The sequence below is a fragment of the Acomys russatus genome, chromosome 17 (genome assembly GCF_903995435.1).
Source record: "Acomys russatus chromosome 17, mAcoRus1.1, whole genome shotgun sequence".
Taxonomy (NCBI): Eukaryota; Metazoa; Chordata; class Mammalia; order Rodentia; family Muridae; genus Acomys; species Acomys russatus.
Window position 1 is genome coordinate 44390027 of NC_067153.1, and position 119041 is coordinate 44509067.

The 119041-nt window shown below is 46.1% G+C and overlaps 3 protein-coding genes across 4 annotated transcripts; 2 read left to right on the forward strand and 1 right to left on the reverse strand.

Moving 5' to 3' along the window:
* Nucleotides 1-1143: 1143 nt before the first annotated feature.
* Nucleotides 1144-70800, forward strand: Ep300 (E1A binding protein p300). 2 transcript variants are annotated; one of them, XM_051160041.1, is made up of 32 exons: nucleotides 1144-1782; nucleotides 16637-17280; nucleotides 24699-24875; nucleotides 26207-26245; nucleotides 26324-26468; nucleotides 27329-27442; nucleotides 27615-27860; nucleotides 30844-30937; nucleotides 31641-31778; nucleotides 34712-34829; nucleotides 36359-36533; nucleotides 38204-38281; nucleotides 39685-39794; nucleotides 41163-41300; nucleotides 43007-43438; nucleotides 44137-44316; nucleotides 44447-44591; nucleotides 46662-46780; nucleotides 49041-49280; nucleotides 50105-50193; nucleotides 53621-53701; nucleotides 56053-56109; nucleotides 56681-56758; nucleotides 58463-58530; nucleotides 60006-60156; nucleotides 60254-60400; nucleotides 60685-60798; nucleotides 62555-62720; nucleotides 63550-63714; nucleotides 65980-66141; nucleotides 67361-67642; nucleotides 68035-70800. In XM_051160041.1, the coding sequence occupies exons 1-32, from the start codon at nucleotides 1689-1691 to the stop codon at nucleotides 70222-70224; spliced, it is 7176 nt and encodes a 2391-aa protein (XP_051015998.1). In that variant the 5' UTR covers nucleotides 1144-1688; the 3' UTR covers nucleotides 70225-70800. The 2 variants fall into 2 exon arrangements, with proteins under 2 accessions (XP_051015998.1, XP_051015996.1); XM_051160039.1 differs by having other exon boundaries at nucleotides 26207-26468.
* A 4796-nt stretch (nucleotides 70801-75596) lies between these two features.
* On the forward strand, nucleotides 75597-103527 carry L3mbtl2 (L3MBTL histone methyl-lysine binding protein 2). The gene is made up of 18 exons (XM_051159359.1): nucleotides 75597-75603; nucleotides 82082-82197; nucleotides 85954-86191; nucleotides 87635-87768; nucleotides 89144-89267; nucleotides 89843-89922; nucleotides 93086-93203; nucleotides 93367-93501; nucleotides 93991-94079; nucleotides 97282-97513; nucleotides 98494-98570; nucleotides 98834-98938; nucleotides 100177-100324; nucleotides 100760-100842; nucleotides 101158-101392; nucleotides 101798-101863; nucleotides 102488-102598; nucleotides 103408-103527. The coding sequence occupies exons 1-18, from the start codon at nucleotides 75597-75599 to the stop codon at nucleotides 103518-103520; spliced, it is 2211 nt and encodes a 736-aa protein (XP_051015316.1). The 3' UTR covers nucleotides 103521-103527.
* Nucleotides 103528-107224: 3697 nt separating this feature from the next.
* On the reverse strand, nucleotides 107225-113262 carry Chadl (chondroadherin like). The gene is made up of 5 exons (XM_051160042.1): nucleotides 113147-113262; nucleotides 111786-111960; nucleotides 109739-111433; nucleotides 109207-109373; nucleotides 107225-107473 (listed from the first exon to the last, which is right to left on the reverse strand). Exons 1-5 carry the CDS (start codon nucleotides 113152-113154, stop codon nucleotides 107263-107265), a joined length of 2256 nt encoding a protein of 751 aa, XP_051015999.1. The 5' UTR covers nucleotides 113155-113262; the 3' UTR covers nucleotides 107225-107262.
* Nucleotides 113263-119041: the final 5779 nt, after the last annotated feature.

Consider the following 119041-nt stretch of genomic DNA (forward strand, 5'->3'; position numbering starts at 1 on the left):
ACCTCCCCTTTAAAGGGAGCCTCCGAGTGACGCCGGGGGAGTTTGCGGAAGCGCCTACCGCGTTGGGCCCTTGGGCGGATCCCGTGATTGGAGCCGGCACCGCCCCCGGCTCCGCTTCCCCCATTGTGCGAGCTGCTAGACCTAAGCCCCGCCCCCGCCCCGCCCCGCGGTTCCCCGGCCCCTCCCCTCGGTGGCCCCCCCCTCCCCGATCTTGGCTCATTTCCGGCCGCCGCCGCTACCGCTATCCTGTAAGGAGGATTCGGCAGAGGCAAGAAACAACAGCCGCCATCTTGTTTGTGTGCTAGGCTGGGGGGGAGAGAGAGAGAGAGAGAGAGAGAGAGAGAGAGAGAGAGAGAGAGAGAGAGAGAGAGAGCGAGCGAGCGAGAGAGAGAGCAGAGAGAGAGAGAGAGAGGGAGGAGAGAGGGAGCGAGCGAGCGAGCGAGCGAGAGGGACCAGGAGAGAGTGGGGCAAGCGGGACGCCCGGCTGAGTTCGAACTGCCGGAGCAGCGAGTGCGGAGGGTACCGGGCCAGAGAGCTGCGGCCGAGACAGTGGCAGGGGGCCCGGGGTGCACGGGCTAAGGCGACCCCCAGCCCCCTCCTGCCCGCACACACCCCCACGGCGGCCGGGACTAGCGTCGACGCCTAAGGGGGGGACCATTACATAACCCCGCGCCCCGCGGCGCCTTTGCCCGCCGTCCAGGGCGGCCCCGAGCCGAGCCCCGGGGGTCGGGGGTGGGGGGGCGGGAGCTCCCGGCGGCACCTGGCTGCCGGGGAGGGGGGTGGTGAGGAGGGCCGGAGAGGCGGCCGCCCTTAATTTTCTCTTCCGCGGGGTTTGCGGGCGGAGGCGGAGAGCGCGGCCGCGAAGGGGCCGCGTCGGTGGGCTCGGCGTCAGCGCGGGCTTGCTGGGCGGGCAGCCCCGCTCGGCCCGGCCCCCCTGGCCCTCCCGGGCCGGCGAGCTCCACGCTCGGCGTAAACTCGCCGCGCCTCCGCTGTCCGCTGCGCGATGTGAGGCGGCGGCGCCACTCTGGCTCTCGGCTCGGGTGAGCTCAGTGCGGCCATTAGGGGCTGGTGCGGCAGTGGCGGCGCGGAGCGCGGCGGCGGCGGCGGCGGCGGCAGCAGCAGCAGCAGCAGCAGCAGCAGCAGCAGCAGCAGCAGGAGGAGGAGGGTTCGCAGGGTGGGGGCGCAGGCCCGGGAGGGGGCACCGGGAGGAGGTGAGTGTCTCTGGTCGCCTCCTCCTCTCCCCCTTTTTCGCCCCCGCCTCCTTGTGGCGATGAGAAGGAGGAGGACAGCTCCGAGGAGGAAGAGGCTGATGGCGGCGGCGGAGCTCCGAGAGACCTCGGCTGGGCAGGGGCCCGCCGTGGCGGGCTGGGGACTGTGTCTGTAGAGCTGAGAGTTCCCGGGAATTCGCTGCAGCGGACGTGCTGGTCGGATCAGTGTTGTGGTGCCCTCCTCCCTGCCTGGCTTAGGCCCGGCCCCTCGCACTTGCCCCTACCATTTCTGTTGAGTCCGCATCCCTCTCCGGCCACCGCAACCAGGCGAAGAGAAAAAGGAACTTCCCCCACCCCCCTTGGGTGGCGGCGGAGCTCGGGAGCCCACCCATAGGAGCGGGGCGGGGACCCCGGTCCGAAGAAGAGATTTCCTCAGGATTCTGGTTTTTTTCCTCGGCTGTATCTCCGAAAGAATTAAAAATGGCCGAGAATGTGGTGGAACCGGGGCCGCCTTCAGCCAAGCGGCCTAAACTCTCATCTCCGGCCCTCTCGGCGTCGGCGAGCGATGGCACAGGTTAGTCTCGGGACTCCCCGGCCTTCCACATCTCCCTTCGTCTTTTAAGCCCATTGCACTTTCATTCTTCGGTGTTTCTGTGTAACTCTTCCCGTTTTCCTAGCCGGGGTTTAATTTTAAAGGTTTTTGAATGAGCTGGTCGAAGACGTCCACAGTAGCCCGACCATTTTCTTTGCCTTCTGATACATTCATTGCAACACTATGTCATGTCACATCGTTGTGTGTTCTGGAATTAAGAGCTCGGAAGTGGGTGCTGCATGGACTTTATTGTTGGCTCCATGCAATTTAATTTGGGAAATGCCGGTACAATTGTGTAAGGGCTTTTTATATACTTTTTTGTTTTTTGTTACTGGTGAAAGAGGGGTTTCAAATCTTTCTCCCCTGTTGCACTTAATTCTTTTTCCTCTGCTTTCCCACGTATAAAGGTGTTCGCTCTTGTGCAGCAGATTTCCTGTTGAGGAATGGGGGTGGAAGAAAAATCACCTTAGTGTGTGTGATCCAGGTTTTTAAGTGTAACGTGAAGTTTAACAAAGTACTGTTCTTAGGTTCCTTTTGCCCATCCTTGCCTTAGGAATCAGTATGGAACGCAGTTCATTTTATATCTTTGCATTTGGTTGAAACCAAAATGTCTCAAACTGGGTCTTCAGGTGAGGAGAGCTGAGGCTGTTTATTTTATTTTTTTGCAGTTTGTTGTCACTTACTTTCTTAGGAGGAAAGAGAAGAGACGAAGCTTTTCTCGAAATAACTACTTAGAAATGGAGATAGTAATTTGAAAGTCCCAGTCTTGAACTTCCAACTAAAGTGATTGTACAAGTTTAAAAATGCAGAGTAGGTTTTGTGCTTGCGTATGTTTTGCTTTGTTTTACTTTTTGGACCTTTTTTTCTTAAGTCGTCCCCTTTGTTAGGAGACAGCAGGGTGACTTGCCATCACCCCGTTCTTTTTTTTTTTTTTTTTTTTCCCCACTGTTAGTTTAGTGTTATTCTGATGGTTACTGGCCTGGTCCTTTTTTTGCCGGCTGACTTGTTTGAGAGGCCAGGATAATGAAAAAGAATAGTGGCTGGTCATCTGACAGCCCACAAAGATGTCCCTCCTTACTACAGACCTCTTTAACTGAGCGAGCAGGCTCAACGTCACGGTCCAGCTGCGGGGGGTGGGGAGGGGTGGACTTAAGGAACTCTGCAAGTTTGTAGAGAGCTTGGTGACCATGTTTCTGAGTAGGATTTATATTAAAGCATGAAAATAAGAACAAGTGCTTTACTTTTGCTCTTGTCAGCTGTAGTCTTAGAATATTTGTTAAAATTTATGTCTTCAAAATTCATATGCACAGGCACTATTTTTTTATAGACACATTCTCCTGTGCGTTTTTGTTTCATCCCATGCCCCTGTAATAAATGTAGTTCTGTAACATGTTCACAAGTTACCATATTTGACCTAGCCAGTAACATGAAATAAAGCATGGAAAGCTTGTTAAAATGAATTATTTTGATTAGTGCTGATTTGAGTGGCTTAGTTTTGAAGTTCTGATCAGTCATTTCTGTTCAGGTGGACTACAGCTTCCTCTGTAGTCTGATCTGTGTATTTGCTAACTTATATAGCTTTGGTTAACTTTCATAGTTAAAGAGAAAAAATTTTCTCTGCATATCTTTTAATTACTGGAGTCTTTTTTTCTTTTGTTTTTTGTTTTTTTTGGGGTGGTGGTGGTGTATGTGTGGTTCTTGTGTAGACCTGTCTGTCCTGGATCTCAGATCCACCTGCTTCTGCCTTCCAAGTGTCAAGGCTTGTGCCACTATCACCTTGCACCAATTACTAGAGTCTTAAATGTGAAAACAAAACAAAACTGAGATTGGTTTATTCTTAGTACTAAGGTTTATATTAATAATAACTTAGTTGGGCTTGGTGGCACATGCCTTTAATCCCAATACTGAGGAGCAGAGGCAGGTGGATCTCTTTGAGGGCAGCCTGGTCTACAAAGCGAGTTCCAGGACATCTAGAGCTACACAGAAAAACCCCGTTGTTCCAGGACATCTAGAGCTACACAGAAAAACCCCATCTAGAAAAACCAAAAAGAAAAAAAAAAGCTAACTTTTCCCTAAAAGTTGTAGTGAGGGTTAATTTCTTGTTTTCAACCCCCCCCCCCCCCCCCTCCACCCCCCAGGGTTTCTCTGTGTGGCTCAGGCTGTTCTGGACTCGCTTTTTAGACCAGGCTGGCTTCAAACTCAGTGATTCACCTGCCTCTGCCTCGTGAGTGCTGGGGTTAAAGGTGTGCGCTACTACTCCCTGGCTGTTTTTCTTGAATTTATAGTCCAGTAGTTCTTGTGTTTTTGAGACAGGGTATTTCTATGTATCTCTGACTGCCTTAGAACTCAGAATCAAGACCAGACTGTCTGAAACTCACAGAGAGCCTTCTGCCTCTGCTTCCTTTGCCTCAAGGACAGGCTTGGTTCTTTTGTTTTTCTTTTTCTTTTTTTTCTTTTTTAAATTTAATATAGGGTGTCATTACATAGTCCTCGCCCACCTAAAATTTATAGAAATCCTGCTGCCTCTGCCTCCCCACTGGTGGAACTAAAGATATGTGCCACTAAGCCCAGCTGGTATAGCATATAAATTGTACCAGCCTAGGAGTCTAACTTGTTCTGGCAGGACTTGGGGAGTGAGTCCCTTCAAGAACTTGGGGAGGGTGCCATTACATGTTGATAGTTCTTTGCATCCAGAAACAGATGTAATAGTAACACACATTTTTAGGTAACTTGTAAGGACACTTTTAAAACTGGCAGTGTCTGTATTTATTTGTTTTATTTTTCTGAGACAGGTTTCTCCATGTAGCTCTGGCTGTGCTGGAACTTTGTAGACCAGGCTGGCTTCATATCTGTGTGCTGGAAGTAAAGTCCTGCATCACCTCAAAATTCTAGATTCTACCATCTTTTCTTCTTTCAAGACAGGGTTTCTCTGTTGTAGCCATGGCCGTCCTAGAACTTGCTCTGTTGACTAGGCCAGCCTTGAACTTACAGAGATCCACCTGCATCTGCCTTCCTGAGTGCTGGGATCAAAGGTGTGCACCACCACTGCCCGATAACCCTTTTTTTTTTTAAATGTGCATTGGTGTTCTGCCTGTAATATGTCTGAGTAAAGGAGTTAGATCTCCTGGAACCGGAGTTGCAGTGCAGGCGAGTGACGGACCATGTGGGTGCTGGGAATTGAATCCTCTGCAAGAGTAGCCAGTGCTTTTTATTGCTGAGCTATTTTTCCATCTGGATTCTACAAACTTTTTGTTTTTGTTTTGTTTTTCCGCAACAGGATCTCATTCTGTTAGCCTTGGCTGTCCTGGACTTCTTTTGTAGACCAGGCTGGCCTTGAACTCACAGCTATCCATCTGCCTCTGCCTCTAGAGTGCTGGGATTAAAGACGTGCACAACCACGCCTGGCTTTCTACAAACTTAAAAAAGTATATTAGGCTTGTAAAATGTGTAGTGTAAGTATACCTATCAAGTGTTTTGTGTTTTCTTTATAAGAAAGCAACTAAATCTTTGAGATGGTAAGCTCTGAGTTATTTCAAAACATAAATATTTAACCCAACTTTTGATTGTTTTTTGTTTTTTGAGACATGATTTCTTGTGTAACAAGCCCGGGCTGTCCTGAACTCAATTTGTAGATCAGGTTGGCCTCCAATTCACATAGATCCACCTGCCTCTGCTTCCCAAGTGCTGGGATTAAGGGTGTGGGCTACCATACCCCGGTTTGGTTTTGTTTTTTTGTGAAATTGGTCACAGAAGTAAATAGTTAAGGCTTTTTTTTTTTTGTTTTTGTTTTTGTTTCTTTGGTTTTTTCGAGACAGGGTTTCTCTGTGTAGCCTTGACTGTCCTGGACTCACTTTGTAGACCAGGCTGGCCTCGAACTCACAGTGATCCACCTGCCTCCCCCTCCCGAGTGCTGGGATTAAAGGCCTGCACCACCACGCCCGGCCTTGTTTTGTTTTTTTGAGACAGAGTTTCTCTGTGTAATAAGCCCTAGCTGTTTTGGACTCGTATTTGTAGACCAGGCTGGCCTCCCAATTTAGAGATCTTTCTGCCTTGCCTCCCAAATCCTGCGATGACTGGCGGTTGCCATCCCTCAGGGCAATAGTTAAGTTTTCTAATACTTATTGAACTGGTCTTAAGTGATGGCAATAATGAGGGTGATCTTTTCATTGCTCAGTGAGCATTTTGCCACTGCTTGGAAATCACTTAAGAGCACTTAAGAACAGATTATGTTAGCCCGGCCTGGTGGCACACGCTGGTAATCCCAGAGCTCCGAGAGCAGGAGGAGGCAGGCGGATTTCTGTGAGTTCGAGGCCCGCCTGGTCTACAGAGCGAGTCCAGGACAGCCAAGGACTGCACAGAGAAACCTGTCTCCAAAAAAACCAAAAGCACAGGCTGTGTTAATATAGGTAACAATTTTAGAATCTTTTGCAATTAAGTAGGGTTAAGATTCCTTCTGTGTCTCTACTGTGTAGGTAACTGAGTTGGTTTGGGTTTGTGATCCAAACCAATCCTCCCCCAATTTCAAAAGCACTAAGGGCATAGTGTACAAAGTATACTTGAAGGGCTGGAGAGATGGCTTAGTGGTTAAGAGCACTGCCTGGTCTTCCAAAGGACCTAGGTTCAATCTCCAGCACCTACATGACAGCTCACAACTGTCTGTGACTCCCAAGATCTGACACCCTCACATATAAATTAAAATTAAATAAAATGTTTTTTAAAAAGTATACTTAGCCGGGCGTGGTGGCGCACGCCTTTAATCCCAGCACTCGGGAGGCAGAGGCAGGCGTATCGCTGTGAGTTCCAGGCCAGACTGGTCTACAAAGTGAGTCCAGGATGGCCAAGGCTACATAGAGGAAACCCTGTCTCGAAAAACCAAAAAAAAAAAAAAAAAAGTATACTTGAATTTTGATCACTAGGTTAGAGAATGTACTAGAGAAGAGGTGAGGGTGACTGCTTTGCTGTAGGTTTTGTTTTGTTTTGCTTTTTTCCGTGACAGAGTTTCGGTGTGTAGCCTTGCCTGTCTGTCCTGGACTCACTTTGTAGACCAGGCTGGCCTCGAACTCTTGATGTAGGGTTTTGTTTGTTTCCTCTGCCTTTCCAGTGCTGACATTACAGGGGCAAGTTACATATTTTTTCAATGTCAGTTTTTCTCTAGGTAGCTTTGTATAAGTAAATGATTTGTCCTACCTACCCTTCTGTTTGTTTTTAGCTCAGACCTTGACATTATGTTTGAATTTTTTTTTTTTAATTGCAAAACGTATATTAGAGTTGCTTCTGAATCAGGTTGAGCAACCCTTTGGTTTAGTGAGGTGTTGTAGAACACTTTGTCTGCTACACCTTAAGTTTCTTGAGGCCTTGTAAATTCAGTGATAGGACCTCAAGGAGACTGTTTGGTTGAAAGTAAGATAAAGTGGCATTTTATTAAGCTTTAAGTCCTTGTGTTGAGTACCTTACCTTTTCCCAGCCTGAGGTTATGTTCTATTGCATACGTGGAGAATATATCAGCCTGCCCAGTGAACTGATCATTGGAGGGAGAAGATGGTTTCTGCTTTTTTGTTTTGTTTTCCGAGACAGGGTTTCTCTGTGTAGCCTTGCCGGTCCTGGACTCACTTTGTAGACCAGGCTGGCATTGAACTCACATCGATTGCCTCTGCCTCCCGAGTGCTGGGGTTAAAGGCGTGTACCACCATGCCGGGCAGTTTCTGCTTTTGATGCCCTTTGACATTTTACTTTCTACCTTCTTTAGACTATTCAGCTTGAAGAAAATAATTTGGAGCCCTTGCATAGTGGCGTTTGTAAGCATGCTGAATGGCAAAGGAGAAGAGCCCTGCCTCCCGAGTGGGAGTGTGTGCCAGGCAGCTCAGGCCAGTCTGCTGTTTATAACACCCAACAGCTAACTAACGGAAGATAGGAAATAACTATTGTGGGATTTTTTTTTTTTTTTTTCAGTTTCCTTTCCTTCTTTTCTTTTTAAACTTGAGATGGGATTTTTCTGTGTTGCCTAGGTGGTCCAAAAACTCCAGGGTTCAACCAACCTTCCAGTTCAGCCTCCTCCTTAGTAGCTAGTACTATAGACAAGGTGCGTTACACCTGATTGGAAGTTATTTTCAGTAAAGAAACGGTGACATTAATGGCTACATGAAATAATTTATACAAAAGATTAAGACAAATTAAAACATTTAATTTTGTGTTGCCGCAACACAAACACTCAAATTGGATTAGTGTGACCCCTGCACAAGAATGACAAAAAAATTTGTCAAGTGTTTCTTTCTTTCTTTCTTTCCTTCCTTCCTTCTTTCTTTCTTTTTCTTTTTCTTCAAGACAGGGTTTCTCTGTGTAACCTTGGCTGTCCTGGACTAGCATTGTGGACCAGGCTGGCCTCCAACTGACAGAGATCCACTGCCTTTGCCTCCCTGTGGAGTGCTGGGGTTAAAGATGTGTGCTACTATGCCTGGCAATCAATGTTTCAGTTTTTTTTTTTTTTTTTAAATTAAACTTAAGGCGGGGCATGATGGCACATGCCTTTAATCTTGGGAGGCAGAGACAGGCAGATAGATGTGAGTTCGAGGCCAGCCTGGTCTACACAGGGAGTCTAGGACAGCCAGGGCTACACAGAGAAACACTGTCTGGAAAAACCAAAAAAAAAATTAGTTATAGTATTCGTTTGAAATTTTGATTCATACTTTTCTCTTTCTCATTTCTTGGAAAGAGGTTTAAAATGTCAAGATGGCTGTGTGGGTAAAAGTATTTGCTTGTGCAATCCTGTATACCTGAGTTCAATTCCTAGAACCTGTGTAAAGGTTAAAAAGGGGGGACCAAGCTGGGCATGATGGCCCATGCCTGTAATCCCAGCACTGGGAGGCAGAGGCCAGCCTGGTCTACAGAGAGAGTCCAGGGCTCCACAAAGTTGTTTTCTGACCACCACATGCATGCTGTGATGAGCATGCACATAAAGACACAATGGGGAGCTAAGAGAATAAATATTGATTAATTAATTAAGCCTCTTAGAAACTTGGATTATTTTTTAAAATGAGTATATAGCTTGCATGTATGTATGTATGTATGTATGTATGTATGTATGTATGTATGCCATGTATATTCCTGGTGGCCTCAGAGATCAGAATACTGGAGGTGCCATGTGTGTGCTTGGAACTGCACCCAGATTTTTAAATTTTTATTTTATTTTATTTTTATTTTTTGTTTTTTTCGAGACAGGGTTTCTCTGTGTAGCCTTGGCCATCCTGGACTCACTTTGTAGACCAGGCTGGCCTCGAATTCACAGCGATCCGCCTGCCTCTGCCTCCTGAGTGCTGGGATTAAAGGCATGCACCACCACGCCTGGCCCTGCACCCAGATTTTTTGTATGAGCAGTAAATTCTCTTAACTGATGTGCCATTTTTCCAGCTCCACAGATAAAATTTGTTTTTAGATGTAGATTCTTTTTTAAAATGCCTCAAAGAACAAGCTGCAATTTTGTTGAGAGAAGATAATTTTGAGGCTAGCATGGTCTACATTGCCAGTTCTAGTCCACCTACGGCTATATAGTGAGAGCCAGTCTCAAACAAACAAACAAACAAACAAAACAAGCCAGTCAGGGTGGCGCACCCTTTTAATCCCAGCACTCCAGCACTCGGGAATCAGAGGCAGGCGGGTTACTGTGAGTCAAGGCCAGTCTGGTCTACAAAGGGGGAGTCCAAGGCAGCCCAGGCTACACAGAGAAACCTGTGTGTCTCTGCCTTTGCCTCCCGAGTGCTGAGATTAAATGTGTGCGCTACCACCGCCCAGCTCCAGCTTGTATTTTTATTTTGCTTATTTTTATTTATGTGTGAGTGTTTTGCTTGCATGTATATGCGCACTGTGCGTGTCTGGTGCCATGGAGGCCAGAAGAGGGCATTGGATCCTTTGGAACTAGAGTTATAGACACTTACGCAGCACTGTGTGGGTGCTGGTAATTGAACCCTTGCAGTAGCAACAAGTGTTCTTCATGGGGAGCCATCTCTTCAGGCTCTGTTTTTGTTGTTTTGAGACAAAGTCTCATTCTGCCCTACAAGGTGGCCTGGAACCCACTGTAACCTTGAAATCCTTGAAATCTGAGATGTTCCTGCCTGCTTTGATGACCTGTGGTAGAATCACCTTGCCTGGCCCAAAAGATGCTTTGCTTTTTGTTGTTGTGTTTTGTTTTTGTTTTCCAAAGACAAGGTTTCTCTTTTTAGTTTTCTTTTATCACACCAAGAAATGCAAACTTACATACATGAATATTAGTGTTATACTGTAACTCAGTCTAACTTCCAACTATGACAGTCCTACTTGCTGAGCCATCAACACCTAGCTTAAGGCTTAAGAACTACATTTACATGTAGAACCAGAAACCTTGGTCACAGTGTGGAACTCTTATTACTGTGTATGTGCACATTTGTTTTGTATGTTAGTGTGTGTGTGGACCAGCTGGTGATTTTTGACTGCTTTCCTTACTTTATTTTTTGAGTTGAGGTCTCACTGAATCTGAAGCTCATTAGTTAAGCTAGACAGGCTAGGCAACAAAGTTCAGGGATCTTCTTTACTTTCCCCAGGGTTGGGGTTACATGTCACTGCTTGGCTCTTACATGGGTACTGGGGGCTCAAACTCAGGACTGTGCTTGGGTGGCAAGCACTTTACTGATGGAGCCATCTTCCCTCCTCTACTGATAATGAGCTATGGTCTTTGCATGCTTCTGCCTTAGTCTCTTTGAGTGCTGGAAATACAATGTTGTACCACCATATCCAGCTACTTTTTAGTTTTGGTTTCTCAAAGCACTAATGGCTACAGCTTTGATTAATTTCATGGCCTACTGTTAGCTTGTGAACCACAATTTAAAGGAATATTAGAATAGAGAGTTAACAAGATGCCAGTTGTCTTTTGGGCTAATGTGTTTTTTTGGGGGGGAGAGTTGGGATTTGTGTGTGTGTGTGTGTGTGTGTGTTTCAAGCCAGGGTCTCTGTGTCCACCTGCTGTGAGTAGGGGGAGTACATGAAGCTGGACAGTGTGATCATTCCAAGAACTGTAAATACCACCTAACTGGAGGGATAGCAAGGGCTTAATCATATGGGATTAGCAATGCTTATAGATGTTTAAGTTTTACATTTCAGCCATTTAAATGGATGCAAACTTATAGCACTTGGGAAATAGAGGCAGGTGGAGATCTGTGAGTTTGAGCCCAGCCTGATCTGCAGACCGAGTTCTAGGACAGCCAGGGTTACACAAAGAAATCTTGTCTTGAAACTACCCCCTAGCCACTCCTCCCACTCCCAAGAGAAAAGAAAAAGATAGCTGATAGGGATATTTTATACATAGGTCTTGGTTGTTGTTGGAAAAATTCATAGAAAAATGTGTGGGGTTTTTTTGGGGTGGGGGTTGAGACAGGGTTTCTCTTTGTAGCCCTGGCTGTCCTGGATTTGCTTTGTAGACCAGGCTGGCCTTGAACTCGAGGTCCGCCTGCCTCTGCCTCCCAAGTGCTGGCAAAATGTGCATTTTAACAAAAGTTGTTAGGGCTGAAAGTACTTAGTTTTTCATAGACATGAGGAAGGGGCACATAAAGGAAATAGAAATGGTGTGGCTGGAACATACGCTGTGTGGTTGGGTGTTCTCACGGAGACAGGTGGAAGAGGATAAGACAGACATGCTCTAGGGCATTTGCCATTCTTTGTCAAAACAAAATGTCAGAGTAAAAAAGTAGTTGGTGAAAGACTATTCTGATGGCAGTGTGTGCACAGCATCAGTTGTAGGCAGAGAGCCTGATAACAGAATAGCTGTCCTAGAGCCCCTCTGTAGACCAAGCTAGCCTAGAGCTCAGAGCTCTGCCTCAGTGCTAGTAAGATTTTATATTTATAGAGCATGTTTTTGGTGTGTGAGTTAGGAGAACTTTCCCTCACTTTTATATGTATTCTAGGATTTGAATTCAGGTGGTCAGGCTTGTGGGCCAAGTCCATTTACCTATGTTTTACTGTGTATCCCTGACTAATCTGGAACTCCCTTTGTAGACCAGGCTAGTCTTTTTTAAATTTTTTTAAACGTTTTTCAAGACAGGGTTTCTCTGTGTAACAGCCCTGGCTGTCCTGGAACTTACTCTGTAGACCAGGCTGGCCTTGAACTCACAGAGACCCACCTGCCTCTGCCTCCTAAGTGCTGGGATTAAAGGCATGCGCTACCACTGCCTGGCCCAGGCTAGTCTTAAATTGGAAGATAGCCTGGTTCTACTGCACCAGGCTGTGCCTGCTATTTTTATTACTATGTTTATTTTGAGACTTTTTTCCATAATTTGTGACATGTATAAATTCTAACTAGTTGAATCTTAGTTCCTTCGCTATGTTCAATATGCTGATAATAAACTTATTTCCTTTGATACGCCAGTGGAACGTAAATTGCCAGGTGTGGTGGCACACACCTTTAATCTGAGCACTCTGGAGGCAGAGGCAGGTGGATCACTTGAGTTTGATGCCAGCCTGGTCTACAAAGGGAGTCCAGAACAGCCAAGGCTAACACAGAGAGACTCTGTCTCAAACAAACCAAACCAAAAACAAAAATCAAAACCCAAAATAATCTCAATTATGTAGACAACAAGGAAGTAATGAAAAATTTAGTATTGATATCTTGAGCAATTTGAATGGTGGCTTTAGATCATATCCATTCAAAATATATGTTCTAAACTATCTGTGGTTTGGGAGTTGTTCATTTGGGATGTCCTCTTTGATCACACTCTGTTGGTTTTGTTTTGTTTAAATTAAAGGTCTGTCTGTCCGTCCGTCCGCCCGCCCGCCCGCCCGCCATCCACCCATCCATCCATCCATCCATCCATCCATCCATCCATCCAGTGTTCAGCCTGCATGTGTGCCTGCAGGCCAGAAAAGGGCACCAGATCTCATTATAGATGGTTGTGAGCCACCATGTGGTTGCTGGGAATTGAACTCATGACCTCTGGAAGAGCAGACAGTGCTCTTAACCTCTGAGCCATCTCTCCAGCCTCTCCTCTGTTTTTTGTTGTTGTTTTGTTTTGTGTTTTTAATTGAGGCTGGGTCTGTAAGTGAGCCTAACTCGGAATGTGACAGCTCGGTCTTGGTATTTCTTGTCTCTGCCTCCCTCTACTGGGATTACAGGCTCTGGGCACTCTAACACCAGCTTGTATACTCATGGAGCTATTTCTCTAGCCTGGACTAAATTTTGATTATGTAGGTTCTTGTATATTTAATAATTAAGTATCTATTAATGTACTCTTTAAAATAGTTTGTTTTTAGGTTTTTCCAACACAAGGTTTCTCTGTAGCCTTTTTGTTTTTGTTTTTGCTATTTGCCCAATGGTAAGAAATTGCCTTGACTATCTACTTTGGGCCTGCACTCATTGGTCCAGTGGCAGCCCTTGCAACATCACCTGCACACTCCTGGAAGCCTAATCCTTCTTTCTGGTGTTTTTGTTTTGTTTCCGGTTTTTTTGGCTTTTTGAGACAGGGTCTCTCTGTGTTAGCCTTGGCTGTCCTGGACTCTTTGTAGACCAGGCTGGCCTCGAACTCACAGCAGTCCACCTACCTCTGCCTCCGGAGTGCTGGGATTAAAGCATGCCTGGCTAAAATAGTTTTAAAATTTTGTATGCATTGGTGTTTACCTGCATGAATCTCTGTGTCAGAGTGTCAGATCTTAGAGTTAACAGGCATGCTGCCATGTGTTTGTTGGGATTTGAACCTTGGGTTAAAAGCAAATCCGTGTTCTTAACAGCTGAACCATCTCTCCAGCCCCTGTCTTTTTTAAAATTGCGTGTTTATATGAATGGTAAGGATATCCTTGAGACTGGGTACCTTAGGAGGCCATCTATGAGCCACATATTTGGGTACTGGTAACTGAATTCTAGTCCTCTGCAAGAACTCTACATACTCTTAACTGTGGAGTCTTCTCTCTAGCCCACATTAATGTGTTTTATTTTGAGACAGGATCTCATGTGTGAACAGGTTGGCCTTGAACCCCTGATCTTTCTTCTTAGATCATCCAAGTTCTGGGATTACATGTGTATAGCACGATGCCCAGCTTTCATTAATTTTATTTTTTCATGTGGAAACTTTTTATTTATTTAATTATTATGTATACAGTACTCTGCCTGCTCCCATGTGATTGCTGGGAATTGAACTCAGGACCTCTGGAAGAGCAGTCAGTACTCTTACCTGCTGAGCCATCACTCCAGCCCCTATTGTGAAACTTTTAAAGAAAGAAAATCCAAACACTTCAGTGTTACAATTCATAGGTCAACAAGATGGTGATGGTTTTGAGACAGTGTCTCATGTAGTCTAGAATGACCTTAAATTCCTTACTGACCTCCACTTCCTAAATAGTATAGGAGTTTGTTGTAACTTTGGGTTAAAATTGTGTGTGTGTGTGTGTGTGTGTGTGTGTGTGTGTGTGTGTGTGTGTGTTGTGTGCAAACTTCAAACTGGTAATTGAGGTTTTTGCCATCAAACGCTAGTAGATTTGACGAATATGTTAAAACCATTAAGACACACTTTTGTTGCCACACAACAAAACATTTGCTGGTCTAAAATGCCAAAGTGCCAATATTGCAGAGCCCAAATCTATAACATGTACTGTAATTCTTGGCAGAGATAGAGAGTGGCTGCTTGTATGTTAAGGGTACTTCGAGGCATTGTTTGTGCCCTTTCTGGCTAGATTTTGATTAAGACAAATTGTGTGGTAAAGAGTAGTGTGGTAGACAAGCCAGCCCTTCCTTTACCTGTGGCTCACACTTTGTTGATTCTATTCTATTGCATATAGATTTGTATTAGTTGCTTCTATCTACAGCTTTTAGTTTGTATTTTGGCTTTCTTTCTTTCTTTCTTTTTTTTTTCCGAGACAGGGTTTCTCTGTGTAGCCTTGGCTGTCCTGGACTCACTTTGTAGACCAGGCTGGCCTCGAACTCACAGCGATCCGCCTGCCTCTGCCTCCCGAGGGCTGGGATTAAAGGCGTGCGCCACCACGCCTGGCTCTTAACTTTCTTTCTAAAGAACACTGGAATTGCCCAATTTAATTGCTAAAGTTTGAGGTGTTTGTTTTGAGACAGTTTCACTTTCAGGTAGTCCTCAAAGTTACTCTGTAGCCAAGCAAGCCTGAATTTGCCTGTTCTTCCTTCCTTACCCTCGTGAGTGCTAGGATTATAGGCATGAGCCATCATGCTGCGTTTTTAAAAATTCAGTATATATTTTTGTTTGTTTGCTTTCAAGACAGGGTTTCTTTGTGTAACTCCGAATGTTCTGGACTCACTTTGTAGACCAAGCTGGCCTTGAACTCACAGAGATCCACCTGCCTCTGCCTCCCGAGTGCTGGGATTAAAAGTGTGTGCTACCACGCCTAGCTCAGTATGTCTCTCGCGCCCCCAGGGTTTCTCTGTATGGCCTTGGCTGACCTTAAACTCTGTAGATCAGGTTGGTCTGGAACTCAGATCCGGCTGCCTCTGCCTCCCAAGTGCTAGGATTAAAGAAAAGCTTCCAGTACCACTGGCCAACATCAGCATACCTTTAAAAAATTTTTTTAAAGGTCTAGAAAGAAGGCTCAGTGCTTAAGAGCACCTCCTGCCCTTCCACAGGATTTAGTTCAGTTTCCAGCACCCAAGTTAGGTAGCTCACAACCACTTGGTATTCTAATTCCAGGGAATCTGCTGTTCTTCTAATCTCTGAGGGCAAACACATAACAATTAGTAAACAAAGATTTTAGCTCAGTGGTGTAGGCCTTTAACCCAAGCACTTGGGAGGCAGAATCAAGTGGTTCTCTGTGAGTTTGAGGCCATCCTGGTTTACAGAGAGAGTCCAGGACAGCCAAGGCTACACAGAGAAGCTCTGTCTCAAAAACAAAAAAGAAAAAAGAAAGAAAACAAAAAATTTTACATTAATTTGTGTGTGTGTGTGTGTGTGTGTGTGTGTGTGTGTACACGTACGTGTCTGTGTGGGCTTACATGTGGGTGTAAAGGTCAGAGAACAGTTTACAGGCCTCAGTTCTCTTTTATTAGTGCAGGTTCTGGGGTGCACACTCAGGTTGCCAGGCTGCACGTGCTGTTATCTAGTGAGCTGACTCTGTCCAGTGTCCCGATCAATACTAAGTTTTTAGCAACTCATTTAGTAGGGATTATACCACCAATCAGCCCTTTTTTCTCTTGGTCTTATTTTAGGCACAGCTCTTAAGGGTTTTTTCTGTTTGTTTTTTGGTTTTTTTTGGGGGGGGGGTTGGTTTTTGGTTTTTTGAGACAAGGTTTCTCTGTGTAGCCCTCCCTGTCTTAGACCACGTGGCATCCTAGGTGTTGAATACATGGCTGAACCCAGATCTTCAGGCGTGGTAGCGGGGCTTTTATCTGTTGAGTCATTCTGTCAGCATGGACTCTAATGTTCACTCTGAAGCTTCAGTATGCTTTTTTTAAATTTTGGTTTTTCAAGACAGGGTTTCTCTGTGTAGCCTTAGCTGTCCTGGACTTGCTTTGTAGACCAGGCTGTCTTCAGAACTCACAGGGATCTGCCTGCCTCTGCCTCCCGAGTGCTGGGATTAAAGGCGTGTGCCACCATTGCCCAGGAAGGCTACAACTCTTTAATTCAGTTCCTCCCCCGCACTCCCCAGTTTATTTTTAAAGTTTTATAACCTGTTTGGGTAATCAAAATTAGCCCTTAAAAAATATATAAGTATTTTAGTATATGAAAAAGCCACAATGCAAAAACTAAACAGTTTTCTATGGAGAGTTGTAGATACGATTAATTTATGCTTACCAAGAACCAAACTGTCTTGAGAGCTTCTAATTTTGGTTGTGTAAAATTTAACCTTTATCTTTTCTATTTATTTTTAGATTTTGGTTCGCTGTTTGACCTGGAACATGACTTACCAGATGAATTAATCAACTCTACAGATTTGGGAATAACCAATGGTGGCGATATTAGTCAACTTCAGACAAGCCTTGGCATGGGTATAGTGCAAGATGCAGCCTCTAAACATAAACAGCTGTCAGAGTTGCTTCGGTCTGGTAGCTCCCCTAACCTCAATATGGGGGTTGGTGGCCCAGGCCAAGTTATGGGCAGCCAAGCCCAACAGAACAGCCCTGGATTAGGTTTGATAAATAGCATGGTCAAAAGCCCAATGGCACAGACAGGCTTGACTTCTCCCAACATGGGGATGGGCAGTAGTGGGCCAAGTCAGGGTCCTACGCAGTCCACAACAGGTATGATGAGCAGTCCGGTGAATCAGCCTGCCATGGGAATGAACACAGGGATGAATGCTGGCATGAATCCTGGAATGTTGGCTTCAGGCAATGGACAAGGGATAATGCCCAATCAAGTCATGAATGGTTCAATTGGAGCAGGTCGAGGACGGCCGAATATGCAGTACCCAAACCCAGGCATGGGCAGTGCTGGCAATTTATTGACTGAGCCACTACAGCAGGGCTCTCCTCAGATGGGAGGACAAACAGGACTGAGAGGCCCCCAGCCTCTTAAGGTGAGCACTGTTTTTTGTGCGTACACATGACCCTTTGAGCTGCTTTAGTGATGTAGAGGAGCTTGAGGTTATTCGTTTATTCCTGTGCCAAGGATCTAATATGTTGGTAAAAGTCATCAGCTCCTTTACTAAACTTATAGAAAGTATTTTTATACTTGACTGGTTGCATGTGAATTCCTAATCTTTCTGGCCTCTAACTTTTGGGATATTTTCATGTCCTTGTAGAATCCAAGTTATCCTTGTAGCTGCCTTATAAAAGTACAATTTTAGCTGGGTGTAGTAACACATGCCTTTAATCCCAGCACTCGGGAGGCCGAGGCCGGCGCATCCCTGAGAGTTCCGAGGCTAGCCTGGTCTACAAAGCGAGTCTAGGACAGCCACGGCCACACAGAGAAACCCTTTCTCAATTAAAAAAAATTTAAAAAAAAAGATAGTAGGTATTAACACTGTTTAGGTACAGAGTCCATTTTTTTTACTTCTTAGATGACTGTGTGTGTATGAGCGTGAGTGTGTGTGTTCATTAAGGCTAGATCTTGGGCTGTTCTCGCAGAACACTAGAGTTTACTTCTTAGCACCCACAAGTAGTTTACAACTTCCAGTAACTCTGTCTGGCCTCTGTAGGGACATGCACATACAAAAACTCACCAGGCACAAACATATACCCATAGACAAAAATATCCTTAAAAACCAAGAAACAAAGAAAAAGGCAAGGTCTTGCTGTGTACTTGGGAAGGCCTAGAACTCACTTGTAGACCAGGCTGACCGGCGTGTTAAGTGGTCTCCTGCCTCTGCCTCCCATGATCCACTGTGTATGGCTTTATCAGCTCCTGAACCCATCTTAATTCTTCTTATCACCCCAGTCTGCTAGGATTTAGGGAAATGAGAAGAGTGGGCGAGGGTAGGTATGTTTCATTTTAAACATTCGTAGTTTGATGACATTAAAATTAAAAAAAAAAAGAAGAGAGAGAGAGGCTTAATGAAAAATTAACTAGCATTCTAGGTGGTTTAATAACCAGATAGATACTAGACCTTGTTTGAGTTTTTTCTTGAAACAGTGTCTTGCTCTGTATCCCTGACTGTCCTGGAATTCACTATGTAGACCAGACTGGTCTCAAACTCAGAGATCAGTCTGTGTCTGCCAAATTAGGATTAAAAGCATGGACCACTGTACCCAGATTTTTGTTTTCTTTTCTGGTTTTTTGAGACGGGGTTTCTCTGAGTAGCCTTGGCTGTCCTACTCACTTTGTAGACCAGGCTGGCCTCAAACTCACAGAGATCCACCAGCCACCACACCTGGCTTTACCCAGATTTTGTGTCTTTATTGTTGTTTGTGACACACTTGAGTTTATTTACGGTTGCTTGCGTGAGCATGGGCTGTTACAGGAGCATGGGCAACCGTCCAGTGTTTATACCACTGAGAAGATGAATTCTCCTTCCCCAGCACCCATTAACTGCCAGTAATGAACTTCTCCCCTGTCTGTGGTGAGGTGTTAATAGGCTCCATCTTGTAGTGCTTTCCTCTACCTCATGGCTCTTCCCACCCCTTTTAAAAAATGTCAGTGCGTATTGCATGCTATAGCAGGTATATGAAGATCCCAAGAACGTCAACATTTTGTTCTCTCCTTTTCACCGTCACATGGGTTCTAGTTAAACTCTCCTCAGACTTGCATGTGTAGAAGCTCCTTTATCCACTGAGCTATCTTCCCAACTCGTGTGCAGGTCTTAAAGTAATTTCATTTGTTATGAGTTCGTTACTGTAGGAGTCACACTGTGTCTGGCATTTCACAGCAGTCTTCTTTCATGTTCCTTGAGCCTGGGTGTGATAGAATTATCCTATTTGTTGCTAAGCATTCAAGAGTCAACTTATTCTAAGCACCTCGAACAGTTTTGTGTAATGCACCTGTGCATTAACCACTGTCCAGTATAAAAAGAAGCGTCTCTGACAAAGCACCAAGGTGTACAGCAGCACCAGTGTGTAGGTAGAAACAAAATTACTTAGAAGGTACTTTGACATCATATTCAAATATGTTGTCAGGTAGCTCCGGGCTTCTACAGAATGAGGCATGAAATGCCTCCTATGGGGCTGGAGACATGACTCAGGTTAGCACCCGTTCTTCCACAGGTCCTGAGTTCAGTTCCCAGCAACCACGTGGTGGCTCACAACCATCTATAATGTGATTTAATGCCCTCTTGTGGCATGCCGGTCTACATGCAAGCAGAACACTGTTTACATAGTAAATAAATCTTAAAGCCGGGCGTGGTGGCACACGCCTTTAATCCCAGCAGAGGCATATAGATAGCTGTGAGTTCCAGGCCAGCCAAAGCTACACAGAGAAACCCTGTCTCGAAAAATTTGTATATGTGATGCACGTGGAGGCTTAAGGTCCGAAGCCTTGGATTCCCCCAGGTAGCTGGTGGTATAGGCAGTTGTGAGTCTTTTTTTTTTTTTAAAGACTAGTCAAGTGCAGTAGTGAGAAGGGGGGGAAAGTGTAGAACAGGAGTTCAATCTGTAACTGACTGTGAACAATCAATTGTGATAACTCACTACCCTCGGACCAGCCGCAGTTGTGAGTCTTACAGTAACCAGACTTAGGTCCTCTGAATCAGTGAGTCATCTCTGTAGTCTGTCCTTCTCACAGATTGTATCCTCCTTGATTCAGGAACAAAATACATGGCAACAAACAAAACAAATACCCCTTCCCTTTTAGAGCTTAATTGAAAAAAAAAAAAATTTATATGTTTTATTATGTATACAGTGTTTTTACTTGCCTGTTCCTCTGCATGCCAGAAGAGGGCACCAGATCTCACTCTAGATGGTTGTGAGCCACCATGTGGTTGCTGGGAATTGAACTCAGGACCTCTGGAAGAGCAGTCAGTGCGTGCTCTTAACCTCTGAGCCATCTCCCCAGCCCCAAGCTTACATTTTGATAGAAAATTTTACATACAAAGTTTTGTTTGTTTGTTGTTTTTTTGAGATAGGGTTTCTTTTCATTGCCCTGGCTCCTCTGGAATTGCCTCACACTCACAGAACTCTGCTCCAGCTTCTGGAGTGCTGGGATTAAAGGCACATTATGATCTCTGGGCAAGAAATGGCTCTTGCCCAGCTAAGCATAGTGCCACACATCTTTGATCCTAGCATTTGGGAGACAGCTATATGGATGGATCTCTGAATTAAAGGCCAGCCAGGTCTACCATAGAAAGTTCCAGGACATCTAGAGCTACATAGTGAGAGTCTATCTCAAAAAACAGGAGGGTGGTAGTTGGGGTGGATCTTAACACACTTAGGATGTAGTTGAGGTTTCAGTGTAGAATGTGTGTGCTTATTATGAACAAGACCCTAGGATTGACCACTAGCACCCTTAAAACACTTCTGTGTCTCCTCTGTTCCAATGAGTATTTGTTTAGGAGTAAATGACATTCCCCAAAACAGGAGCAGTAATGTAATTTTTGGAGTTTATTGTGGGTATCAATCTATGATAAATTTTTGTATGTAATGTTAGAAGAGATTTTGTTATTTGACATAGGGTCTCAGTATCCCAGGCTGGCCTCCAACTTCCTGTGTGATAGTAATCTTCTGTCACCACTTTCTGAATGTTGGGATTATAGGCATGTGCCCCACACTTGGCTTTATGGGGTGCAGATGGATCAAACCCAGGTCTTAATATGTGCCAGGCGAGAATTGTATTAACTGAGCCCTGTATCTCCAGCACCAAGATTTCTTGATTCTTAAAGTTGTATATTCAGAGTTAGTGTGTTGCAGAGGGACAATTGCTCAGTGGTTAAGGGTTTGTATTGATCTTTCAGAGAGCCCGAATTTGGTTTCCAGCACCTATGATGGGTGGTTCCCAGGCCCCTGAATACAGCTTTAGGGGGATGATGCCTCTGGTCTGCTTGAGGGTCTGGGTATATATGGCATGCTCATGTGTCACCAAGTCTGGCTTTGTTTCTCTTTTGTTTTGCTGTGTAGTGCAGGTTGGTCTCAAACTAAAATGCTATCAAATTCATTTCTTCTGTCCAAGAATCCTCATTGCTAATATTAAAAGCTTGAGCTTGTCTGGTAGAGTGCTTTTTTTGTTTGTTAACTATGTTTTTTTGGTTTTGTGATTTATTTTTTATTTTTAATTTTTACTTACATGTATGTTTGTGCATCATGTGCATGTGTGTTTGGTGCCACCAAATGCCAGAAGATGCTTCCTTGGAACTGGAATTAGGGAAGGTTGTGAGTTCCCATGTAGGCTCTTGAAATATGGATTATTTGCAAGAACAAGTGCTCCTAACTACTTCAGCCCCTTATTTTGGTTTGTAATGTGTCTATATGTATTTTTTGGAGCAACTTAAGTATTAATAGGTATTTAATATGTTCCACACTCTTTTTAGCAAAGGAAGAATGATGCATTGAAGGCTTTTATGTATGTGTGTGTGTGTGGGGGGGGTGTCTTTTGCTTGCCATTTCTTCGTGTGTGACACAACCTTCCCTGGGGAGACACAAGACATACACCCACTTACTTCAGATATGGAATCACAGTCTAAAGTGTAAACACCACCAAAATCCAATTTGGTAAGCCAATGAGCTGTATTGTTGTGTTATGGTTGTTTTCAGGAGTATAAGAAGACAGGTGCATCACCAAAGCCCACCCCAGCAAGGTGGGCACCTGGGACTCATTGCACAGCCTGCAGGCAGCTCAACTGCTGTGCGGCAGCTGGTCTGGCCTCAGGGTCTTCTTTGTAGCTTTTTTCCTGAGAGTGTTTTCTGCAACTCTGCTTCTTTCTGTAGGGGACTCAGCCCTTGCTAACTCCGGCAGTGTGGTGCCCTAGAGAATCTGGTCAGTTTCAGGGACTTCCTGAAACTATTGTGAATGAATAGTTTGCTATTTAAGAAGCTCTCTATAGGGTGGACTGTTTGAATCTGGGAGTACAGCACTGGACCATTCTCTGCATTTCAGGTTAGGTCAGTGTCTCTATTATGGTGGGTATTTGGAGATCTGCAACCATCTGCTATAGAAGAATGTGAGATCAAATAACAGTGTAGCAGACACACATATTGTCCCATCTCATTATGTTTGGTAAGGAATAAAGAAAAAGTTTCAAGAGACAAAGTATAATGATGTGAAGTTGGAATTCTGATGGAAAACATCAAACTGTATTGAGATATAGGTGAATAAAGACATTATAATTTTTTACAGACACATAGGCAGCCTCACAAATTTCTACATTTTATTTATTTTCATAAATATTTTATGTTTTATAAATATTTTGGTTTTTTGTATCATTCCAAGTTCTGTGGTAAAATGGGTTTCATTTTATCTCTCAATGAATTTTCATTTTAATTAAGGAGGCAATTATAAATGAACTATAACAGCACAGGCATGGATATTAGAATTAGAATTTTGTTAGAGTAAATAAATATTAGTACTTTAAGATATAAGTAAGCCCCCCACCCCACCCCCCCACCCCAAAAAAAGATATAAGTGAGCCACAGGCTGGAGAAATGATTCAGTACTTAAAGAGCACCAGCTATCCCTTTCCAGAGCACCTATGCAGTGGCCAACCCTGAGTCTAGTTGCAGGGATCTGATGCCCTCTACTGGCTTTGAAAGGCTCTGCATTTAAATGGTGCACAAACATACCTGCTGGCAGACTAATCACACACACAGAATCAACACAAGTGTGGTAGTACATGTGTATGACCCAGCCCTTGGGAGACTGGGGCTAGAGTAGTGCACTTCCAGGGCCAGCCTTGGCTACATGGTAAGGATTATGTCTCAAGAGAGTTTCAGTGGTATCTGGGCGGTGATGTTGCACGCCATTAATCCCAGCATTCAGGAGGCAGAGGCAGGTGGATCTGAGGTCCAGGCCAGGCTGATCTACAAAGAGAGTTCCAGGACAGCCAGGGCTACACAGTCTTGGGAAAAAAAAAAAAATGAAATGCAGCAGTAACTATAGGGGTGTGTTTAAGTGTGTAAATTGGCACTACATAAAGAAGAAAACATTTTGCATCTTTGTGATCTTAATATTTATTTTCTTTACAAGTTAATTCAGGCAGTCACATAAAGAGTGGGAATGTGGCTGGCATGGAACTGGTAATTCTGCTTCTCACCTCCTAAGTGCTGGAGTTACAGGCCTCACAGAACCAAGCCTGGTATGACAATGCAGTTGGGGCGCGGGGTGGCGGCTTTGGGAAAGATTATTTGGTAGAGTGCTTGCCACACAAGCACTGGGACTTGTTAGTCCCCAGCATCTGTGTAAAAAGCTGGGCTTTTAATCTCATCAACAGAGAGGTAAAAACCAGATTCCTTGGCCTGAACAGCACTATCCAAGTTTAGTAATAAAGATACTTGACAAGCCTTGTGCCCTAGCCTCCGTCAAGTAGTCTTATAACTTCTGCCATGCACTGTGATGAGTGCATGCAAGTGTGGCTGTTTCTTAACAATTAAACTTTATTATACAACCCAACTAGCTTACACAAGAGGGAAAAAAGGTTAAAGGGAAAAAAGAGTGAACCTTCTGGTATACGTTCCATTGGACGGGTCCCTAGGTGTCTCCGGCCTGTGTGCTGGTCTGGCCTGTTCGCTGATCTTGAACTTGCTGCTGCTCTCTCCTCTCCAACTGCCTGAGTCACGTGGGAAGGCCGGTCTCCTTCTCCCATTGAGGGTCGATTAGAAAAACAATAGTCCAGGTGGAGTCCCCAGGTCAGCTTCCTGAATTCCAAGCCCAGGATGACTCCACTCAGTCTATCTCAAGGTATACATGGTGTGTCCGAGGGTAAAGCCCGTCAAGACTGCTTTCACCTGTGACGAAGCTTGCAGTCCTTCCTGCACATCCCCCTTCTCTTTAAAAAAAAAAATAATTAAGAACTATATGCACAAACAAAGCTTACAGTCCTTCCCACATGTGTACGCATAAATACAGAAATAAAAATAGTGTAAAAACCACTTAACATTCATTGTATAGTAGAAAACAACTTAAAAAAATATTTTTATGTATTCCTGGCTCTCTATAGCTGAGGATAACCTTGAAACCGCCTCTACCTGTAACTCAGCTTTTTTTTTTTTCTTTTAACTTTAAGCATACGTTTATTTACTGTGTCTTAGTTTTTAAGTTTGGGTTTCACTTATTATGCTTGTGTGTATTGTTGAGGGGTGCATATGCCAGGACACAGGTGTAGAGCTTAGAGGACAGCCCTGTGGGGTCAGCTCTCTCCTTTCACGTTTGTGAGTGTAGGGGGCCAAATTCAGGTTGGTAGGATTTTGCAGGAAGCACTTTTACCTGCTAAGCTGTCTTGATGGGCCCTTCAGTATGTTTTCTAATATAATCAAAGGATTTTATTTAAAATGGTTTTCTAATATAGAACATGAAGTATGGGCATAGTGATGTCTTAGCGATATGGAGAGTGACGTTTTGTTTCCTAATTTTACACAGATGGGAATGATGAGCAACCCTACTCCTTATGGTTCACCGTACTCACAGAGTCCTGGGCAGCAGATTGGCGCGAGTGGCCTTGGTCTCCAAATTCAGACAAAGACTGTACTACCAAATAGCTTATCTCCATTTGCAATGGACAAAAAGGCAGTTTCTGGTGGGGGAATGCCCAACATGGTGAGTACTTTTTCTTGTCTTCTCCTCCTCGCTGCCGTCCCCACCCCCTACCCATTTCATTTTGCTTTTAGAGATAGCCCTTGCTATCCTGGAACTACCTCTGTAAACCAGGCTGGTCTTGAACTCACAAAGATCCAATTGCTTTGCACTGACATTAAACTGCATGTTCCACCTCCGTCTGACTCTTAACATTTATTTATGTATGTGTAGAATACGTGTGTGCAAACATGCCATGGTGAACATGTGGCTGTCAGAAGTCAGTTTGCTGAGTTGGTTTCCTTCTAACGTGAACCTTGAACTTAGGTCATTAGCATTACCTATTGAGCCATTTTGTGAGCATTAGCCTGACGTTTAACCCAAGGCTACACAGAGACACCCGAAAAACATTAGAGTAGTTTTATTTTTCTTTTGCTTTATTTTGCATTTTGTTTTGTTTTTGGTTTTTTGGGACAGGGTATCCCTGTGTAGCCTTGGCTGTCCTGGATTCACTTTGTAGACCAGGCTGGCCTCAAAGTCACAGCGATCTGCCTCCTGAGTGCTGGAATTAAAGGCATGCATCACCGAGCCTGGCTTTATTTTGTATTTGTGTTGTGTGCCTATATTTCAAAACGTCCTTTAATGTTTAAATATATAAAAACAAACAGAATATGTCCTCATCCTAAGGAAAAACATTTACTGGGAAAAGTTACCATCCCCTCCCTCCCCCCAGGTATAAAAAACCTTTTTGCTGGACATGGTGGCACACATGTCTTTAATTCCAACACTTGTTTTTTGTTTTAAGTTTTCTTCTTATTTGAAAGAAAGAACGAGAGAGTGCGTGTTTTGAACGCATGTGCCCAAGTAGGCTAGAAGGAGGGTCTCGGATCCCCTAGACCTGGAGTTACAGGAGTCTTTGAGCTCTGGATATGTATGCTATGAATTTAATTCAAGTCTCGGGAAGAGTGAGCAAGTGCTTTTAACCAAGCTGGGGCATCTCTCCAGCTTCCCTGTGTAACAGGCTGGCTTTAAACGTGCTGAATAGAAGACTGGCCTTGAATTCTGGGTCTTTGCTTCTGAGCTTCCAACATTGAGAATATGGAGTTTAATTGTTCTTTGTTTTGGTTTAGTTTTCTGTGTCTAAAATATATTTTTGATTATTACTGAGAAGTATTATAATTTATTTTCTTCGTTAAGCTTTTTAATAATAGGAGCTATCATGTATCTATTGAATACTTTCCGTCCAAATAAAGTTTGGCATATAGTAGGTCATCAACAAGGGTTTAAATTGAAAATACCTTGTCTTTATTAAAAGATGGCACAATGTGACACTGTATCTTTGTTACATCTTTTAGGGACAACAGCCTAGCCCATCGGTCCAGCAGTCAGGCCTGGTGAGTTCAGTTGCGCCAGGGATGGGTTCTGGAGCACATACAGCTGATCCAGAGAAGCGCAAGCTTATTCAGCAGCAGCTTGTTCTCCTTTTACATGCTCACAAGTGCCAGCGCCGGGAGCAAGCCAACGGTGAAGTGAGGCAGTGCAACCTTCCCCACTGTCGCACCATGAAAAATGTTCTCAACCACATGACACATTGCCAGTCCGGCAAGTCCTGTCAAGGTGAGTAGCTTTTAGGGTGCTATTTTTATTTAGAACCTTGATTGTGTTTATGACATTATGGGCACAGACATGTTCTGATATCAAAATATATAAATCCCCCCCCCCCCTTTGATATTCTGGTGCATTCCAGATGAGTAAAATACAATTTCTTGGTGTAAATTTGCTTGTATGTGTTGTTCTGGAGAGTGAACCTCGTAGATGAGCATTCTACTGCTGAATCATCTTTCTAGCCCTAAATTTGCCTGATGTCACTGCCAGTTTGTTCTGGGGATCCATCATCACCAGCCGTCAAATGTTGGGGTATACATGCTTGACATTATTTTATGGGTACTGGACGGGGGTCCTCAAGGCTGCACACCTAGCCCTTTACCGACTGACTATCTTTACAACTTGAACACTACTCGGATACCTGTCATAATACCTTTAAAAGCTATTGTCAAGATAATGTATATTTATTCACTTCTGTAAAAGAATATTGGTTGTATTTTCTTTGGGAAATTATGAAGACAGTTGTTATATAACAACAATAGCAACAAATATCTTAAGTAAGTTATGGTAGGAGAGAAAGAGAGGCTTCTATTTTGTGATAATTTGTTGATTGATTAGTTCCAGCATATCACTACTCAGAAAGGTTTAGTCATAGCCATGTGGCCAAATACCCAACATGGTACAGTTTTACACCATTGAATACTTTTATGTGTAGCATCACTGTTGCATAGGCATGTGTTCTGCACTAGAGCTTGGAATTTCTTTATTTAAGAGGCGCCACATATGTTATTGTTAAATTGTTAGGTTGGCTATCATTCCTGTTTACAAAAAACACAAAAAAAACCTTACTTTTTTGTTTTGTTTTGTTTTAGTGGCACATTGTGCATCTTCTCGACAAATCATTTCACACTGGAAGAATTGCACAAGGCATGATTGTCCTGTGTGTCTTCCACTAAAAAATGCTGGGGATAAGCGAAATCAACAGTGTAAGTGATTAAATCTTGCTGATTTATACCCAAGTGTTTTGAGAAGCATACTAGTGCCCTTTGACAGAGTATTTGACAGACTGTTTGACTCTGAAAAGACCAGTGAAAACTGGTCTTTGGCTTTGTTTTCATTTTTTGAGTATTTTAATTCTGTGTCTCTTATCTTCTCTAGCAATTTTGTCTGGAGCACCAGTTGTACTTGGAAACCCTAGCTCTCTGGGCGTGGGTCAACAGTCTACCCCTAGCCTAAGCACTGTTAGTCAGATTGACCCCAGCTCCATAGAGCGAGCCTATGCTGCTCTTGGTCTACCATATCAAGTAAACCAGATTCCATCACAGCCCCAGGTACAAGCAAAGAATCAACAAAGTCAGCAGTCTGGCCAGTCTCCCCAAGGCATGCGGCCCATGAACAACATGAGTAAGTGTGTCTGTCACTCCAGAGGTGATTAAATGTGTGAATGTCATATATAAATCACTATTAATCTGATTTTAGGTATGCTTCCTTTTTCCCTCTTCCTCCTCCGTTATCTCTCTTTACCTACCTCTCCTGTCTCTGTCTCTGTCTCTTTTTTAAGTAAATGATTTTTAGAATTGAGATATTTTTAAATTTTAGCCTGAAGAATACTCTTTAAATCCAAATGCTAAAAGCAATTACTGCCAATGCTTGATACGGATATCATTGACTGCCTCCTCCTCCTTCCTCTCTCCTTCCTCTTCATAGTTGAGTGTCAGTGTCCTTTGTAGTTCTCTAACCCTGTGTGTCTCGTGGACCCTTTACCCACAGGGTTTCTTCTCTGTGTAGCTTTGGCTGTCCTGGACTCACTTTTGTAGACCAGGCTGGCCTTGAATTTAGAGTGCTGGAATTAAATGCATGCACCGACCTTTGTATTTTACTAATAAAGTCTCACGAGCCAGGTGCTGGGGTAAAAACCCACTAGCTCAGAGAGGCAGAGTAAGCACCCAGCTGACCTTCCTACTCAGCTCACATACTGATGGAAAAGGCCCAGAAGGCTCACCAGCTCAGCTGACAGCCCAGGAGGAAAAAGCCAAAAAAACTCAAGGCCAATCTTGGCTTAGTGGCACATGCCTTTAATACCAACACTCTGGGAGGCAGAGGCAGGCCTCAAACACACACACACACACACACATACACACACACACACACACACTCACTCACTCATTCCCTCACTCCCTCACTCCCTCACTCCCTCAGTCCACAAGGCAAAAGTGTTGCCAGCTCAAAGCCCAAAAAGGCAACGAGCTAAAGCTAAAAGCCCACCACCACACTCTTCAACTCAAAAGTCTTGCTCTGCTTCTTGACCGTGTGTGTGTGTGTGTGTGTGTGTGTGTGTGTGTGTTTGTGACAGAATTTCTCTGTGTAAGAGCTCTGGCTGTCCTGGAACCCACTCTAGACCGGGCTGGCTTTGAACTCACATCCATCTGCTGCCTCCACCTCCCATTGACCTAATGTTGACATTATTAAATCCTATGTACAGAAAGCTTTAATCACCTGTTTGCAATAAACAGAAAGTTTTTGCATTAAAGGTATGTGTTAGCAGCTAACCACCCCAAACAAGAGGCAGGTTTTACAGCTCACAGTGGGATCTCAGGAGGCAACTCCCTCTGTCTCCCCAGCTTAGGAATTAAAGGCTGTGCCACCTTGCTGGATGCCAACCGCTGATCCTCTTCATTTTCATTGTAATTTATTTATGCGTATGTTTTTCTTGATTGTATGTCACTGTACCACATGCATACAGAGGCCAGAAATGGGGTGGCAGTACCTTGGACCTGAAGTTCAGATGTTGGGAACCACTATGTGGGTGCTGGCAATCAAACCCAGGTCCTAGTGTAGAGTAGTCAGTGCCCGAATGACCTCCGCGTGCACTCTCTCTCTCTGTCTCTCTCTCTCTCTCTCTCTCTCTCTCTCTCTCTCTCTCTCTCTCTCTCTCTCTCTCTCTCTCTCTCTCTCTCTCTGTGTGTGTGTGTGTGTGTGTGTGTGTGTGTGTGTGTACAAGTGTTCTAGGATGTCAGAACTGTTGAGTCTTGACTTAGAACACAGGTGGTTGTGTGTACTGGACTAGGGGAGCTGCATGTGTTTCACACTGAGCCACATCTCCAGCCCTACCTCATTTTCCCAGATAGGGTTGATCGCCGGGACCGTGAGCACGCCCTCTCTGCTCTGCTGACAGCCACAGAGCCCCCAGGGGACTGTTTTTTCCCTTCCCATCACTGAGATTACAAGTACATATCATAGGTGCTTGGGGTCTGAGCTCACAGGGACCTCATGCATGGCAAGCACTTTGTGTACAGATTGTGCTCTCCAGTCATATTCTTGCATTTTAATATTTACTTAGATTTGTATTTTTCTGCCTTACTATATCTGTATCACAGACATTCTGAGATTAGAAGAGGTTATTGGATTCTTGGGGCTGGAGTTTGTGTATTGCTGTGAGGAGTAATGTAGATGTTGGGGACTGAGCCCAGATTCTCTTCAAGACCAGCAGGTGCTTTTTACATCTGAGCCGTCTTTCCAGCTCGTTTTGTTTATTTGTTTTTTGGAGACAGGGCTTCTCTATCTAGCCTTCCCTGTCCTGGACTCACTTTGTAGACCAGGCTGGCTTCGAACAGACTCTTTGTGTCCTCCTCCCTGAGTGCTGGGGTTACAGATGTGCACTACCACCATACCCAGCCTTTTATCCTTTATTGTTTTGTTTTGTTTTAAATGACAGGGTCTCATTGGGTAGCTCTGACTGTCCTGGAACTCACTGAGGTAGACCAAGCTGAGGTTTGACTTTTCAGAAATGTGCTTGCCTGTACCTTTTCTTTTGTTTTGTTTTTTTCAAGACAGAACAGAGCCCTGGCTATCCTGTATTCATTGGAGACCAGGCTGTGCAAAACAATGCCTGGACCTTGCCTCTGCTTTCTAAATTCAGGGACTAAAGATATGCCACCATATCTAACTGTCAGTCCAATCCCCCTTTGAGACAAGGTCTATGTCTTCCTTTTTTACTCTGCCCTTTTTTTTGCGGGGGGCGGGGGGGCGGTGTTTTTATTAGACTGGAACGCACTCATTGCCTAGGTGGCCTGACCTAGGTTTGGCACTACGGTGATGTCTGAGCACTGCACATCCATGTTTCTGTGTGGGCTCCAGATCTGGGCTCTGGTCCTTGTGCTTATGAAGCAGCACTTTACCAGTTGAGGCTTCCCGTTCTTGTGCCTCTTTTTTCTTAATGGTTTGTGAGGTAACTTCATGTGTTAAGTCTATGTGTTGTTAATTGCATCGCTAATAATATGTGCTGATTTTTCCTCATTTGTTATTTTTCTTCACTTGGTTTATGGTATTTATTGTATGGTGGCTGTTTTATTTATTTGTTCTGTTACTTTGCTGTGTTTCGCCTCAGGTGCTAGTACTATGGGTGTAAATGGAGGTGTGGGGGTTCAGACGCCGAATCTTCTTTCTGACTCCATGTTGCATTCAGCCATAAATTCTCAAAAGTAAGTTTGTGCCTGAGTCCCTTCAGATGCTTAAGAATTCCTTGAATACTTTGTTTAATTTTGTGGATTTGCTGCTAGCTTTTAGGGAAGGATCGAGCTGGTTGTCCATGCATAGCCTTACTTGACATTTGTGTCACTTACCTGAGTTAATCTATTCCCTCCCAGAGAAGTAGGGAGTTGCAGCTCCATCCCATTCTTAAATAATGGTACCATCCCCATGTATTGTGCACGTATATGAAGGTTTCAAAACATATGTTTCTTTAAGAGGTGAGGTGTGTCCACAGGGCAACAGCCTACTGACAGACTTGGCTTTTTTTCTGTTTTTTTTTTTTGTTTGTTTGTTTGTTTTTTGTTCTTTGTTTTGTTTTGTTTTGTTGGTTTTTTGAGACAAGGTTTCTCTGGGTAGCCTTTGCTGTCGTGGACTTGCTTTGTAGACCAGGCTGGCCTCAAACTCACAGTGATCCCGCCTGCCTCTACAGACTTGGCTTTTTAAATATAAGAATTCATCCTAATCATTCATAAGAAAATGTAACAGTATTCTATACTGAAGTGTGTGTACACACACAACATGTAGTAAGTCTCATACACATGCCTTAAGTAGACTCAGTCACCGCTCATGGCTGTAATTACTGTTAGCTCTAGTTAAGCCAAGTCTTTCTCCATTACTTCTTCACTAAAGCTATTTTATCTCTCATTTTAAAAGCCCAATGATGAGTGAAAATGCCACTGTGGCTTCCCTGGGTCCTTTGCCAACAGCAGCTCAGCCATCTAGTACTGGAATTCGGAAACAATGGCATGAAGATATTACTCAGGATCTTCGAAACCACCTTGTTCATAAACTGTAAGTAAGGTGACGAAGTGTGTTTGCTGATTGTGGTGCTAGGGCCTGTCTTTAATACCAGTACTTGGAGCCTGAGGCAGGCAGATAAATCTCTTGAGTTTGAGGCCAGCCTGGTGTACAGAACAGTTTTCCAGGACATGTAAAACCTACACAGAGAATTGCTCCCTGTGTCAGCAAACCAAAAAATTATCCAGTCAATAGTGCCTCCCAGATGCTGGGCATGTTGCCACCAAAGCCATATTACTACTTTTGTATATGTAGCCAGGCTGATGATCTGCCTATAATTTACTTTTCATGTGTTTTTGCTTGTTTTGGGATGGGAGGATGCAAGCCAAAAGAGGGGCTCTATGTACCCTGAGTAACCTGACTCCTGATCTCCCTCCTCCTTGCACTTCTGTTGTTGTGTGCCTGTGTCACCATGCCCAGCTTCTTAAATCTGTAGTCTCAGCTTCCTTCTTTTCTGCCTTCTTAATGTTATTTTACAAGTCTCTCATCATTAACAAATAAATTGTTGTGCCTAGTTTATGAATCATTAAATTTTTGTTCTGTTTCTTTCTGGTTTTTCGAGACAAGGTTTCTCTATGTAGCCTTGGCTGTCCTTGACTCCCTGTGTATACCAGGCTTGAACTCAGAGTCTGTCTGCCACTTCCTCCCTTAACGCGCGCTTGGTTTGTCTGGGGTTCATCTGATGGCTCCGTAGGTAAAGGCTCTTGCTGCCAACTCCATCCCTGGGCTCATACAGTGCAAAGGGAAACACTGACTCTTGAAGCTGTACTCCCGCATTCACATCACTCCTGTTCACTGCACACGGGAACAACAAATTAGACAAGTTGAATAAAAATGGTTGACCTTTTGGGTCTAGCAGTGTTGCTCATTTGGTAGAGTACTTGCCTAGGTGCCTGAGCCCCTGGTTTGAGTGCCCCCCTCCCCTGCATGAACTAGGTGCAGTATTATGGAGGGAGGAATGCAAGGCTCCTGCACAGGTGTGTATAAACTTAAGTAAGTTCTCAAAAACATTTTAAAAACGGAATAAGTCAGCAGTGTGTGGTGGCAGGCACCTTTAATTCCAGCACTTGGGAGGCTTAGGCAGGCTGATACTTGATTTGGAGGCCACCATAGCCTACAAAGGAAGTTCCAGGACACTCAAGGCTACACAGAAACCCTGTCTGGAAAAACCAAACGAAACCAAAAAACTGTTGTCACATATTTTACAGGGTTTTGCTATAGTGGGTCCTGTTTCTTTGTATTTTGAAATAGGGTCTCTTTGTAGTCTTAGCTGTCTTTGACCTGGATATGTAGACCAGACTGGCCTTGAACTTAGAAATCTTCCTGCTTCTATCTTCTGAGGACTAAGATTAAAGGTGGTGGCCACCATACTCAACTTTAACAAAGTTTTTGACTCTTGCTCCTTTATAAGTTCTTAAAATTTTTGAGTACTTACTGGGTTTTGTTTTAATAAGCCAAATAAACTCAGAAGATCAGAAATGTCTAAATAAAGGCTCATGATACTGGAAGAAAAAAATCAGGTTTTCATGCCAAGCTAGGTGGTGCATGCCTTTAATTCCAGCCCTCGGGAGACAGAGGCAAGCAGATTGCTGTGAGTTCAAGGCCAGCCTGGTCCACAAAGCTAGTCCAGGACAGCCAAGGCTACACAGAAAAACTCTGTCGGGGGGTCGGGGGGTGGATTCAGGTTTTCTTTGTTTATGTGGCACCATATAAATTTTTACATGTAAAATTACAAAGACCAGCAAGTAGTTAATTTTATTCATATGTATGTTTTATGTGAATTTATGCTATGTGTGGGTATGAGTGCGAGAGGGTGTTTGATCTACTAGATGCCAGAGCTGAGAACCAAAGCTGATTCTTCTGAAAGTCTCAATCAGTAAGCAGTCGCTCTAGCTGTCTAGATCATTATGATGTTACTCTTAGTGATTATTGTTTAATAATTGTAATATATCAATCTTTTAAAAAATGTTTTATAGTTGTGGTGGCCTGTGCCATTTATTCTAGAGCAGGGTAGTAGAGGCAGGCCGATCACTGATTTTAATGCCAGCCAAGCTGGTGTACTTAGAGTTCAAGGATAGCCAGGGCTATTCAGAGAAACCCTGTCTCCAAAGAAAAGAAAAACTAGGTATATATCATCCTGTTGGTAAATTTTGGTCTTGAGATGTTTTGTTTAAGAGCACTAGCTGGGGACCAGGTGTGATAGTACAGGCCTTTAATCCCAGCACACAGGAGGCAGAGCCAAATGGATCTCTGAGTTCTAGGCCAGTGTGAGTCCAGGACAGCCAGAGCTACACAGAGAAACCCAGTTTCAAAAATAATTTAAAAACCAACCAAACAAACAAAAACTTAAGAGCACGCCAGCCTGGTCTACAAAGTGAGTCCAGGATGGCCACGGCTACACAGAGAAACCCTGTCTGAAAAAACCAAAACCAAAACAAAAACTTAAGAGCACTGTCTACTATGCCAAGGATCTGGGTCTAACCCAGCTCACCCACGTGGCAGGTTGCAGCTGTCTGTAATTTCAGTCCTGGCGTATATAAATCACTCTTCTGGTCTTCTGGCCTCTGTATACACTGCGCACACATGGCATTTCACATATGTTCAGATAAAACAAACAAAATAAAGATGAGATGAAATGAACAACTTCCAAAAAGGGTTTTTTGTTTGTTCTTCTGTTTTGTTTCACTCAGGGTTTCTCTATGTATCCCTGGCTAGCATGGAATTCTCGCTATAGGCCAGTCTGGCCTCAAAATCCAATACCCACCTGCCTCTGGGATTAAAATTGTAGGCCACCACCACCTGTCTAAAAGTGTTTTACGAGTGAACCATATAAATACTGGTTTGGGCAAACATCACAGTGTTCTGTGTTTCTGTAAATATGTTCACATGCTGGCGTGTCACTACAGTGGTGCTGCTTTGTATTCTAGTGTTCAAGCCATATTTCCTACTCCGGATCCTGCTGCTTTAAAAGACCGACGGATGGAAAACCTTGTTGCATATGCTCGTAAAGTAGAAGGGGACATGTATGAATCTGCAAACAACAGAGTGAGCATGAAGTTTTTCTCTTTTTTGAAGTGGGTCTTTTGAATTTTAAATTGTCTTGGTATGGTGTGGTGATGCATACTTTTCATCCCAGTACTCTGGCGGCAAAGGTTTGCAGATCTTCATGAGTTGGAAACTGCATAGTGAGGACGTATCTCAGAAAGACAAAAGCATACATAACATGACAAGCAATGCTGGTTTTTCTAGGAAGATTCTCTTTAGCTTTACTCACCCATCTTCCTAGTCCTGAAAAGTTGTAAATTAAAAAGAAAAGGAGTTTATTTCTTTGAGACAAAGCCCGAAGTAAAACTTGCTGGTCTCAAACTGTGGTGGAAGCTGGCCATGAACTCTTGATCTTCCTATGTGCTAGGATTTCATGTGGTACAACTAATCTTGGCCAACAAAACAATGTCTTTAAGTGTATGTCAATTATGTTACGTGTTTTTTTGTTTTGTTTTGTTTTTTTCTTTTGAGGCAGGGTTTCTCTGTGTAATAGGCCTGGCTGTCCTGAAACTTGCTTTATAGACCAGTCGGTCTCAAACTCATAAAGATGCACCTGCTTCTGCCTTCTGATGTTGGGGTTAAAGGCGTGCTCCACCACGTCCAGCATCCTACCCTTTTAAGATTCTCATTCTTTCTCTCTGCCTTCCTGCTCCTCCTTTCCCCCCTTCTCTTCTAGTCTTCCCTAGCTGCTCCAGAACTAACTGTAGGCGAGGCTGGACTCACATTCAGATCTGCCTGTCTTTGACTCCCTAATGCTGGGATTAAAAGCGTGGGCTACTATGCACAGCTGACCTTTTCTCATGACACATTATATTCATGTGGGACTTATACCTTGACAAGCAGCTATAGTTAATAGTTCTGTGCCATCTTCTATACAATGTGATGAATCAATTTTTTCAGGTTTTATGTGAAGCAGTATTTTCTCTGCATCAAGTTGAACATGTTTAATTTGGCATTAAAATGTTGGCTATTATTTTTCTACCTTATAAATTGCCAGCTTCTATTTTATAAATATATTTCCAGAAGTTTTATTCATAGTAAAATTACTAGTCATGTGTCATTGCTATTATGAGTGTATTTATTAATGACCTTAGATACATTTGAGTCCAGCCAACTTTTGGTTTTTGTGTTTTTTTGGTTTTGTGTGTGTTTGTTTTGGTTTGTTTTTCTTTTCAAGACAGGGTTTCTCTCTGTAGCTCTGGCTGTCTTACAACTTGCTCTGTAGAAAAGGCTGGCTTGGAACTCAGAGACCCGCCAGCCTCTTCTTCTACAGCCAGCTTTAGTTCTTGCCTCCTCTTTGAATGAAACCAATATTTGAACCAGGCTTGGGAGGTAGAGGCAGGCAAATTTCTGTGAGTTCCAGGCCAACCTGGTCTGCGGAGCAAGTTCCAGGACAGCCAGGGCTGTTAAACAGAGAAATCCTGTCTTGAAAAAAACAAAAATAATAAAGAAAAGATGTTTGAGCCTAGATCATTTTTCTGTTATTTAATTCCTGTTTTTGACTCTTTTTTACTTAAAAACTTTTCAAGGCGGAATATTACCACCTCCTTGCTGAGAAGATATATAAGATCCAGAAAGAACTGGAAGAGAAACGGAGGACAAGACTACAGAAACAAAACATGCTACCAAATACTTCTGGCATTGTTCAGGTTCCTATGAATACTGGGCCTAACATGGGACAGCAACAGCCAGGAATGACTACTAGTAAGTACTTTTTGTTAGAATTAATATGAGGAAAATAATATACCGTTTTAAAAATGATTGGAAGAATATGGCTTTCAGGGTATAACGATTGCATAACTTGATAGTCTTATTATTTTTACTGCCTCAAAGAACCTTTCAAATAGTGAGGGGCAGCCTACATGTCTTCGCTGGCTTCTCCAGCAGCCTAATGTCTTGTATTGACAGGCGCCCAGTAGATTTTGGTAACCCAACTAGATTCAGGGCTTACTAGAAACTTTAATACTAATTGCTTTTTGTTATTATTGGGTTTTTTGTTTGTTTTTGTTTTTGTTTGTTCATTTTAGTGTTTTGAGACAGGGTGGGTGCCTTAGTGTTTTCTTGCTGTGACCACGACAACTGTTAAGACATAACATGGATTAACAGCTTCCACTCCTCATTTAACACCATTGTTTTTTTTCTTACTTTTTATCAAAGAAGTTTATTTGCACGTAAAGAAAGTTTTATTTTGTATTGTTTTAGGGGGGAAACAACCCAAAATATTTAGAAGAGTCATACATACAGAAAATCAAATTAAAAATACTTTTAAGAAAAGACCCTTCCCACTCACTGCTCCTGATGTACTTAACACCACTCTTGATTTTTGAAGTTTATAATATATCTAAGACTGTTATGTATTGCTTATTTCATTCCTGGATATTATTACTTCCAGATTCTGAGTAGAAAAATGCAGAATGAGATAATAGTTGTAAAGATAGCACAAGTTGCTTAAATTACATGGTAAGGATAATAGTAGGGAATATCAGTATTTGTTGTGTTGAGGAACACACAGGATAGAACAGAATAATGAAGAAAGCTGTGGCTTTTGCATTGGAGGTCAACAAGCAAAGACATGGCCAAAAGGTCAGGAAAGAGCTTCAGCAAGTGAGTGTGGAAATCCAAAGTGCCCTGGGAAAGCATACTTTAGACATGTTTTGGGCAAGTAAGCCAGACGGTGGTGGTGCACGCCTTTAGTCCCAGCTCTTGGGAGGCAAGTATACAGAAGAAAAACTTATCTGAGTTAGAAAAGCTGGCATGTCTGTGTACTGGAAGCTCTGCAAGCAGGTACTTGCTGGTTTGTTTGTTTGTTTGTGAGACAGGCTCCCAGAGACAAGTCCCAGAGTGAACTTGAACTCATAACAATACTTCTTTTAGCTTTCCATGTGCTAGGTTAGAAATTGCAGTCCACCTTACCCGGAAGAACACAAATGGTTTCTATTATAGAAACTGGTGTGCTTGAACAGAGTGCCATAGCAACCATACAGGTAGGAGGACAATTTCCAAGAATCACTTCTCTACTTCCACACAGTGGATCTTCGGTATCAGACTCAGACTGCAAGGTTCAAAAGCCAAGTATCTTTATTTACAGAGCTGACTTACTAGCCCCACAACACTGTTCTGTGTGTCCTATAGAAAGTGTTCAACTAGAGCAAGATAAGAAAGTTACACATTTTAGTCTTATTTTAACTTTTAAGATGCATAAATGAATGCTGTAGTGTAATATGGATGCTGTTGCTTCACGGTTCTTACACAGTTAACACCTTTCTTCTCTGAGATTGAGGTTAGAGATACTTTGCTATTTAATAATACTTGATGGGATTTTGTGGTTTTTAGGAAACAAAAGGATATTTAACTCCTTCTGTCTTTAACTCCAGATGGTCCTCTACCTGATCCAGCTATGATCCGTGGCAGTGTGCCAAACCAGATGATGCCTCGGATAACTCCTCAACCTGGTAAATTTTGAAAAAAATACAGGGTTGATTTTAACAGTCCTTGTTGTAGAACAGAAGACACTTGTTGCCTTAATTCCTGATTTAATTCAACAGCAAGAAATTTAAAGATCTCTTCTATTGGAACTCCATTAAGGAAGGATAAATGAGGAGGCAGGTTGCCTGACAGGTCCAGGTTACATCACAATAAACAAACATGTATTTAAAACCACTTAATTTCTAAATATGGAGGAGCTCACCTTTATTCCCAGCATTCTGGAGTCAGAGGCAGGTGGATGGCACACTTGTGAGTTCAAAGTCTGCCTGATCTACGTGGTGAAATTCTAGACGAGGTAGAACTACACGTTGGAATCCCACTTCAAAAAATAGCTAAAATAGTAATACCATTACCAGTTTACTAGTTAGTAGAGTGTGAACATTTGGGAGGCTGGGGCAGGTGGCCCTCTATGAGTTCAAGGCTGAATTCATGCTTAAGTTATGGGTGAGTATGCAGAAGGAAAAGGTAAAAGGAAAACTTATCTGAGTTAGAAAAACTGGCAGAGTGAGACTCTTTGAAAAATTTAAAATCACAAAACAGTTTAGCACGTTGAAATTCCAGGACAGCCAGGGCTACATGGTGAAGATGGATGGATAGATAGATAGATACCTGCCCTTGCTCAGTTCTATGACTGAAACAAATTGATTGAGTTTCAGTACTACTTTGTAGGTCCTGAGAAAATGAACAGAATCATATATTTCCTAGCTGAACACTATGGTGCATGCTTGTAATCCCAGCGCTCAGGTAGGGAGAGGATCTCTGCGAGTTTGAGGCTAGCCAGGTCTACAAAGCCAGTCTAGGACAGCCAGGAATATACAGAGAAATGCTGTCTTGAAAAGTAAAACAGCCGGACTGTATCCCCTGGAGGGGGAGACCTGGTGGCACTCAGAGGAAGGATAGCAGGTTACCAAGAAGAGACTTGATACTCTGTTAGCATATACAGGGGGAGGAAATCCCCCTCAGTAACAGTCATAGGGAAGGGGAATAAGGGGAAAATGGGAGGGAGGGAAGAATGGGAGGATACAAGGGATGGGATAACCATTGAGATGTAACAAGAATAAATTAATAAAAAATTAAAAAAAAAAAAAAGAAAAGTAAAACAGCCGAGCGTGGTGGCGCACACCTGTAATCCCAGGACTTGGGAGGCAGAGGCAGGTGGATCACTGTGAGTTCGAGGCCAGCCTGTTCTCCAAAGTGTGTCCAGCCCAGCCAAGGCTACTCTGAGAAACCCTGTCTCGAAAAAAAAAAAAAAAGAAGAAGAAGAAGAAGAAAGAAAGAGATAAAAAAGAAATATAGTAAAACAAAATATTTACATCCTGTTCTTAAATTCGACAAAAGTATTGAGTTATTATTTTACATATATTTACAGGTTTGAATCAGTTTGGACAGATGAATATGCCCCAGCCGCCTATAGGACCTCGGCAACCCTCTCCTCTTCAGCACCACGGACAGTTGGCTCCGTCTGGGGCACTCAATCCGGTTAGTTTTATCTTACATACCTTAAAAACAAACAGAAAACAAAACTTTTCTTTGTTACTACTTCAAAAAAAGTGTCTAAGCAAAACACTTTCTATTCTATGAGTAAAGTGTTTATCCTTGCAGTTCTCATACAGAAGTCTGAGTACACAACAGATTAACTCTGTCCTTCCATGTATCAAAATCAAGACCTCAAACTTGGTGACAAATGCTTTTTCTTTTCTTTTCCTTTTAAAAAGATGTATTTATTTACTACATATACAGTGCCCTGCCTGCATGTACGCCTGCTTGCCAGAAGAAGGCATCCGATCACACATTATACGTGGCTGTGAGCCACCCTGTGGTTGCTAACCACTCTGTGGGTGCTGGGAATTGAATTCAGGACCTCTGGAAGAACAGACAGTGCTCTTAACTGCCAAGCCATCTCTCCAGCCCTGTTTTTATATTTCAAAAACTATGTAGTGTTCTTGTTGCCAGAAAACCCGAGTTTATTCCCCAGGACCACAGGGGACGAAAGCAACTAACTCCACTGCAAAGTCTTTCCTTACTTGATATGGGTATCACTGAATACATACAGATATAAATAAAAAATTTACAAGCCCACTTAGCTAGGTAGACTGGTCAGTAAGCAATGACACTTGTCCCAGACCTTATGACCCACATTCACTCTCTTGAGACCCATCTGGTTGGGGGCGGGGGGGGGACCACTGACTCTTTTTATTTATTATGTACACAGTACTCTGCCTACATGTGTGCCCGCGATTCAGAAGAGGGCACCAGATCTCATTGTAGATGGTTGTGAGCCACCATGTGGTTGCTGGGATTGAACCCAGGACCTTTGGAAGAACAGATAAGTGCTCTTAGCCTCTGATCCATCTCTCCAGCCTAAAAAACCTGATTCTTGTAAGTGGTCTTTGGACCTCCCCATTGCCTCTATGGCATGTGTACTGCCTCTGCCTCCTGAGTGCTGGGATTAAAGGCATGCGCCACTACCCCTGGCTATCTAAGTGGTTAGTTCTTTTACTTATTCCTCGTGTTTTTCCTCCCTGAACTATTGTCTTTTCTTCTTCTCTACTCAAAAATCTTAAACGGGGCTGGAGAGATGACTCATTGGTGAAGAGCACTGGCTGCTCTTCCAGAGGTCCTGAGTTCAATTCCCAGTAACCACATGGTGGCTCACAACCATCTATAATGAGATCTGGTGCCCTCTTCTGGTGTGCAGGCATACATGTATATATAATAAATAAATAAATCTTTTTTAAAAACTTAAATAGCAGAACAAATGTGATTGCTAATTAAAATAGTAGAATAATTGTAAAGAAACAATTGATGTTCTATGTTTTGGTGGGGGGGGGGGGGTTGTTTTTGCAGCCTATGGGCTATGGACCTCGCATGCAGCAGGCTTCCAGCCAGAACCAGTTCCTCTCCCAGACTCAGTTTCCATCCCAAGGAATGAATGTAACAAACATGCCTTTGGCTCCCTCCAGTGGTCAAGCACCTGTGTCTCAAGTATGTTTTTACTGTTTAAATTACTCTTTACTGTGCATGTGTGCAGGTCTAGGTACACATGCCACAGGGCATACAAATGTATGTAGTATGTATGTAGTCTGTTCTCTAATTCTACCCTGGAGGCGGTACAGGTTCCCAGACTTAAATGGTAGACAGCATTTCCTGGTGATACCAGTTTTCCTAATAAGTGTGCCCTCCAACAGTTGTCAGATTTTTCTTTTCTTTTCTTTTTTTTCTGAGACAGGGATTCTCTGAATAGCCTTGGCTGTCCTAGACTCATTTTGTAGACCAGACTGGCCTCAAACTCACGTCAATCCACCTGCCTCTGCCTCTGGAGTACTGGGATTAAAGGCCTGGGCCACCACGCCCATCCTTCAGTTTTTTCTTTTGTTCGAAGACAGGTCTCACTATTTAGGCCTGGCCTTTAACTCATAGAACAGATTTTTTTTTTAATCTTTTAAAATTTATTTGGAGTTTTGAGGCTACATCACGTGAGATTCATGCTAGTCTGGCCTTCACCTTGTAGCCGAGGATAGCCTTGAATGCCATAAACTCTGCGCCAGCCTCCCGATCGCTAGGACTCTAGGCTTGCCTTATCATACTTTGCACTTGAGCCAGAGGCAGTGATTTTGTGATACTAAGTTGGTCACTTCAACTCTTTTTAAAGTTATTATTTTTTTTAGTTTTTGTTTTTTTGAGACCGGACTTCTCTCTGTAGCTCTGACTGTTCTGCAACTTACTGTGTAGATCAGGTTGGCCTCAAACTCACAAGATCTGCCCGCCTTTACCCCCAAGTACTGGGAATAAAGGCATGCACCACCACCAGCCAGTGCTCAACCTTTTGTTTTGTTTTGATGTTTGTTTATTTTTGACAGGGTTTCTCTGTGTAGCCCTGGCTGTCCGGGAACTCTCTTTGTATCCCAGGCTAGCCTCTAACTTAGAGATCTGCATGCCTCTGCCTCCCCAATGCTGGGATTAAAGGCATGCGCCACCACACCTGATCCTCAGCCTTTTAAAGAAATAAATAAACCCTTTTTTGTAGTATTGGTGATCAAATTCAATATCTGCATAAGCATTGAAAGTATTCTACCAGTTCACAGAATCTTAGTATAGTAGCTCATGATAGCTTTAATACCCCAGCCCCTCCCCTCCTAGTGTAGACTAGGCTAGTCTGAACTCAGGAGCCTCCCACATTCTCTCAAGCGGCTGGGATTAAAGGCCTGCACTGCCATGACTGGGCAAGGAATATACATTTAAAAATAAAATGTTAGGGTTTGAAGAGGTGGCTTTGAGGTTAAGAGAGCTGCTGCTCTTTCCGAAGACTCATGTTCAGTTTCCAGCCTTGTGCCAGGCATCTCCCAGATGCCTGTGACTACACGTACAGTGGATCCGATTGTCTAATGGCTGCTTTCGGCATCCTGGGAGTGTGGTAGAGATCCATACATGCAGGTACTGACACATACACTTAAATTCTAATAACCAAGCATGAATTTGAGTGGGCCTCTCTTTCCTCCTCTTTGAAGACTGAAAGGCACGTGCACCTTTAACCCTTGCTCTGGAGACAGGCACTCAAGCAGACGTGTCTCTATTAGTGTAAGACTAGCCAGAGGCTTCGTCTCAGAAAGCTTCCTATTGATTTTTGTTTATAGTCAGTGTGTACTAAATAATATATATTTGTAAATACCAAATATTTTTCATTTTAACAGGCACAAATGTCCAGTTCTTCCTGCCCAGTGAACTCCCCTATAATGCCTCCAGGGTCTCAAGGGAGCCATATTCACTGTCCAACTCTGCCTCAGCAGGCTCATCAGAATTCACCTTCTCCTGTTCCCAGTCGTACCCCTACTCCTCATCATACTCCCCCAAGCATAGGGGCTCAGCAGCCACCAGCAACTGCAGTTCCCGCACCTGTTCCTACACCTCCTGCCATACCACCTGGACCACAGCCCCAAGCTCTACATCCCTCATCTAGACAGACACCTACACCACCAGCACATCTTCCTCCCCAAGTGCAGCCTGCAGTTCCGGCTGCTCCTTCTGCTGACCAATCCCAGCAGCAGCCTCGCTCACAGCAGAGCACTGTAGCCTCTGTTCCTACTCCAACAGCACCATTGCTGCCTCCTCAGCCTTCAACTCCGGTAAGTAGATGTGTATTGGAGTGAGTGGTGTTTCTGCACCATTTCACTTCTGTTTTGTTCCTTCCTGTGTCCATAGATAGGGTTGTTTTATATCCTGTTTTTTCTTACAGTAATAACTAGCATAGGAAAATCTAGAAGATTTGTTTAGTTTTACTGTTCATTTTGCTTCATTCTATGTTCTAAGGCCTCTACACTTTGTTTTACGAGACAGAGTTTCTCTGTGTAGCAGCATTGGCTATCATGGACTCACTTTGTAGACCAGTCTGGCCTCGAACTGTCTGTCTCTGCCTCCCGAGTGCTGGGATTAAAGGTGTGCTCTACCATTACTCATCCATAATCTCACTGTTTAATACTGTGGCCTTCTGTGAAGTGGCCATCTTTGGAACTTCTACTCATAAACACATAACAAAAAACTTGGTATCTGTTTCAAATAAAACCAGCCAGCATTGGCAAGTCCTGTATGTCCCTTTTTTTTGTTTGTTTTTGTTTTTGTTTTTGTTTTTTTCGAGACAGGGTTTCTCTGTGTAGCCCTGGCTGTCCTGGACTAGCTTTGTAGACCAGGCTGGCCTCGAACTCACAGCGATCCACCTGCCTCTGCCTCCCGAGTGCTGGGATTAAAGGCGTGCGCCACCATGCCCGGCTTTCCTGTGCAGTTTATTGCCAGCTTTTTTCCCTATGCTTTTCTTTTGTCTCTCCAGCTTTCTCAGCCAACTGTAAGCGTTGAAGGCCAGGTATCAAACCCTCCATCTACTAGTAGCACTGAAGTGAATTCACAGACTATTACTGAGAAGCAGCCTTCACAGGAAATCAAAATGGAGGTTAAAATGGAGGTGGATCAACCAGAACCAGCAGTTGCTCAACCAGACGATACTCAGGAGGTGAGAATAGAGCAGCTAGGTACTGAAAGTGAAGGAGACTTACAGGTGCACAGAGCAAGTCAGGGGTGGGAATGCTCTCATTCCCAGCTGTGTAGCTTTGAATACTTAAATTCCTTCCCTTGTGTTTTAGGCTAAAGCTCAAGATGCTAAAGTGGAGCCTACAGAAACAGAGGAGAGAGGCACTGAGTTGAAGCCTGAAGCAAAAGAGGAAGAAGAGCAGCCGAGCACCTCTGCTACACAGTCCTCCCCAGCCCCTGGACAGTCAAAGAAGAAGAGTAAGTAAAGGCTGGAGAGACCATTTATTTGGTAAATTGCTTGCCCCACAACCACTGAAGATCTGATTCTATTTCCCACCACTTGTGTGGGTCTGCCAGGTACCTGCACATCTTTAATCCCACTGCTTGGGAGGCAGAGGCAGGTGAGCCTGAGTTAAAGGACACAGCAAATTCCAGGCAAGGCTGAGATAGACAGTGAGACCTTGTCTCACAGCTGGGCGTTTTGATACGCATGTGATCTAACAGTGGGAAAGCAGAGAAGGGGTGGTCCCTGGAGCTTGATGGCTAGTGAGCTCATATCCTAGTAAGACACTGTCTTAGCAGGTTGTAGAGTATAGGGGTGAGAGAGGATGGTGTGCTCAGGTGCTTTTATAGAGGACCCAGATTCAATTTACAGCATCTACATGCTAGCTTATAACCACCTGTAACTTTGTTTCCAGAGACCAAACAGCCTCTTCTGTCCTGTGAAGGTCTAGGACATAAAATCAGGCAAACATACAAGCACAGAAAGTATTTTAAAAATGTGAAAAACAACAGCAAGTTTGTTGGCTTTTTTTTTTTCAAATGGGGCTGGAGAGATGGCTCAGAGGTTAAGAGCATTGTCTGCTCTTCCAGGGGTCCTTGAGTTAAAATCCTAGCAACCACATGGTGGCTCACAACCATCTATAATGAGATCTGGTGCCCTCTTCTATCAGGCAGGCACACATGTAGACAGAACCCCCTACACAATAAGAAATAATTCTTTTTTTAAATGTAGCCAGGTGAGGTGGCACATGCCTTTAATCCCAGCACTTGGGAGGCAAGAGGCAGCCGAATCACTGTGAGTTTGAGGCCAGCCTGGTGTACAAAGGAAGTCCAGGACATCCAAGGCCACACAGAGAAACCCTGTCCCGAAGGAAGGGGAAAAAAAGTGAAAAACAGTTCACTGAGCAAACACGTACCCATCTCACATTAACTCTTGGCCTACAAATACAGACTGACAGACACTCACTTCCATGTTGGAAAGAGTGTTGGCTCCTGAAATTGTTCTTTTGACCTCCACAAATGCTTTAGCCCATGTGCACAAATACACAAATGCTCACAAATAAAAAATATAACTTTAAATTCTTAAGTCATTGATCACACGTTTCTTGAACTCTTTGTAGCCTGCATTCCGTTTGTGTTATGCAAATCAAGGCTGAAGTCTACTGTGTATCATCTAAATAGTGAACAGGCCTTCCCCTTGGGTTCGTACAGTGTGACCTATTTTAATGGAAATCCCTTGTCTTTTAATGTCTTAGATAGAAGAAACCAGGTCTCATATTCTTTGTTCTTTGTTTGTTTTTTGTTTTGTTTTGTTTTTTTGAGACAGGGCCTCTCTGTGTTAGCCTTGGTTGTCCTGGACTCTTGTAGACCAGGCTGGCGACCCACCTGCCTCTGCCTCCCAAGTGCTGGGATTAAAGGCATACGCCACCACTCCCACCCAGCTCAGGACTCTATTCTAATTGTTAAACATTGGTGTCATAAAAACACTTTTTCCTTCTCTTTTCTTTTTTAATTCCTTGGTCATTGGTTAGTTGGATTTCATTGTGTGATTCTACTCTGCTCAGCAATCTTACTTTATAGGGACCTGCTATGTAGCTTAGACTGTCCTTGGTCTCTATATGCTAGCCTTACCTAAAAGATGTTGCTGCTTTATTGTGCCCAGTGATAGGAATGCAGCCATGTGCTTACCACACCATTTCTGGTTCTGCTTGACAGAACCCCTCTCTTTCCACAAACATCTTTTGGACTGTTACTTTGAGAAATCTCTTCTGTGTTGTTGTAGTCTTTGATTATTTTTCTATTTGGCCACGGTCATTCTCAATCTGCAGCTGGAAAAGTACCTGAGCCAGTAACAATAGTAACAGCTATGTTGTTTTACAGATTAAATCAGAGTGGGAATTGAAATTAGAAAGTGATCCCTTAGTCAGAGGGCAGTGTCACTTTTGTGCTCTCTGACTCTTGAGGGTGCTTCTAGAACATTGACTTGGACATATTTAACATCCCTTTGCTCCGTCAATAACTGATTTCAATGGACTCTCCTTACAGTTTTCAAACCAGAAGAATTACGCCAGGCTCTGATGCCAACATTGGAGGCACTTTACCGGCAGGATCCAGAATCCCTTCCCTTTCGTCAGCCTGTAGACCCACAGCTTCTAGGAATCCCTGTAAGTATTTGGTGTCTTTTTATTTCCTTTTAAATTGGTAAACAGCTTTATTGACATGATTTATCTGTTACAGAAGTTACCCTACTTACAGTACACAAGTTTTAGTATGTTCACTGTTATACAACTACCACTATGGTTTTTAATTCATTTTCATAAACTTCTGAATTTATAAACCCTACATTAATTAAAATCACCACTTGCAGCACTCTTACCTTTCTAACTGTAGGGTTGCCCAATTTCTCTGGATTCTTCTGTTTTGGTTTTTTAATCTGGTATTGAGTAATCGCACTCATTGTGGATTGAAAGCTTAGCAAGTGCTTTGTACTGATCCAGTCCCCAGTCACTAGCATTGCTAGTGTGTCATGCCTAGACATCCATGCTACTGTGTCATTCAGTGCTTCCTTTGAATCATCTAATCAGTTGTGTGATACTACTGCATTTTCTGCATGTGTTTATTTGGTCGGCAGTCATTTGGTTATTTCCAGTTTGGGGCTATTGAGAGTTTGAGTGCTGTGAATGTCTTGCACACGTACTGCTTTATGATTTTGCTTTGATTTTTAGAGAGTGTCTCATTTTATACCCCAGGTTATTTTAAGTTCAGCCTCAGCCTTCTAGCACTAAGTGTAAGTTTTTATGTGGCTACAGATTTCTTTCTCTTTGGTATGTACTTAGAGTTGCAATTTTTGGGTCAACAATTTATCCCAACAGCTATAGATCAGGACAGAAAGGTAATTTTTTGTTTTGCTTTGTTTTGTTTTGTTTTTTTAATTACATACACAATGTTCTGCCTGCATGTATGCCTGCCCACCAGAAGAGGGCACCAGATCTCATATAGATGGCTAAGAACTACCATGTGGTTTCTGGGAATTAAACTCACAGCCTCTGGAAGAGCAGACAGTGCTCTTAACCTCTGGAGCCATCTGTCCAGCCCCAGAAATATTTTTTATATTTTGAATATCATTTATATTTTGTGTATATGAGGTTTTGCCTGTATGTGTGTATGTATGTAAATCATATGGGTGCGTGGTTCCTGAAGGCTAAAAGAGAGTGTAAGAATTCCCATAGAGGGCTGGAGGGATGGCTCAGAGGTTAAGAGCACTGTCTGTTCTTCCAGAGGTCCTGAGTTCAATTCCCAGCAACCACATGGAGGCTCACAGTCATCTATAATGAGATCTGGGTGCCTTCTTCTGACGTGCAGGTGTACATACAGGCAGAGCACTGGATACATAGTAAATAAATAAATAAATCTTAAAAAAAAAAAAAAAAAAAAGAGTTCCCATAGAACTGGAGTTAAAAATGGTTGTAAGTTACCTTGCTGTGGCAACAGAAAGCTGAACCCAGGTCCTCTGTAAAAGCAGCAAATAACTTCATTGTTGAGCCATCAATTAGTTTCTCTTCCCCCACTTTCAGGCCTCAAATTGTTCTTTTTATATGGGTTTTTGTTGTTGATGTTGTTTTGTTTGGTTGGGTTTTTTGTTTGTTTGTTTGGTTGGTTGGTTTTGAGGCAGGGTTTCTCTATGTAACAGCCCTAACTGTCTTGGACTTGCTTTGTAGACCGTGCTGGCCTTGAACTCAGAGATCCACCTGCCTCTGTCTCCAAAGTGCTGGAATTAAAGGCATGCACCACCACCGCCTAGAGTTTGTTTGTTTTTTCGAAACTTGGGTAGGATGGGGAGCTCTTACTGTATGTCCCTACTTGACTTGAAACTGAGTATACAGACCAGACTGCCTTCAAACTCATGGTCATTTACTGCCTCTACCTCCCTGCATGCTGAGATTAAAGGCATTTGCCACAATGCTCTGCCTAAAGTTAGTATTGAAAAGTTTGGAAGTTAAAATATACCCAGGTTGCAGCCAGGTTTTATTTGAGTATTTTAATAAGTTTTATTGAATATGGTATTGCAGTGCTTTTCAGGGTCACAGTTTATTCAGTTTTTGTTGTTGTTTTGTTTTTGTTTTTAATAAGTTTTTCTGCTGCCTTAGAACACTAATTCTCTAGGATTTGTTGGTCCCTTCTACTACTGAAATTTAAAGATACTTGGTTCTACTGCATATATGTGACAGATTATCTGGATCTCTTGTTTGGAGAATATCTCAATCAAAGTCTCTTCATAGGTGTTTTTAAGAAGTTACAAACTTCAGGACGTAGACCAATCAAGACATGTTATGTGGAAAATTAATGATGATTATAGGAAGATACTGCATCTTCCCTAAATGCCCTGCTCATGAGTATGTGATGTGGTGTTGCTAATACTTCTAGGATTACTTTGATATTGTGAAGAGCCCCATGGATCTTTCTACAATCAAGCGGAAGTTAGATACTGGGCAGTACCAAGAGCCCTGGCAATACATCGATGACATTTGGCTTATGTTCAACAATGCCTGGTTATATAACCGTAAAACTTCAAGGGTATACAAATACTGCTCCAAACTCTCGGAGGTATTTGAGCAAGAAATTGATCCCGTCATGCAAAGCCTTGGATATTGTTGTGGCAGAAAGGTAAGAAGTAGCTTTCAGAGCTTCTTTTAACTTCTAAGATGCCTAGAATCTAGTGATGACTTAGGTTAAAAATACTCTGCTTTGGGCTGGAGAGATAGCTCATGAGTTAAGAGTGCTGACTGCTCTTCTAGAGGTCCTGAGTTGAATTCCCAGCAACCACATGGTGGCTCACAACCACCTATAACTTGATTTCTGACCCTTTCCTGCCCTGCAGGTGTACAGGTGTATATATATAATATTAACAAATTAATACTTTTTTTTTAAACTTTCCTCTTCTAACTTTGACAGTCCTCCTATCCCTGCTCCTGTTTCACTGTCCCTTCTCTCTCTTTTCATGTTGCTCGACATCAAAACTAATATGCTACCCGATCTCAATAGGCCCTTTCTCCTAAGGCGTTTAGTTATCACACACACAATAATGTATTTGTTTGGCATGTCTTCTGTGAAGACTTTTATTTTGCATAGATGAAGATTATTTGGCAAAGCTGACCGCCTAGTATATTGACTCCATCAGACTAAGCTCATGGAGTAGGAGCTTTATTATAATCCGTACAGGTGCAGATTGCTTCACATGTGATATTTTTCCTGAGTATAACAGTTCCCAGTACTGTATTTCATGTTGCCTCTAGATAGCTGAAAATAGGGCTGGACAGATACGCCTGCTCAGTCTGTTGAAATTGTATGGTCAATTTGTAGGTTTTGTAAGCTGAAGTGTCTAATTGTGATTCATTAAAGTGAGAACTGAGGTGCCACTTGCTTGTTTCTGATTTGCCCTTGTGACTATTCAGGCCATTGTACTCTTAAACAAATACTTTCTTTTGCAGTTGGAGTTCTCTCCACAAACACTGTGTTGCTATGGCAAACAGTTATGCACAATCCCACGTGATGCTACTTATTATAGTTACCAGAACAGGTAAGCTCAACCAGATGTGGACCACGCCACATGTGTCCTTTGTATAGAAAGTGCGTGCAATCCAGATGATCTGGTGTGCACACATACTGGGCTGGTTCATATGTTCTCTGCTTGAAGACATTTGTATTGCCTAAATTCTGTTCTTTGCTTTTGTTTGCAGAGTTAATAATGTTATCTACTTTTAGAAAAGTAGTTTTAGAATTTTTGTGAACCTGCCGGGCGTGGTGGCGCACGCCTTTAATTCCAGCACTCGGGAGGCAGAGGCAGGTGGATCACTGAATTCGAGGCCAGCCTGGTCTACAAAGTGAGTCCAGGACAGCCAAGGCTATGAGAAACCCTGTCTCGAAAAAACAAAAATAGGTTTTGTAAACCTATTCTCACCCTATGTTTTCAATCTTGGAAGTATTCCAAAATACTTAGTGTCAGACATATTAAAAAGAAAAAAAGAAGTGGCACACGCCTTTAATCCCAGCACTCAGGCAGAGGCAGAGTTCACGGCAACTAAGGCCACGTAGAGAAACGCTGTCTGGGGAAAAAAAGAAAGACCTCCCAGAGCTGAGGTGTAACTAGTTAGTAGAGCACTTGCCTAGCAAGCATGAAGTCCTGGGTTTGAGACTAGCACCTCATAAAAAGGGTTGAGTGATTACAGTCCAAGTACTCTAAAGATTAGGGGATCACTTCAGAGTTATCCTTGGATGAGTACAGAAGTAAATTGGAAGCCGATTAGATTGCATGAGACTCAGCCTGAAAAAGAAGAAAGAAAATATGAGGGGGGAAAACATAGACAGTTTTTCTCTACAGAGACTTGTGAATGCCGGCTTCTCTGCTTCATTGCTTTCTGGCCCAGGGCCAGAAATTATACATGCACTAATCTCTTGATCCTGAGTAATCAGTCTCCTGTAGGCAGTTATCAGCCTGCATTAGAGTTCATCTAGTGTTTCTTCTCTGCAACAGAACAGCAAGGCTAAGTTTAGGTGGCTGCCGTGTGCTTGTGTCCTGCTGCTGATACTGTGGTGTTCTGTTTGATTGAACTTGTGAGCCATAGGTTCTGGCTTTGAGAATGTCCTAATTTTTTTTTTTTTTTAAGATTTATTTATTTATTATGTATACGGTGCTCTGTCTGCATGTACACCTGCAGGCCAGAAGAGGGCATCAGATCATATAATAGATGGTTGTGAGCCACCATGTGGTTGCTGGGAATTGAACTCAGGACCTTCGGAAGAGCAGTCAGTGCTCTTAACCTCTGAGCCATCTCTCCAACCTGCCCCCCCCCTTTTTTTGTTTGTTTGTTTGTTTGTTTGTTTTGTTTTTCGAGACAGTTTCTATGTGTAGCCTTGGCTGTCCTGGACTCACTTTGTAGACCAGGCTGGCCTTGAACTCACAACGATCCGCCTGCCTCTGCCTCCATGTGCCGCCACCACCCGGCTCGCCCCCCCTAATTTTTTAATTATAGGAAAGTTAAATTCTAATACTACTTTGTAGGTACAGAATCTAGACTTGTTTTATTTCCTCCTTGAAACTGAGAAGAGGGATCAAATTGTTTGTTTATTTTAATTCCATGTGCATTGTTGTGAGGATGTGTCAGGTCTATTAGAACAGGAGTTACAGACAGTTGTGAGCTGCCATGTGGTTGCTGGGAAATGAGCCTGGGTTCTTTGGAAGAGCAGACAGTGCCCTTAACCACTGAGCCATCTCTCCAGCCTGGATCAAATGTTTTGTTTTTGTTTTGTTTTGTTTTAAAGATCTTTTTTAAAAGACTCGAATAACAGCTAGTATAAATTTTTCTCATTGGAATTTTGACAATTAGGTCCTCCCTTGTGTTTTGTTTTTTGAGACAGGGCTTCTCTGTAGCTCAGGCTGTCCTGGAATTTACTTTGTAGACCAGGCTAGCCTCAAACTCATGTAGATCTGTTTGCCTCTTCCTTTGTCTTTCTAGTTCTCAGATTAAAGGCATTCACCACCATATCCAACCCATTTTGAATTTTTAATAGCAGTGTACAGTGTTCATCACATACCATTGACATGTTTAAATGTTATCTTCATAGACTTTTACTTTTGAAGTGTACCAGTGTTTTTGGTTTTTTGTTTGTTTGCTTGTTTTTTAACAGTCTCGTTTTATAGCTTTTTTTTTTTTTTTTTTTTGGTTTTTCGAGACAGGGTTTCTCTGTGTAGCCTTGGCCATCCTGGACTCACTTTGTAGACCAGGCTGGCCTCGAACTCACAGCGATCCGCCCGCCTCTGCCTCCCGAGTGCTGGGATTAAAGGCGTGCGCCACCACGCCCGGCCCATCGTTTTATAGCTTTTGCTGGCCTGGAATTCAGAGAAATTCACTTGCCTCTGCCTCCTGAACAATGACATAATGGGTATTTAAAGCAGTATAGTGCCAGGCTTTTATTCTCAGTGGTGGAGGGGCTCAGTGGTGTAGCATGAGTCTCACATGTGCAGGGCCTACTGTTCAATTTTTAGCAACCTTCTCATTCCTCAGCTTTCAAAAAACTCACAAGTGGGCTGGGCATGGTGGCATATACCTGTAATCCCAACGATTGGGAGACAGAGGCTGGCCTGGTCTACAAAGTGGTTCCAGGACAGCCAAGGCTACACAGAGATATCCTGTCTTGGTGGGGGGTGGGGTAGGCACGACTCACCAAGTCACCAAGTTTCCACTGCAATCACTATGGCAACTTGATTCCTCCAATTCACTGATCACTGAGTGGTTGCTCATTTCCAGCCAGGCATATAAAATTATTATACTTCATTTATGTTAACAGTTTTTAAAAGATACCATGTTTCCAGATAGTGGTACTACACACCTTTAATCCCAGCTCTGTGGAGGCAGTGGAGTGTAGATCTCCAAGTTAGAGGGCAATCTGATCTACAGAGTGATAGGATGGTCAGGGCTACACAGAGAAATTCTGTCCTGAAAATCCCCACCCAAAAAAATTAATGAATGAAATAACACTGGGTAGTAAAATCAGTCAGTATGGATCTTAATGAAAGGTCTCCTTTATTTGCTTTATTTGCTACTTGTGATCCCATTGAGATATTTAATGCTAATATGTGCTTTGCCTTGGCTTTCTGCTTTGTGTTGTCCTGTCTTGCTTTTTGTTTTTTGTTGTCCTGCAATCCCTCATTGCTTCGTTTGTTTTGTTTTTTTTTCTCCTCATGCTTGTCGTTGTCTGCGCTTGGCTTTGATTGCAAAAAAAAAAAAAACAAAAACAAAAACCTAAAAACAAAAACAAAAAACAAAATAAACCCAAACTGTGGGGCCCATAAATCTGCATCATTGAATGTCCTTGTCGCCGTTGATGACCTGCTCTCTGCTCCCGTTCCCTTCCTTGGCCTGCTGTGATTGGTGGCTTCGTTGCTTGGCTTGGGCTGTGTTGTGTGAACGGAACAGTTCACCCCAATATGGCCTTCTTGCCGACAGGTATCATTTCTGTGAGAAGTGTTTCAATGAAATCCAAGGGGAGAGCGTTTCTTTGGGGGATGACCCTTCCCAACCTCAAACGTAAGTAACTACATCATTTTGAATACGATCTTTTCATTCTCCATTCTCAGGTGATTATTCTCAGGCGTTTCTAAGAGATCTTACACTATCCAGCATTGTATCCTACCAGTCATAGGCAACTATTTAAATACAAATGATTTTAAGGTAAATTAAATTAGATACTGATTCTCAGTAGCATTCTTGCATAAAGGTACTTAAACTTATCTCTGGCTACTGGCCACTTGACTAGTTAGCCTAAATACTGTTAGCATAACAACATTCCATTAGATATTTCTGAGCATTGGACATTTATCTTAGTAATAAGTACTCTTTTTGTTTGTTTGTTTTTGTTTTGTTTTGTTTTGTTTTTGTTTTTGTTTTTCAAGACAGGGTTTCTCTTTGTAGCCTTGGCTGTCCTGGACTCACTTTGTAGACCAGGCTGGCCTTGAACTCACAGAGATCTGCCTGCCTCTGCCTCCCGAGTGCTGGGATTAAAGGCATGCGACACCACGCCCGGCATAAGTACTTTCTTTATAAAAGTATAGGTTCTCTTAAAATTGAAAGGTTTGTGCAAAAGCTTTTCATTACTAAGTATATTAAGTTTCAAGGAGGTTGGACTCATAATACCATTATACCTCCTCTTATAGGTAAACAGAATGCAATAGATTTTACAGCTTTAAGTGAGCCCTCCTGGGGTTTGGTAGTTATATAAATTTTTAGTATTTGGTAAATTCCAAGATAGTTTTCAACTTATGGCCTAAACTGCCAATTAGTATTGTTAATGTCTTTAACATAGAATTAGACACTACACTTCAACTTAATAGAGAACTTAATGAAGAACTTCTAAGTCAAATTACAAATTTTTCATAGCTTCATATTTCCAGTGATAAGCAATCTGTTGAGTCCTCCACAAAAAATAATGTCTTAAAGGTGTAGTTAATGAAACAAGCCTCTGAGACAGCCTGGTTAATTTGTTTAGTTTATGTTGTACAGCAACACGTTCCCATTCAGTTACTATTGAAAATTGCAGTGTGGTAGCACTGGGCACCTATGTAGGAGAACAGATGCCAGGAGTCTAGAAAGAGACATTGCTGATAGTCCACCCTGGGGAGGGATCCCCTGCTTCAGGAAAGGATGTCAGGCTAGACTGTATAGAATCCCTTTTCTGGTTCTGCAGTTCTATAATGAGCCTACGTTTCCCTGCCATTCTGGGTGCTTTGGCCTTTGGGTTTTCAATCAAGGTCTTAGGGACCGTCAGGAAGCTGAATGAGTCCTTTTGTCAAGGGCATATCTAATTTTATTGTGCAAGGTGAATGAGTCTTGCGGCTTTCATTTGTGTAAGATACTAATACTGTTTGGGGAGGGGAGGGCCATGAAAAATAAGTAGTATGAAATGAGAGAAAATTTGTCCTTCTGTTTAGTCTGAGGTAACTGCAGGAACCCAGAGCACACACTTAGCATCTATTCCCACCATTACTTAAAAATACAGGACTTTAAAAAAAAAATACAGGACTTGACTATATAGTTCCTAAAATGAAACTTCCCTCAAATAGTGAGGAGTGGCTGTGTGTGTGTGTGTGTGTGTGTGTGTGTGTGTGTGTGAGAGAGAGAGAGAGAGAGAGAGAGAGAGAGAGAGAGAGAGAGAGAGAGAGAGAGAGAGAGAGAGAGAGACCGCCACTCAGGTAAATCTCACTATCTAATCCAGGTTGGTCTTTAACTTGAGATCCTCCTGCCTCTCTCTGAACAGGGGTTAGAGATGCACAGCCCCACATTGACCTGTCACTTGGTTGATTTCTTTGTACCTTTTGGAGAAGTGATGGGGATGGGGTCTGTATATTAGACTAGCCCCAAACTCCTGGCTGCTTTCTATCCTCAGCATCCCAAATAAAAGTATTTTGTTTGTGTATTTGTTTTTTTGTTGTTTCTTTCAAGACAGGATCTCAAAACTACGTATCTCTGGCTGTTCTGGAACTCACTGTGTAGACCAGGCTGGCCTCAAACTCACAGAAATCCTGCTGCTTATGTCTCCTGAGTGAACACCTGGTTCACAATCTGGAATAGCAGATTATAAAGAGTATATAGTATACACTGTATAGAACCAGATTTTAAAAGGGAAAGAAAAGCCATACATGTTAAATTTCTGCATTAGGGAGGCAGAGGCAGGTGAGCTCAAGCCTAGCCATAGCTGTATAAGATACTCTGTTAATATAGAGTACTGTAAAACATTACTTTACATACAACTGAATTTTCTATGACCCAAGAAATACTTAGAGAAAAGGAATTTTGTTAAAACAGCATTCAGATTTCCATACATTCAAGTAGCATTATTTTGGGGGTTTTATTTTCTCATTATGTCCATTTTCTTTTCTTAGCACAATAAATAAGGAACAATTTTCCAAGAGAAAAAACGACACACTGGATCCTGAACTGTAAGTGGTTTCCCATGAATTGTCAGTATACTCTGGGCCTTTTTTCTATGATAACTTTAGGCTAACATCTGCATATCATAAATGTTAATAGCTCGTAGGGTCTTAGGAAACATTCAGGGCTGAAGCTATCCCCTTACAGTTGGTGTTCATTTAATGTTCGCTGTCAAGCATGACACTGCTTCTGCCCACCGCTATGTTCTCTTTGCTTTTCCAATGCACACTTAGGATTTCTTCACCTACCTGTCACCTTTCTGATCCTAGGTCACTATAAGGGACTGCTTCCCTCTGCTTATTCTACACATAGATGGAATAACTCGAGGGTCTCCACAGCTACTATCTCTTGCTGCCTTTCTGGATTGAAATTTTAGGTTGATTTAATAACTGCTTTACTGCTTCTGAAATTTGCTTTCCCTATAACATTAAAACCAAAAAGCATCACTAACCTAATTTTTTTTAACTCTTTGAACATGACAGTTATCTTTTGAATTGTTCGAATTTACAGGAAATACTGGACATTGTTGCTTGGTAATGTTTCAAGATCTGTCTTTAAATTTATACGTTTCATTTCCAGGTTTGTTGAGTGCACCGAGTGTGGAAGAAAGATGCACCAGATCTGTGTCCTTCACCATGAGATCATCTGGCCATCTGGGTGAGGCTTAGCACATTCGCAGAAGTGTTGTGTCTTTTTTCCATGGCTGTATTATATGTATATGTTCAAAGCTACTGATTTTGTTTGTTTGTTTGTTTGTTTTGTTTGTTTGTTTGTTTCCCCCGAGACAGGGTTTCTCTGTGTAGCCTTGGCCATCCTGGTCTCACTTTGTACACCAGGCTGGCCTCGAACTCACAGCGATCACCTGCCTCTGCCTCCTGGGTGCTGGGATTAAAGGCGTGCGCCCCCACGCCCGGCAAAGCTGCTGATTTTATTAGGATCTCACTATGTAGCTCTGGCTGAACAAAAACATGCTACATAGACCAGGCTGTTGGTACCTCCTGAGTACTGAGATCAAAGGTGTGTATCACCATACCTAAACAAAGGTATAGTTTTCTAAGTATTTTTTTTTTTTGGGATCAGGAATCTGGCTTAGTGGTATAGCACATGCCTGCCGCAAGTTTGGCTCTGCTGAAACTTTTCCTTTAGATTGGAAAAGAATCAGTACAGACCTATTTTAAAACTATAAAAAGCAGCTGGCTAAGGAGATGATGATAATGCACTTGCCCTTTAAGATGATCAAAACAGATCTGGAGAGATGGCCCAGAGGTTAAATGCACTGGCTGCTCTTCCAAAGGTCCTGAGTTTGATTCCCAGCAACCACATAGTGACTCACAACCATCTATAATGAATTCAGGTGTGCAGGCCTCCCTCCGTGTAGGCAGAACCCTGTATATATAACAAACAAACAAATAAATAAATAAAGTTTTTTGGTGTGTGTGTGTGTGTGTGTGTGTGTGTGTGTGTGTGTGTGTTTTGTTGTTGTTGTTGTTGTTTTGGGGAGGATAACCACAAGTCCTATAATAGCTGACGAGTGTGGCGCCCACCTGTCATCCCAGCCATTGGCAGTTAGATACCCATATACACATTACGTAAAAGAAGAAGGAGCCAGGTGTGCTGACTCCAGAGACAGGCTGCTAGCTCAACATGAGTTTGAGGCCAGCCTGGTCTACAAAGTAAGGTCAGGATAGCCAAGGCTGCACAGAGAAAGTCTGTCTCGAAAAAACAAACAAACAAAAAGGAGAATAATCTGGACCATACAGTGAAAACCTGTCTCCATAAAAGAAAGGAAATCTAATGCTGGTATTAAAGCCGATGTTAATTGTAACCGCATTTGCCAGATTTGAAAATGTTTGCTGGGCAGGGCGTGGTGGCGCACGCCTTTAATCCCAGCACCCAGGAGGCAGAGGTAGGTGGATCTCTCTGAGTTAGAGGCCAGCCTGGTCTACAAAGCAAGCCCAGGACAGCCAAAGCTACACAGAGAAACCTTGTCTCAAACAAAAAGATGTGTTAAAAGTGGCTTAGCCAGGTGTAGTGGCATGCTGTGTGATCCCAGCAATTGGGAGGCAGAGGCAGGCAGATGGATGTGAGTTCGAGGCCAGCCTGGTCTGCAAACTGAGTCCAGGACAGTCAAGATAATATAGACAAGCCCTTTCTTGAAAAACAAACAAACAAACACCAACAAGAAAAGCCAGGTGTGGTGGCGCATGCCTGTAATCCAACACTTAGGAGGTATGTTACTTCTGTTGTATATGTAGGAACTTGTGCCAAGTAGGTTGTCTTGAGTCTAACTGCATATGAATGATAGATTTTGTTATGTGGTATGTTTATGTTGTATAAGCAAAGTCTTGGTTTACTTTTTAGGTTTGTCTGTGATGGCTGTTTGAAGAAAACTGCACGAACTAGGAAAGAAAATAAGTTTTCTGCTAAAAGTAAGTCACATTCTTAGATGTAAACCTTGGTTTAAATTTTTTTTTATAGCGTGGTGGTGGTGATGGTATATACCTTTAATCCTAACATTCTTGAGGAGGGGCAGTCAGATCTCTTGAGATCAATGCTATCCTGCCCTGTCTTGAAAAAAAGCATATTATCTATAGTATCTGTGTATATATGTATATATCAATTTTAACTTTATAACAAGTATTGTGGGGCATACCTCTTATTCCTGTACTTGGGAAGCAGACAGATCTCTTGAGTTTGAGACCAGCCTGTCTATATAGTGCTGTGTCAAAAAAAGAAAAAGAAAATGAGCCAGGGTCAGTGGTGCAGACCTTTAATCCCAGCACTTAGGAGGCAGACACAGACTGATCACTGTGAGTTGGAGGCCAGCCTGGTCTACAAAAGCAAGTCCAGGGCAATCAGGAATGTTAAACAGAGAAACCTTGTCTCGAAAAATCCTAAAAAGGGAAAAAGAAAGAAGGAAGAAGAGAAAGAAAATTCGCTAAAATGAAATAATTCTATCCAGGTGTGGTGGCTCACGCCTTTAATCTCAACACTCTGAGAGGCAGAGGCAGGTGGATCTCTATGAGTTCCAGGACAGTCTGGTCTACAAAGTGAGGCCACAACATCCAGGGCTACAAAGAGAAATTCTATCTGGAAAAGCCAAAAATAAATAAATACAACCTGTAGCATACTGAATATGAAACTAAAAAATAATTTACAAAGGGACTTGTCATCACAGTTTTGTTTTGTTTTTCAAGACAGGGTTTCTCTGTGTAGCCTTGGCTGTCCTGGACTCACTTTGTACACCAAGCTGGCCTGGAACTCACAGAGATCCACCTGCCTTTGCCTCCCAAGTGCTGGGATTACAGGCATGTGCCATTACACCCGACTCATCACACGTATTTCTTCCTGTTTCGGCACATGTCATAATGTGGGGCAGAAGTAAAAGTGATTGACTAGAATTATGGTCACAGGAGTGATTTCCCTCCTTTGGCGATGTAGAGTTAATTTACTGGACAATTCCAGGCTTTACCTAGGTCTTTGTGTTGAGGCATACGATGTCAGAGTTACCTTACCATTTTGAAAAAAAACCAAATACATCAGGTTAGTTGAACTTGAAAATCCACAGTAAAAAATTGAACCGTGGTAACTTTTTTCCCTACTCTTTATTTAACATTAGAAATTTAAAACCCGGGGGCTAGAGAAATGGCTCAGTGGTTAAGAGCACTGCCTGCTCTTCCAAAGGACCTGGGTTCAATTCCCAGCACCCACATGGCAGCTCACAACTGTCTGTAACTCCAAGATCTGACATCCTTACACCAATGAACATAAATTAAAATTAAATAAAAATACTTAAGAAAAAAAAAGAAAAGAAAAGAAATTTAAAACCCTGTCTCCAAAGAAAAGAAAAGAAAAATTTAGCATAGGACCACACCTTGGTAACTTTTTCCTTTTATATTTCTAGGGTTGCCATCGACCAGACTTGGTACTTTTCTGGAGAATAGAGTGAATGACTTTCTGAGGCGACAAAATCACCCTGAATCAGGAGAGGTCACTGTTAGGGTTGTTCACGCTTCTGACAAAACTGTGGAGGTGAAACCCGGCATGAAAGCAAGGTGTCTGGTCATATCTACCCTTCCACAACTGTGCACCCTCAGTTGCTGTTTGTTTCAACCTGAATGATTTGTGGTCTCCTTTCCATCTGTATTGTAGGTTTGTAGATAGTGGAGAGATGGCTGAATCTTTTCCATACCGAACCAAGGCCCTTTTTGCCTTTGAAGAAATCGATGGTGTTGACTTGTGTTTCTTTGGCATGCATGTTCAGGAGTACGGCTCTGACTGCCCTCCACCCAACCAGAGGTAGGACCTGCTCTGACAAGCTTCTCGTTTTGTGGAGTAGAGGGCGTGGCAGGGGCACTGGGTTCTTACTAGATCAAGCACAAAAGGGCAGGCTGTGATGATGAGCAGTATACCATGTGCCGAGTGAACAGAAATATGCGGCCCACATAGTGGCAGTCTTTGGTTTTTCCTGTGTTAATTTACAAATAACAGTGAGCACAGAGCACAAAGAATGGTGGTGATGTTTTTAGCCATTAAATAATAATTTGTGATGAAACCTTTTTCTCTCCCTGTTTTTGATATAGGAGGGTGTACATATCTTACCTCGATAGTGTTCATTTCTTCCGTCCTAAATGCTTGCGGACTGCAGTCTATCATGAGATTCTAATTGGATATTTAGAATATGTCAAGAAATTAGGGTAAGCATATTAGTAATTACTCTTTTCTTCTCTCTCCCCCTCCCCCCTCTATCTGTCTTCATCTCTGGGGGATATGGGTTTTTTTGTTTTTTTTTTTTTTTTTTCCAGAAAAGATTTTGCCCTGGCTGTCCTGGAGCTCACAGAAATCTGCCTGTCTCTGCTTCTTGATCCTGGGATTTAATACTTGCGCCTCCGTGCCCAGCTTTGTAATTATTATTCTTTAAAGAGAATGTGGCTTTCTTTTTTTTTTTTTTTTTTTTTTTTTGGTTTTTCGAGACAGGGTTTCTCTGTGTAGCCTTGGCCATCACATCATGGACTCACTTTGTAGACCAGGCTGGCCTCGAACTCACAGCGATCCGCCTGCCTCTGCCTCCCGAGTGCTGGGATTAAAGGCATGCACCACCACGCCTGGCTTGAATGTGGCTTTCTTCTGTTTGTCATGAATAGTGGAACCATGTCTTGAATTTGTTAGATCTTCTATGATAATGAAGCTGATGTCACCATGTATTTTTTTCTTCATTAATGGTGGTTTAGTTCTATCATTTTTGGGGGGGTGTTTTTTTTTTTTTTTTTTTTTTTTTTGGTTTTTTGAGACAGGGTTTCTCTGTGTAGCCTTGGCCATCCTGGACTCACTTTGTAGACCAGGCTGGCCTCGAACTCACAGTGATCCACCTGCCTCTGCCTCCCGAGTGCTGGGATTAAAGGCGTGCGCCACCACGCCCAGCTCTTTAGTTCTATCTTGTTTGAGGCATTGTGTACAGTTTGAATTAAAAGTTGTTGATGTTATTCATTTGAAAATGAAATTTTTTTTCTTAATCCTTTTGTGCTTGCATGTAAAGACTGAAAACCACCTGAATGTGGTGGTGTCCACTTAGAATCCCAGTGTACAAGAGGCCGGGGTTGGCAAGTAGAAGTTCATTCATATGTTAAGATCTGAAGCTATTCCTTTGAAGTATATACATTCTGGAGAGTACAGGCACCTAACATGGAGGACATTACTCCTAGGAGTTTACCTTGCACTTAGTTTGTTAGAGTGGGTTCCTATTCCTTTGCAATATAGGTGTCTTTTGTTCTTTGTTGTTGTTTGTTTGTTTGTTTGAGACAGGTTACTCTGTAGCTCTGACTGGGGACTCACTCTGAGGACCAGGCTGGCAGGCTGGCCTCAGACTCACAGACAGCCAACTGCTTCTACCTCCTAAGTGCTGGGATTAAAGGCATCTCCCACCACAACCCGGCTTTGTCTTTTGTTCTTTAACTGCAGTTTTGGGGTTTTAGGATCAAGAACTAAGTGACACTCTCTATAAACGAAATCCACAGCACTGTTCCATGGCCTTTTAAAACAAGTAGGTAGAGCTGGTCATGGTGGAGCATGCCTTTAATCCCAGCACTCGGGAGGCAGAGGCAGGCGGATCGCTGTGAGTTCAAGGCCAGCCTGGTCTACAAAGCGAGTCCTGGGTGGCCAAGATAACAGAGAAACCCTGTCTCGAAAATAAATAATTAATTAAAAAAGTAAAACAAGTAGGTAGTAAGAGAACTATTAGTGCTTAGGTTATGCCTAGTTCTAGCCTAAGAATTTGGGACTAGTTTTGGCTCTACTTGAGAGTAAGCATTTGTTTCTGTGTTGTTTTACCTTGTAATTGACAATGTAGCGCTGTGTGCAATGGTGTGCGCATATAGCCTCTACCACTCTAGGAGAACTACTGTAGCTTTCGTTAGCACAAATAATATCTTGATTACCTTCTGTCTGTCTTTTTAGATACACAACAGGGCATATTTGGGCATGTCCGCCAAGTGAAGGGGATGACTATATTTTCCATTGCCATCCACCTGATCAGAAGATACCAAAGCCCAAGCGCTTGCAAGAATGGTATAAAAAGATGCTTGACAAGGCTGTGACAGAACGTATTGTCCATGATTACAAGGTCAGTTGGAACATGGAAATGTACCACTCTTGCAATTTTTTTTTTGTTGTTTTCTTTGATAAGTCTTGTTCTGCCTTATGTGTAACTGCTATAATTATGCTAATTCATTAAAGTTTATTTTTAATACAAAGATTCAAAGTAAGAAAAACTAGGTGTTGGGTGACTGTGAGCAAAGTCTGGTAGCACTTGCCTATAATCTCATTTTGGAGACTGAGGAAGGAAGACTCGGAGAACTTCAAGACTGTCATGGGGATCTGGACACACGATCAGCAGTTTAAAGCACTTGTGGCTTTTTCAGAGGACCCAGATTTGATTCCCAGTACCCACATGGTGATTCACATCTATCCACAAATCTTTTTTGATTTTCAAGGCAGAGTTTCTCTGTGTAGCTTGGCTGACCTAGACCAGGCTGGCCTTGAACTCGAGGATCTACTTGCCTCTGTGTAGAGAATTGCAGCCTACCCTGGGCTACATAGTAGGGACACCTTGTTTCAAAAAAAAGAGAAAGAACTGGCACACCCCTTTAATCCCAGCACTCAGAGCCAGAGGCAGGTGGATCAATGTGAGTTCGAGGCCAGCTTGGTGTACAAAGTGAGTACAGCACAGCCAGGGCTACACAGAGAAACCCTGTCTCAAAAAAGCAAACAGAAAAAAAGAAAGGAGGGAACACATGGTTACAATTTAAACAGGTTCTGAGTGTCCTTCTGGCATGAACCCTACAGGATATTTTTATTTTTGCCATTAGATGAAAGCTTTTTAAGAAAAAGAAAGCATAGACAATTTTATTTGTATTTACTTGGGTTTTTGTTGTTGTTTGTTTTTTAAACAGGATATTTTAAAACAAGCTACTGAAGATCGATTAACAAGTGCAAAGGAGTTACCCTACTTTGAAGGTGATTTCTGGCCAAATGTTCTGGAAGAAAGCATCAAGGAACTTGAACAGGAAGAAGAAGAGAGAAAACGGGAAGAGAACACCAGCAACGAGAGTACTGACGTAAGGGCTCTCTATGCAGTGTCATCCTGATGTCTGTTAATACAGAAAGGAATTTACCCTTTTAGCTTAGAGGCAGAGGCAGGAGGATCTCTGCTGAGTTCGAGGCCAGTCTGTTCTACAAAGCGAGCCCAGGACAGCCAGGGTTACACAGAGAAACCCTGTCTTGGAAAACAAAAACACCCACTCTTTCTGCATATTGAGTCAGAGGCTTGACAGTTGTGCACACACCTTTAATCCCAGCACCTGGGAGGCAGAGGCAAGCTGGTCTCTTAAATTGGAGGACAGCCACAGCTACACACAGAAACACTGTCTCAAAAAAAAAAACAAAGCAAAAAAAGAGGTTCAGGACAATCAAATAATCCTGTAAGAATTGCATACAGCTTCTGGTTTTGAACTGAAGCGTATGGGCTTTGGATTACTTTGCTTTTTTTCCTCCTTATAACCAGTCATTCCCAATTTATTTGCATCAGTATAAAATGTAGGCACTTCAGGAACTGGTGTTTCTTTAACAATATTTGGCATCATCAAATTAGTTCTTTTTGTCTCCCAAAAGTAGCGCTTCCCCTGCCCCCCTGCCCCCTTGGTTTTTTGAGACATGGTCTCTCTGTGTAGCCTTGGCTGTCCTAGACTCACTTTGTAGACCAGGCTGGCCTCTGCCTCCTGTGTGCTGGGATTAAAGGTATGTGGCACCCCGGCCTAGCAAAAGTAGCTTTTAGCTTTTTGGGTTTTTCCATCTCTTTTTGCTATGTTGAGTGGGTCCTCCATGGGTTCTCCTGGCTCAACAGTCACCAGTTATCTTCTCTAACCTACTTCTAGCCCTACTCTTTTCTAGCCCTACTCCAGTCTTACCCAGTTTTTTTTCCTGTACCAATTGTCTTCCCAGATCCTGCCCTCTTTCAATCCTCTGCTCTTTTTTTCTTTTCTTTTCTTTTAAACACAGTGTTCTGTCGGCATGTTAGCCTGCAGGCCAGAAGAGGGCACCAGATCTCATTATAGATGGTTGTGAGCCACCATGTGGTTGCTGGGAATTGAGCTCAGGACCTCTGGAAGAACAGCCAGTGCTTTTAAACTCTCAGCCGTCTCTCCAGCCCAGGGATATGATTTTTAAAACCAGGCAACTGGGACTGGAGAGATGGTTATTCAATTAAGAGCACAAATTTTTCAGTCCTGTCCCAAGTCAACAACTTCTGCAAACTGAGGCTTCTTTCTTTCTTTCTTTCTTTCTTTCTTTCTTTCTTTCTTTCTTTCTTTCGTTGTTTTGGTTTTCATTTTGTTTTCTTTGTTTTGTTTTTTGTTGTTTGTTTGTTTTTCAAGACAGGGTTTCTCTGTGTAGCCTTGGCCATCCTGGACTCACTTTGTAGACCAGGCTGGCCTCGAACTCACAGCGATCCACCTGCCTCTGCCTCCCGAGTGCTGGGATTAAAGGCGTGCGCCACCACCGCCCGGCTCTCATTTTGTTTTCTTGAGACAAGCTTTCTCTATGTAGGCTTGGCTGTCCTAGAGCTCAAATCTATAGACCAGGCTGGCCTCAAGATCTGCCACTACCACCCGGATGGATGGATGGATACATACATACATACATACATACATACATGCATCTATCTTTAAAAAATAAAAACAACAAAAACAGCCAGGCATGGTAGTGTTCGTTCGCCTTTAATTCCCAGCACTGGGGAGGCAGAGGTAGGTGGATCGCTGTTGAGTTCAAGGCCAGGATGGTCCAAAAAGCGAGTCCAGGACAGCCAGGACTAACACAGAGGCACCCTGTCGGCGGGGGGAGGGGGGGGGATAAAACAACAAAAACAAAACCTTTCCTTTTTGAAAAAAAAAAGAAAGAAAGAAAGAATCCAGGCCGTGGTGACACACACCTTTTAATCCCAGCATTTGGGAGGCAGAGGAAGGTGGATCTCTATGAGTTTGAGGCCAGCCTGATCTACAGAGTGGGTCCAGGACAGCCAAGGCTACCCAGAGAAACCATGTCTCGGGGAAAAAAAAAAGAAAGAAAGAAAGAAGTGAGGGCTGGAGAGATGGTTCCATGGTTAAGAGCACCACTTGCTCTTCCAAAGGACCCAGGTTCAATTCTCAGCACCCACATGGCAGCTCACAACTATCCGTAACTCCAAGCAAGATCTGACCCCAGCACACAGAAATTAAATAAAATATTAAAAAAGAAGAAGAAGAAAGAAGAGTATCAGCTAAGAGTTGGAGAGTCTTATTTCCAGATCATCTTTAACATTTTCATTTCTCCTTTGTACTGTTCTGCAGGTAACAAAAGGAGACAGCAAAAACGCTAAGAAGAAGAATAACAAAAAAACCAGCAAAAACAAGAGCAGCCTGAGTAGAGGCAATAAGAAGAAGCCTGGTATGCCCAATGTGTCTAATGACCTATCTCAGAAACTGTATGCCACCATGGAAAAGCACAAAGAGGTGAGAGGCAGCTTCCAGGGTAGAAGAGTGTGGCAGGAGGGTTCTAAACTGCCCTCCCCACTCCGGTTATGATGAGGGTTCCAGGTTGCTGGGTATGCAGAAGGAAGAAATCCTGTGAAGGGTGGCTAGCATGAAAGTGTGTAGTGCTGGTTGTCAGTCCTGTTGATAAATTTTCTTGGGTTGCTGACTGTTTTAATTAAGACAGGGTCATATTTATAGCCCTATATGACCTTGAATTCACTGAGATCCTCTGCATTTATCTTAGCTCTGGGGTTGATAGCAGATGACAACTTTTTTTTTTTCCAGATTTGCTTTCATTTTCTTTTTCATGTTACTTCAAACCCCACTGACATTCCAGTTTATAATGGTCCTTGGGGAAAGGACTTGAATAAAGATACTGAGTATTAGCCTTTAAGATGACTCAGAGCCTGGCATAGTCGTGCATATACTTTGATCCCAGCACTTGGGAAGCAGAGGCAGGAAGATCAACTGTGAGACTAGCCTGGTCTATAGAGCAAGGTCCAGGACAGCCAGGCCTATACAGAGAAGCCCCATCTCAAAAACAAAACAACAAAAGATGACTCAGGAAACTGACTTAAAGAAACCATTCACAATTACAGTGTTCTTCACATGGCTTTATTTATTTTATTTTTAAATTTTATGTGTATGGGTGCTTGAATTTATGTCTGAGCACCACATACAAGAAGCCAGAAAAGGAGTCCTCTGCGCCTGGAGTTTGCAGACAGTTAGCCACCATGAAGGTGCTGGAAATGGAACCTGTGTACTCTGGAAAAGCAACTAGTGACAAAGCAACTCAGTTAAGAGAGGATTTCTCTGTGTTTCCTTGTCTGTCTTGGATTCACTTTGTAAACTGCCTCCCTGGGTGCTGAGATGTTTGTTGAAGAGTCCAGGCACCAGGGTCTTTCAGGATGGGTCCATTTAGATGTAACTGGTTTGTTTTAGACAGTCAAACTATATAGACCAGTCTCAAACTTAGAGCTCACCATCTTCTGCCTCCTGAGTGCTGGGATTAAAGGTGTGGGCCACCATACCTGGCTTGGGTTTTAGGCTCTTCATACCCAAGTCTAAAAATGAACGGGGATGGAGAAGAGCTGTCAGCTAACCCTGAACACACTCATCCTGCGGTGGTCTCCACTGGTGCCTTTCTGTTACAGTAGCAATGTAATTGCAGAGTCACAATCTGTTTGTCTGTTTGCAGGTCTTTTTTGTAATCCGTCTCATCGCTTGTCCTGCTCCCAACTCCCTGCCTCCCATTGTTGATCCTGACCCTCTGATCCCCTGTGACCTGATGGATGGTAGAGATGCATTCCTCACCCTTGCAAGGGATAAGCACCTGGAATTCTCTTCACTCCGAAGAGCCCAGTGGTCTACTATGTGCATGCTGGTGGAGCTGCATACACAGAGTCAAGATCGCTTTGTCTACACCTGCAATGAGTGCAAGCACCACGTGGAAACACGCTGGCATTGCACTGTGTGTGAGGTAGGTATCACATTATGGAAAGGGCAGGCTAGGCCAGAGGGGTCCCCATTGCTGAGTTACGATGTAGACATGTGTTATAAACATCTACCCTCTTGTTGGGAGCTTTACTAGCCCAAGGAAAATATATAAAATGCTTTTGAATTGTTTTAGTCTTTGTTGTTATTCTTTTGGTTTTTGTGGGGTTTTGGTTTTTTTTTTTGGTGTTTGTTGTTTTTTGGTTTGGTTTTTTGAGTCAGGGTTTCTCTGTGTAGCCTTGACTGTTCTGGACTGGCTTTGTAGACCAGGCTGGTCTTGAACTCACAGTGATCCACCCTACTCTGCCACCACCACCCAGCAAATTGTTTCAGTCTTCTAGAGTTGACCTCCGTCTTCTGTTCTTCTTTCTTCTCCAGGATTATGACCTGTGTATCACCTGTTATAACACTAAAAACCATGACCACAAAATGGAGAAACTAGGCCTTGGCTTGGATGATGAGAGCAACAACCAGCAAGCTGCAGCCACACAAAGCCCAGGAGACTCTCGCCGCCTGAGCATCCAACGCTGTATCCAGTCTCTGGTGCATGCCTGCCAGTGCCGCAATGCCAACTGTTCCCTTCCTTCCTGCCAGAAGATGAAGAGAGTTGTGCAACACACCAAAGGCTGCAAACGGAAAACCAATGGTGGATGCCCCATCTGCAAACAGCTTATTGCCCTCTGCTGCTATCATGCCAAGCACTGCCAGGAGAACAAGTGCCCGGTGCCATTCTGCCTCAATATCAAGCAAAAGCTCCGCCAGCAACAGCTACAACACAGGCTCCAACAGGCTCAGATGCTCCGCAGAAGGATGGCCAGCATGCAACGGACTGGTGTGGCAGGGCAGCAGCAGGGCCTGCCCTCTCCAACTCCTGCTACTCCAACCACCCCGACTGGCCAACAGCCAGCCACCCCACAGACACCCCAGCCCCAACCCACATCTCAACCTCAGCCCACCCCTCCCAACAACATGGCACCATACTTACCCAGGACTCAAACTACTGGCCCTGTGTCCCAGGGTAAGGCAGCAGGCCAAGTGACCCCACCAACCCCACCTCAGGCTACGCAGCCTCCTCTTCCAGGGCCTCCACCTGCAGCAGTAGAAATGGCAATGCAGATTCAGAGGGCAGCAGAGACACAGCGCCAGATGGCCCATGTACAAATTTTCCAAAGGCCCATCCAGCACCAGATGCCCCAGATGACACCCATGACCCCTATGGGCATAAACCCTCCTCCCATGGCCAGAGGTCCTGGTGGGCATTTGGAGCCAGGGATGGGTCCCACAGGAATGCAACAGCAGCCACCTTGGGCCCAAGGAGGAATGCCTCAGCCCCAACAGATGCAGTCAGGGATGCCAAGGCCAGCCATGATGTCAGTGGCCCAGCATGGACAGCCCTTGAATATGGCTCCACAACCAGGATTGGGCCAAGTAGGTGTGAGCCCTCTCAAGCCAGGCACTGTGTCTCAACAAGCCTTACAAAATCTTCTGCGGACTCTCAGGTCTCCCAGTTCTCCCTTACAGCAGCAACAGGTGCTTAGTATCCTTCATGCCAACCCCCAGCTGTTGGCTGCATTCATCAAGCAACGGGCTGCCAAGTATGCCAGCTCTAATCCACAACCTCTCCCGGGACAGCCTGCCATGCCCCAGGGACAGCCAGGGCTGCAGCCACCTACCATGCCTGGTCAGCAAGGTGTCCACCCTAACCCAGCCTTGCAGAACATGAACCCTATGCAGGCAGGTGTCCAGAGAGCTGGCCTTCCCCAGCAGCAGCCTCAGCAGCAGCTCCAGCCACCAATGGGAGGAATGAGTCCCCAAGCTCAGCAAATGAACTTAAATCACAATGCCATGCCTTCACAGTTCCGAGACATCTTAAGACGTCAGATGATGCAACAGCAGGGAGCAGGGCCAGGAATTGGCCCTGGAATGGCCAACCACAACCAGTTCCAGCAGCCCCAAGGAATTGGCTACCCGCAGCAGCAGCAGCAGCAGCAGCAGCGGATGCAGCATCACATGCAGCAGATGCAGCAAGGAAATATGGGCCAGATGGGCCCGCTTCCCCAGGCTTTGGGGGCTGAGGCAGGAGCCAGTCTGCAAGCCTATCAGCAGCGACTTCTTCAGCAGCAGATGGGGTCTCCTGCTCAGCCTAACCCTATGAGTCCACAGCAGCATATGCTCCCGAATCAGGCACAGTCCCCACACCTACAAGGTCAGCAAATCCCTAACTCTCTCTCCAATCAAGTGCGTTCTCCCCAGCCTGTCCCTTCTCCACGACCACAGTCTCAGCCTCCCCATTCCAGCCCATCTCCGAGGATGCAGCCTCAGCCCTCTCCACACCACGTTTCTCCACAGACCAGTTCCCCACACCCTGGACTGGTGGCTGCCCAGGCTGCCAACCCCATGGAGCAAGGACATTTTGCCAGCCCAGACCAGAATTCAATGCTTTCACAGCTCGCTAGCAATCCAGGCATGGCAAATCTCCACGGTGCAAGCACCACGGACCTCGGACTGAGCACCGATAGTGCAGACTTGAATTCAAACCTCTCACAGAGTACACTAGACATACACTAGAGACACCTTGTAGTATTTTGGGAGCAAAAAAAAAAAAAAAAAAAAAAAAAAAATATTTTCTCTTAACAAGACTTTTTGTACTGAAAAATTTTTTGAATCTTTCTTAGCCTAAAAGACAATTTTCCTTGGAACATGTAAGAACTGTGCAGTAGCAGTTTGTGGTTTAAAGCAAACATGCCAGATGAACCTGAGGGATAATAGATTACAAAGAATATATTTTTGTTATGGCTGGTTACCCCAGCCCTTTTTCCCCTTGTGTGTGTGGTTCAAGTGTGCACTGGGAGGCGACTGAGGTCTGAAGCCAACCATATGCTCCTGCCTGGCACCTCCAATAGGTTTTATTATTTTTTTTAAATTAATGAAAATATGTAATATTAATAGTTATTATTTACTGGTGCAGATGGTTGACATTTTCCCCTATTTTCCTCACTTTATGGAAGAATTTAAAAAAAGAAAAAGAACATTTCTAATACCAGAGGACAAAAAGGGTTAATGTTACGTAAAATTACATTATATATATATATATATAAATATATATAAATATATCAAAATACCAATTTTTTTCTCTGGGTGCAAAGATGTTCATTCTTTTAAAAACATTTAAAAAAAAAAAAAAAAATGCTTACTCTTTCCACCCCCTCAAGTCAACTTTTGTGCTCCAGAAAATTTTCTATTCCATAAGTCTGAGTGTAAAACTTAAAAGTATTAAGATAATTTGTACATTAGAGAAAAAAAATGACTTTTTCAAAATATACAGGGGCAGCTGCCAAATTGATGTATTATAATATTGTGGTTTCTGTTTCTTGAGAGAATTTTTTTGTTATTTTTACATCTAACAAAGGAAAAAAATTTTAAAAAGAGGGTAAGAAATGACTCCAGTGGGGTGATTTTAACATGCAAATGTCTGAGGTTTCTTTGCTTGCTTTCTTCTTGACTCTGCCCCACACACACACATACACTTTCTGTAAAACTTGAAAATAGAAAGCAAAAACCCTCAACTGTTGTAAATCATGCAATTAAGGTTGATTACTTATAAATATGAACTTTGGATCACTGTATAGACTGTTAAATTTGATTTCTTATTACCTATTGTTAAATAAACTGTGTGAGACAGACATCTGGGCTTCATTTCACTTTTTTTTAGTATGTATTTTTTTTTAAATATGTATTTTAGTAATCTATCTGCATGTACATTTACATGCCAGAAGAGGGCACCAGATCACATTATAGATGGTTTTAGGCCACCTTGTGGTTGCTGGGAATTGAACTCAGGAACTCTGGAAGAGCAGGTGGCGCTCTTAACCACTGAGCCATCTCTCCAGCCCTCATTTCACTTCTTTAGGGTTCATCTTTGTCTTCCAGAACACTTAGGCCTGGAGGTGGAGCTGGTAGAGGGCTTGCCCAACAGAGACAAGTCAGTCCCCAGCCAGGCCTACAAATGCCACAGTGGGCATATAATTTCAGTTCCCAGTACTCAGAAGGCAGGAAGATAAAAGCTGGAAGTCAATGTCAGCGATGTAGCAAATTGGAGGAAGGCCCAGGTACCTAGTTTATTGGATCTCGCTCAGCACAATAAGATGCCTACTCTTCAGGGCAAGAGGAAACAAGGAGTACTGGCATTCCTTCTCACTTTTACATTACTGCATTTTGATGAAGTTTTGCAAAGTTCAGGTAATAAGTATGATCTATGTTTTGTTTTTCGAGACAGGGTTTCTCTGTAGCCTTGGCTGTCCTGGATTTGGTTTGAAGACCAGGCTGGCCTCGAACTCACAGAGATCCCTGCCTCTGTCTCCAGAGTGTTGGGATTACAGGTGTGCACCTCTGTGCCCACCTGATAAGTGTGATCTATACCAGCTAAATACCAAAGTGAAAGTGCTAGTAGCTACCAGATGTGGAAGCCACACTGGAAAACCACTGCAAATCCAAGCCAGCCTGCACTGTAGAGAAGGCAACCCTGTCTTCTCAAAGAGAAAAGGCTGTTAGCCTTTGTGGTGTACAAACACTTAATCTCAGCATTTGAAAGGCAGAGATAGGCAGATTGAGTTGGAGGCCTGCCTGGTCTGCTTCACAGTCAAGCACAACACACAGAGGCCCTATCTCAACAAAGACAAAATTTTCCCCCCTGCCCTTTGATTCAGCATAGCTGGGCGTGGTGGTGCACGCCTTTAATCCTAGCGTGAGGGAGACAGAGGCAGGTGGATTGCTATGAGTTAGAGGCCAGCCTGGTTTACAAAGCAAGTCTAGGACACCCAAGGCTATACAGAGAAACCCTATCTCAAGGGGGAAAAAATGATTACATTTACCTAGTCATTATTGTATGCCCTGACACATGTGTAAGTCAGAAAATTTAGCCAGAGTCTTTCATTGACCAAACCCAAGCAGCAAGTAGGACCCCCTGGGTCAGGGCTCAGGCCCATGGCTGACTAGAGAGGGTTTTGTTTTAACTCAGGCTCTCATGTAATCCCGATGTCAAGTTTAGCATTACAGGCACTGGGACGCTACTCACGACCCGTCAAGTCTTCATTTTTGCAGTCTTAAAGCTTTTTGTTTGTTTTAATTTTTTATTTTTTTCCAAGACAGGGTTTCTCTGTTTTAACCCTAGCTGACCTGGACTTACTTTGTAAATCAGGCTGGCCTTGCAGAGATCTGCCTGCCTCTTCCTCCCTGAGTGCTGTGAATTCAGGTGATTACCACGGCCTGGCACACACCAGTCTTTCAGTAGGCTGAAGGGGTTAGAGAAGAAAGGGAGTTTGTTTGAAGAAGGTTCTAGCAGTGATGCACGCGTGCAATCCCAGCTGTGAGTTCAAGGCCAGCCTGGTCTACAAAGAATCCAGGACAGCCAAGGCTACACAGAGAAACCCTGTCTCAAAACAAAAAAGAAAAAAAAAATGTAGGTTCTATGTAGCCCTGAGTGAGCTGGAAGTCTGCCTCCAGGGTGCTGAGATTTAAAAGTATGTGCTGGAAAAGATGGCTCAGCAGCTAAAAACACTGACTGCTCTTCCAGAGAACCAGGGTTCAATTCCCCAGCACCCACAAGGCAGCTCACAACTAACTCCAAGTTATGACAACCCTTACAAACATACATGTTGGGTAAACACCAGTGCACATCATTTGAAAAAGGAGAAGAAAAATGTGACACTGGCTCAGCAAGCCTCCCCCCCCCCTTTTTTTTTTCTTTTTAAGATTTATGTAGCCAGGCAATGGTGCCATATAATCTAGCAGAAGCAGGCGGATCTGTGAGTTCCAGGCCGGCCTGGTCTACACAGAGTGAGTTCTAGGACAGGGAAAGCCTATCTCAAAAAACAAAAACAAAAAAAATTGAGTTGAGCATGGTGGCACACGCCTTTAATCCCAGCAAAGGCAGGTGAATCACTGAGTTCAAGGCCAGCTTGGTCTACAAAGTGATTCCAGGACAGCCAGGCCTGTTACACAGAGAAACCCTGTCTCAAACAAACAAACAAATGTATGTAAATGGGTGTTGTGCCTGCATGCATGCATGGCTGCCATATGCAGTGAGTCCAGAAGAGAGCATCAGATGCCCTGGGATGGGAGCTACAGCTTTTCCTGGGCAAGTTAAACACATCCATCCACTCTCCCCAGATAGAGACTCCATGATAGACCAAAATACAGACACTACCAAAGTCCAACCTGGTGACCCAAGAAGCTGTTGCTGTTTTTAAGATTGATTTCACTTATGTATGCATATGAGCTTTCTATCTGCATGCACACCTGCTGGGTGAGTCTAATGAATCTGGTCAGTTTTTTCCATTTATTTAATTACTTTGCAGCCTGATCCTGCCTCCCAGCCCCCACCCACTTTCTCTCAGGCCCCTATTTTTTGTTTGTTTGTTTGTTTGGGGTTTCTTTGTTGTTGACCTCACTACTTAGGGAGCACCCCTGCAGAATGGAATGTTTTCATCTTTGAGGAGACTGGTGCACAACACTCCACCCCGCCCTCTGGTTCCCTGAGCTTTGGGTATAGAAGATGATGACTACAGACTTGGCTAAGTGACCCTCTTGCCACAGTGACAGCTGCTGCCCACTAAGGACCTTCACTAGTGGCTAGGACTGAGGCCTTAGCTTTATGATTTAAGAGGCCTCAGGGGCTTCCCTAGCCTGCCCTCCCACTGGGATTTTCATTCAGCAACTTTATGGCCTACAGGAGTGTTCTTACCCACCCACCCCTGTAGCGTACCTTTTGTATTTATTTATTTTTTTACCTTTTGTATTTAAACTCTTTAGCTGTGGGGTTTTTTGTTTTTGTTCTTGCTTTTTTTTTTTTTTTCCCCAAGACAGGGTTTCTCTGTGTAGCCTTGGCTGTCCTGGACTCACTTTGTAGACCAGGCAGGCCTCGAACTCAGAGAGATCTGCCTGCCTCTGTCTCTGGAGTGCTGGGATTACAGGCGTGCACCACTACGCTGGGTTCACACTAACTAATGTCTTGCTTGCACTGGTCCATGGTTCACACCCATGCCTGTACACCAGACTACAGATTTTCCCTCTTTTCTATGGAAGGTTGGACTTGAAGAGGATCTAGTATTGCCTTTACCATCTCTTCCATATTTCTCTCAACCTCTTGTTGACATAATTTAGTTGCCAAATCAGAGGCTAGCATAGCTGCAGCTATCTTGTTGCAATTGCTCCTTTCAACAAAAAAGTTCCTGTTTGGCCACCATGTCAGGGCCTCAGACACTTTTCTACTGGTTGACTTCAAAAGTAACACAAATGATGCTTCATGCAGGACATAAATCCCTTGAACTCAGGGTTACACAACAGGGCTCAGGCGACCTCCGCTGCTGCTCAACACCAGCCTCAACTCTTTTGCATTAACCACAAAGATTGCAAAATATCCCCATAACATTTACTTTTCCTATCACTTGGGAGGCAGAGGCAGACGGATCACTGTTAGTTCGAGCCCAGCCTGGACTACAAAGGGAGCCAGGACAGCCAAGGATACACAGAGAAACCTTGTCTCAAAAAACAAAACAAAAAACAAAACCATTTATTTTCAGCACACTTTCATATTCGCATGGTAGACACCCCCCCCCACTCATGAAGCAGGCATGCCACCCCATAAGGTACCATATAATGACTGCTGTTGTTATATTTAAAAATTAAAGGCAGTAAGCTATAAGGTAGTAAAGGTGTAAGGTACCAGGCAGCAGTAATTATGCTGTATGAGGTTTATTAAGTGAGTATGGGGGAGAAGAAAAAGGGGAAGGGGTACCCAGAGAGAGACAGAGACAGGAAGAGAGAAGAGATAGAGACAGAAATAAAGAGAAGGGGGTAAAGAGAGGAAGAGAGAGAGAGAGAGACACCACTGGAGGGTCTGTCTGTCCTTTCATATGGCCCTGGGCAGGATCACAACCCCCATGGCAGGTAATCAGTGCCATCACAAGCATGCAGACTGAAGCAGAATGCTAGCAGCCATCCTGAGATCCCTCCCACAGACACTCTTCAGGAAGCTTTTTTTTTTTAATGTGCGTTGGTATTTTGTCTGCATGCAAGTCCAGGATAGCCAAGGCTACACAGAGAAACCCTGTCTCAAAAAACAAAAAACAAAAATAAATAAATAAACAAATAAACTTCAAGGAGGCTGTTGTGCAACAGTGCTGGGACTCAAACCCAGGTCCTCTTTAACCACTGCCCCATCTCTCCAGCCTTGAGTTCAAGAGCTTTATGTCCTGTATAAAACATTATTTGGGGCTGGACATGGTGGCACACGCCTTTAATGCCATCACTTAGGAGGCAGAGGCAGGTGGATCACTGTGAGTTTGAGGCCAACCTGGTCTACCAAGTGAGTCCAGGACAGCCACGTCTAACAGAGAGAGACCCTGTCTCGAAACAAACAAACAAACAAACATTATTTGTAGCCAGGCATGGGGTTGCACGCCTTTAATCCCAGCACTTGGGAGGCAGAGGGATTCCCTATGAGTTTGAGGCCAGCCAGGTCTACAAAGCCAGTCTAAGACAGCCATCGCTGTTAACACAAAGAAACCCTTTATCAAAAAATTTAGTCTAAATACTACCACTTTGTTTTAGACTCCATTTAATCATAGGGAGAAACTAAGCTCAAGATCCCAGGCCCTAGGGGAGCAGGGGACTTCCCAATAGCTGAACAGCTTCTGTTGTGAGGAGACAATTGTCTGAGTTCAGACATCTTGGGGACAACTTCTCCAACTTGTTGGAAGGGTCAGAGAGTTCATGTTTCCAGGCCCAGGAACCAAGTTCTATCCTGATTGGTGGAAACTCCCTTGTTCAACCCCTTAAATCAAAATATGATCGGACAGTGCTACAGCCCACACCTCTTCCCTTTAACATATGGTTTCATCTTTTAATATGTTGTACAACTTCCCTTTAGGTTGCAGTTCAATTTTTTGAGTCGGCTCTGAAGCTCTGATAGGTCAGAGTTAACAGCTTGATTATAATAATATGTATGTATGTATGTATGTATGTATTTGGTTTTTCAAGACAGGGTTTCTTTGTGTAGTCTTGGCTGTCCTGGACTCACCTTGCAGACCAGACTGGCCTTGAACTCACAGCGATCCACCTGCCTCTGCCTCCTGATTGCTGAGATTAAAGGCGTGCACCATGTCCCGCCACCTAATTGTTTTCATCAGTATTCACCTGGCATTATGTTGGATTTAAGAGGACCTCAAAATGTGTGTAGCACATTAGTAGTACTAGCACCTTAGTAGTACCCTGACACAGGAGCTATAGAGAAAAATGGGATTAAGAAGTCTCAACTGGGGCCAGGCGTAGTGGCACACGCCTTTAATCCCAGCACTGGGAGGCAGAAGCAGGTGGATCACTGTGAGTTCCAGGCCAACCTGGTCTACAAAGAGAGTTCCAGTATAGTCAAGGCTACACAGAGAAACTTTGTTTTGGAAAAAAAACGTCTCAACTGAATTCGTAATTCATTTCAAGTTAGGTAAGGTTCCTGTCATGGGGGACCCACCTCTCCTTTTCCAAATATGAAATTGGAAAGCTCGGGCTTCTGTTTTCATGTAGTTGGGGGATGAAACACATTAATATTAGAAAGATAACAGTGTTTGATGGATTTTCTGACCCATTCAGACTTGATGGGAAAATGTCCCCAGCTTCAGGGCTTCCACTTTCAGATCTGGGTCCTCGGGTCCCAGCAGTGTTTTGTTTTGTTTTGTTTTGTTTTTAATGTATGAGTGCTCTGCCTTCATATACACCTGCACACCAGAAGAGGGCATCAGATTCCAATATAGATGGTTGTGAGCCACCATGTTGTTTTTGGGAATTAAACTCAGAACAGTACTTTTTTTTTTTTTTTTTTTTTTAAGTTTTATTCATTGTTATGTATGTAGTGCTCTGCCTGCACATATACCCGCAGACCAGAAGAGGGCGTCATATCACATGATAGATGGTTGTGAGCCACCGTGTGGTTGCTGGGACTTGAACTCAGGACCTCTGGAAGAGCAGGCAGTGCTCTTGACAGCTGAGCCATCTCTCCAGCCCCAAGGCAATGCTTTTAACCACTGAGCCCAACTGTCTTTTCATCTTTGCTCTACTGTTTTGTAGGTGTCTCAGGCCAAGGGCAATTCTTTTGTTGTTGTTTTTAAGATGGGGTCTCACATAGCCCAGGCTGGCCTTGAATTTGCCAAGTAGCTGTCTGTGGCTAGCCCTGAACCTTCTCATCCTCCAGTTCAGAGGTTATAGGTTTGCACCACCACAGTGAAAGCCAAGGCTGAACTACGTGCCAGCTCCCTATTTGTTTAGTGCTTATTATTGTGTGTGTATGTATGTATGTATGTACGTACATACATATGTGGCTGCACGCAGGCATGTATGTGCCACACTGCACTTCTGGCAGTTGGCAGGATCATACTCAGGCCATCAGTCTTGTTCTGAAAGTGCTTTTTCCTGCTTACCCATCTTCCCGGCCCTTCCTATTATCCCTTCTTTCAAAAAAGGTTTATTATTATTTATTACATTACTGTTAACATTATTGAGACAGGATCTCACTCTGTAGCCCTTGTTGGTCTGGAGCTTGTTATGGAAATCAAGTGTGTCACCACCACCACCTGGCCCTTTTTTTTTTTTTTTAAATAATGTGTGTGATTGTGTAAGTGTATGCTACCTGTGCCTGGTGACTGTGGTGGCCTGACGAGAGCATTAGAGCACATGAAAGTGGAGTTACAAGCAGTTGTGAGCTGTCTGATATGAAACCTGAACTTGGGTTCCTCTAAAGAGCATAAAGTACTCTTGACCACTGAACCCCTCTCAAGGTCCGCATCCCCACCGCCTTTACTTTCCCTTTTTTAAAACGGCCTTACATTAACAAAAAAAGGGGGGGGGTTACATTGTAGCTCAGCCTGAGATGCACTCTAGATCCCTTCCTCTCCTGCCCCACCCATACTATTCTCACACTTTCAGCCTCTGCCCTGATCTGAGCCACCATCGTCTTTCACCAGTATTATTGCAGGAAGTCCCTAAGTGGCCTTCCTGCTGTTTCTCTTGCCCCATCTTCCATTTGGTTTACAGGCAGCCTTGGCCAGAGAGTGATCTTTGCTTTTGAAAGATTTTTTTTTTTTAAAGATTTTTATACGAAGCCAGGTGTTGTGGCACATGCCTTTAATCCCAGCCCTGGGGGAAGGGGGGTGTTGGGGAGCAGAGGCAGGCAGATCTCTGTGAGTTTGAGGGCAGCCTGGTCTACAGAGTAAATTCCAGGAAAGCCAGGGCTACACAGAGAAACCTTGTCTTGAAAAACTAAAGAAAGAAAATAAAGAAATATGGAGAACTAAGAAATATAATCTAAGAAACCCACTTTTGTCAATAAAAATGACAGGACTCTTTGTTGTTGTTTGTTTGTTTTTTTGCTTTTCGGGCCTTTGGTTTTGTAGCCTTAGCTGTCCTGGACTCACTTTGTAGACCAGGCTGGCCTCGAACTCACAGAGGTCCACCTGCCTCTGCCTCCCAAGTGCTGGAATTAAAGGCGTGTGCCACCAGCAAGAGTGACCTTTTAATATAGGAAGGTATTTGCGGGAAGGACTGTAAGCTTTGTCACAGGTGAAAGCAGTCTTGATGGGCTTTACCCTTGAACACACCAGGGATACTTCCTGAGATTAACCTTGAGATAGACTGGGGGGAGCCATCCTGGGCCTGGAATTCAGGAAGCAGACCTGGGGACTCCATCTGGACTATTGTTTTTCTTTTTCTTTTCTTTTATTTTTTTATTTTTCGAGACAGGCAGGCTGAGAGGAGAGAGCAGCAGCTAGTTCAGACCGTGCTTGAGCGCCCGTGGATAGGAAGGAGGATCAGCGAACAGGCCAGACCAGCACACAGGCCAGAGACACCTAGGGACCTGTCCCGTGGAACGTATACCGGAAGGTTCACTCTTTTTTCCCTTTAACCTTTTTTCCCTCTTGTGTAAGTTAGTTGGGTTGTATAATAAAGTTTAATTAAGAAACAGAGCCTACAGGTATTCACTTTATGGAAACTATGTCTCATCCAGTTTGTATCTCTGGTTCTCAGTTTGCAAGTCAACTCAATCTCAGTGTCCAAGGAAAGAAGAGATGTGTACCTAAGCAAAGGTGTGAAGGCTGGAAAGAGAACACAGGCCAAGTCACTGAGTCTCAAGGAATTTATTTGAAATCCAAAGTGAAGTTAGAAGGGTTTGTGGGGTTTGTTTTGACTTTTAAATTTATTATGATTTTATGTATGGGTGTTTTGTCTACATGTATGTCTGTGCCAGAAGACTGTGGAACTGGAATTAGAGATAGTTATTGTTGTCATTAAACAGGAGACTGCAGGAAACAGAAACATGGAGAGATATATTTGGGGAGGAGGGAAGAGGAGAGGAGTTGGGGCCTTAATGAGTCATGATGGGGGACAGGAGGGGTGCCCGTAGAGAAAGTGCAAGAGAGAAGTGCAGGAGTGAGAGAGAGAGAGAGGCAGACAAGGTGGCAGGTTAGCCCTTTTATAGTCTGGCATACAACTGGCCTGTGGCGGGCAGCCTGGAGGGAGGCTTGTGAAGCTGTTTATATGCTAATGTTTATGAGCCACCATATGATCGAACCCTGCAGGAGCAGCCAGCCAGTGCTCTTAACTGATGAGCCCTAGGAGGTTTGTCGTCTTGTTCTGTTTTTAATATGTATAGGTGATGTGCATGCGTGCATACATGTGTGTGTGTGACAGTGTGGGTGCCTGAAGAGCCCAGAGTTCAGCGATCAGCCCAGCGTGGGTGCTAACCGGTTTCTCTGCAAGAGCAGCCAGTGCTTTTAACTAATGAGGCGTCTGTCTCTCCAGCCCAGCTGCTAGGAGTCAGAGGCAAGGGAATGAAGGCGTCACTTCTGTAGGGTTTAGAATGCAACTCGAATTTAAGCTCTTGCTTAGCGTGTCTGAGATCTGATATGCATTCCCTAGCACCAGAAAAGGAAAAAAAAATCATTTGTATGGATTAAAGGTGAAAACTCAGGTCTGGGATGAGAGGTCAGTCAAGAGCCGGGCGTGGTGGCGCACGCCTTTAATCCCAGCACTCGGGAGGCAGAGGCAGGCGGATCGCTGTGAGTTCGAGGCCAGCCCTGGTCTACAAAGTGAGTCCAGGATGGCCAAGGCTACACAGAGAGACCCTGTCTCGAAAAACCAAAAAAAAAAAAAAAAAAAAAGAGAGAGGTCAGTCAATAACACCCTTTCCATCTAAACGTGACAACCTGGAATGGATCTTCTTCTGCACGCTTGTGAAAGTTGTGCGCTTACCCTACAGCATACTCCTGGTTTTGTTTGTTTGTTTGTTTGTTTGGTTGGTTGGTTGTTTTTTTTTAAAACAACGTCTCTCTGTGTTAGCCTTGGCTGTCCTGGACTAGCTTTGTAGACCAGGCTGGCCTTGAACTCACAGCAATCCTCCTGCCTCTGCCTCCCGAGTGCTGGGATTACAGGCGTGCGCTACCATGCCTGGCTCAGCATACTCCTGTTAAAGCAGTGCAGGGGATAGCGGCACAGACAAATCCCTGGGACTTGCTGGCCACACAGTCTCAACAACTAGTGAGCTCTAGGGCCAGTGAGAGACACTGTCTCAAAAAAACAAACTCTGCTCAATCATCCCAACCCCCTCTTGTCCCCCGCGTGGCCCCCCCGCGCGCACACCCCTGCCAAAATAACCTCACTAAATTCCGATAGGTTTCGAAAACTCACAACTAGAGAGAACGAGTGTTAATGGTGTGCTCAACCACACACAACCGCCCCGCCCCCCGCCCCCCTCGGGTCTCAGGAACTCTCAGAGAAGAGTTGATGAATTTTTATGAGACTAGAGCTAAACCGTATCTTCTGGATACGATAGGACCCCTGCATTCGTGACTACAGCAGCTGTGGTTGTCTGTGTAAGATCTGCACTAGATCAAGCCAGTCGACATCGCAGCACGGAGTGGGAGGGGGTTCGTGAGCGCCTACCACTAACTGAGGCTCTGTGAAAAACAGGCCAGCTTTAGGGGAGTTTTCTTAAGGTGTGGCTCCTGGTAGATCAACCAGGCTCCAGAGGATGGCTGAATGCCTAAGTGAAAGAGGGACTAGCCATTTCTGCTAGGCATCCCAGTACAAGAGCATCTTAACTTTCTACCTGGGGAGGGTGCGAAGTTTTGCCTGGCTGCTGGACGCGTCCATCCTAGGTGCTCGGAAGAGTTGCAATTTGGTTTACAGAATACAATGTTAAAAGAACTCTCCAGGATACTTCCCCGTTACTAAGACAACGCCCCTTCTCGTGCATCCTAGACAAAACTACAACTCCCATAACCGCCCAGACTACCCAGCCCCTCCTCAGTGGAGGCGGGGCGCGGGAGAGCGCGGAACCGGCTTTTCCTATCTCCTGCGGTGTGATTGGTCCGCGGCTCAGGCGAGTTGGCCAATGAGCACACTCTCGGAGAGCGGCGAGGGCAATATGGCTTCCTGCGCCTGGTGACGGTTAAGGAAATTGAATTTGATACCATGGAGAAACCGCGGGCCACCGAGGTAAGAGGGAAAGGATTCAACCCTGCCGGGAAAGGGAGCCCCGAACCCCTCACTCGGCGGACGCGCTGTTTTAGCGACGCCTTGGGGCCGGAGGGTTGCAGGATTGGTAAACTGAGGTAGGGAGCTTAGTCCTGCCTGGAAGCCACCGGGTTTCCTTTTGGTCCGGGGACGGAGGAAGGAAGGAAACGCCTCCCTAAACAGGGGCTGGGAAACTGGGCTCAGAACTGTGACTCCGCTTGTCTTGGTTCCGTGGTCCTGAGCTTTAGGGACTGTGCGGCCTGTCGCTTCCACGCGGGAAGTAAATGGAGCTCTGGAGTTGATTATTAACACTCCCGGAGCGTTCACGTGCTGGCCTTCCAGCGTACCCACAGCCATGTTCTTCTTTTTTTTTTTTTTTGGTTTTTTTTTTTTTTTGGTTTTTTTTTTTTTTTTTTTTTTTTTTTTTTTTGAGACAGGGTTTCTCTGCGTAGCCTTGGCTGTCCTGGACTCACTTTGTAGACCAGGCTGGCCTCGAACTCACAACGATCCGCCTGCCTCTGCCTCCCGAGTGCTGGGATTAAAGGCGTGCGCCACCACGCCCGGCTGTCTTTTTTTTTTTTTTTAATATATTTTATTAATTTATTAATATTACATCTCAATGGTTATCCCATCCCTTGTATCCTCCCATTCCTCCCCCCTCCCATTTTCCCCTTATTCCCCTCCCCTATGACTGTTCCTGAGGGGGATTACCTCCCCCTGTATATGCTCACAGGGTATCAAGCCTCTTCTTGGTAACCTGCTGTCCTTCCTCTGAATGCCACCAGGCCTCACAGCCATTTTCTTAAGTGAAGGGTTAAACCAGCCTGTTGGATTGACACAGCTGGAAAGTGCAAGAGGTTGGCACCGAGTGTGCCGGTTTTTTACAAAACGGTGCTCTACCTTTAACATGGGGCAACAGCCGGGGACCCGCTGCGCTTTGCAGTTGAAGTCCCTTTCCTTTTCCAAGCGGTAATTATTGCCAACCTTTCCGGAGCGCTGTTTTGAGTGTATTGCTAAGTAGTGGTATTGTTCTCATTTTGTGGAGACTGAGTTCACGGGAGTTGGCTTGCTGTGGCTCATACAGCCAGGAAGCACCGGGGGCGGTATTTGAACCCTGGCCCAAAGCCTCATTCTCTTTATCTTTGTCATCTTTCCCCCTCTTCTGTTGCATGCTGGGTAGGTTTTTATACAGCATCTCGTCTCTACCTCACATCCTGTGAGCCAACATTTTTCTGTCATAGCCTAGAAAATAGAGTCCCACAGAAGTGAAATGACTTGCCCTAGGATCTATAGCTGATTCCAGGTCAGGGCTAAACTCACAGCTGCGGTACATGCCCCCATACAGTCACTATCTGCGTGTCCTCGGACGCGAAGCCTCCTTGGGTAGTCTGGGCCCCACTTTTTCTCAGGCTTTTTCTCTCCCTTTCAGGAAGAAAAGAGGTTTATTGAATACATTGCTAAGGGACAATGGGCTAGGCAGCAGTAACAGTGCCACTGTCAGCCTTGCATTTGTTTTTGAATTGAAATCATGTGGGTATCCACATAATGAACTGTGAAGTATGGTTTTCAAACACCTTCTAACCCAGCATGTTTTTTTGAGGTGCTTAGGAGATTTCTACATTATTGTAGAGACCCCTAGTCACTTGCATAGTTCTTTTGACATGATACTGCTATGAAAGCAATATTTACTCAGTAGACACTGTACTTTGAAATTGATATTTGCTCTGTACCCAAGCTGCCAGTATGAGAATGCTGCCCAGTTTCTGCTTCTCCTTTAGGGTATCCAGACCCATTGGTTCTTTTTCTTTTTTTCTTTATCTTTTTTTTTTTTTTTTTTTTTTTTAAGTGGCTGGAGAGACAGCCATGGTAGCTGGGAACCAAACTCTTATATTTATGGTTGTGAGCCTAGCCTTTAACAGCTGAGCCACTTCGCCAGCCCTTTCTTTTTTTTTTTTTTGTTTTTTGTTTTTTGTTTTTCGAGACAGGGTTTCTCTGTGTAGCCTTGGCCATCATGGACTCGCTTTGTAGACCAGGCTGGCCTCGAACTCACAGCGATCCACCTGCCTCTGCCTCCCGAGTGCTGGGATTAAAGGCGTGCGCCACCACGCCCGGCAGCCCTTTCTTTTTTTTCTAAAAGAAGGTCTACTAGCTGGGTGGTGGCACACTCCTTTAGTCCCAGTATGCAGGCGGCAGAGGCAGGCGGATCTCTGAGTAGAAGGCCAGCCCATTCTACAGATCGAGATCCAGGACAGCCAGGGCTACGCAACCAAACCCTGTCTCAAAAAAGAAAAAGAGAGCCGGGCATGGTGGCTCACGCCTTTAATCCCAGCACTTGGGAGGCAGAGACAGGCGGATTGCTGTGAGTTCGAGGCCATCCTGGTCTACAAAGTGAGTCCAGGCCAGCCAAGGCTACACAGAGAAACCCTCTCTTGAAACAAACAAACAAACAAACAAAAAAGGAAAGGAAAGAAAGAGAGAGAGAGAGAGAGAGGCCGGGCGTGGTGGCGCACGCCTTTAATCCCAGCACTCGGGAGGCAGAGGCAGGCGGATCGCTGTGAGTTCGAGGCCAGCCTGGTCTACAAAGCGAGTCCAGAACAGCCAAGGCTACACAGAGAGATCCTGTCTCGAAAAACAAAAAAACAAAACAAAACAAAAAAACCAAAGAGAGAGAGATTACATGTGTAGTCCTGGCTGACCTGGAACTTGCTGTGTAACCAGGCCTCAAACTCAAAGTGACACGTCTGCCATTGACTGCTGAGGTTTAAGGTGTGCATATGTGTACATATACACACACACACATATATTCAGATTGTATATATTGATTTTTCATGACAGAGTTTCTCTGTGTAGCCTTGGCTATCCTGGAGCTTTCTCTGTAGAACAGACTGGCCTCACAGAGATCCACCTGCTCTACCTCCAGGAGTGCTGGGATTAAACGCATGTGCCAGCATCGCCCAGCATATTATTGTTATTATTATTATTATTAAATAATAATAATGTATTTAATTTTATTTTATGTACATTTTTATGAAGTTTGTCAGATCCCCTGGAACTGGTGTTACAGACAGATGTGAGCCACCTTATGGGTGCTGGGAATTGAACCCGGGTCCTCTGGAAGAGCAGCCAGTGCTCTTAACCAGTGAGCCATCTCTCTAGCTCCTAGCATTATATTTTTAAAAAATTAATAAACAAAAAAAATTTTTTAAAAAGTAAAAAAAATAATAAACGTTTTTTCTTCATGTATTTCTGCACCATGTGCATGCCTGGTGCCCAGGAGGCCAGAAGAGAGCATCAGACCCCCCTGGGACTAGAGTTAAAGGTGATTGTGAGCTGCTGTGTGGTGCTGAGAATCTAACCTGGGTCCTCTGCAAAAGCAACAACTGCCCTTAACCAACTCCTCAACTTATAACATTTTACCTTATCATAGGTTTGTTTGTTTGTTTGTTTGGGCTTTTTTATTTTTATTTCATTTTTTGGTTTTTCAAGACAAGGCTTCTTTGTGTAGCCTTGGCTGTCCTGGACTTGCTTTGTAGACCAGGCTGGCTTCGAACTCACAGAGATCGCCTGCCTCTGCCTCTAAGTGCTGGGATTAAAGGCGTGCGCCACCACGCCTGGCTCAGGCAAGAGCTCTTACTGCTTATTTAGAGAACCAAAGTTCCAATCCCCAACTCACATTGGGTGGATTAGCAGGCTTGCAGCATCTCCTCCCAAGCCAAGCACATGCCATTCTTCCACTAGGAGACGCCGTCCTCAGAGCCTATGGAAGAAGAGGAGGAGGGTGACTTGGAGCTCTTCGGGGGCTACGATAGCTTCCGGAGTTACAACAGCAGCGCGGGCAGCGAGAGCAGCTCCTATCTGGAGGAGTCAAGTGAAGCAGAAAATGACGACAGGGAAGCAGGCGAGCTGCCCACCTCACCCCTGCACTTGTTCACCCCCGGGAACACCCGCTCCCTGGATGGCAGTGGTTCTGAGCCAGGTGCCTGCTTTCACAGGGTCCCTGAAGATGGAGAGGAGTCGGGAGGGATGTGTGGACACGGGCGATGGTGTGGGCAGGGCCATCCGATGTCTCAGGGACTGTCCTCAAGGGTCATTTCCTCTCCTGCAGACTAGTTTCAAAGCATAATTCTCTTGTGTTATTCAGCACTAGTTAGGGTCCATTACATCAGTGTGAGTAGGCTGGGCGTCCCTATATCTAGGTGTGAGTACAGTGAGACACCCAGTGGTGTGAGCACTTCGGCACAAGAGAGGCAGGCCGTAGTGTGCACAGCCTGTCCCTTTCCTTCACACGCATACCCTGGAGTAACACTTGGCCGGTGGGGTTGGCTTTCCTACCTACCATTCATTTTGGCTTCTCTTTCATTTTTTCTTTTTAAAGATTTATTTATTATTTATACAGTGCTCTGCCAGCATGTGTGTCTGAATCCCAGGAGAGGGCACCAGATCGCATTATAGATGGTTTGAGCCACCATGTGGTTGCTGGGAATTGAACTCAGGACCTCTGGAAGAACAGCCTGTGCTCTTAACCTCTGAGCCATCTCTCCAGCCCCCCTTTTCACTTTTTCATCATTCTCCCTCTGTCTTCTTCCAGCCCTTCTCTTAGAATCTGAGAACTTCATTAGAGGGAGCAGCTGGCTCAGGGACTGCTTCATGACCCTGGTTGCAGATTAGAGTCACCTGGGAGTTGACAAAGTGCTTCAGATGCCCAGGCCTTGGGAAGCTCCCGCAGCAGTGCTGTTTATAGAAGGCTCCTTATGTGAACTGGTGTCATGTCAGGCGAGCATAGCATGTGCACCTGCTCCTTGTGAGGACAAAGAGCTGCAAATTAAGTGATGTCAGCACATTTTCCTCTCTAACTTGTCGGCCACATTCTCCAGTTGTTCATGTGGGTCTCCAGGCCCTTACCCCTGGCTCTCGATACAGAGCCAAGGGACACCAGGTATCAGCTTAGGTGGCTAGATGGAGTAGCACCCACTTGTAGCCTCAGCTGCCGGAGAGGCTGATGGCAGAGGGCCTACAAGTTTGAGTGCCACATATAGTGAGACTTTACTCTTGGAAGAGAGCTCCATACACTGTCCACCTCCTCCTCTCACCCTGTCAACCTCATCGCCTAACATGCACATGGTTGACACAGTGCTCTAGGATCTGAGGAGCCCGTGGTTTTGTTTGACTTAAAGTTTCTATGTCATGAGAATGGAGAGATGGCTCAGAGGTTAAGCAGATGGACTGCACTTCCAGAGGTCCTGAGTTCAATTCCCAGCAACCACATGGTGGCTCACAACCATCTGTAATGTGATCTGTTGCCCTCTTCTGGCCAGCAGGTGTAAATGCAGGCAGAACACTATACAAAATAATAAATAAATAACTCTTTAAAAAGAAAAGTTTCTATGTCAGGGAGTTACATACTGCGCTTTTTTCCTAGCGGTATGTGAGATGTGTGGTATCGTGGGCACAAGAGAAGCTTTCTTCTCAAAGACCAAGAGGTTCTGCAGCGTCTCATGTTCCAGGAGCTACTCCTCCAACTCCAAGAAAGCCAGTATCTTGGCTAGACTACAGGTGAGAGCAGCCACTCCACACTGGGGCCTGGAGGCTGAGCTGGAGCCATCATGTCATGGGAGGCTTGTCCAGCTTAGGGACTCATTCCTAGAGGTCATCTGAGATGCATGATGCCTGGCTCAAAACCTTTTGATATTTGTTTGTTTGTTTGTTTGAGACAGAGTTTCTCTGTGTAGCCTTGGCTGACCTTGAACTCCAGAGTGCTGGGATTAAAGGCGTGCACCACCATGCCTGGTTTAACTTTTGGTGTGTTTAAAGTAGTGGTTCTCAGCCTTCCTAAGGCTGCAACTCTTTAATACAATTCCTCATGTTGTAGTGACCCCCTGGACCATAAATTTGGGGAGGGGAAGTTTGAGACAGTTTCCCTGTCTCTTGGCTGTCCTGGAACTCACTGTAAGTAGACCAGGCTGGCCTTGAACTCAAGGATCTGCCTGCTTCTACCTCCTGAGTGCTGGGATTAAAGACATGTGCCACCATCACGTGGTCATAAAATTGTTTTCATTTCTACTTCATCACTGTAATCTTGCTACTATTATGAATTTTTATTTAAAAATAATATATTTATTTTTATTTCATGTGCATTGGTGTTTTGCCTTCATGTATGTCTGTGTGAGGGTGTCAGATCTTTGAGTTACAGACAGTTGTGAGCTGCCATGTGGGTGCTGGGAATTAAACCTGGGTCCTTTGGAAGAGCAGTCAGTGCTCTTAACCGCTGAGCCATCTCTCCAGCCCCCACTGTTATGAGTTGTAATGTAAATATCTGATATGCAGGATATCTGATCTGTGACCACTGTGAAAGGGTCATTCAACCCAAAGGGTCATGACCCACAGGTTGAGAATCGCTCCTGGTTTTTTGTTTGGTTTGTTTTGTTTTGTTTTCAAGATAGGGTTTTTGCCAGCCTTCTAGGACATTCACATGTACAGAATATTGCCTGTGGGTTTGGAGAGTCCTGGGCCCCTGTGCAGCCACTCAGCTGTAGCTCTCCGTGGAGCTGAGAGCATGGGGTGGACCACAGTGAAAATGTCAGGGTGAAGTCCAAGGCCCGAGTGACTATGTCTCTCCATCGTCTGTAGCTCTGCCAACCCCATCTTCTGTAATCATCTCCTGAGTGTCACCATTCATCCTTACTTTTACAGAAGAAACTCAAGCCCAAAGGAGGCTGGGTAGTGGACCAGGACCTTGGCCTCTGCAGTCCCCGCCAAGCTGTACTTTCTCATTTGGCATGATGGCGAGTGCCTAGAACCCCAGCCCTCAGGAGGCTGAGCCCAACAGCTGCAAATTCCAGGGCCTCCGTATCTCAGAAAACCAAGGCAGAATAGAAACAGAGTCAGGTTCATAGCCGCCAGCCTACACACTTTTCTTCTTGCTGTCCAGGGAAAGCCACCCACCAAGAAAGCCAAAGTCCTGCACAAGGCAGCCTGGTCTGCCAAGATCGGAGCCTTCCTCCACGCCCAGGGCACAGGACAGCTAGCAGACGGGACACCAACAGGGCAAGATGGTGAGACAATCCTGGGATGGGGGACCAGGGTGGGGATCCAGGCCCACTGTGAACTGTCACTACATGCTGGCACTTGTGGGAATGACCTTAGGCAGTTCTTTCAGTGGCCCTCAACTGCCTGGTTCCCTCATCACCCAGAAACCAAAGGTTAGCTGCCTTGTTTCTCTCTGTATCTGTCTCCATGCTGTCTCTCCCTGGTGCAGGGAGGCCCAGGGTGTGTGGAGTAGGTGGAAGGGCCTCTCAGTTATTCAGACATAGTGAGAGCTGAGCAAATTACCTGGTGCCCCAAAGAGGCTGGAACTGCACTGTGCAGCCAGGTGGTGGGCTGCTGCTCTTCCCACACGGGCTGGTTGGGTGTGGCCCGTGACTGGGTGTAGGAGGAGGGCTTGAACCCTAGGTCTGAGTGCCCTTCTCTGTGTGGCAAGAAGGGACCGAAGCTTCTCTTTGGGAGCCCCTCTGCTTCACAGTCCTGGCGGCCACAGTGGTAATAGAGGGGCTTGTTCTCCAGCCCTGGGTTTTGTCCTAGCCTGGTTGTTGTAGACACCCTGCCTCAGCTCTTCCTTTTTGTCCTACAGCTCTGGTCTTAGGGTTCGACTGGGGGAAGTTCCTGAAGGATCACAGTTACAAGGCTGCTCCGGTCAGCTGCTTTAAACACGTGAGTGCCCTCCAGCGAGGGAGGGACAGCCCAGGCTGCCTGCTCACTGCTTCCCATACCCTTCAGTTGAGGCCCTGAGAACAGTGGCCATTCCCAGGAAATCTCCCTTTATCTACAGGGCTGGAGAGGTACTCAGAGATTAAGAGCACTGGCTGCTCTTCCAGTGTTCCTGAGTTCAATTCCCAGCAACCACATAGTGCCTCAGAACCATCTCTTCCTGTATTGCCATGGGATCCTATACTCTCTTCTGGGATGTAGACACAGATGCACACATGTACACACACACACACACGTACACACACGTACACACACATACACACACACATATGTGCAGACATAAATGTATAAAACATGTTATATGTAGAGATTCACAAATACATATATATGCCAGATGTAATGGTGCGTGTACCAGGCACATATAGAGGGCAAAAGGAAGGCATTAGGGCTGCATGGTGGTGGATCACACCTTAATCCCAACCCGGAGGCAGAGACAGATGGACCTCTGAGTTTGAGGTCTACAGAGCAAGTTCTGTGACAGCCGAGGCTACACGGAGAAACCCTGTGTCGGGCGGAAAAAGGCATCAGATCCTCCAGAAGTGGAGTTCTGTGGATGGCTTATTTGTTTGTTTGTTTGTTTGTTTGTTTGTTTGAGACAGAGTTTCTCTGTGTAGCCTTGGCTGTCCTAGTCTCGCTTTGTAGACCAGTCTGGCCTTGAACTCACAGCCTCTGCCTCTGCCTCCAGAGTGCTGGGGTTAATGATGTGCACTACTAGGCCCGGCTCTGTGGATAGTTTTAAGCAACCATGTGGGTGCTGGAAAGTGAACCCTGGTCCTCTGTAAGAGCATCAAGTGCTCTTAATTACTAAGCCATTTCTCTAGCCCTATATTTGTTTGTTTGTTTGGGGGCGGGGTGCCGAGGGTTTGGTTGGTTCTTTTTTCTTTTTCTTTTTTTGTTTTTCGAGACAGGGTTTCTCTGTGTAGCCTTGGCTGTCCTGCACTCACTTTGTAGACCAGGCTGGCCTCGAACTCACAGCGATCACCTGCCTCTGCCTCACTAGTGCTGGGATTAAAGGCGTGCGCCACCACTGCCTGGCATCTTTTTTCTTTTTTTAATGTGCATTGGTTTTTACCTGCATGTATGTCTGTATGAGGGTGTCTGATCTTGGAGTTACACACAGTTGTTGGCTGCCTTGTAGTTGCTGGGAATTGAACCCAGGTCCTCTGAAAGAACAGTCAGTGCTCTTAACTGCTGAGCATCCTGCACTCTTTTTTCTTTTTTTTTTTTTTTTTAGTTTTTGGTTTTTGGAGACTGGGCTTCTCTGTGTAGCTGTGGCTGTCCTGGAACTCACTATGTAGACTAGTAGACCAGGCTGTCCTGGAACTCACAGAGACCTTCCTGCCTCTGCCCCCTAGTGCTGGGATTAAAAGACACCATATCTAGCCTGTTTTGATTTTTTTTTATTATTAATTATTTTGAGGCAGGGTTTCATGTATCACAGGCTGGCCTCTAACTTGCTATATAGCTGAGGATAGCCTTGACCTTCTGGTCATCCTGCCTCCACCTCTCATGAGCTGAAATCACAAGTATGTGACACCATGAACAGCTTTCTGCAATTTGACTCTCAGGAACCTCCTTCTTTACTTCCTTCCTTCCTTCCTTCCTTCCTTCCTTCCTTCCTTCCTTTCTTCTTTCCTTCCTTCCTTCCTTTCTTCCTTCTTTCTTTCCTTCCTTCCTTCCTTTCTTCCTTCCTTCCTTCCTTTCTTCCATCCTTCCTTCCTTCTCTTTTTTTTCTGCCACTAGGAATTGCTTGCACTTTATACCACCAAGCTGCACCCTCAGCCCTTGCCTATTACCTTTCTTATACAAAGGAGCACAGGGTGGGGCGGGGGGAGCACTCCTGTCCAGTTCTTCCTGAAGAAGGAAGGGCTAGGGGCCTGTTGGGATGTGTTGGGTGAGCTTGATGCCCAGCAGCTGTACCTGTGCCAGTCTAGCCTAGAGAATACCTACAGCAGGTCTAGTTCGAGACAGGTCTCACATTGCTGCCCAGGCTGGCCTGGGACTCACTATGTAAACAGCCGAGGCTGAGAGCAGTCATGCTGGTACACAGTGTGAGCCATCAAGCCCACTTTTTTGTTTTTGGTTCGTTTTGGTTTATTGTGTTTTGCTTTTCAATCCCATCTCCTAAAGCTGGGGAGAAGGCTCCCTGAGGCTGTCTTCTGACCTGACAGCTGCCTGGCCTTCTAGGTTGTCCGTTTGCCCTGCGCTATGACAGGTTGGTCCTACTATGCCCTGCCCTGAGTTACTAATGAACGTGTATCTTCTCTGGAGGAGGAGAAAGCAATCTCCTTTGCCCCAAAATTCTTTAGGCCAAGAATTTTGTAAAAAAATAATTTATCAAAAAATTTTTTATCTATTTTTATTGTATGTGCCTTGGTGTTTTGCCTGCATGTATGTCTGTGTGAGGGTGTCAGATCTTGGAGTTATAGGCAGTTGTGAGCTGCCCTCTGGGTGCTGGGAATTGAACCCGGGTCCTTTGGAAGAGCAGTCAGTGTTCTTAACCGCTGAGCCATCTCTCCAGCCCCTAGACCTAGAATTTTTATTGCAGGTGAATTAGGTCATATTTAACCCAAGATTCAGCATGCTCTGTAAAGGGCTCTCCGTGTGTGCCTGGGCCTCGCCACGCTTCCCCAGTCTGTGCACCTGTCTGCCTAGGGAGGTGGACTGCCGCAGGCTTAACCCTGTTGTGAGAGCAGTGAAGACAGATGCTTTTCCCACAGGAGGACCAAGTTCCTGTTGGCAGCAAATTGAGAATTAGGCACCGGGAGGGAAGCCAGAAGCTGCCAGTAGGAAGGGAATGGGTAGAGTCTGCAGGAGCACAGTCTAGGGGCTGTGTTCTGCCGGCTCTGTGAGATCTAGGGTGAATGGTGCTAAGGGGATAACCCTGTGCTCAGACACGATTGTGCGACTGGCAAGGTGACAGGTATCCAGGCACCCATGGCTCTGCCTGATGGCACCCTGCCATCCCATGTTTCTGGACAGTGAACATGTCTTCCTAATTTCCTGCACAGTGCATGACCTGTGAAGGTAAGATGTAGAGGACAAGATGGCCCTCACCTGAGGCAGCTAGCTTCTCAGCCCCTTCAATGCTCTCATCACCACACAGGTACCTCTCTATGACCAATGGGAAGACGTGATGAAGGGGATGAAAGTGGAAGTCCTCAACAGTGATGCTGTGCTCCCCAGCCGGGTGTACTGGATCGCCTCTGTCATCCAGGCAGCCGGTGGGTGGCATGTCCAGTTGGTGGGCAGTGTGTCAGGGACCCCACTTGCCTGGAGGAGGTCCTGGAGTAGGAAATAGAAAATCTGACGGCTAGAGAAGGAAGAAAGCCCGAGAATGCACCTTCCCCGTCTCTTCCTCACAGGTCCTCCTGTCCTGCCTTTCAGGGTACCGGGTGCTGCTCCGATACGAAGGCTTTGAAAATGACGCCAGTCATGACTTCTGGTGCAACCTGGGGACTGTGGATGTCCACCCCATTGGGTGGTGTGCCATCAACAGCAAGATCCTGGTGCCTCCGCGGAGTAAGTTAATGAGCCCGCCTGTTCTGGAACTCCCTCCCATGTCAGGGCGACTGACTGGAAGACCTCCCCATGCCAGTTCCTGTAGGGCTCTGAGCAGAAGTCTAACCTTTTGTCATAAATGTAGCCCAAGAACAAAACGTGCTTGCCTTCCTGGTCCTTCCCCTACCCAGCTGAGAAGTCCCTGGATTACAGGGCCTGTTGTTGGTGTGTGTGTGTGTGTGTGTGTGTGTGTGTGTGTGTGTGTCTGAGTGAATGTTTTCACTGTGTGTGCAGGAGCCTGGGGAGGTCCTCTGGAACTAGGGTTTGCTTGTGAGTCACCATGTGGGTGTTAGGAATTGAACCCTTGTCCTTTGGAAAAGTAGGTTTTATAAGATGAAGTTGGCGCTGGCTTGAAGTGGCAGGACTTACTAGTCCATGCCTCCAGCTGATCTCTGGGTTGGTGAAGGTCTTGTCGGTCTATGCCACCAGTTCCTGTGGGTGTCTTTGCAGCCATCCATGTCAAGTTTACAGACTGGAAAGGCTACCTCATGAAGCGGTTGGTGGGCTCCAGGACGCTTCCTGCAGATTTCCACATCAAGGTATGGCTAGGTTCCCAGCTCATCCCCCGCCCCCATCCTCCCCTCCCTCCCTCCCTCCCTCATCCTCCCCTCCCTCCCTCCCTCCCTCATCCTCCCCTCCCTCCCTCATCCTCCCCTCTCTCCCTCATCCTCCCCTCCCTCCCTCCCTCCTCCTCCCCTCCCTCCCTCCCTCATCTTCCCCTCCCTCCCTCCCTCATCCTCCCCTCCCTCCTGTCCTTCCCTTCCTTTCCCGTTTTTTCTCTGTCCTTCATATGATTCATTTCAGAGATTTTGTTTTGCTTCTGTGGTTCTTGGGGTGGGGCCTAGGCCTTGGATGTATTAGCACTGTGAAGAGCACCCTATCCCCCTTGGCAGTGCTCTCCTGTGACCTCTTGTCTGTCAGTCTTCAGCCCAGTACTGCCTCAGGTGGTTGGCCACCTGCCTCCCTGCTAAGATCCTGGTCCACCACTTTGGTCATGTTGCTTTTGTGATCTTTTGGATTTTAAAATCCCCCAGATTCTTGCCCTTGCTTCTAGCATTTTCCAGAGGACAAGGGTTCAATTCCTAACACCCACATGGTGACTCACAAGCAAACCCTAATTCCAGAGGACCTACCCAGGCTCCTGCACACACAGTGAAGACATTCACTCAGACACACACAGACACACACACACACACACACACACATAACCACAAAGCAGCTTGGTGAGGAGAGGATGTGTTTTGCTGGTACTTTTACATCATGTCCATTATCCAAGGAAGTCAGGGCAGGGACTGAAGCGGAGGCCATGACATGGGGGATACGAGTTACCAGCCTCACTCAGGATTTGCTCCGTCTGTTCTCTTTTTTGGGAGTTGTGGAGGGCGATGGAGGGAGTTGTCAAGATAGGGTTTCTCTGTGTAGCCCTGGGATTAAAGGGATGCGCCACTGTGCCCAGCTCAGCTTGCTTTCTTTTCTTTCTTTCTTTCTTTTTTTTTTTTGTTTTTTTTGAGACAGGGTCTCTCTGTGTAGCCTTAGCTGTCCTGGACTCACTTTGTAGACCAGGCTGGCCTCGAACTCACAGCGATCCACCTGCCTCTGCCTCCCAAGTGCTGGGAGTAAAGGTGTGTGCCACCACCGCCCAGCTCAGCTTGCTTTCTTACAGAATCGAGGAGCACCAGCTCAGGGATGGCACTGCCCACAATGATCTGGTCCCTCCCACATCAATTATCTTTTTTTTTTTAATGCACAACAGGCTTGCTCACTGGCCAATTGAGTATCTGTCTTCCTAAAGGACTCTAGCTTATATCAAGTTAACATAGAACTAACCAACACAGAGTATTCACACAGACATGTTGTTATGTGCTGGTAAAGAAGCACTCTGAACTAGTCGTGGTGGCACATGCCTTTAACTCCAGCACTTGAGAGGTCAAGGCAAGTGGCTGTTGGATCTTATATTGAGTCCAGATCAGTCAGGGCTATGTAATGAGACTCTGTTTTTAAAACCAGCAGGCTGTGGTGGCATATGCCTTTAATCCCAGCACTCGGGAGGCAGAGGTAGGCAGATGGCTGTGGGATGACTGAGTCCGGGGCCAGCAGGGCTACACAGAGAAACCCTGTCTCAAAAAACCAAAGGAAACAAAAAAACCAAAAAACTAGGTGGGGCTAGAGCGATAGCTCAGTGATTAAACATACTTGCTGCTCTTCCAGAGGCTGGAGTTCGGTTCCCAGCCCCATCAAGCAACTCAGAACTGCCTGCAACTCCATCTCCAGGGTACCCAACACCAGCTCCTGGCCTCCATAGACACCCACACATACATGCATGCAGATACATACAGATAAAAATAAAGCTTCAAGCAGCACTATGGTAGACGCTCTTAATCCCAGCACTGGAGAGGCAGAGGCAGGCAGATATTTGGGGTTTTGTTTGTTTGTTTGTTTGTTTGTTTTTATAAAGCCTGGTAGTTTATTTTATTTTATTTATTTATTTATTTATGTTTGAACTCACAGCGATCCGCCTGCCTCTGCCTCCGAGTGCTGGGATTAAAGGCGTGCGCCACCACGCCCGGCTTATTTTTATTTTTATATGCATTGTTGTTTGCTTGCATGTATTCTGTGTGATGGTGTCAGATCCCCTGGAACTGGAGTTACAGACAGTTATGAGTTGTCATGTGGGTACTGGGAGTTCAATTGGGGTCCTCTGGAAGAGCAGCCAGTGAGTGCTGTTAATGGCTGAGCCATCTCTCCAGGCTCCCAGATCTTTGAATTTAAGGTCATCCTGGTCTACAGTGTGAATTCCAGAACAGCCAAGGCTATACAGGGAAATCCTGTCTCAGAAACCAAATAAATAAGTAAATAAGTAGACAAATGAGGCTGGATGGCATCCCAGCAGGGTACAGGAAGTGTGGTATTTGCTGGCAGCATACATTCTCAGAGAAGCAGGTTTTACACAGCTTTCCAGAGACAGTGGCTTTTGAGCTGTAGCTGCATGGGCAGAGGTTGGACAGTGTGGTACCCAACTCTGAAACATAAAGGTAGAGTAGACACTGGGCCGTCACAGGCGAGGCACTGCTTACAGATGGACAGCTGCACCTGCTGGCTCCTGAGCTGCTGGAGAATGGGCCTTTCAGTCCAGCGCACCTCAGATACCCAACCAGATATATTGACGTCAGGTCTTCAGGTGTGGCAGCAAAGTTCTTCTACCCACTGAACTATCTGGCAGGCCTAACCTTGAATTTATTTTTAATCCTGCCTTTGAAGTGCTGAGATTACAGGGAGGAACCACCAAACCCAGTGTACTGTCGTGTTTTAGGGGTTTGTTGTTTGAGACAGGATCTCTTTACCTAGCACTTATCTGTCCTGGAACTTCTAAGGTAGCCTAGGCTGGCCTCGAACTCACAGAGGTCTACCTGCCTCTGCCTCCTGAGTGCTGAGATTAAAGGCGTCTGCCACCACATCTGGCAGGGCCAATGTTCTTAACTGCTGAGTCATCTCTCCGGCCTCTCCTGTGCCAACCTTTCGTTTGGTTTGCTTTGGTTTTTTTTTTGTTGTTGTTTTTAAGATAGGGTTTCTTTGTGCAGCCCTGGCTGTGCTGGACTCACTTTGTAGACCAGGCTGATCTGGAACTCAGCCTTCTTCTGCCTCCAGAGTGCTGGGATTAAAGGTGTGGCCACCACACTGGGCTTTTGCTAGCAGCAGGAACGTCAGGGCTGTAGCTGACACAGAGCTCCTGTGTCTTTGCAGATGGTGGAGAGCATGAAGTACCCCTTCCGGCAGGGCATGCGCCTGGAGGTTGTGGACAAGACCCAGGTGTCACGGACCCGCATGGCTGTGGTGGACACAGTGATTGGGGGACGCCTACGGCTCCTCTATGAGGATGGTGACAATGATGATGACTTCTGGTGCCATATGTGGAGTCCTCTGATCCACCCAGTAGGCTGGTCACGGCGTGTCGGCCACGGCATCAAGATGTCAGGTGAGTAGAGCCCGGGCTGGTGTGAGTCCAGGCTCAGCCTCCCTAAATCTCAGGAGGACCTTTGCTGTACCTCACAGTAGTGCAGTGAGGTGAACTGGCTTCGCTGCCCTGCGAGTGACAGTGCTGAGGGTCAGAGAGGCCAATGACTCAGGCCACTTAACTCAGTCTGTGAACAGCAAAGTCAAGATGTAGCTCAGAGCCAGGCGTGGTGGCACAAGCCTGTAATCGCAGCACTTGGGAGGCAGAGGCAGGCAGATTTCTGTAAGTTCAAGGCCAACCTGGTCTACAACGAGAGTCCAGGCCAGCCCGGACTATAAGAGAAACCCCTGTCTGGAAAAAACAAAAACAAACAAACAAAAAGATATAGCTTAGATGCTCCTGGCATAGAGTCCAGACCCTGTGTGCTGACTGGTCCCAATGCCCCTGGGGAAGCATGTGATAAACCACTGGTCCCGATGCCCCTGGGGAAGCATGTGATAACCGCTGGTCCCGATGCCCCTGGGGAAGCATGTGATAACCACTGGTCCCGATGCCCCTGGGGAAGCATGTGATAACCACTGGTCCCGATGCCCCTGGGGAAGCATGTGATAACCACTGGTCCCGATGCCCCTGGGGAAGCATGTGATAACCACTGGTCCCGATGCCCCTGGGGAAGCATGTGATAACCACTGGTCCTGATGCCCCTGGGGAAGCATGTGATAACCACTGGTCCTGATGCCCCTGGGGAAGCATGTGATAACCACTGGTCCTGATGCCCCTGGGGAAGCATGTGATAACCACTGGTCCTGATGCCCCTGGGGAAGCATGTGATAACCACTGGTCCCGATGCCCCTGGGGAAGCATGTGATAAACCACTGGTCCTGATGCCCCTGGGGAAGCATGTGATAACCACTGGTCCTGATGCCCCTGGGGAAGCATGTGATAACCACTGGCTGTCTTCAGCTCCCTTTTCCTCCTCTCTTCTCTGTTATCACCCCAAGAGAGACGATGTGACGCGTCTCATCACCCTACGTTCCGGAAAATCTACTGTGATGCTGTCCCTTACCTCTTCAAGAAGGTGAGGCACAGCCTGCAGGCACTTTTCCTCTTGGCCATAGCCCTTCCTTGGCTCCTCCCTGGGACTGTCCCTCCCTCTTTTGTAAAAGATTGTCCCACAGTCCTTGACTGACCTGCTTGAGAACCTCCTAAGTTCTGGGATTATAGGTGGGCGCCACCACACCCCGTAGCTCTGTCCCTTGCCGTCTGATTCCATCCCAGGCCTCAGCGTCTGAAGGAGTCCTCTGCCGTCCCCTGAATCCCCAGTTGCCTCATTCCTTTAAGGTCCGAGCTGTCTACACAGAAGGTGGCTGGTTCGAGGAAGGAATGAAACTGGAGGCCATTGACCCTCTGAATCTGGGCAACATCTGTGTAGCAACCATCTGCAAGGTGAGCCTCGGCCACTCTGCCCGCCTCCAGCATGGCTGCCATGGAGCTTTGCTCCCACTGCCAGGCTCCTGGGGCTTCCACATTGGCTGCTCATGTTGCACTTAAGTTCTGGGTGGTGGAGGGCAGCCATTCCTGCTTTTACTCAGATCCTACCCTCATGCTAGGGCTTGAAACTTAAGTATCTAAGCCTTGTCCTGTGTCAGGTACAGGCTCCATACTGCCCCTTTGGGCATCTCTTTTGCGTGCCCAAAGCCTCAGCCCAGCTCCTTGCTGCTAACAGCTGTCATCACTGCAGCCTAAGAACACTGTCCATCTCCCTGCTCCATGCCCAGCTGCCTAAAAACACTATCCATCTCCCTGCTCCATGCCCAGCTGCCTAAGAACACTATCCATCTCCCTGCTCCATGCCCAGCTGCCTAAGAACACTGTCCATCTCCCTGCTCCATGCCCAGCCGCCTAAGAACACTGTCCATCTCCCTGCTCCATGCCCAGCTGCCTGAGAACACTGTCCATCTCCCTGCTCCATGCCCAGCCGCCTAAGAACACTGTCCATCTCCCTGCTCCATGCCCAGCAGCCTAGGAACACTGTCCATCTCCCTGCTCCATGCCCAGCAGCCTAGGAACACTGTCCATCTCCCTGCTCCATGCCCAGCCGCCTAAGAACACTGTCCATCTCCCTGCTCCATGCCCAGCAGCCTAGGAACACTGTCCATCTCCCTGCTCCATGCCCAGCAGCCTAGGAACACTGTCCATCTCCCTGCTCCATGCCCAGCCGCCTAAGAACACTGTCCATCTCCCTGCTCCATGCCCAGCCGCATGTTCCTACTTATAGAGAACTGGGGGGCAGCAAAGCAGGTGCAGACCTGGCTCACGTGGGTCAGGCAGCCAGTGGAAAGGGTACATTATCCTTTAAGTGCATGTTCCTGAGGACTGGGTGTTCTGCTAGATGCCATGAGGTATTGTGGCTGAAGGCAGAATTCAACTGTCCAGTCATAACCACCTTACTTGGTGAAGGTCTGCACTTATTGGCACAATGCTATCTATTTCTCTATACCCTCCCCTAGGGCTGTTTTGTTTTTAATTACATTTATTTATTTTATGCCCATGGACGTCAAGGGACAATCTGGTAGTTGGTCTGTCCTTCCACTGTGTGGGTACCAGGGACCAAACATAGGTCATGTTTGGACAGCAAGTGTTCTTTCTTACCCTTTGAGCCATCCTGCCACCCCCTCCTCTAGGTTCTCCTGGACGGTTACCTGATGATCTCTGTGGATGGGGGCCCCTCCACAGATGGCTCAGATTGGTTCTGCTACCACGCCTCCTCCCATGCCATCTTCCCAGCCACCTTCTGCCAAAAGAATGACATTGAGCTCACGCCCCCAAAAGGTAAGGCTACAGCCCAGATCCCTGAGGTGTGGTGCCTTGCCTGAGAGAGAGAGGACTGGCACCTGTACCCACCACTAACTGTCTTAACGCTGCCTGGGCTGGTGAACAGAACTCCTATGTCTTAGGGCAGTTCCCAACCTGAGCAACAGGACCGTCCTGGAGCAGGTGTCATCCTGGGGAGCAGGGCACCTGCAGGTAGGCCGGGTCTCAGCCAGCTCAGTGACTCCAGCAGCCCTCCCCTTGACCCACTTCCTACTTTGTGCTTTGAACAGGGTTTCTCTGTATAGCTCTGGCTGTCCTGGAGACCGGGTCAGCCTCGAACTCAGAGATTCCACCAGCCCCTGCCTCCTGAGTGCTGGGATTACAGGCGTGCACCACCGACCCGGCTTTCTTTGTGCTTCTTCCTTCCTCTCATCTAAATGTTCCGCCCTCCAGGGTATGAGACACAGCCTTTTGACTGGGAGAGCTACTTAGCGAGGACCAAGTCTAAAGCAGCCCCAGCAAGACTCTTCAACATGGTGAGGGGACTCCAGCGCTGGAGTCAGAGTCGGTGGCAGCTGGGGGGCTGGCTCTGCCTGCTGACATCAGTGGTGGCAATTTCAGCCCCCTTCATTTGAGTCTTTACTGGTGGGATCAACTGCTAATAGGAAAGTCTGTGACATGGATACTTGCTGGGCTGCACTGTACCATAGTCCCTTCTCCACAGAGGGGTTGGCACTTGAGTGCAGTGGGGTTGCCGTCTGAAGTAACCTTCTCCAGTGGCCCCTCTGCCTGGGCGAGCCTGCTACAGTCTAGCACTGACAGCTAAGCAACTGCCTTCCTCCCCCAACCAGGACTGCCCCAACCATGGCTTCAAGGTGGGCATGAAGCTGGAGGCTGTGGACCTGATGGAGCCGCGGCTCATCTGTGTGGCCACCGTGAAGCGAGTGGTACATCGGCTCCTTAGCATCCACTTTGATGGCTGGGACAACGAGTATGACCAGTGGGTGGACTGCGAGTCCCCGGACATCTACCCTGTCGGCTGGTGTGAGCTCACTGGCTACCAGCTCCAGCCACCTGTGTCTGCAGGTTAGCTGTTGGGAGGGATGAGGGGCAGGGAGAGAGGGAGGGAGGGTGGGAGGGAGACTATGCCCATCGTAGTCCTCCAGCTTGAAACTGAGAAGTCTCCAGGTTGCCCTGAGCAGAGCATGCTTGTCCTCCCGCTGTGCTCCTGAGCCCCCCCCCCCCCCCCCCCACTCCCCGTCTCCCCCACCCTGCCCTGCAGAGCTTGTTCTCATCTTGACCACTGTGTCCTGGGCCGCATGCCCCCTGGTGACAGGTGGAGAGGAGAGCTGTTCTCCAGCCCTTCCTCAATGTCCAACTCGGCCTTCTCTTTTTGGAGTACTCCATATATGAGGGCCAAGGGTCTTTTAGGAGGTGCCCTAAGCCCTTTCAGAACTCTCTTCTCATCTCTTTTGTTCTTTCAAACGTTAGAGCCAAACACACCTCAGAAGGGCAAGGAAGCCACAAAGAAGAAAAAGAAACAGTTTGGTAAAAAACGTGAGTGAAGCCCCAACACCAAGCACTGGCCCCAGGTGCCGCTTTGTGGTCCCTCTCCTCCTCCTCCGGGAACTTGCTCAGTGGGGACCATGTGCCTTAGGGAACCCTGAGCACAAATAGGAATGTAGCGTGTGCAGAGGAACAGGCTGAGATCTGAGGGACAGAGAGTGGGAAAGGGGATCTGCCCAAAGCAGCCTGCAGCTGCTGGGTTCTGAGGAAAGAGACAGGAAGGAGCCCTGGCCCCAAGCTGCTCTACCTCCACCCCTTGTGGAGCATCTGATTATGGGGCTGGAAGAGGAGGGGACAGAAGGGAGGTGACAAAGCCTTTCTCAACTAAGGTGTAAACGGTGGTTGCACAACATGGCCACCAGGTGGAGAAGAGGACGTTTTGCAGTGAGGCAAAGCAGGGACTAGGTGTCCCTGGGCAGGAATGTCATTTGGATTGAGACTGTTGTTCAAAGTGGGGGCCTGAATGTGCCAGGGCTACCCAGAGAAAGAGAGATTGAAAACTAACAGCCACAGCTGCTTCGACCTCAGGCACCTGGGCAAGGAGGGGTACTGAGAATTGATGCCCTGAGCCCCAGCGCCTGCTAGCACTAACACTAGGTTTGTTTTTATTCCTAGGAAAGAGGGTCCCATCCACCAAGGCTCGGCCCCTCAGGCAGGCCTCCAAGAAGCCTTTACTGGAGGGAAACCTGCAGGCTCTGGGAGTCTCGGAGCCAGTTCCCGATGACAGTAAGAGCTGATGGAGGGGTTGGGTAGGGCTAGGCTGCTCTATTCTCAGATGTGGACTCTCTCCTCCTCTACCTGGACACAAAAGAATAGAGTCAAGCCGGGCATGGTAGCGCACGCTTTTAATCCCAGCGCTTGGGAGGCACAGGCAGGTGGATTTCTGTGAGTTCGAGACCAGCCTAGTCTACAAAGCGAGTCCAGGGCAGCCAAGGCTACACAGAGAAACCCTGTCTCGAAAAACAAAACAAAACAAAAAAAGTCAAGTTGGAAGGGGATTTTCCAGACACCAAACAGTTTTGAACCACCGGACTAGAAAGCCTGCTTAGCACCCCACCCAGCTCTGAGCTGAGCAGTCCTTCCTGCCTCTAACTACCCTGTGCTCACCAGGGTGGGTGCAGGTTGGCAGATGCCAGATATCTGGCATAGTCTTCCTGGTTAGGATATTCCTGGGGTCGTTTGAACTTGTAGTCTTATGTATAGGGAGGTCGCGTGTGCCATAGCACACATGTAACCATCAGAGGACAGTTTTCAGGAGTTGGTTCTCTCCCACCATAGGGGTCCCAGAGACCAGCCTCTGTTGTCACCTTGGCTGCAAATGCCATTGTCTGTTGAGCCATCTCATTGGCTGTAACTGCAGTCTTGCTGCTTCCGGGAGGGTGCAGAGGAGGATGGAGGTGGCCGGCCACTTAGGCTCCCCACAAACGCCCTTTCTGAAGGATTCCAGCTTCTCTACTCAGCTCCCCTCACCCCCAAGCTGCCTGTCACTCCTGTACACACTCACTCCTGTACACACTCACTTCTGTTCTCCCCAGTTATTGCAGTGCGTGTGAAGGAGGAACACCAGGACATCCCTTCGCCAGGCAGGTCACCCAGTCCACAGCTGCCTCTCCCCATTGAGAGCATCAAGCAAGAGACGGACAACTGAAACTTCCTGGACCCTGGTCCCTGGTCCTTCCTGGTCATCCTGGACCCTAACAGTAGCCAAGCAGGTCACGGAGCAGAGGAAGCTGGCTTTACTGCTATGCAGCGAATGGACAGCCTGGTCCTGTGGGGCCCACTTGTGCCCTCTGGCCAGGCCTTCTGACTGGTCAGCTTGAGTTCTAAGCTGGCACACCCGTTGCACCCTTACCACACTGGAAAACTAGACTGGTCTGCATGTGTCTACCCAGACAAGTGATGGAAGTAAAGTTATGGAGCTGCTGGGAGTGGATAGCTCAACAGACTGGGTGTGGACAGAGGTACCTCTGCCTAAGCCACATTGAGGGCCTCATGTCTCCAGAGGGCACCTTGTACCACCTAGTGCTCTAGGGATCCACTGTGGTCACTGTGAAGTCACCAGGGTAGTGGGTTTCAGTGTCTCGTGAGTGGCCTTGACCTCATGGTTGTTCGGAACAGTTGGAAGACACTCAGGGACCTGTGCCCCAAAGGGGGACTCCAGCCAGGCTCCTTGCTGCTGGGTATAGGATCAAAATGTTGTTTGGCCCCTGCACAGTGGGGACCCTGCCTCACCCCATCCTTTGCTAGAGCTTGGGTTGGACCTATCGTTTCTTTCTTTTTTTTTTTTTTTAAAGATTTATTTATTATTATGTATACAGTGTTCTATCTACATGTACACCTGCAGGCCAGAAGAGGGCATCAGATCTCATTATAGATGGTTGTGAGCCACCATGTGGTTGCTGGGAATTGAACTCAGGACCTCTGGAAGAACAGCCTGTGCTCTTAACCTCTGAGCCATCTCTCCAGCCCTGGACCTATCATTTCTATCCTCTGCCTGGTCACATAAGTGCTCAGCTTACCACCTTTATATCAAATTTGAGCTTTTGTATATCCTTTTGTTGGTTGGATTTTTTTGTTTGTTTTGTTTTTTGAGACAAGGTTTTTCTGTGTAGCCCTGGCTGTCCTGGACTCACTTTGTAGACCAGGCTGGCCTCAAACTCAAAGTGATCCACCTGCCTCTGCTTCGTGAGTGCTGGGACTAAAAGTGTGTGCCACCACACCCTGCTCTTTTGTTTTTTTGGTTTGTTTGGTTTTTGTTGTTGTTTTGTTGTTTCTTGAAACAGTGTTTCTCTTCTAGTCCTGGCTGTCCTGAACTCTCTTGGTAGATTAGGCTAGCCTCGAACTCACAGAGATCCGCCTGCCTCTGTCTCCCTGAGTGCTGGGATTAAAGATATGTGCCACCATGCCTGGCTGTTTGTTTGTTTGTTTGTTTGTTTGTTTGTTTGTTTGTGACAGGGTCTGTGTAGTCCTGGCTGTTCTGGGCTTGAATCCATCAGGTTGGCTTTAAAATCACAGAAATCCACTTGCCTGTTTCCCGAGTGCTAGGATTAAAGGTGTGCACCTGGCCCCAGTTAGACATTTTTAAACTGGTCATCTAGCTCCGGCAACTGCCTCTCTGTGTTCCACTGTTTTGGACAGAAGCAGTGAGGCCAGTGCTGCCTCCTATGCAGTGGCTGTAGCTGCACTGCACTGCCACCCTCTGGGCTTGCCCGTCAGTCTGTTTCATCATGTGGAGGTGCAATGACAGGCTTTGCTTAGGACCAGGCTAGGTTCATCCCTGAGGACAACGAGATGTGAGTGGACCAGTCATCACAGACTGGGCAAGCTGAGAGAGAGAGAGAATTTGGTCCTGACTCATCTGTGCAGAGCCTAGGCCATGAAAGAGGCCCGTGTCAGCCTGATTCCCTCAAAGGGTAAATAGGCTTGGGAGTGGATGGAAGACCATGGGAAAGGCAGGTTCAGGTCCCAGACCTACTCAGTCACCCGCAACTTGTACTCCAGGGGAAGTCTGTGTCTCTTCTGTGTGGGTACAGATGTGCTCATCCTCAAACATGGAATCAGAAATGAAGTCTTTCAAGAAAAAAAGATGAGGTGCTATCAAGTGAGTGGACCTCAGTGCCCAGGAGTGGATAATAGGAAGAAGGCCCATGTCTGCCCATAAGTGTCTTGAACATGAAATTTGGGCCTCATTACAGCCCTGGCCTGGCCTCCCAGACTCCCTGTCCATTTCACAGATGAGCAAGGGAGGCTACAGGGCTCATTTGTTAAAACTTCAGAGCCTGGACTGACTAGAACAACAGAAACAGTCTCATACAGCCCAGGCTGACCTCAACTTGTGATCACCTACTTCCTGTATGCTGGGTCGCAGATGTGTGCCACCACAGCTGTATTCATGTCCTGCGTGCTGGGTTAGAGATGTGTGCCACTGCACCTGTATTCATGTACCAAGTGTGGGGTTACAGTTGAGTGCCACCATACCTGTATTTGTTTTGTTTTTTGCTGTTTTTCGAGATCTACCTGCCTCTGCCTCCCACGTGCTGGGATTACAGGCATATGCTACCATGCCTGGCTCCACACATGTATTTGTGTCCTGAGTGCTGAGTAGTAGATGTGTGCTACCACACGTGTATATATATTCTGAGTGCACAGCCTTCTTCCCAGCACCTACCTTCTCTATGCTCTCGTCCCTCTAGGACACTGTCTCCTCCCTTTAGACCCCACACTTGGCTTTTTTTTTTTTTTTTAAAGACAGGATTTCTCTTATAGCTCTGGCTGTCCTGACTGCTTTGTAGACCAGGCTGGCCTTGAGCTCACAGAGATCTGCCTGCCTCTGCCTCCCGAGTGCTGGGGTTAATGGCATGTGCCACCACACTACACCACACTTGGCCTTGTCTGCACCATGGCCTCCCACATGTAGGGGCTCACCATGCAGCTGCAGCAGCAGCAGGCTGCAGCCTGCTCAGCCTTCACTGGGACATCAAGACACTTTGCTACTGCTGTGATTTCAAGCTGGGTCAGGACCTGAATATCACATCAGGTGACATCTCAACTCTGGGGCCAGGAAAGCCATGCAGCCAAGGGAACTATCCAGAGCAAGAGTGAGGTCAAGACATGTCCAGACCCTGAAAATCTTGTCCTGAGACCAACAGTAGGATTGTGTCCTTGCCCTGGGACTATATACCCCAGCACATGTATCCTCTGCCACATAGCCTGGTGGCCAAGTTTCAGGTTAAATTTCTCTCCTTTTAAGGACCTGGAACCTGGGATTCCTCTTCATCCAAAAGCATCCCCAGCACCTCAGCCCCAGCCAATGATGATGTATACTCACACTGAGCACCCTGACCCAGATTCCTACAGTTCTTACCCCAATAGGACTGTTTCAGTGAAAACCCCTCAGAGAAGACTGTTTCTCTTACACTCAGGACCGATGTCTCGCATAACCCATCTGCCCCAGCTGAGCTTTATTCCCTCCAGTCTGGGCCCGTGTGCAACAGTGCCTGGGTACCCCGAAGGGAAAGACAGAGCCGGGGTAGCATCAACCTGTGACTGGGAGGTGGTGGGATGCAGAGCCAACACACCTGAACTTGCTTTCTCCCCTAGAAGAGCCAGGTCTGTGAAGGCAGGATGGTAGGGTGTGGGCTCAACACACACACAGTAAAAACAGGAGTGGGGCAATTAAGGTGTGGCATCCTGGAAAGCATGAAGTCACTTTCTTAAGACTTTAATCCCAGAGGCAGGTGGGAACTCACTGTGAGTTCGAGGCCAGCCTGATTCCAGGACAGCCAGGGCTACACAGAGAAACCTTGTCTCAAAAAAACAAAACAAAAAGACATGAGACATGCAACAAGATCATGGGTCACCGGTCAGGGCTCATCTTCCCTGCCTCCCACCTAAGGGCCAACCTTGTCCGTTCCTCCATGTCTTCTGTGTGTGGTGCTTCTTCCGGCACTGACCCTGGAGGTTGGTGTCCTCTTGGCCTTCCCGGCAGTCCAGCCTGGACAGGCTTCAAAGATTGCAGTGGCAACCTTCACCTTCTGACCTCGGACACTGGGAGGGGTGGCACAGGTGGCCCCCACCCGCAGGTTCAGTCCAGTGAGCCACCTGAAGAGCAAAGAGATTCAGGGCCGACTGTGATCAAACGGGCGAGAGATTTCCTTAGGGGTGTGAGGAGGGTCAGGGACTGGGAGGCAATGGAGAAAAGAACAGTCTACTAAGTTCTGGCTGGGTGGTTCACCTCAAGTCACTAAGAATCTGATCCCTTCAGATACCAGCAATTTATATCTGCTAAGTTCACTTCTCTAGCAGCCACAATGATGTGGCTGGGATTTCTCTCAACTGTTCCACAGATGAGCAAGGGAGGCTACGGGGCTCATTTGGTAAAACTTGAGAGCCCAGACTGACTAGAACAACAAAATGGCTTCATGCAGCCCAGGCTGACCTCAACCCTGCATGCTGGGTTGCAGACACCACCCCTGTATTCATGCCCTTAGTGCTGGGTTGCAGATGTGTGTCACCACCCCTGGATTCATGTCCTGAGTGCTGGGTTGCAGATGTGTGTCACCACCCCTGGATTCATGTCCTGAGTGCTGGGTTGCAGATGTGTGCCACCACCCCTGGATTCATGTCCTGAGTGCTGGGTTGCAGATGTGTGGCACCATAGCTGTTATTTATGAAGCCTTCGAAACTGAACCTGGGGCTTCATGCACTCTAGACAAGCACTCTACCAACTGAGGTACATCTCAGCCTTTATTTTCGTTTTTTGAGTCAGGGTCTCATACAGTCCAGGCTGACCTCAAACTCCTGAGTTCTGCCTCCACTTTTCAGGTTGCTGGGGTTACATCATGGCCAGCAGCTGCTGCCACCGCCTCCTCCTCTTCTTTTAAATATATTTGTGTCAAATGTGCATGCAATGTCTTCTTGATTTGTTTTTCTTTTTTTGTTTTTCGAAGCAGGGTTTCTCTGTGTAGCCTTGGCTGTCCTGGACTTGCTCTGTAGACCAGGCTGGCCTCGAACTCACATCGATCCGCCTGCCTCTGCCTCCCATGTGCTGGGATTAAAGGTGTGCGCCACCATGTCTGGCTCTTTGTTGCTTTTAAATGTATTTGTGCCAAATGTGCATGTGTATAGGTCCCTGCACACCCAGCAAGGAAAACCACATCCTGACCTTCTGAAGGAATCAAAGCTCAGTCTACCTGTGCCACTTAGTTCTCATTAGCATGACTCAAACTGAGCTCATGTAGGAAGAAGGAGCCTCAGTTGGGAACCGCCTCCAGCCAACTGGCCTGTGGGCATGTCTACAGGGCATTATCTTGATTAATAATGGGTGTGGGAGGGTCCAGTTCACTGTAGACGGTGCCAACCCAGGTAGGTGGTCCTGGGCTGGATGGAAAGCAAGCTGAGCAGGGGAGTAAGCAGTGTTCCTCCCCCCTTGAGCTCCTGCCCTGCCTTTCCTTGAGCTATAACCTGTAAGCTCGGCACTATCCCAAGGGTTTGTCTGTTTGCCTTGAGATAGGGTGTCACGCAGCCATGGCCAGCCTGGTCTATATAAACCAGGGTGGCCTCCATCTTACAGATTAAAGCCTGTGACACTGTGCCCAGGCCCCTTCTTGCTTTTTGGTCACAATGTTTATGGAAGCAACAGAGCCACTAAGTGGAACGCCATCCTAGGCATTCAGGAATAGTGATGACCTGGCGAGAGTGCATTCATTCCCTTCTCTGAAGAACCTCCCAGTCACCCTACGCTGTCTAGTGGTGCACACGGCCAGGGGTCCCTCCAGGGAGAGCGTGGACTTCACTGCCACCATTCTGCCAGGGGTGCTGGTGGCGGTGACTACCTGTGCAGTGGGAGCAGCTGGCAGCCGCAGTGGAAGGGATTGCCGCTGAGGTCGAGGAGCTCCAGCCCGCTGAGCCACAGAGGTGCAGGCAGGGACTGGAGTTGGTTCTTCTGCAGGTGCAGGTTCCGGAGCCCCGTTCCCAGGCCCGAGAAGGCCCCTGGAGAAATCTGCAAGGAAGTGCCAAGCCCTGGGGTGAGGCTCTCCCAGGTGGGCTGCCCCACGTCTGCAGGGAGCTCCAGCCTCCCTCCAGCAGAGAGAAGATGGAAGGTGCAAAGCAGTCGGTCCCCGTTGGAGGGGCAGGACTGAGGTTAGAAGCCAGGTCGGCCTGGACCCCACCCTTATAACGGCCAGGCAGGCCTCTTAGGGACTCTCAACGTAAGTTTTTCCACGCGCTTGGCAAGGCCTCTAGCTGCACCTGAACTCCCTAAGGGATAAGGGTTAGCTTCGTGTTCTCTTGCCCTGACTCAAATGCTTGCAGGAAGCAATGCACTCCCAGGGTCCTGTGCTTCCTGCCTCTCATGCCAGCACGCACCTGCTCCAGGCCACTGTTGTTCAGAAAAAGCTGTTGCAGCGACCTTCCCACAGGCTGAAAGGCCCCATCTTGCAGAGCCCTCAGTGGGTTCCCCGAGAGCTGCAGCTCCTTGAGGGCAGGCAGTCCCTCCAAGGCGCTGGTGGGCACCTCTCGCAGCTGGTTCCTGTCAAGGTACAGCTTCTCCAGCTCCCGAGCTGCCCCGAGCGCTCCAGGTGAAACCTGGGAGATGTGATTGCCACTCAGATAAAGGCAGCGCAAAGCCCGCGCCCCTGACAGATCCCCGGGGGCCAGGCGGTCCACCGCGTTGTCCTGAAGGTGTAGCGAGAAGAGGCTGGGTAGGGCGCGCAGTGCAGGCCCCGGGACCCTCAGGAAGCGGTTGTGCTCCAGGTACAGGTAGCCGAGTTGGGGGGCCCCTTCCAGGGCTGCAGCGCTCAGGCCCGAGAGCTGGTTGTCGGAGAGGTAGAGGTAGACCAGGCTATCCAGGCCCGCCAAGGCGCCCGGCTCCAGCTCCGCGATGCCGCAGTGCTGCAGGTGCAGCGACACCAGGTGACGCAGGCCCGGGAAGGCCGCGCGTGGCACGGAGGGGAAGTGATTTCGCCTCAGGTCCAAGAGCACTGTGTCATTGGGGAAAGCCCGGGGCACTGCCTGCAGTCCCCGGCCGTCGCAAGCGCTGTGCCGCGTCTCGCCGCCGCACACACAAGTGGGAGGGCAGGGCGTGCCCCCCGTGGTCTCTTCGTGCTCGGGGCGGCGAGGAGGGGCGCGGGGACCGGGCGGCAGCTCCTCGTCCTCGTCCCCCGCCGGGTCTCCCGGGCAGCGCAGATCCGAAGGCCTCAGCGCATCCAGGGCCTCGCCCCGCAGGCGCCTCGGCCCTCGGCACGCGCCGTCCGAGCGCACTCGAGCGCGCACCAGCCACTCGAGCAGGGGTCGCGCGTGGCAGGCGCACCACAGCGGGTTGCCCTGCAGCCGCAGCCGGCGCAGCTGGCCCGGGCCCTGCAGCGGGGGCAGGGTGCTCAGCTGGTTCCCGCGGAGGTCGAGGGTGTGCAGGCGCGGGCAGTGGGCGAAGGCCCGGGGACCCAGCGCCTGCAGGGCCCCGTGGTCCAGGGCCAGCTCCCGCAGGCCGGCCAGCGTCAGGCCGTCCTCCTCGCCCGTGTAGGTGAGCGGGTTGTGACCCAGCTCCAGGCGCGCCAGGCTGCGGGCCTGGGACAGGGCGGCCCCGGGCAGGGCCTGCAGCTCGTTGTGCTGCAGGCTGAGGCGGCGCAGCGCGGGCAGGCCGGCCAGGGCCTCGGGGGCCAGCACGCTGAGCGCGTTGTGGGACAGCTGCAGCCAGCGAGTGCGCAGCAGCCCCTGGAAGGCCATGGCAGGCAGGTAGACCAAGGCGTTGTGGGCCAAGTTGAGGGTGGCCAGCGAGCCCAGGGCGCCGAACGTCCCCGGCCGCAGCTCCTCCAGCGTGTTCCGCTCCAGCTCCAACCGCCTCAGCGAGCGCAGCCCGTCCAGCGCCTCCTGGGGCAGCGTGCTCAGGCGGTTGGCGGCCAGGTTGAGGAGAAGCAGGCGGCCCAGGCCTCGGAAGGCACCCTCGGCCACCAGCTCCACCTGGCAGTGCTGCAGGTTGAGATGCGTGAGGTGAGGCAGGTCCTGGAAGGCGGCTGGAGGGATGACCTTCAGCATATTGCCCTGGAGGTCCAACCTCTGGGTCAGCTGGGGAAAGGAGGACGAGCTGCAAAGGGACCCGAGCCTTGCCCTCTCTGCCTCACCTCTCTGATTCTCCTCAGCCACCTAGCAGCCCTCCCTGTGCTCTCTTCATTTTTGTCATTTTGGCTTTCTTTCTCATTAATTCATAACTTCATAGGGGGAAAAGAAAAGGATCTTATCCCGGCACATCCCCAGCTCACCCCAGGACCTGTCATGAACGCAGTATTTATAGGTCACCTCGATATCTTAGTCAAACAAAAGGGACTTTAAATAAATGACATTGCTGTCCTTGCTTGATTGGTTTTGTTTTGGAGTGACCACACTGCCAACCCACGCCAGTATTTCCCCCTCTTCTGACCTCGGGGATGTTGTTGGGCACCTCAGTGAGGTTCTGGTGCCGGCAGATAACGTGCCGCCTGGAGTTGTCACAGACACAGGTCTGTGGGCATCGCTGGGCAGCTGCGTGCCATGCTGGACCCAGGGGCAGCATGAACAGCAACAGGAGCAGGAAGATCCGGGTGATGATCTGGGGCCTGGGAGAGGAGAGGGAGAGCTGCCATCTATGGGTGTCCTCAACGCTGGTGGGCACTGAACCCCAGATAGAGGACAGCTCCTGCCTCAGGACTCCAGGCCTTCATTCTCTAGGCACAGAAAAGTGCCATGGCTTGGCCCTCTTCCCTCGCCTCATGAGGGCTTGGGGGGGCTGTCTGTTATCAGCCCTGGTTTACTGAGGGGGGAAAGATGCAGAAAATCACCCACCAAGTCCTAGCCCAGACTGTTTGGGAGCAGGAGGGAAGGTCCGGACCCTAGCCCTGGACCTAGGCTGGACTGGGAGGTTCAGATGTGGAAGGGCATGAGTGTGAGTCTTCTGATCAGACACAGGCTCGGTGAGCAGGCACCTCAGGCCCTCTGTGCTTGCTTCCCCCTTCATCTTGTTACCTGAGTACACGCAGCTGAGCGGCCTGGGACAGGGGAACTGAGGGCCTGGGATTTAGGCTGCACTAGGTAAGACATCTCTCGCTTGTCCATTTGTTGCTGCACCCACCCCCTCTCCATCCCTCCATCTCACAACCACAGCCACTGCCCAGCTTTTGTTAGTGCTGCCACTGTGCCTCTCCTGGCCTCCCCTGTGCTCTGCCTAGCAGCCAGAGGGAATTTTCCAGACTACAGATAGGATCCTGATACTCCCAACGGAAACCTTCCTGGTGCCTCGAGAAGAATATATCCGTGCTTATCCGCTCTCCATCACACACCTCCAGTGTCAGCTAACTTACTCAGCTCCTCCTGCTGCATGCTTGGGTCACAGGTGAATTGCCGCTGTCTTCCCTGAACCTCCTCCCCATGGACCTCCCCATAATTGCTCCTAGGATTGTTACTGTCTGGCTTTGTCTTCCAGTTCCAGAATTCACCCCTTTCTCAACCCTGGTGGCCTTGGGAGGCAGGCAGGGTAAGAAGGGGGCCCATTAGGCTGACTCCTGAAGAGACATGGTCCAGGGCATAGAGAGCTGCCATGAATCCCACTCCAGAAGGCTCCACAGGACCCCCCAACAGGAGTGTGCAGGAGCTGCTCCCCCCCCCCCCCTTTTTTAAGGTGCCACCTCAGGTACAGGAAGACTCCAAAGCTCTGCAGCCGGCTTCTCAGAGGCAAAAAAGAGAGTAAGGGGTCATTTGTGGCCACCTAGTTGATCTATGCAAACCCCCAAGGGCCCCAAAACTCACCCCTCCATGCCGACTGGAGCTGCCAGCCCTGTCTGGAGGCCCCGCTAAAGGGAAAGACCAGGGACGGTCCTCGCCTGGACACTGGCAACACTCCACCCTCCCCCTTTGCCCACGGGCTTGGCAGCCAGGGCGCAGCTGAATGGGGACATTGTCGGCAGCGCAGCCGGGCTGGGGCTTCCCCGGGCTGTGGGCAGGGGTGGGAGCAGCGGCTGGAGTTACAGACAGGCTGCCTGTCCAGTACGGGCTCAACAACATGGCCTAGGCCTGAGTCCCTGAGCATAGGGTGCACAGGGGAGGGAGAGGGGGTGGCAGTGGGGAGGAGTGTCTGGAGGAGCCTGCGGGTGGGTCAGCATCACTGGGCTCCTGCAGACTCTGTGGGACCCTAGGAAGAACTACTGCTCTTCAGCAGCTGACAGCTGCAGGATTAAGGTAGGAACCCGGAACCCTTAACTCCTTCATCTCTGTTCGAGCTTATGCACTCAACACTGAGGCTACACACAGTATCTTGCAACCTTTTTTCCACTTTATCATCAGATTATTGAAGTCTCTCCAAATCGACGCCTTGAGTCATACGCGTTTTAAGACTTATATGGTATTCCTCCGTATTTTTTTCTTCTTGTTTTTTTTTTTTTCCCCCAAGACAGCCATTGATGTCCTGGAACTCCGTAAACCAAGTTGGCCTCGAACTCTCAGAGATGCAACCGCTTCTGCCTCCCGGGTGCTGGGATTAAAGGTGTGCACCACCGCCCTTATTTGGTATTCTATAAACCTTAAAAAAAAAAAAAAATAGAGCCAGGCGTGGTGGCGCATGCCTTTAATCCCAGCACCCGGGAGGCAGAGGCAGGCGGATTGCTTTGAGTTCGAGGCCAGCCTGGTCTACAAAGTGAGTCCAGGACAGTCAAGGCTACACAGAGAAACCCTGTCTCGAAAAACCAAAAAATAAATAAATAAAAAATAAAGCACACCTTTCATCCCAGCACTCTGGAGGCAGAGGCAAGTGGATCAATGCCAGTTTGAGGCCAGCCTCGTCTACAAAGTAAATCTAGGTCAGCCAAAGCTACACAGAGAGACGCTATCACGAAAAAAAATTTTTTTAAAACTTACACGTACATACTTAGCCTACATGTGTGTAGTGCACTGTAGCATGCCTGCTACTCATGGAGGCCAGCAGAGGGCAGCAGAGCCCTGGAAAGTGCAATTACAGATATTTGCCAACCTCCCTGTGTTTTGTTGGGAACTGAATCCAGGTCCTCAGCAGGAGCAGCCAGCCCTCTCAAGCCATGACCCACCTGCTAGCCCTGCCTTAGGTATTTTTGCTGCTCTTCTGCTTTTTTATTTTTTTGGACAGGGTTTCTCTTGTAGACCAGGCTGTCCTCAAACTCTCAGAGATCTGCCTGCCTGTCTCCTAGTGCTGGGATTAAAGGCGAGTGCTACCATACCCAGCTTGCCTTTTCCTGTTAAAATGTAGTTAGCAGTGGAGATGGGAATTCAAAGCCAGCCGTAGCTATACAGCAAGTTAGAGATCATCCTGGGATAACTGAAACCCTGTTTTGAAAATAAAAGGTGCATTCAAATCATACCCTGTGGGGCATGTGTGAATTTCAGAACACGAAGGCAAAGGTGGTGCAAGCTTTTAATCCCAGGAAGGGCAGGAGGGTATCTGAGTTCAAGAACAACTAAGTGTGGTGTTGTCAAAAACAAAAACCAAACACAAAAAATACCCTGCGTCGACAGTACATCTGGATCACAGCAAGTACCATGTACCCTAGGATCTTTCAGACCCATGTTTCTGATGTTGTAGTTTTCATTTTTGTTTGTCTTTGTCTCCTGGCTCCAGCTTCCAAAGTGCTGGGATAACAGGTGTGTGCCATCACAACCAAGTTTGGCCAATTTACAGATAGCTGTGGTTTTGTTGTTTTCCCAAGACATAGCAAGGGCAAACCGGGATGTTATAGGACTCGCTCTGTAGACGAGGCTGGCCTCGAACTCAGAGATCCACCTGCCATTGACTCCCTAGTGCTGGGATTAAAGGTGCATAACTATCACTGCCCGGCTTCGTAGAGTTTTGTTTTTTGTTTTATTGAGATGGGGTTTCTCTGTGTAGTCTTGACTGTCCTTGGCTTAACTTGTAGACCAGCATAGTTGTATTTTTAGTATTTCCTTTTGTTTATGGGTGTTTGCCTGCTTGCATGTGTCTGTGTGCCACATACATGCAATGCACAAGGCTGCTAGAGGGTGCTGCATTGAATCTCAGGTGGTTATGAGCCACTTAAAAGGAACCAACTGCTAGAAGAGCAGCCTAGCTGTAGTTTTATTTTTTATTTTTGGTTTTTCGAGACAGGGTTTCTCTGTGTAGCCTTGGCCATCCTGGACTCGCTTTGTAGACCAGGCTGGCCTCGAACTCACAGTGATCCACCTGCCTCTGCCTCCCGAGTGCTGAGATTAAAGGCGTGCGCCACTATGCCCAGCCCTAGCTGTAGTTTTAAAATTACATTTATTTGCGAATGTAAATGCTACGGTGAGAGTGAAGACAGGTTGCAGGAGCCACTTCTCTGCTGTGTAGACTCTAGGATGCAACCCAGGCTTTCCCGTTCTGTAGTAAATCCTTTCACCACTGAGCCCTCTCACTGGCCCTGGCTGGTTGTATTTTGAGGATGTCTCACATAGCCCAGAATAGCCTTAAATGCACTGTAGCTGGGCTGTGCGTGGTGACACACACCTTTAATTCCAGCACTTGGGAGGCAGAGGCAGGTGGATCTCTGAGTTTGAGGCCAGCCTCGTCTAAAAAGTGAGTCCAGGACAGCCAGAGCTTTGTTAAACAGAGAAACTTTGTCTAAAACAAAACAAAACAAAAAACCTCACCCAACCAACAAACCCCCAAACCAACTCCCCCCCAAAACCCCAACAAAATCAAACTAAAACCAAAACCACAACAAAACTGTAGCCAAGGATGACCCTAAAGAGCATCTTCTTTCTACCCCCAATTTCTGGGATTATCTTTTTATTTTTTTCCTTCTGTGTAGCCTTGGCTGTCCTGGACTCACTTTGTAGACCAGGTTGGCCTCAAACTCACCTCGATCCACCTGCCTCAGCCTCCCATGTGTTGGGATTAAAGGCATGCGCCACCACGGCAGGTCTATTCCATCTATCTTTTTTTTTTTAACCTTTCAGTTTTTTGAGAAAGGGTTTCTCTGTGTAGCCTTGACTATCCTAGACTTGTTAAAATTTTATTTATTTATGTATAAAGTGTTCTGTCTGCATGTACTCCTGCAGGCCAGAAGGAGGCACCAGACTCATTACAGATGGTTGTGAGCCACCATGTGGTTGCTGGGAATTGAACTCAGGACCTCTGGAAGAACAGACAGTGCTCTTAACCTCTGAGCCATCTCTCCAGCCCCCTAGACTCATTTTGTAAACCAGGCTGGCCTTGAACTCACATGGATCTGCCTGCCTACCCCATGGTTCTATAATGAGAATAGTTCTAATTCATTTGTGTCTTTGCCTTCATCTCTACAGAGTATAGTACAGAAGTAAAGCTGCTGACCACGGGCAACCCTACAAATCCTTTTAATGGTTTAAAAAAGTTTTTGAAAATTAATTGGGTGCTCGGATTCAAACAGTTGGTGCCATCCCATCCCTTTTATTATTTTTTTTTTTAGATGGAATCTCACTTTGTTGCTGAAGCTGGTCTTAAACTTTTTTCCCCCAAGAAAGGGTTTCTCTGTGTAGCCTTGGCTGTCCTTGAACTCTGCCCACCTCTCACTCCACAGGACGTGAAGACATGTGCTGCCACCATCCGGCTTTACTCTTCAACTCTTGATCTCAAAGGCAGAGGTATGGGCCTTCTATGGCTTTTACAGCAGTGAGGCAATTTCACTCTTTTTCTAGCTTGTGGTTTTTATCATGAAAGGCTGCTGAATTGTCAAATGCCTTGTGGGCATCCATTGAGATAATCACATTTTAAGAATATTTCCTGTACGCCCGAGTACGTATGGACTGTATGCATCCAGGAACCCAAGGAGAGCAGAAGAGTGTGATGAATTCTCTTGAACTGGAGCTACTGGCTATTGTGAGCTCCCATGTAGGTGCTCAATCTGGTGATTCTGCCCTGCAAGAGCTGTGTGTGTGAAAACATAATGGTAGTGTTTTGAGACAAGAGTTTCTCTGTGTAGCCCTGGCTGTCCTGGACTTGCTTTGTAGACCTCAAACTCAGATAATCTGCCTGCCTGTGCCTGGGATTAAAGGTGTGCACCACCAGCAGCCCAGCTGCAGTGTGTGTATGTGCGTGCGTGTGTGCGTGTATATATATATATATATATATATTTTTTTTTTTTTTTCGAGACAGGGTTGCAATATATAATCTTTTCTTTTAAAGATCATAATTTATTATTTTTTGTGTGTATACACGGGTCAGAGGAGAACCTGAAGTTGTCAACTCTCTCCTTTAACTGAGTTTCAGAGACTGAACTCAGGTTGCCGGGTTTCGTAGCAAGCAACTTTACCTGCTGAGATGTCTCCCTTGCAGTGTATGTATTTTAAAAAAAAAAAACAAAACACATTTGTTTATTTATTTTTATGTATATGAGTGTTCTATATGCATGTATACCTGAATACCAGAAGAGGGGCACCATATCTCATCATAGATGGTCATGAGCCATCATGTGGTTGCTGGGAATTGAACTCAGGACCTCTGGAAGAGTAGGCGGCACTCTTAACCACCGAGCCATCTCTCCAGCACGCAGTGTATATTCTTAACCACCGGGCCATCTCTTTAGTTTTTAGTTTTGAGCTGTAGGAGGCACAAGCTTGGTATTCAGATTGGCACTAGGGGCAGCTGGAAGGTAAAAATCATACTTGGGTGGGTCTTTCAAATGGAAGGATGCAGAAGACAGGGAGCTGAAGTTGTTAACAGCCTGGTGACCTTTGCACTTACCTGTGAGGCTAAAAGCACTCAGGATCCTCCCCACAGATCCTTATGAGCTCTTCCTCAGTCAATCTCTAGAACTGATCTTTATGGAAGGGCCCCAGGCACTTCACAAAGTGTTTCCATATAGTCTGGTCTTTATTTATTTAGACTATGTTGTTCTTCAAGATTTATGCAAGCTTTATTGTTCACACTGAATTATTTATCACCAGGAAAGTTTTCACCAAGTTGTGTTTAAATATGCCTAAAATTAGCTGGGAGGTGATGGCGCACGCCTTTAATCCCAGCATTCAGGGAGGCAGAGGCAGGCGGATCACTGTGAGTTCAAGGCCAGCCTGGTCTACAAAGCGAGTCCAGGACAGCCAAGGCTACATAGAGAAACCCTGTCTCGAAAAACCAAAAAAGGAAGGAAAGAAGGAAGTTGTAGCTGGCTGGGAGGCGCCGTCCGGGCGTTGGGATATGCCAGAGCAGCATGCATTCCCTAGAAGCACGGCTGCAGCTGAGCACTGCACAGGGCACACACAGGTGCTCACGGCCTGCTCGGAGCTAAGATGAGCTGTTGTCTGAGGTATAGGCTGCATACACAGTACACAGGAGAATCAGCCTCGTGTCACCACTGGTGATGCCACCCTGCTGGCTTCCCACCTGAACTTCAAGACTGTTTTCTAGAATCCTCAGTACACTGCACACTATCCACACACTGCGCCATTGAAGTCTCAAGGCCAGACTGAGAGCCTCTCAAAGGCAGGCTGGTAGAACCGGAACTGTGAGCATCATGGCTCCACAGGGAGACCCCTACCCCACACCATGCAGAATAAGGGAAGCGTGAAGGGCCCAGGCGCAGACACAGGCTGCCCCTCCACGTGAGAAGGAACACTAAGGCTTCCTTGTGCTGCATCGTGAGTGTGGACGTGGTCCCTCCCAGCTTTGTGGACATCTGAACCCAGATGCTCATGCTCTTCCAGCAAGTT

Coding starts and splice junctions, on each gene's coding strand:
- L3mbtl2 (XM_051159359.1), top strand. Junction 87,769..89,143: donor GTATCTTGGCTAGACTACAG/GTGAGAGCAGCC, acceptor CTTGCTGTCCAG/GGAAAGCCACCCACCAAGAA. Junction 97,514..98,493: donor CCACGGCATCAAGATGTCAG/GTGAGTAGAGCC, acceptor TATCACCCCAAG/AGAGACGATGTGACGCGTCT.
- Chadl (XM_051160042.1), bottom strand. Junction 109,374..109,738: donor ACAACAGTGGCCTGGAGCAG/GTGCGTGCTGGC, acceptor ACTTCCTTGCAG/ATTTCTCCAGGGGCCTTCTC. Junction 107,474..109,206: donor CAGCTGCTCCCACTGCACAG/GTAGTCACCGCC, acceptor TTTGCTCTTCAG/GTGGCTCACTGGACTGAACC.
- Ep300 (XM_051160039.1), top strand. CDS start 1,689: ATGGCCGAGAATGTGGTGGAACCGGGGCCGCCTTCAGCCAAGCGGCCT. Junction 24,876..26,206: donor GTGGGGGAATGCCCAACATG/GTGAGTACTTTT, acceptor TACATCTTTTAG/GGACAACAGCCTAGCCCATC. Junction 62,721..63,549: donor GTATTGTCCATGATTACAAG/GTCAGTTGGAAC, acceptor TTTTTTAAACAG/GATATTTTAAAACAAGCTAC.